Source organism: Erinaceus europaeus, chromosome 11 (assembly GCF_950295315.1).
Source record: "Erinaceus europaeus chromosome 11, mEriEur2.1, whole genome shotgun sequence".
In the NCBI taxonomy this organism is placed as follows: domain Eukaryota; kingdom Metazoa; phylum Chordata; class Mammalia; order Eulipotyphla; family Erinaceidae; genus Erinaceus; species Erinaceus europaeus.
In genome coordinates this window covers 73,187,482-73,331,660 of record NC_080172.1, presented here as the reverse complement: position 1 = coordinate 73,331,660, position 144,179 = coordinate 73,187,482, and the positions used below count along the sequence as shown (strand labels likewise).

At 37.5% G+C, this 144,179-nt stretch overlaps 1 protein-coding gene across 26 annotated transcripts; it reads left to right on the top strand.

Moving 5' to 3' along the window:
- The first annotated feature begins 23,189 nt into the window (after positions 1-23,189).
- Positions 23,190-122,854, top strand: ZNF644 (zinc finger protein 644). 26 transcript variants are annotated; one of them, XM_060202034.1, is made up of 11 exons: positions 23,190-23,468; positions 24,253-24,850; positions 31,534-31,632; positions 54,235-54,295; positions 90,092-90,168; positions 95,682-98,707; positions 98,915-99,517; positions 101,593-101,715; positions 115,819-115,851; positions 119,853-119,955; positions 121,161-122,854. In XM_060202034.1, the coding sequence occupies exons 5-11, from the start codon at positions 90,110-90,112 to the stop codon at positions 121,351-121,353; spliced, it is 4,140 nt and encodes a 1,379-aa protein (XP_060058017.1). In that variant the 5' UTR covers positions 23,190-23,468; positions 24,253-24,850; positions 31,534-31,632; positions 54,235-54,295; positions 90,092-90,109; the 3' UTR covers positions 121,354-122,854. The 26 variants fall into 26 exon arrangements, with proteins under 26 accessions (XP_060058017.1, XP_060058018.1, XP_060058024.1 ...); XM_060202049.1 differs by lacking the exon at positions 23,190-23,468 and adding an exon at positions 23,482-23,768 and having other exon boundaries at positions 95,682-98,224; XM_060202033.1 differs by lacking the exon at positions 23,190-23,468 and adding an exon at positions 23,482-23,768.
- Positions 122,855-144,179: the final 21,325 nt, after the last annotated feature.

Below are 144,179 nucleotides of genomic sequence, written 5' to 3'. Positions count from 1 at the left end.
TTGTTTTCTATTGTTGTAGTTATTATTGTTGTTGATGTCATCGTTGTTAGATAGGACAGAGAGAAATGGAGAAAGGAGGAGAAGACAGAGGGAGAGAGAAAGAGAGACACCTGCAGACCTGCTTCACCGCCTATGAAGCGACTCCCCTGCAGGTGGGGAGCTGGAGGCTTGAACTGAGATCCTTACGCTGGTCCTTGCACTTTGTGCCACCTGCACTTAACCCGCTGCGCTGCACTACCACCAATTCCCCCCTTTTTTATTTCATTATTGGAGGATTAATGGTTTACAGTCAACAATAAAATACAATCACTTGTACATGTGTAATTTTTCTCAGTTTTCCATACTAGGTGCTCCTGACCATCCTGTTCTAGTATCTGAACCCTCCCCACACCCCAGACTCTTTTAACCAACTATTCTTTCTTTCATTTCCAAGAAATCTTTGTAATCTGTTTCCTTTGTTCCATCTCCATGGCTACCACGCTCAGGTGTCCCCCTTCTCCCACTGCAGTGATGGAGTGACCTTCTAATGGATCAGCCTGATTTTATATTTACTCTTCAGTGTCTGTTCTCCACAGAACATCTAGAGTGAGACCTTTACATATAAATTGAACCATCTCATTGTCCTGCTCAAACCCTTCCCACTGCACTAAGCTTGTAATCTACTGTCCTTTCTACCACCTACAAGTTCCTGAAGGATTTGATGCTATTTACATCTGACCTCACAGTAGTCTACAATTTCATTCACCTCTGCTCTCTCCCTGATACTTGTGGATCTTTTCTTCTTCTCTTGGCACATTCTAAGTTCCGAGATCTTTTCAAGCTGCCAATTGAGGTTCTTTTTTGTAGACCACCTTTCCATAGTTCCATCTACAGTGGCTAGCTCATTCTCATCCTACAGACCTAACTTCAAAGTTTTTTTTCTAGCCACCCTGCAAGTGACATCTCTGCTATCAAAACACACTATCTTATCAGCCTATTTCTTTCAAGCACTTTTCATAACGTGACATTATCTTAAATATGTACTTTATGTTGTTCATCCATTTTTAAAAAGAATTCATTTATTTATTCATGAGAAAGATAGGAGGAGAGAAAGAACCAGACATCACTCTGGTACATGTGCTGCTGGGGATTGAACTCAGGACCTCATGGTTGAGAATCCAATATTTTATCCACTGCATCACCTCCTGGTTGTTCATCTTCTTATCTTGACTAGAATAGAAGCTCCATGGTGGTTAGAAATTAAGGGGCTGTGCGGGGGTACACTCAGTTGAACTCACATCATACCATGAACAAAGACCTGGGTTGGATCCCACTGGTACCCACCTGCAGGGGGAAACTTCAAGAACTTTGAAGCAGATCTTCTTTATCTCACCCTAACCCCCTTCTCAATCTCTCTCTGTCCTATCAAATAAAGTAAACCAAAAAAAATTGCTTCTAGGATTTGTAGTACTGGCACCAAGCCTCAGTGACAAGGCTATTGGCAATTTATAAAATAGCTAGAAATTTTAAAAATGTTTGACACTTAAAAAATTTATTTATGAGAAAGAGAGGAGAGAGAGAGAGAGAGAGAGAAGTGGGAGAGACAGAATATCAGAGCATCACTCTGATGCATGTGCAACCCAAAATCAAACTTCTGGACTACAAAATTAGACTTTGAATGCCTTGTTCACAGCACTTATAACAGTGTCTGACATTTAACAAGTATACATAAATAAATATTTACTGAGTTTCCTAAAAAGGAAACTTCTGGGAGAATCAATGAGGTCTATCTAGAGCTATTAACTTTGAGGTCAAGACATACATAATGAGATAAGTCTGAAAGGTTGTGTTCAAAATGTCAGTGAACAGCATGTATTCAAAGAATTGGTACAAATGGTGGCTAGAAGTGTGTGGGAATGAAAGGGTAAGAGCAATGTTTGGAGAAAAATTTAGATGGGTAAAGTGGAAACATTGATATACAAGCTAAGAAGCTTAAATTTTATGCATTGTGTAACTGGAGCCACTCACTAATTTTGAGCATTGAACTCTGCATTGTTTTCTTATCTATGTCATAACAAATTACTACAAATTAAAAAACAAACAAACAACAACAAAAAACTACAGGTCAGAAGTCCAATGTGAGTCTCATTGGATTAAAATAAAGGTGTTAACAAGACTATGTTTCTTTTTTTTTTAATATTTATTTTATTTATTTATTCCCTTTTGTTGCCCTTGTTGTTTTATTATTGTAGTTATTATTGTTGTTGTCGTTGTTGGATAGGACAGAGAGAAATGGAGAGAGGAGGGGAAGACAGAGAAGGGGAGAGAAAGATAGACACCTGCAGACCTGCTTCACTGCAGGAAGCCATTCCCCTGCAGGTGGGGAGCCGGGGTTCGAACCGGGATCCTTATGCCGGTCCTTGTGCTTTGAAGACTATGTTTCTTACTTGAGGGTCCAGGAAAGAATCTGTGCCCATGCTCATTTGTATTTTTGGCTGAATCCAATCTGTTTCTGGTTATGGGACTGACAACTCTTTTTCCTTTCTCACTTGTAATGGGGGCTGCCTTGGCTCCTAAGAGCCTTTTCTGATTCTTGCACCTGCCCCTTCTATCTTAGAGCAACTGATGAAACATTTAATTCTTTCTCTGTGTGGGATTACACCATTCTGGGCTGACTTACTTTTTTTCTTTTCTTTTCCCTGCAGGGCTGTCTCTGGGGCTTAGTGCCTGCACTACAAATTCACTGCTCCTGGAGGCCATTTTCCCCATTTTGTTGCCCTTGTTGTTCATTGTTGCTGTTATTATTGTTGTTATTGCTGTCATTATTGTTGGATGGGACAGAGAGAAATTGAAAGAGGAGGAGAAGACAGAGAGGAGGAGAGAAAAGTAGACAGCTGTAGACCTGCTTCACTGCTTGTGAAGCAACCCCCCTTCAAGTGGAGAGTCAGGGGCTCCAACCAGGATCTTTAGGCCGGTTCTTGTGCTTTGTGCCATGTGTGCTTTACTCACTTTGCTACTGCCTGGCCCCCACTGACTTATTTTTTTAAGACAAAGGAGTGAGATAAAGACACAGAGAGAAGACAAAAGACACCACAGCACTGAAGTTTCCTTGAAAAAAATTAAGATACATAGATTCTAACATAGATTTATTTACTTTTAACAATAGCTAGCTCTTACTACTGTACACTTTTTTTTTTACATAAAGGGTGAACCAGAAAGGAAAAAAGACAGACAGAAGGAGGAAAGACATCATAGCACTGCTTCACCACTCAAGAAGCTTCTCCTTTGCATGGTGCAAAGGAGAATAGCCTATCAAAGCAAGTCAGACATTACACAAAAAATTATAAATAATAAAATGAGTCCAAGTTTTGAGACTAAATTGAAGCTTGTGTTTATCAGTCAATGCCCAAGGAAGAATAAGTCCATGTTTGACCTTATATCTTCTATACACCACCTCCATGTTATTCTATATTTCCTTGATCCATTACCAAGCCCTTTCTCTGGTTTCTAAAACTATTCCAATGTCAGCAAACTGACATACATTTTCAGGCTCATCCTCCTCAAATCAACTATTTAATACTGTAACTCATGAAAGCTCAAGACTAGTGTCCTTTCCCTCTCTGTAATCTCTCTCCAGATGAACTCATTCACACTCATGATCATGACTTATGCTGGCATCTCCAGACCAAGCTTCACCCTTGTCCCTCAAGCCTGTATATACAATAGCCTACTAGACATTTCTCTTTTTAAATTAATTTTTATTACTATCTTTATTTATTTATTGGATAGAGGCAGTCAGAAATTGAGAGGGAAGGGGGTGATAGGAAGAGAGACAGAGAGACACCTGCAATACTGCTTTACCACTTGCAAAACTTTCCCCTTGCAGGTGGGGACCGAGGTCCTTGTGTATTGTAACGTGCACTCAACCAGGTGGACCACCACCTGGCTCCTACCTGCTTGACATTTCAACATAATAGCTTAATGATTTAACAAATTCAAAAGTTTTTAATTTGGGAGTTTGGAATGAATGTCTTCTCTTGAGAGGGAAGGGGAAGAAAAGTATGGAAAGACAGAAGGGAGGGAAGAAAGAAAGGAACTGGCATCATAAACCATGCAGTTGTATAAACTACAAGTCATTGTTCATTGTTTCCTCCCTTCTCCAAATCTCCATCAGAGATCTGGTTAAAGCAAGAAGTATATTAAGAGCCAGGAAGTAAAAAGATCTCTGCATACATATGCTTTACTACTGATGTAGACTAGGTTAAATCTGACCTACATGTATGGAAAAATAATTTTTCTCACTCTGAGTCCCAACTTAAGAAAGATTTAGCTACCTTGTCTTTAGCAGCATCAGACCACTGTAACCCTGTCTTCACAAGGATAGGGGATAGGATCTTTGTTATAGCACAAACAAAACCAAAAACAAACAAACAAACTTGACCAAGGCAAATACTCCTTGCAGGCAGGCCTGTCCTAATAAAAGCTGAGCAGTGACCTGGTTCAAAAATCACAATTAAATATCATTATTAATATTATTTCCTTCCTTTTTTATTTGACAGGACAGAAAAAAATTGAGAAGAAAGGTGGAGACTGAGAGGAAAAAGAAAGAGAAAGAGGAAAAGAGAGATACCAGCAACACTGCTGTACCATGTGTGAAGTATGCCCTGTGCAGGTGGGGCTTGAACCTGGGTCCTTAAACCTGGATCCTTGCACATGGTAACTTATACATTCTACTGAATGCACCACCACCCTACTCCTTAAAGCAAATTTAAAGGAAAGAAATTCTTTCATGGAAATTGAGGAGAGAGAAAGTATCCTCTTTCTAATACAGTGAAATACATAAGCTTGTTGAGATCATATCCAAAATATCTCTGGCATCACTGCCTCTTCTTCATTTCTGTTACCACCTCCTTGGTCCAGGTTAATATCGCCTCTCACCTGCACTTCTGTAATAGCCTTTTCACCATTTTAACTACTAGAAATATCCATTCTCACTTATCGCATACCTGTTCTCCACACATAACCTACAGTGATATATTTATAATGAAAATATGGTTGTAACCACCACCTTCTTCCACTTGCCTCTTATGACTCTTAGCATAAAGACCAAAATCTTTTTTAAAATTAACTAATTAATTTTGACTTTATTTTATTTGATAGAACAGAGAGAAATTGAGAGGAATAGGAGAGAAAGAGAAAAACAGACACCTACAGCACTGCTTCACCACTCAGAGGGGTTTCCTTATGCAGGTGGAGACCAGGAGATTGAACCTGGATCCTTATGCATGGTAATACCTGATTTTAACCAGCTACACCACCACCCGGCCCCTAAACACCCAAATATTTTCAGAGCCCTATAGCTCTTGCAAAATCTGGGCCCATCTTCTGCCCAAGTCTCATTTCAAAGGCATCTCCTTGCTCTTTGCATTCCAGATGCCCAGCTTTCTTTCTGCTCTGGGATCCATCTAAATTCCCACTGCTATACTGACTTGTGTTTCTTATCATGTAGTGAATAACTTCAGTTAATTGTGTTAAGTACCCACAAAATAATGTCCTGAATGAATGCACCTCTTTTCCAAAGCCCTTTCTAGGGCTCGGTGTCAGTAAGTACAAGACATCCACTGAAATGCCCAAGTTAAAAACTGAGCACTCATTCTTGACTCCACTCTTTCCTGACTCCACAGTCATCACATTTTTAGTCAGTCCACAACTCTGTTCCTTCTACCTAATAGATGTGGGCGCCTCAAGTCTGATTAGCCATCCTTGTTGCCACTAGCATAGTCCACCTTGACTTTCATGTCATAGGGCATATTTACCACAGGGCAAATAACGTGCCGTTCCCCCTGCTTCTTCACATCTTCCTTCCAACTGATTGTTAACTCCTATCACCATTTAGGTCTAGGGTCAAAATTTACTGCTTTGGATGCTCTTCTCTGTCCTGCCAGATTTTTTAAAGGTATCATTGTTTCATGACATCTTTCATTTTTACATTTTGTATGTGTGGTTATTTGATAATTCCTATATAATAAAGTTCTAACCTATGTGGGAGAGATACTGTGTTTTTGTTCTTAGTAATATATATCCCTAATTCCAGACACAGTACCTGGCATGTCTATAGTACTGAAATGCCAGAGTAAGAATGAGTTACGAGAGTGACTGCTTTGTGAAGGTTTCAATGAGGAATTAACCTTTAAGAGAGATCTGAAAGATATCTAAGCAACAATAGATGAAGCAAAGGAAAGCAAATAATTTTAGACAAAGTGGACAACTGGGAAAATGTATGAGGCTATCAATAGCCAGGTTGGGTGTCTCAGGAAATAAAACATTCAGAATGATTAGAGCTAAGAGAACTATCAACAGACAGGTTGGCAATAAGTTGACTAACTGCCAGTAGATGATATGAAAGTCAAGGTGGACTAAGCTAGTGGCAACAAGGATGGCTAATCAGACTTGAGGCACCCACATCTATTAGGTTGAAGGAATAGATTTGTGGACTGACTAAAAATGCGATGACTGTGGAATCAGGTATGAGTGGAGTCAGGAACGAGTGCTCAGTTTTTAATTTGGGTATTTGAGTGGATGTTTTGTATTTACTGACACCGGGCCCTGGAAGGGGCTTTGGAAAAGAGGTGCATTCATTCAGGACATTATTTTGAGGGGTACTTAACACAACTAACTGAAGTTATTCACTACATGATTGTAAATACAAGTCAGCTGGAAATAATAAGCAAGATTTGATCCTGACATATGAAAATTCATGAGCTAACATTTAAATGGTAACTGAAATTCCTAGAGAATAACTGGTAGATGAGATAATGAAGAAGAGTAAACAAAGTGAGAAAAACATGTCAGGTAGTCTTGAGGAATTCCAACATATAGTCATAAAGGAGAAAAGGCCAATACAGCAAAGAATGAGATGGCCTCATCAGAGAAGATTGCCGAGAAACTAGATGTCAAGAGAATACAGTGTTCCTAGGAGGAAGTATTCTCTTATGTCCAGATTCTGGCATGTACCATTCTACCATGCTTCTAAAAAGAAATAGGATTGTTTATTTATTTATTTCTCACTAAGTCTTTTTTTCTATTGCCAGTGCCTTGTATGTGCTCAATTTCATCACTCCCGACTGACTTTTTAATTTAGAAAGAGACAGACAGACAGACAGAAATGGAGAGAAAAATTAGCACTGAGGCTTCCTCCAGTACCATTGTTGCACTCTTCATGTGGTGCCAGGGCTCAAATCTGGATCAATCATGCCTGTGGCTCGCAGCCACCCTACCTGCTGTGCTCTTTCTGTAGCACTAATGAATCTTGTTTTTTGTCAGTCTCTTCAGAATACTTCCCGTTTTTCCCCCCCTTTGAGGAGACCAAAAAGCTTCATTCCCTTAATTTTTCTTTGAATACCTTTTACATTTTCAATAGTCATTTGATTTCACAGTTGCTTTCTCTCTTATATCATGACCAGCATAATGCCAGATATAAAATGGGGGATTCAGTGATTTAGTTGAATGAATGAAGCAAACAACATAAAGAATAGATTTCATTTATTAAATATTTCTTGTTTCTGGGTATCTGTGCTAGTAATTGATTTAAAATAACTCTTACAACTCTTTAAGGCTTTATAAAAACCCTGTGGAATGACCTAGGAGGTGGCACAGTGGATTAAGTATTGGACTTTCATGCATGAGTTCCCGAATTTGATTCCTGGTATTACATATGACAGAGTAATGCTCTGGTTGTCTAGCTCTCTCCTCCCCCTCCTCTTCTCTCTCATAAATAATAAGTAAATCTTTTTTTTAAAAAAATCCTATGAGGGATTAAGGACACAACATAATTGTTGTGCAAACAACTTTCTTGCTTGAGACATTGAGACCCCAGGTTCAACCCTCAGTACCACCAAAAGTCAGAGCTGCACAGTATTCAGATGGAAAAAAATTCCATAGGGACATAATTATCTCCATCTAATAGCTGAGAAGAATAAGATTAAAAAGTAATTCTTCAAAGTTACATACTCAGTTGTAGATGTGCACGTCACAAACAAATCTTTCTGTTTTCAAAGTCCAAGCTTTTAATCACCACCTATCCTAAGATAGGTGAACACAAATTTTTTTTTTCAGACATCTGTGGAAGAGACATTTTTGAATTGGCAGCTTTCCTAATTCATCCCAAATCATAGTACATAAACGAGTGTTTACTTTCACACCAAGAAACACTCTGAGTAACTGAGACCACACTGAACTGTTTTTCCTACCTGAAAGACATTCTGTTCTCCCTTTATTCTCTCACATAAGACTGCCTTCCAGAGCAAACTCTGGTTTCATAAACAGGAATTTTTTTCTTGGAACTAATATCCCAATTCCATATCTTAATTCCATTCTTCCCTTCCGAATGGCTCTTTATTTCAGTAGAACCATAGGGTTACCTAGAAATTATTTGCTTGAAGCAGCCAGAGTGGTTTTTTAATCACCAAAGTTTAGTGTTGAGTTATAGTCAACAGATTTGAATGTATACTTCCTGGGGTCAGGAATTTTGTTAATATAGTACATAGCAATATTTCAATATAATGTAAATTGTGATTCCCAGCTCAAGATATGACAATGGTTGACTGAATCCATCCAGGTATAACGCATTTCCAGATTGTAACAGCAATGTAGTCATGCTGTGCTTTGGCACTTTATAGAGAATACATCATAAACCCATTAGTGTGAAGTATCTATGTGATTCTACTGCTCCCAGACCAACTTTTTAAAAAATCACTTTTCATGAGAGAGAGAGTGAGAGGGAGGGAGGGAGGGAGGGAGGGAGAGAGAGAGAGAGAGAGAGAGAGAGAGAGAGAGAGACTTTCAATTGCTATGTTTCAGTGGGTAAAAAGAGAAATTAATAAATTTTAGCATCAGTGTCTTCACTAGGGGATATGTAATTAAATTATAGAAAATCCATGGGTTCTCTTATTTCCTGTTACCATTTCAGCATTTTTTTCCTGCTGCTGTGCTTGCAGCAAAAATATTAATCATTGGCTAGATATGAGCTTTACATTTAATTATAGCATGATGATCATTCTAGAATTTTGGCCAGATTCCTTACCATGAATAGCTATATGTGAGAATCTGTGTATATTGACCTGTTTTAAGAAAACCCCATGGCATATGGTTATTTAAACGAAGTTTATTGGGGGCCGGGCAGTAGCACACCAGGTTAAGCGCAGATGGTGCAAAGCGCAAGGACCGGCTTAAGGATCTCAGTTTAAGACCCCGGCACCCCACCTGCAGGGGGGTCGCTTCACAGGTAGTGAAAGGTCTGCAGGTGTCTATCTTTTTCTCTCCTTCTCTGTCTTCCCTTCTTCTCTCGTTTTCTCTTTGTCCTATCCAACAATAACGACAGCATAGCAACAATAATAACAACGATAAACAACAAGGGCAACAAAAGGGAAAAAATAATAAGCCTCCAAGAGCAGTGTATTTGTAGCGCAGGCGGCGAGCCCCCAGCAATAACCCTGGAGGCAAAAATAAATAAATAAACAAATAAAGTTGACATAAAAAAGTTTATTATTATTACTCTTAGGGATAGAGAGACTGTCTATCTCCTTAGTTATCACAGTTAACTTAGTTATCTCCTTAGTGTTATCACAGTTAACTTTTCCTATTTGTTCTTTTTAATTTTTTTTTATTTTAATGAGAAATAGTAGACACAGAGGGAAAGATACTAAAAAAGAGAGAATGATACCGAACACTGCTCAGTTCTGGCTTATGGTAGTCATAGGGCTGTTCTGAACCTGTGACCTCAGAGCCTCTGGCTTGAAAGGTTTTTGCATAACCATTATGCTGTCTCCCCAGCCATTTGTTCTTTAGGAAGATTTCATCACTCCCCCACACACACATACACACACAAAAAAACAACACTTCCTTTGGGAGCTATTATAACATCATTTTGTCTTTTTCTTCCTCCATCATCATCTCCTCCTCCTCCTCTTTTTTTTTTTTTTCCTGCCACCAAGGTTATTGCTGGGGTCTGGTGCCAGCATGATGAATCCACTGCTCCTGGCAGTCATTTTTTCCTTTATTTTGTTTTATTTATTTTTTTTAATTCTATTTTTTAGTTGGATAGGACAGAGAGAAATTGAGAGAAGAGGCCAGGAGATAGACAGGATGAGAGAAAGAGGGGGGGCAGGTGGTGGTGCCCCTGTTTAAACTTACACATACAGTGTACAAGGACTCAGGTTCAAGCCCCTGGTCCCCACCTCCACGGGGAAAGTTTCATGAGTGGTGAAGTGGTGAAGCAGGGCTTCAAGTCTCTCTCTCTCTCTCTCTCTCTCTCTCTCTCTCTCTCCTGCGCCTTCAGGGTTATCGCTAGGCTCAGTGCCGGCACTATGAATTTATTGCTCCTGGTGGCCATTTTTCTTCCATTTTATTGGCTAGGATGGAGAGAAATTGAGGAAGGAGGGGGTGATAGAGACAGAGTGATAAAGACACTGCAGACCTGCTTTGCAGCTCGTGAAGTGTCGCCAGTGCAGGTAGGGACCCAAGGGCGTGAACCCAATCCTTGTGCATGATAATGTGTACACCTAACCAGGTACACCACTGCCCAGCCCCTGTTTTGTTTTCCTGTACTATTCAAAAATTGTTTCTTTTGGTCCCAGTCTTTTTCTTTTTCTTTTCTTTTTTTTTACTAGAGCACTGATCAGCTTTGGTTTATGATGGTGCAGGGCATTAAACCTGGGACTTTAAAGCCTCAGACATGATAGTCTCTTTGCATAACCATTATGCTATCCACCCTGCCCATTCTTTTTCTTTCTCTCTCTCTCTATTTTTTTTTTTTTTGGGGTGTGGCAATAGCCAACCTGACTAATAAAAAAAAATTTTCTTATAATCTTGTAAACCATTATTAAATCACGAATTCCAAATTTAAAAAAGAAAGAAAGAAAAATTGTTGCAAAGAAACACTAGTACCAACCTAGTCTTGGAATCCTTGGATTCCCTATTGATACTGTAGACTGAGACTTCCAACAGATGCTTCTCTCTATTGTCATCAAAGGCCCTTTTGCAGGCCTTTCCAGGATCTTGCCCTCACAGTGAACTAGCAGTGGTGAGGACTGCTCCACTCTTTGAAGAAGGGCTGGGTCAGCCTACTCTGCCACTCAAAGAAGGCCTGTCCTGACATGAGTGCAGCCTAGAATGTTCCCAGCTATCAACAAGGACTGTTAGCTCAGTCTGACAGGGATTCAGAGGTTATATAGGCTCTTGTGCTAAATGTGAATGGATTTACATTTAATTGTATTCAATTTTACACTTAATTGTTATGTATACATTTGATTGTACAATTATTTGTATTTGTATATTTTCTTCAAGTAAAAAAAAAAGTAAATTGTTTTGAAAAATCCCTGACATACCTGGCAAAGTGGTAGAATAACTGCTATAGAAATCTGAGTGTTCAAAATATTAAAGGCATTTCTAAAAAATAAGATGTACTCAGAGAAGTGAGAAAACTGCTTCTTCACTTATACTATTGACATGTGTTAGAGAAAATAACACAAATTACAGAAGTGCTGTCACTACAGATTCTTGATCTGTAACATCAACAGAGGCCCTGATACAACTCAGTTGCAGGCTCTGATCTCACCCAAGGCAGCTCTCTTTTCTGTACACAGCTGTTTCAAACTTATCCCACTATCTCCAAACATCCTACTCACCCTATTCATGTTAATTTGTGCAGAAAGGACTTTCTGGCAATTTTCTGGAGAAAATGAATGGCATTTAACCAAATGAAAAAATCTTACCTGCCTGTTACCCCATGTAGACCTATGTCAAATGGTAGTGTTACCTTTCCTTAAATTTAATCTTAATACTCTTCTATTCCACCATTTCAAAGCAATTTACTGTTACACACACACACACACACACACACACACACACACACACACACACACACACTGGATAAAGACAGAGAAATTGAGAGGGAGGGGAAAATAGGGAGACAGAGAAACACCTGCAGCTTTATAGCTTCCAAAGTTTTTCCATTGCAGGTAGGAACTGGTAGTTTGATCCAAATCCTGCATCAGAGTTCTCTTTTTTATCATCTCTCTTTAAAGCTTTTTTTTTTTTTTTTTTTTTTTAAGTCATTTCATTTTGAATGAAGTCAGGGGCCTCAAGCATTTTACCATTCACTGACTGATTTTTTAAAAAAATTCTTTTTATTTCAGAAAGAGAGAAAGACAGACACAAACACACACACACACACACACAGAGTAATTGTGGCTTTGCCATATATAAAGCTCTCTTTGAAACTGTGGTGCATGCATGTAGTGCTGGGGCTTGAACACAGAGCCTTGTGTATGGTAAAGTATGTGATCTACTAAGTGAATTACATCTCCTAGCCCTAAAAAAATTTAAGTTATTTTATTAAAGCTTGTGTTAACACTCTTTTGTTGAACAACCAGTTCTATATATTAAAGTATATAATTTTATAAATTTAGACATACATCTACATCTGTGAATCCAGCATTACAATCAAGATAAGGAACATACCTATCACCTCCAAGATATTCCTTTTCATCTTTCTGTAATCCCTTACACTCACTTGGGTCACTTCTTTCTTCCCCACAATAAGCAATTAATGATCTGCTTTTTGTCACTGTAGATTAATTTATATTTTCTGGAGCCTTATAAAAGAAAACCATATCTAAGTACTCCTCAGGGGTGGGGACCTTTGGGTTGGACCTTTGGGTTGGACCTTTGGACCATTGGGTTGTTTTTGACTTGGGATTATTACAAATATTACTGTTATGAATATTCTTATATTAGTCTTTGTATGGACATACATTCTTTTGTCTTGAATAAATATCCAGGAGTGGAAGGGATGAATCATATTCACCCTATACTGTGTATACTTAGCTTTTAGAAGGAAATGGCAACATATTTTCCAAGGCTGCTATAGCATTTTCATTTCTTGTTGCCTTTAGGATAAAGTCCAAGTTCCTTGACTTTGATATCCTACTTCTGTTTCCCCTGCCATAAGAAAGGCAGTCATTTCCAGCAGAAAGCTTACAATAGCCATAGAAGACAGCTCTCAAATCAGGGTAATAATGAGGAAGCTGGTAGGACCTGTTTCTGAGCACACAGGACCATTCTTCAAGGTACTTTGTAAGGATTTTACAGGTCTTGGAATAAAAAGTAGTGACACAATTCAGTGATCATTTCTGTTTCACTGTATGAGCAAAAAATGCATTGCAAATAAACTATCATGCAATATCCCATATCTCCTGGGAATGTAGTTCAAGCAGCTTCAATAAATTATGAATTAAGGAGACTAAAGCTTGACATAAAACTTAGACAGTAATAATATATTGGAACAGTAAATAAATGGAGAGAGGAAACAAAAGTTTGTGAAAGTCAATTTACCAAAGAAGAGTTAGGGGAGTTTCTAAAAAGACCAGAGAATTATTCTAAGATTTCACTGATTAGAAGACATGCCATTACCTTATACACCTCTAAGAAAAAGAAAAAAAAAAGCCAACTATAGACAATAGTTTTTGAAACACATCTTAATTTCAGAGATGTTGCAATGATTTTTAAAGTATTATAGAACTGATGAAATAGGGATTATAAAATACTTTGTTTTTGTAGTTTGAATATATTGTTAAGTATCTTTAAGGAAAATAACAATTACTCTCTTGTTGAAGCAAACAAGTTCAAATCCCCTTGATAGGTATGACTTCATGGCAGAGTGCTGTTTGTTATCAAATTTTCATGGCACCATCTGTTAAGATCATTTTCATTTGACTCTATCCTTATTGAACGAGTGAATTGGTGCTTCTGACACTCTTTTTAGAAGGGAGAGAATGTACTGAAGAATCAGTCTGAATAATCCATTGTGCTTGGAAGTAAAAATTTACATTGTAAATTAATGGATTAATGTGTAATTTATGCATCAGGTTTGTTTTGTTTTGTTTTTTTATCTTGCATGCATCTGAGCTTGATCATTTCTTGTTTGATTCTCAGTCTGTGTAGATAAGAGTCAAACTGCAGGAAAATGACTCCCTGGCATGCCCATCACTATGTGAAACTCTAGCTAAACAATGAGCTGTCTCTGTGTCAATGTTAAAATGCAAACAGCAATCTGAGAATAAGTCTTTTGGACTACTGGGCCATAAGACATTTGAAAGCTAAGTGTATTCTATTTACCTTCACATCTTCAACAGGGTCCTGTATAATTCCTGGAACATTGCTAACACCACATATTTATAACAAGAGAAGATAGCTTTTGTATTTTCAGGACACATTTCAGGTGTAGGTGGAAAAGGATTAAATTTATTAACTGCCTGGAGACCACAGTCAAGCTGTGCTGAAGATAAAGTAAGGCAACTAAGAAGATATCTGACAGAGAGGGTATAAGACAAGTTATAGTGTCCTTAAATAAGAAGAGAAGTGGAAGAAGAAAATAAAGATAACATTATCACAGTATACTTTTAGATTTGTGTTCCTGTTTAGGATCAAATATTTTCTAATTCCATCTTCTGATGGTTGTGCCCATCATTCTTTTTCCTTTTTGTAACACATTTAGAAAGTTTAAGAAAACAATGTGTTAGTGGCCTTAAGGTTAATTGAAAAAAATTAAGTTCATTCATTATAAAACTAGAAACACCAATATCCAATATCTGATGATTGTTACATAGTTAAGGGGACATATATGTACAATTATAATATCCCAAAACTGATTACAGAGGAGATCAGGATCAGCAAAATGGTTCATTTGGATAGTATGCAGCCTTGCCAAATTAGTGACTCAGGTTTCAGCCTGGCCTCCATTTCATTGAAGGAAGCTTTGGTGCTATGGTCTCTTACTCTCTTTTTGTCTCTCTGCCTCTATGAAAAAATCAATACATAATGAGCTCAGACTGACAGGGACTTGGAGGTTATACAGGTGCCTGTGCTAAACATAAATAGATAATGGCCCTGGGCCAGATTGATGGGGTAAATAGTTTATTATACTTACACATTTTCTTCATGTTTGGGAGCTACTCTTTGCCCTGATCTAGTTATTTAGTCCTATTCTCAACTCTGACACCATCTCCCTAGGCAATAGATAAATATTTTTTAAATTAATTAATTAATGTATTTATTTTCCTTTTGTTGCCCTTGTCCTTAATTGTTGTTGTAGTTATTATTGTTGTTGTTATTGACTCGTCATTGTTAGGACAGGTAGGGAAGACAGAGAGGGGGAGAGAAAGATAGACACCTGCAGACCGGCTTCACTGCCTGTGAAGCAACTCCCCCACAGGTGGGGAGCTGGGGTCTCAAACCGGGAGCCTTACTCCAGTGCTTGTGCTTTGTACCAACTGCACTTAACCTGCTGCTCTACTGCCCAACTCCCCCTAGACAATATTTTTAGTATACTTGCAGGTTAGCTATCAAGCATCAGTAAAAATCTCCACAGGAACATACCTACAAACATACCTAAAATAGACTTCTTAGCTTCTATCCACTCTAAAAATCCCTATTTCCATCTGCTCTATTTTATTATTCCTGTTTATTAAACATTTCATCCTGCTTTATATCTTACTGCATTTCAGCCACCAAGTTGCAGATGCTACCATGATTTCATCCTGCAATTCCTGGGCAGATGACCTGACCAATTTGTCCTAGAATCCCACCTCTCCAGAGCCCTATCCCACTAGGGAAAGATAGAAATAGGCTGCAGGTATGGATCGATCTGCCAATGTCCATGTCCAGCAGAGTAGCAGTTGCAGAAGCCAGAACTCCTACCTTCTGCACCCCAAAAAGAACTCCCTGAGTGCTCTGAACTCTAATTCTGTCAGAGCCTGGAGAGAGGAGAGAAAAAAAAAAACACCTACCTGTAAAAGCTGATAAATTAGAAAATTATTACCTTGACATTAAGAAAAATAGATTTATCTATAAATAAAAAAATTAGTATGTATAATGCAATACATTGGCTTACAGTTTTACATTTTACATGTGTGTAGTAAAACACATGGGATGGCTAAAGTTACAAAACCCTTTTTCTTGGATAGATCTCGACCAAATATTTCAGGACATCTGGAATCTTTCACTCTAGAAAAAAAAACAAAAACAATAAAGGCGTTTTTCAAGTTTAATGTGTGTGTGTGAGAGAGAGAAAGTTTGATGAAGGCCTAGTGATCATGGTTTCTTACCAGGAAAAGCCTAGTTGGTTATTTGCAAAGCATCTTTGAACAGTAGTGTCTTCCTGTAACCTCAGATTTGTTTCTTGGTCTTATATATTTGTTACTTGATCTTGTTAGGTTTCCACAGCTGATTCAACTCAGTTATTTGCCTTTTTTTCTTCTAATTTACTTTTTTTTTTTTTTTTTTTTTGCCTTTAGTGTCATTGCTGGGGGCTTGGTGTCAGCATAGTGAATTCACTGCTCCTGGAGGTCTTTTATTATTTTTTTTTAATAGCATAGGACAGAAAGAAATTGAGAAAAGAGGGGAAGATAGAGAGGGGGAGAGAAAGACAGATACCTGCATACCTGCTTCACAGCTTGTGAAGGGACCCCCCCCCCCCAATAGGTGGGGATCTGGGGCATTGAACCAGTATCCTTGAGAGGGCCCCTGTGCTTTGTACTATCTGTGCTTAACCAGGAGCGCTGCCTCTGGGTCCCCCTAATTTACTCTTAAATCTGTGATATCAGTGGTTCTGACTTACTCCACTGACTTTACTCTTATCAGGGTTACCAGTGATATGCACTCGACAGATTCATAGTTTTATAACCACTCTGCTTCATTTTACTCAGGGTGTGTAGAGATTATGTCTTGTGCCTACCAGTCCCATTTTCTTTTCCTTGTGGCTAATCCTCTCCACTATATTTCTCAGCCTCTCCTACAGTTAAGTGAGGCCATATGACTAGATGACTGATCAGTGGAAAGTGAAAAGTGATGTATGCCACTTCTGGGTTTGGACACATCAACTTACTGCACTTATGATTCCTCATTTATGTTTGTTTCCGTGTAGAGGATCCTTAGCCCTTAGACGATGATAAAGAGAGATGATAAAGTACTTTTGGTACCTGGATAACTACAGCAAGACCTCCTAGTATCTTCTTGCAGACTGCAGAGCAATGTGACCTGAATAAAGATGACACTTCACTGTGTTGAGTTGCTGAGATTTGGGATTATTGTTATTAACAATATTTTCCTGGCTTCTGTAACGTTATACTCTTGCTTCAAGCTCTTATCTCTCTGTGACTTCATTTTTAATTTTCTTGGCTTTCTCTATTTAATCCTTAAATTTTTAAATTTAAGTTATGGCTTTCTGTATTCTTCTCCACACAGATGCTCTATAAAAAGGCTCATATAGGTGAGTCAGGCGGTAGCACAGAGGGTTAAGCGCACATCTTGCAAAGCGCAATGGCATAAGGATGGCTGGCATAAGGATCCCGGTTCGAGCCCCCTGCTCCCCACCTGCAGGAGGTCACTTCGAAAGCAGTGAAGCAGGTCTGCAGGTGTCTATCTTTCTCTCCCCCTCTCTGTCTTCCCCTCCTCTCTCCACTTCTCTCTGTCCTATCCAACAACAACAACAACAACAGCTATGACAACAATAACAACTACAACAAGCACAACAACCAGGGCAACAAAATGAGAAAAATAGCCTCCAGGAGCAGTGGATTCGTAGTGCAGGCACTGAACCCCAGCAATAACCTGGAGGCAAAAAAGAAAAAGAAAGAAAGAAAAGGCTCATATACTTGAGGATCTGCTTTTGATATGCAATATTTAGAACAATAAATGTGTGTCTAAATAATAGATATGATGTCTTAGTACATATATATTAAACTTACTTTGTACCAGGTTGAATTTAAATTATGTTTTGGAAATCTTTATTATCTATTTCCTCATTTCCTGCTTTTTCTGGTAAGTTGAGAGTTGATTATATCTTTTTGGCTCTAGTGATTTTTACTGAACTACAAAATCACAATTACTATTAACTATTTGTAAATAACTATATTTCCTCTTTTTGATGACAGTGTCTAGTATAGGGCCTTGCATAGAGAAGGCAACTGGGGAGTGTTGGTTAAATTGAACATAATTATTTATTGCATACCTGCTATATGTAAGATTTTTTTTTGCCCGTGTTAATGTGAGACAAAGATAAAAATAAGATTTGAAGTCTTCCATTCTCCAAAGGGATGTTGAGCAACATTCTTTACCACTCAGATAAGATGGGTCCTGAAATTAGTGCAGCCTGGAATGTTCTAGCTGTGACCATAGAAGGTGAGATCAGACCTACAGGGATGCAGAGGTTACATAGGTTTGTGTGCTGAATTTGGGCCCCAGTTCAAACTGATGGGGTCTACAACCAACAATATTTATATGCTTTTCCCCTATTTGGGAGCTACTCTCTTCCCTGATCCAGCTTTCTAGTCCTTTTTCCAACTATGACCATCTCCCTAGACAATAACTTGGGTCCACCTGCTTATTAGATGTCAGGCTCAGGAAAAAACTAATAAGGTTATGGGCCCTTGGAATATGCCTAAAATAGACCTACTAGCTTTTTTCAAAATGGAGACCCCAAATCTTCATCTGCAATATTCCTGCCTTTAGGTTCATGATTAGGCAACAATTTGTTCTGCTTTATATCTTAACTCTTTTTCAGCCACCAGTTTCCGGGTGCTACCATGATGCCAACCTGATTGACCCCACCAATGTGTCCTGGAGCCCCACCTCCCTAGAACCGTGCCCCACCAGGGACAAAGAGAGACAGGCTGGGAGTATAGATCTACCTGCCAACGCCCATGTTCAGTGGGGAAGCAGTTATAGAAGCCAGACCTTCCACCTTATGCACCCCATAGTGATCCTGGGTATAAACTCCCAGAGAGATAAAGAATGGGAAAGCTTTCAAGGGAGGGGATGAGATAGAGCATTCTGGAGGTGGGAATTGTGTGGAAGTGTATCCCACTATGGACTTGTCATATTTCCATTTAATATATATATAAAAGATAAGGTGTGTGTGTGTGTGTGTGTGTGTGTGTGTGTGTCTGTCTGTGTGTCTGTGTGTGTCTGTGTTTAAGAGACATCCTTCAGCCTTATCAGATGTGAAAACCACGCTTCAGGAAGAAACCCTGTCTGTTCCTCTCAACCACTGCATATTTTCAATGTTCTCCGCTTAAAACGAGTCCATTAGCTTTGGGCCTAGGGTACCTTAAGGTATTGAGAATGAGAGACCTGAACTGTACAAGAAGACCTGAAATGACAAGAGAATGTGGGTTGTATAGATTCTTTGAAATTTGGCTACTCCAAACGGAGATGCTCTGTAAATAGAAGCATAAATCCTTGATAAACTCAAAGACTTAGTTTAGATAAACTATTTCAGCAAATGTAGTTTGTACTGAATTGCTCTCGAAATAAAATTTGATATATGGTTAAATGATTTAAAAAAAAGACAACAACAAACCTTTGATCTCTGTTTACTTCTTCATCTCTCTATTTCAAATATCTTCCGGGGGCTGGGCAATGGGTTAAGCACTTGTGGCGCAAAGGGCAAGGACCGGGTAAGGATCCCCACCCACAGGGGGTTGGCTTTACAGGCGGTGAGCCGGTCTACAGGTGTCTATCTTTCTCTCCCCCCCCTCTGTCTTTCCCTCCTCTCTGGATTTCTCTCTCCTATCCAACAATGACAACATCAATAACAACAACAATAACTACAACAATAATAATAAAAACCAGCCAAATATCTTCCTACTCCCTATCCCAATTAGCAAGTACACTGTAATATTTGCAGTTCCACAGATGAGGCTATTTCATAGTTTTGCTAGTCAGAACTTGTACTTTCTCAGCCAAATTCCAAACTTCATTTTTTTTACTAGAATAGTAGATTATTCAGTATTTTAGGGTTTATTTGTCTGAAATTCACAAATATTGGAAATTGAGGAATATCTGTATTATTTATTTATTTATTTTATTGCTAGGGCTCTGTGCTGGCACTATGAATCCACTGTTCCTGGTGGTCACTTTTCCCCTTAAATCTGCCCCCTCCATATTAAATAGCATTTCCTTTTTATTAAGTCAATAGAGACCACAGTAGAATTTGAAGCTTTTATTGGATAATTTAATCTACTGAACTGATATATATATATATATCCTAACAGTTACTGCTGAGACTCAACACTTGTATGACCAATTCACTGTTCCTGGTGGACAATCCCCCCACCTCCCTCTCTTCTTTCTTTCTTTCCTTCCTTAAAAAAATTTTTTTTAATTAACTTTATTTTTCATTGGATAGAGACAGCCAGAAATCGAAAGGGAAGTGTGGGATAGAGAGAAAGAGAGACAGCCTGCTTCACCACTCATGAAGCTTTTCCCCCTGCAGGTGGGGACAAGGGGCTTGAACCTGGGTCCTTAAGCATTGTAATGTGCACTCAGCCAGGTGCGCCACCACCTGGCCCCCATTTCCTTCTTTTTTTATAGAGAGAAAAGTTGAGAGGGATATGAGGGATGGAGAGGGAGAGAAAAAAAGATACACCGGTAACACTGCTTTACTTCTTGTGAAGCTTCCCCTCTGCAGATGGGAGATCAGGTGCTTGACCCTTGGTATATTAAACCCCCTTCACTCCCCACCTCTTCTCCAATATATCAGTTTTAACATATTCATAGTGAGGGCTTGCTTTTCTTTCTTCCTTCTTTCTCCTCCTGCTTTCTTCTCCCTCTTCTCTCTCCTCCTTCATGAAAGTCCATTGTATAATCTGTGTGTGTGTGTGTGTGTGTGTGTGTGTTTGTGTGTGTGAGTGTGTGTGTGTGTGTGTGTGTGTTTGTGAGAGAGAGAGAGAGAGAGAGAGAGAGAGAGAGTCCAGGACACTACTTACCATTTATAATGATGAGGTTCTGTTTCTGTTTTTCTTGGTTTTCTTTTTCTTTATTTTGTGGTGGAGAGATGGGGAATCACATACATACAAGGCATGCTGTTTACCTCAGAACCACTTGTTTGGTTCCTGTTTTCATTTTTTACTGTAAGTATATATCAGAGTATCAATGTCATTATTATCAAAGTTTTAAAAATATATTTATTAGTGTGTTGGGGAAGAGGAGAGCAAGAATACCACCCTGGCATGTGTGATGTTGGGGGTGGAACTCCAGGCCTCATGCTTCAGAGTCCAAGGTTTTATCCACTGAGCCACAGACCATAGTCACTATTACCATTGTTGTTACTTATAGTAAGTGGATGTGCTTAATGATTTTTGTTCCTAGGGTCAAACTGCTATGCACACCATGAATTTCACTTTGACTATAATTTCCATTCAATGGCTTTGGTTATTTTTGTATAGAACCACATACCCATCCCTTGAATTTTTCCAGTTGCCTATATATGTATATGTATATATTTCTGTTGTTATTCAAGCTTTCTGGCTTTTAAAAAAAAATTCCCCTTTCATAAAAATGTTTTTTTAAACAACAGTTTAACTGATATTTGTTAACTATTTGATTATTATAATGATTAACCTTCTACCATTATTACTATTTCGGTTAGATTTCATGTATAAATAATAACCTCATTACTGAAAGGAATTCCTGATCATGGTTGTTTTCTTTTTTTTTAAAGTACAGCCACCTCCCTAGTGTTTTATTTTATTTTATTTATTTATCCCCTTTTGTTGCCCTTGTTGTTTTATTGTTGTAGTTATCATTGCTGTCGTCGTTGTTGGATAGGGCAGAGAGAAATGGAGAGAGGAGGGAAGACAGAGAGGGGGAGAGAAAGATAGACACCTGCAGACCTGCTTCACAGCTTGTGAAGCGACTCCCCTGCAGGTGGGGAGCCCGGGCTCTCTGGAACCGGGATCCTTATGCGGGTGCTTGTGCTTTGCGCCACCTGCACTTAACCCGCTGCGCTACAGCCCGACTCCCTCATGGTTGTTTTCTAAGTGCTTGTTTGTTAGTGTTCTGATCTGTTTCAGTGAGTTCTGTACATTCACAACAGGGATTTTGTTACTGTTCCTAACTGCTTTTGTAGAGATGTGAACATTTTTATATCACATAATAATTTTAATTGTCAGTCTAATAATGAACTGAGGATACCCAATTTTAAAGGATTTTACAGATGAGGTAATCTAAAGGGCATCTTCCACCAGTTAAAAATAAAGTACATATTTGTATTTTATTGTTCACCCATTTGTATAAAGAAAGAAAATTTAAATTTTGAGAGCACTTACACAGTTTGGAGAAAATTGTCTATTCTCTCTTTGCCTGAACTGTAAAAACTGAATGAGTTAGATTGATACTTTGTACATAGTAGCACTCAAAAGCGTTAGCTATTATTAACTAATGTGGGAAGTATAAAAATCCGTTATTTGGGATGTATATGATGACGAAGTCACTACTGTATAGGAAAAAGAACATTTCTCATCCCTGCCAAACGCAATTACAGCACATCCCCCTGAAAGTAAAAATGTCTTGATTCAGAAGAGTAGTCCATGATAGCTGCTAATCTAATGCATTTTTTTAATGAAGAAAGATTCAGAGAAATCAAAGCATTTATTTAGGCTAGGCCTAACAGATTCTTCAGCATCTTTTGATGTTGAATATTTTAGCGACGTCTTGTGTGCTCAGTTCAAAAGCAGACAGTAGCTTTTAACTACTATTTCTCAAAATATGATCTGTGAAATCCTGTCCGCAGACTCCTAAGGTAGATGTTTGTTAATAAGGATGTTTTCCAGAACTCTTACAGGATTTACTGCAAAGAGGATTGACTCTTTGCAATGTTAATGGGGAACCCAGGTGCTTCCCAGTCACTTTAATTTGGAAGTCCATTGCGCATTCAGTGCTGCTGGGAGAAAGTGACCTCGCACAATCAAATTGTACCAAGCGCAGACTACCCTTTCTCGGCTAGGTTGTTGCTCTCTCTGATTGACATTCCACATTTGATGCCTTACTTGGGCATCAGGCATCTGCCATCGATTGGTCCCCTAAGATCCGAAACGCTTTCTCTGCGGTTGTGTTGGGCAATCTTGAGTTCTTTAGCGGTTCTCCCCATCAGTAGGACATGCACGGGATTTCAGGACACTAATGACTGAAAATCAGACATGGGCCTGTTCCACCTTAAAGGGCCTAGGCTTGCCTAAGTATTTGGGTCTTGCAGAGTTTGGGCACCACCATATTTGGAGCGTGCCTACTTTGGGGCGGGAACCTCCTTGGGAGCGATTAGGTCAGCACTGGGGGAGGTGACCTTGTTTGGTTTCTGGCACCCGAGAACAGCGGTGCACTGTTTCTGCTGCCCCCATTGGCCTAATTGGCCCAGGCGCTCCCCAGGCGCCCAGCCGCGCTGGAGTTCCTCGCTGACCGCCCCCGCGGCCCGCGGCCGGCAGCCTGGCAGAGGCGGGAAAGCGGCGCGCCTGCGCCCTGGGAACCGGGGCCAGAGGCGAAAAGCGGGGAGCGGAGGGGGCCGTTGGAGCCGACTAGCGTACAGAGCAGCGTGTGACGCGGGGACGCCGCGCGCTCTCAACGTCGCCCTGGTTTGACGCACACGGCACCAAACTGTGAGTTTCGGGCTTATTTGGTCGGATTCGCCGGGGCCCGAGTGGGTTTCGGGCTTCTGGGTTGTGGCGGCGGCGGGACTGAGGGTGGCGGAAGAACTTGGGCGATCCGGCTCTCGGCGCTCGGGCCCGGGGAGTTACGCCTTAGGCTGGGTCCCAGCCATCCAAAAGGACGCATTTTGCCGCACAGGCTAAGATGGCGGCGGCGGCCGAGGAGGCGGAGTTGGTGCCACACAAGGAGCCCGGGCCCCGGGTTCGGGGAGGCGGCGGCCGCGCGGGCCGCGGGGGGCGGCGGAGCCTGAGGTGAGCGGCGGCCGCCGCCGCGGGGCGGGCCAGGGCGGGCCGGGGAGGGGGCCCTTCCACCCCGGCGTCGGAGGATCCGGTAGCGGACACAAAGGGGCCGAGCTGGGCACTAGACTTGGGGGGTTTTGTTTAGTCACATGAAGCCGAGCAGCCAGTGAGCGGCAGGGGGAAGGGGCCGGGATCAGGCGGCTCGGGGAGCCTGGCCGACGCCATTGCAATGCAGTGCAGCGAGTAACGGGAGGTCCGAGAGCGGTCAGCGCCCCCCATCCCCCGTCGGGCCGCTGGGTCCCGGCCGGCTCCGGCGTTGACTGCACCCCCCCACCCCCCAACATGGGAGCAGGGCCGCACGGCCCTCCCTTTCCCCGGTTCTGCAAGACCTTTTGCCGCTAGGTGCCGGGGAAGTAACAGCAAGAGGTAAATCGCTCGAGTGTTTGGGTTGCCAGGGGCTCGGTGGGTGTCCAGCTAAAGCTCTTTGCCTCTCCAGGTCTGATTCCCTGGCCTTTGTGTCCCTGGGAGCTTAATCTGTGCCCGAGGAAAGCAGGTGTGCTCCACTTCTCCCGTGAACCTGAAGATGAGTTGTCCCAGACCCTTCTCAGTGATTGGAAACTTAGGTGGTGGAGCCAAAGGTGCCTTGTTAACGAGGCTGCACAGACGACTCTCGTGTCGGGATCCATCCATGGTTTAGCAACGTTAGAGGACAACTTTCCTTAAAACTGTTTCAGTAACAGTGACATAAAGTCTAGCTGTAAAACTTTTTCCTGTGTGGACTTCGAATTTTGTGTGGGCATTAGGAAATACTCAAGGAGGGGATAAACAATTTGAGGACCCGAATGATGATGGTCCAGTTTTGTGTGCAAGTTAATTTCCACGAAATAACCAAATCAGCATCCTCTACTGTGGGTACTCCTAATGCCAGGCTTGTTGCATCTGGATGATACCTTAGATTGGCCTTAATAGTTTGCCTCCCTGCGGTAGTTTAGTTATTTTGTTGTTGCACAAGAAGGAAAGCATTTCAAAAAAAAAAAAAAATAGACAACTCAAGTCACTCAAAGGAAACCTACTGTTTGCCTTCAGTGTCAAGTGTAAGTATGCAACAATAGCAGCAAGATTGCATTGGTAGGTTTGGGAAGCTAGCATTACTAGTTTTTATAAAAGAGTTCTAATTTAGTTCAGGCATTTTAATGAGTGAAACATGAAGGCTTGACTGTTATTAACAGTGACAGTTATATTGCTGTTAAAGTCGTGTCAGTATAAGTTTCATGATTTCTAATGTAATTTAAAGTCATACTGAAATTACAACTGCACCGTACTTTGATTAGGCCTACTAGTATTTAAATGTCAGAGTGTGGAAACAACTTTATGAAAATGTTTTGGCCAGGTCGTGTTAACAAATCAGATTACTGGATGGGGTATTTAAACACATTTAGAGCTCTCTGTTCAAAATGAAATTTGAACTTTTCAAGGTCAGTTAAAATTTTTACATTATTTTTTCTTGACACATATTTCCCTCATTTTGCTTTGAAGAACAATCTTTTGCATTAATGAATATGAGATATATTAACATTAGCAAAATGTACAGACTCATACACTTTTATAATGGAAGTGATCTGAGAGAACTAGTTTCATTCTCTTACAATATTTTGAGGGCCAGCGATGAGTTAGTAGCATAATAGAAACTTGTCTCTTAATGAGTACCCCATTGCTGTTTTTACTGGTCATATTGCCAAGAGTAAGTAAGAAGTGGACTATTTGCAACTAATAGTGATTTAAAAAAAAAAAGACGACTGTTTAAGAATATTTGCTAAGGGGGTCGGACAGTAGAGCAGCGGGTTAAGTGCACGTGGCACAAATTGCAAGGACCTATGTAAGGATCCCGGTTCTAGCCCCCGGCTAGAACCTACTTCACAGGCGGTGAAGTAGGTCTGCAGGTGTCTGTCTTTCTCTCCCCTTCTCTGTCTTCCCCTCCTCTCTCCATTTCTCTCTGTCCTAACAACGAACGACATCAACAATAACAATAATAACCACAACAAGGCCATAGCAAAAGGGGGGAAAAATGGCCTCCAAGAGCAATGGATTCATGGTGCAGGCACTGAGCCCCAGAAATAACCCTGGAGGCAAAAAAAAAAGAATATTTAATAAGTAGATGCTATATTAATGTCTGGGACAGTAAGTTAAAAGCTTTTGATTTCAGGTGGCATTGTGACTTAGCTTTTTTTTGTTGTTTGTTTATTTTGTTGACTGAATAGGAGAGAGAGTTTCAAATGAGAGAGGGGGGTAAGAAGCCAGCCCAGTGCATTCTGTGCTTGGGGCTGAACCAAGAACCTCAAGTATGTAAACCCAACTCTACCAGTTGAGCCATTTCTCCATTCCCTCATAACCTTGATGAACCACCTTCGCTTACAAACTACAGACATTTTCGAACAGTGTTGATTTTGAATTTTCTAAGTGTCAAAAAGCAAATTTGACCCATTAAAAGGCAAAAGGCAAAGTTTGAGGTAACAGCCCCTACTACTTACTACTTATTACCCAAGAATTGAGAATGATGAAAACAATAATGCTGTTGTCTTTAATTTCCTAATAGTTTTTATTTGTATAAATAAGCATGTTGTTATGATGTTAAGACTAGGATCATACAAAGTAGTAGATTTGTGAGATCTGTTAAGAAATTCGACAAGTAATATGGATTATGGTGGAATCTCACAGTCATCTTTAAAATCTTTTAAGTATCAGATTTGACAAAAAAAAAAGAATTGTCGAGGTTTTAAAGTGTTTATGGGTCATTTAAGACATTTTGATTGATTTTTCTAAGAAAGCTATTTACAACTATGTTCAGTGGATTAAGTTATGTTTCAGTTTTGTGATAATTAGGGTTACCCCCAGATTATTTGTAATTATTGAGTGTCAGATGAAAACATTTTTAGGTCTACTTGTAGTTAGAATGTGACTGAATTGAAACTGTACTAGGGACAAAAAAGACTACTAGGTAACAGGAGGAAAAGAGACTGGAGGACAGTCATTAGAAGTGTATTGGGCCTACCAACAATTTGAAGAAATTGGTTGTCAGGAAAGATCAGCTTCTTTCATGTTGAATACATTGTTAGTGTTTAGGATTACTTATTTAGATTTCTTTCACAGGATGTGATTCCAAAGACAAAGTGAGTTTCATTCTTGCAGGAATGTTTTTCTCATATCTTCCTTTCAGGCAGATCTTAAGGCAGTGACAACTGACATTGAATGAAGAATTTGGTATGTTGGGTTATTTAGCCCAGATTTTATAAAACTCTCATCTTTAGCAGGCCTTTAAAGTAAAGTGATAAAGCATTTTTCAGTTGATAACCCTATAAGATAAAATATGAGAATAAAGGATGGGTACTATATTACTTAGATATTCAAATGAATGTTAATTGTTATTACATTTATCTATCAGTCCTATTGGTATAGAGAATGTCTGTTTTGTATATGAAGGATCTAAATATTGAGCAAAGTTCTTATATGTAGCACTGGCTGAAGCAATTATAGTAGTCTTAAAATTCAGATTTATTGGAGGGGAATGGCTGTTTTAATTATGTAAACCATTTACATGATTGAATTTTGAGAGAATTAAAAATAATGTGATGCTGACACTAGCTCACCCTGCTGGTAAGCTAAAGCATTTCTCTTGCCCCATTTTAAAGAGGAAAAAACAAAAACAAACAAAAAACCCTACAACATAAAAGATCACCAGAGATTTAGGAGGTAGAACATCATACTCCTTAATAGTCTTTCTTCAGTAAGATTGAGTCCTCATGAAAAAGGTATTTCCTCATTACTAGAATTTCCATTCATTATTACATGTCAAAGTTGAACTGAAGTTACTGTTCTCTAATGAATTAACTGATAATTCTTACATGATGATGGGGAGTTAGTGTATTTTTGTTCTTTTTAAATTCACAGTTAAGAGATCATTTGACAGTTGGGAAATGCTAGCAAGAAAAACAAAATGTCCCGAGAGATGAGAGATAATTTTCCACTAGAAGAAAAGCAGAGGATTGTGAGAGGAAGAGGGAGGAGCATGACAAAGTAGAAGCAGTGCATAATACTCTTGAATGGGAGAAGTGAGACTGGATTAAGTTCTGAAATAATTTCTTTGCACTCTCTTCCTGCTGATCTTTACCATATCGCCTCTGTTTGCAAGCTGTAGCTCTCTCATTTTATTTGGGATTCTTAGAACTGCAATCTTGTGAGTAACTTTGTTACGTGTATAGACAAATGATTTGTTCTTTGAAATTCCGCTAGTCTAGACTGTTAGTATAATTGAAACTGGATAAAGTAATAAATAGATTTTAGATATTAAGGTCCTAATATCTATTTTATTCATGAAATTTGAAAATAGAACGTTTAAAAAGACTTTTGTACAAAATCCAGAAGTGTACATATATTGTGAATCATACAGATAATTTGAAAGAAAAAAACAAAACACCTAAAATATTTGGGACTAAAGTACTTTACACTTTCCAAAGTTTATTTACTTGTTAGTCTAATTTCTATGATTAACATTTTTACCTTTCTTACATGGGATTTGTGCAAGCACATGCTTGGTTTGTGTGTGTGTGTGTGTGCATGTATCTATGATGAAATTTAATCCTAATACTTTGATCTTGAGGGATGAGTAAAAATTTACCAGACTCAAAACCTTTGAGAAGATGCTCAACAGGATATACACCATACTTGCTTTAACCCTTTTGGCAAAGATATTGAATTTATAAATTTACCTTTCCTCTAACAAATGTAATGTAAGGAAATAATCACTGGGTGTAGAATTGTGTCTGGTAGTAAATGTGACTGGAAGAGTTGATGTTGATCAGGGTACCATATTGATGTCCAAGGGTTAAAGTAATAAAGTGCCACACAAACTGGACGGCTCAAATGACAGTAATTTATCACTTTATATTTCTGGAAACTACAAGCTCAGGATCAAAGTGTCAGCAGGGGTGCTTTTTATGATGATTCTGAAGGAATGTGATTCATTCTCCTTAGCTTCTGTTGGGTTGCTGGCAATCCATGACTTCTAGTCACCTATGTCTTCATCTTCATCTTGCTGTATGTGCTACTTTGTCAACATTTCTCCTCCCTTTTAAGATGGTTTTTTCAAAGTTTTTTCTTGTATTTATTTATTTATTTTCCCTTTTGTTGCCCTTGTTTTTTATTGTTGTTGTAGTTATTATTGTTGCTATTATTGATGTCATCATTGTTAGATAGGACAGTAATGAAGAGAGGAGGGAAGGACAGAGAGGGGAGAGAAAGGCACCTGCAGACCTGCTTCACTGGCTGTGAAGCCACTCCTCCACAGGTGGGGAGCTGGGGCTCAAACTCGGGATCCTCACGCTGGTCCTTGTGCTTTGCGCCATGCACTTAACCCACTGTGCTAACTGCCTGACTCCCAGTTTTTTTGTTTACTTTTATTACTGCATAAAGACAGAGAAATTGAGAGGGGTGGAGGAGATAGAGAGCAAGAGAGAGACAGAGAGACACTTGCAGCCCTGTTTCACCACTCTTGAAGCTTTCCCCCTACAGGTGGAGACCAGGGGTTTGAACCTATGTCCTTGTTCACTGTAATATGTATGCTTAACTAGGTGCGCCACCATCTGGCCCCTTAAAAATGATCTTTTAAATTTAATGAGAAAGTAAATCAGATACCAGATCATCACTGGGACGTTCTCAGGGGTCCAACACTTCATCCACTGTGTGCCCCCTGCCCCCTGTCCTCAAAGAAAAGCTGCTTATTTGATTTTAATTGTATTGTTTGTATATTACTTTAAGTAAAATTGACATCTTTTAAAAATGCTGAATCATTTTTTACAGTGAATATGTTTTGATTTATTCATACAATGATATGCCACAGGGTGATTAAACAACCAGAATAACAATATGTATATATATATGTGAATTTCACAAACATTAAGCATGATATATGCAAAAAAGATTATATATACTATCACTTCATTATGTACAAGTCAAACAGACACAAATGATCTATTAAGGACAGTGTTTGTGTCTACAAAGTAGTATAAGAAGGAGCTAGAAGAAGCTCACCAGGTGATGTGTGCCTTGGATTTGCATGGTCTAGATTTGAACCTGGGTACTACATGGGAATGCCACAGCTAGTGATGGAGGGGTCTCCAATGCTGTGATGTCTCTTCTTCACTGAAATAAAAAGAGTGAAAAGTTGCCATGAGAATGCTGAAATTGTGCACACATCGTTTGCCAGCATCACACATTAAACACAAGAAACCTTCTGTTTCTTGATATAAGTCTTTTGATATGATTGCTTTCAGGTTTAAGTATTAAGGGCAAGGGAGAGAGCTCAACATGTTAGAGCTCAGGATTCACATGCCTCACGCCCCAGAGATCCAAGGTTTAAACCCAGCACCACTAGAAATCAGAGGTGAAAGCTGCTATGGTTTCTCTCTCATTCTTGTAAAAATAAATCTTAAAAAGACATAATTAAGCTACATACTTAGAAAATATGTGATGCTTATGTATGTTATGTTAAAAACTTTTACTGATTAAATGATAGCAGTATGAGTAATTTACACTAATGGTGAGATCAAAAAACAATATACTTTTACTGAGAAAGTGTTAACAGGATTTTTTTTTCAGGGATAAAATTTCACATCCAAAAATAGGGAACAGGCATTAAGATGCCTAACCCACCACTAACAAGATGCCAGCCTCCCCCTGCCACAAGTCATTGGTCCCATTCTCCTTCATCACCCTCCTCTCCCCAGCCTCTTATTAACCTATTTGCAGACTTAGAAACTTTGTTTTGCCTTACTTGCTCCCTTGTTTTCTTTTTTGAAGGAATTTATTTTATTGTTTATTAGGGAGGAGAAGGGGTGGGAGAGGGAACTGGAGCATCACTCTCTCACATAGGGTGTCAGAGATTGAACCCTGGACCTTATGCTTGAGAGCTCAGTGCTTTATCCACTGCACCGTCTCTGGCTTTTAAAATGCCAAGTGTGAATAAATTTAGTTAATCTTTCTCTTGACTTATTTTGCTAAGTATGAATCCCCTCCAGTTCCACGCATGTTGTAGCAAACGTTTCCCCCTGTTTTATTGGGCTGTGAGGGTGGGCTAATAATTGTTGATACATGGGTACAGTTATTCATCTCCCAGTGACAGGTGTCAGCAGAACACTCTCCCTCAACTTAGGGCCTTTCCATTGCTATTCTCCAGGACCCCAAGGCATGCTTTCTTTTTTTCCTCTAGGGTTATTGCTGGGCCTCCAGGAATCCACTGCTCCCGGTGGCCATTTTTTCCCCATTTTATTGCATAGGACAGAGAGAAATTGAGAGGGGAGGGGAAGAGAGAGTGGAAGAGAGAAAGATAGACTCCTGCAGTCCTGCTTGACTGTGAAGTAAACCTCCTACAGGTGGGGAGCCAGGAGCTCCAACTGGAATCCTTACACTGGACCTGGTGCTTCGTAGTATGCACACTTAATCCAGTGTGCCACTACCTCTCCCCCAGGTACCCCCCCCCAGATAGTCTCTACTTCTCCCTCACCCTCATTCCTCAAAAGTCTCTTGCAATACAGCATGCCCAGGCCAAGTTTCACTTTGTGTTTTCCCTTTCTGTTGTTTCTTAAAGTCTACCTATTATTTTACTTAGCATGACTCCTTCAAGTTCTATCCAAGGTGAGGCAAAGGACAAGACTTCATTTAAATAGCTGAGTGGTATTTCATTTTGTGTATATATATATATCTCACAACTTTCTTTTTTTTTCAGGTAGAGATAGCTCATCTGTCCTTGGACATCTGGGTTCCTTCCAAGTTTGGGCTGCTATGAATTGTGCTGCTATGAACATGGGTGTATAGATCTCTTAGGGTAGGTGTGTTTGTTACCTTTGTTTAAATCCTCAGGAAAGAGGTTTCTGACATAGGCCAGGTCCATTGCTAGTATTCTGAGAAATCTCCAGACTGGAAAAGTTTTTTTCTTTACAAGATTGTGTTTTAAGGGTACAGTTTTACACCTCTTTATCACATGTCACCACCAAAGCCCTCCCCCCCCATTACCTTAGTTCTGTGGTTAAACTCTTAAGGGTTTCTATGTGACTGTCTGGTTCATTTCCTTTTCTTTATATCCCACATATAAATGAGATCTTTGTATATTTGTCCTTCAGAGATACTTCATTTTACATGTGATGGCAATGTATTTTGATAGTAAGATACAAAATGTTTGTGTAATTATTTTTTTGGTCACCAGGTTTCACCATTTTGGGACTCCCCCACCAGACTGGTAGAGAGAGGGGGCATGGAGAGAGAGAGAATGAAAGAACAAACACTGAAGCTTCCTCCAATGTGGTAGGGACTGGGCTCGAACCTGGGTTGTACACATGGCAGAGCAGTACAACGTCCAAGAGCTTTATTGCCGTTCCTGACTATATGCTTTAATGAGTAAGGTTATCTTAAAATAGAAGAGAGGAGAATTAGAAAAATAAATATAAAAGTAATGTGACTAAAAAAAAAATAGTCAGGGACTAGCACAGAAAGACAGAGACAGGCCACAGCACTGAAGCTTTTTTCAACTTGGTAGGGGACAGAATTGGACCTGAGTCATACACATGGCAGGGTAGCATACTATTAAGTGAACTATAAGTGCCAACCCGGAAGTAATGTGATTTTAAAGTAACATTTTAGTTATAAATAAAAGTTTTGGAATTAATAGTTTTAGTCATTAAATGGCATGTTAGTCTTATGACAAATTTCTGTTTTAATCATTGTCATAATATAGGCTTTATTTAGTATTGGAGTGAAGTAAAGATGATCATAAAATAGGGAGGTATTTTAACCAAATAATCACTTACAGCAAAACAATAGATTGTAATCTGTTACTGCTATTGGAAATAAGAGATTTTATCTCCACTACTAAAATTTGGGGGTTCTGTATAGTTATATGAGAAGGGAATGACTGCAGCAGTACTATTGTTAGTTTTCATGATGATTCAGTGTTATGAGAATAGGAGTAAGTTTTATTCTGAGGTCAGATGAGATCGGGTGTGTTCAGGATGGTATGGCCGTAGAGTAGAATGGAGTAAGTTTTCTTAAGTTCTGCCTTGAACCTCTTAAAATAATTTCTTATATATACCTTTATGTGACTTCTTTAAAATAGATCAATTCTTATCTGTTCACAGTATCTTTTTAATTAATTAATTAATTGCATTTTAAGATAGAGGCAGAGAGAGAAGAGGCCACAGCACCAAAGCTTCCTTCAATGTGGTAGGAGCTGGTCTTGAACGTGGGTCATTCACATGGCAAAGCAGCGTGCTAGTGAAGTGAGGTATTTTGCTGACCCTGTTAACAATATCTTAGATCTCTGCTAAGTAAGTAAAAAAAAAAAAAATTTACTCCATGAATAAGGGAACAGCAGTCTGAAAGGGTATGGATTCAAACTAGTCAACACAATTCCGTATGTATTGATTGTACTGAACCACTTCATTCAGGAAAGAAGTGAAGGATATAGAGATGACTTTCTTTTCTTTTTTAAATTTCTTTATTGGGGAATTAATGTTTTACATTTGACAGTAAATACAATAGTTTGTACATGCATAACATTTCCCAGTTTTCCATATAACAGTACAACCCCCACTAGGTCCTCTGTCAACCTTTTTGGACCTGTTTTCTCTCCCCCATCCCCCCCACCCCAGAGTCTTTTACTTTGGTGCAATATGCCACTTCCAGTTCAAGTTCTACTTGTGTTTTCTCTTCTGATCTTGTTTTTCAACTTCTGCCTGAGAGTGAGATCATCCCATATTCATCCTTCTGTTTCTTACTTACTTCACTTAACATGAATTTTTCAAGGAGATAACTTTCAGTGACTGTTACAACAAAGTCTTGTGTATATCTTATTCTCAGTAGAGATCCTTTAGTGTGTAACTTTTCCTGGTTCCTCTTATTCTTCCAGACTTTATTCATTCTTAACTTTTTGTTAGGTTTGATTTCCTGATACCCTTCCAACTTTCAAACATTTTAACTGGAATTTATTCCCGTTTCCCTTACAAATCAGAGGATTTTTTGCTCTGTGGTCTTACAAAACTTTTAACTAGCTCAAAACATGACACAAACATTGAAGGTAAAGCAGTAGCAGAAAGAATAAAACTTGGAAATAAGTGAATGAGTTGGCATTGATTCCTATCAAAGGATAATTCTTAGGTCAAAATTACTGAGTGATAAAGGAAATATTTTAAAATAAAAGCTGTATCCCTAGTAAACAATACCAGGCATGAACTTTTGTATTTAACTCAAACACATAACCTTGAAATAAATATTTGAAACAGGTTAGAGAAATTGGTGACCTGAGTGTAACTCTTCTAGTAGAACACATGCCTTATCATGTGAGTCCCTTGGTTTGAGCCAGGGCACCATGTGGGAGCTCCATGATTGGTGTAGTAGTGCTATGTTGTTTCTCTTTGCTCCCTCCCTCTCTGAATCAAGAAAACGAAAGAGATGAGTTTGGGAGCCATCTGGTACATGCCATATGACTCAAGTGTGAGGCTATGGGTTCATTTCTTGTTGCTGCATTTAAAAGAGAAATAGCTAACACCAGTTCTTAGAAAACTGATTTATCTCTCAGAATTTAATTAATTTAATTTAATATAAGCAAGTAAAGCCAATAAAGATTTGAATAATAAGATGCTAGATTTATTAGATATTTGTCAAACATTTTCCTAGAAGATATTGATAGTACACATTCACTTCAAATACCTGTCAGTTTTTACAAAATTATTTCTTGTACTTCAGAGAGAATGAGAAATTCTATGTAAGGGACCACACACATTACAGTCCAAGCACCCCTCTCTGCAGGGTGGAAGATTCCCAAGCAGTGAAACAGTGCCACAGCACTAGGATGAGCTCACAGGGGCATGTTCCTTTCCTCCCTTCCTTCCCTTCCTCCCATCTCAGCCATCCCTCTCAGTTTCTGTTTGCCTCTATACAAAATAAAAATAATTTTAAAAATTTTGTGTAAGAAATTTTATAAATTCGTATTTGACAACAGTGTAATAAAAATACACATTCAAGTCAAAATTGTTGAAATTAATTGGACAGTTAAAACTATGATCCTTGGTGGTATAATAGTAAAGCAAAATAGTAATGCAAAGATACTCATGCTTGAGGCTCCAAAGTCAAAATGTAAGCAGTGCTCTAGTAAAAAGAAAAAAAAATTCTATTGGAATTCAAACCTACATTTCATTAGAAGTAAACAGCAATGAAGATATGGCACAGTAAAGGTGGTAAAATGAATATTTGTTTAAACAAGGTGGATTAAATAACTATTTATTTATTTACTGTCAAACCCCTACTAGAAGTACAATGTTTTTTAAAATAAATGCATAGAGTGTCAGGGGCAAAGAAAAAGTGCAAAATTGGTTATAGAAGTGAAACTTTGGAAAAGTTTTGGGAAGCCAAAGGTGGTATCAACTTTATTGATCTGAAAAAATGGAACTTTTCACTTCTGGGCAAGACTTGAAATAGCCACATGATGCTGTAGAACTCTAGGGAATTTAAGGAATTAGTGGCTACAGGTGTGAAAAGATTGTCTTCAAGTCTAATAATAAGCAACATCCACTTAGGAAAGGGTCTTTTGTCCAAGTTTCTTCTCTGATACTCAAAGATACTCAAAGAAAGCATCTTTATATTTGAGTGCAACAGCCATGACTACAGTTAAGATTGTTATACTGAAAAATGGAATTGAGTAGAAATCAACATGTTGTTTTGGGAATCATCCCCTCTATTTTTCCTCATTTAGTTTTGAGAATTCTGGGTGTGAAGCCCCTACATTTAGTCAATGATATTGAAAGATTCATCCTTGTGGGTGGGGGAGGGGAGAAGAGCAACAGATTAAAAACAGATTGTTCCAGGAAACCAGGATGATCATTTTAAAGTGACAGCTAGCCCACTAACAGAACTCCTAGGCAGCTTTTAAGTGTTTTATGTTAGAGGATATTTGAGTCACTAGATATTTGAGAATAAGTCCAATATGAAAGAGAAGAAGAAAATAGAAATGATGTGGTCCAGGAGGTGGCTCAGTGAATTAAGCACAGGACTTTCAAGCATGAGGTCCTGAGTTCGATACCTGTCGGCACATTACCAGAAGTGAAAAAGTCTAACATACTTTTAAAAAAAAAAAGAAAATAGAAATGATTTAAATAGGACACTTATCTTGGGGAAGGAATAACATCTTATTTTATTTTGTTTTTTTATTAGTGATTTAATAATGATTAACAAGATTGTAATATGACATGGGTACAATTCCATACAGTTCCCACCACAAAGTTCCCTATTCATCTCCTCCATTGGAAGCTTCTCTATTCTTTATCCCTCTGGGAGTATGGAGCAAAATTCTTTATGAGGTGCAGAAGGTAGAAGGCCTGGCTTCTGTAATTGCTTCTCCATTGGACATGGCCATTAGAAGGTCAATCCATACCCTCAGCCTGTTTCTGTTTTTCTCTCGTGGGGTAGGACTCTGGAGAGGTGAGACTTCAGGACACATTGGTGAGGTCATCTGCCCAGGGAAGTCAGGATGATGTCATGGTAGCATCTGCAACTTGATGGCTGAAAGGTGGTAGATGTAAAGCAGGACAAATTTTTTAATGAACAGGAGCCCAAAGGTAGGAATAGAGCAGATGTAATTAGGGGTGTTCGTGTGGGAAGAAAGTAGGAAATCAATCTTTTTTTTTTTTTTTAAGAATTTTCATTTTATTTATTCATGAGAAAGACAGGCAGAGAGAAAGAACCAGACATCACTCTGGTACATGTGCTGCCAGGGATTAAACTCAGGACCTCGTGGTTGAGAATCCAATGTTTTATCCACTGCACCACCTCCCGGACCCACTCAATCTTTATGTTCCAGGGGGTCTATGACTTTAGAAATTTTTGTATGATAGCTAACATGCCGGTGGACTAAAAATATTATCTGGGAAGATAGTGTCAGAATTGAGAATAGGACTAGAAAGCTGGATTAGGGCAGAGAGTAGCTCCCAAATATGAGAAAAGCATATATATTACTGTTAACCCCATCCACCTGTCGTAGGGTCCATATATATTCATAGTTAGTGCAGGAGCTTATGTGACCTGAGTCTCTTGTCAGTCTGAGCTTGCATCCCAGGGTCACAGCTAGAAACATTCTATGCTCCACTCATTTGAGGAACTATATCTTTGATACAAGAAAGGATGCCATCTTCAGAAAACAAAGAATAGAACCAAAAAAATTTATTTTTTATTTTATTTTTTTAATTTATTCCCTTTTGTTGCCCTTGTTTTATTGTTGTTGTTGGATGGGACAGAGAGAAATGGAGAGAGGGGAAGACAGAGGGGGAGAGAAGACAGACACCTGTAGACCTGCTTCACTGCCTGTGAAGGGAACCCCCCCTTACAGGTGGGGAGCCGGGGGCTTGAGCCGAGATCCTCCTTGCACTTTGTGCCACGTGTGCTTAACCTGCTGCACTACTGCCCGACTCCCCCAAAAGCCTTTAGAATATGACTTAGGGGCCAGATGGTGGTGCACCTAGTTAAGTGCACATAGTATAGTGCACAAGGACCCAAGTTCAAGACCTGGGTTCTCTACCTCACGGGGAATGCTTCATGAGTGATGTGTAGCGCTTTAGGTGTCTCTCTGTCTCCCTCTTTATCTCCCCCCCTTTAATTTCTCGGTGTCTATTCAATACTAAATAATTTAAAAAATATATAAAGTACTTAATAGGATTGGAAAATTAGAATGTTAAAATAGAAATATGGCCTATTAAATACTTAGTAGAAATTGAAGATACAGTTGAGAAAAATCTTTCACAAAGCTTCGCAAGAATAGATGTGTAGAGAAGAAAACGGGACAATAGAGGATTGCGTTTAGCAAAAATAAAATTACAGAATGGGAATAAATGGATGGAGGAAAGTGTTGAATGGGACAGAATGGCTAATAAAGAGGATCTATTCTTCCCTCTATAGCAGCAAACCTACAATAATACATGGAGAAGCTTGAATAGAAGTAGCTCTGAATCTCAAGTCTCCACAGCAATGAGCAACATAAGACATCCAGAGTGCAAAGACAGAATTACACATTCTCCCAAGATACAGATTCCTCCATGTGGCTAGTGATGATTGGGAAGACATTTTACACAGTATGGGATGCATGGGTACCACATTCCTAACAGTTTTATACTTAAATAAACTTGACAACAATGGGGAACAAGAAGTTGTCTTCCCCAACAGGTGGGAGCATTGTTGTCATCCTCTCTGACAGCTGCTCCAATTTGGCTGAGAGTAGCCCTGCTGGATGTCATATTGAAATTCAGTTCCACGGTAACAGTCTCTGTGGACAGCCATGTTGAGGGCATGCCTGTTAGATGCCATCGTATCCCTGTGTCAATAGTATTAAAACCAATAGCCATCGTATCCATGTATAAATAGTATCAAAACTAATAGCCTGTCTACAAAGTGATAAAAAAGAATAAAAACAACAACAAAAATACTTTGGTGCAGAGTTGAGAAGAGTGTTCTCTTGCTACCAGATTCTCTTTCCTGCCATCCCCAAAGTGTGCATGCTGTCACTACCTGGACTAAGATTTCAGCCTCCTTTAGATGTGTACTTGCAACCATGGTGACCTAATGATAAATATATGCAACCTCAAACTTCTGGTCAGTACTCACATTGTCTCAACCATGGTATAGTAGCCTCTGCCAGGTACCTGTGACAGCAAGCCACTGTTCTTAAGAAAAGTTTAAAGTCATGACCCTAAAAGATGCTCATTGAAATGAGAAGCTCATTGGAAGAAAACTCAAAGATAAAATGTAGGAGAGAAGTTGTCAAATCAGATAATACAGTAACTGAGCTAAACAAAGATAAGACCAGCAGAAGTGATTGTCTTGGGGAATTGGAGGATAAGGTAGTGGGAACCATCAATAAAAAAACGTGAAAAAGACTAAAAAGAAGGCAATATTAAGAGTTCTGGACAACATTTGAAGAAAATGAAACAAGTCTAAGGAAATGTGCAAACCAAGGTTACCTCAGAGACAGACTAAATTATAAAAATAGCTGATCCGAAAACTTTAAACGTTTAGAGTATTCACAGGATGGTAAGCATACTGACAAACCCCACTCCATCAAAGTAAATCATGTGGTGTAAGTGACTAGAAATAAGTGGAATGTTGTAAAAGTTGGGTGCAGCATATAAAAGAGGTTAGTATTAGTATATTGGAAAGTAATTGATAATAGATTGCTGCCTTCAAAGTTTATAGGCAAAGTGTTTCCAAACTACTGTTTCTATATCTTGATGAGTAGTCAAATATGGGAGCTGCTAAAAATATGAAGTCACTAGAATGTGAGGTTCAAACTGGGTGTATCTCATGGTTGAAAGAAAGGTCTTAGAAATAGGAAAGAAGTGAAAGTACCTGGGAAGGTAAATAAAGGCAATTCTGCAGCATGCCTGAAACAGAACAAAAGAATTTATATATTTTAAAAAATAAACAGACATTTTTGTGGTTTTACTCATAAGGAATATTTATAGTTTTTCTGTTAATACCTTTGACTTTGTCCATAGTGTTTCTAATTATCCCATAAAATGAGTAAGGAAGTGTTCCTTCCTGCTCCTACTTTTTGGAAGAGCTTGAGAAGAGCTGGTGTCAGCAGTTCTTTACACATTTTGTTTTAAAGTAGAATTTTGTCAGAGAAAGAAGCCATCTGGCCCTGAGCTTCTTGTAGGCAGTTTTTTTTTAATTTTATTAATTTATTTTGTATCAGTTTCTTTACCTGTAGGCCTATTCAGATTTCCATGTTAGCCCTAAATTCCTAGGAGGTTTTTTTTCATCTACCTTATTTTGTTGTAACAGTTATTAGTAGTGCTTCTCTATAATACTTTTTATTAAAATGTCAGTAGTAGTAAACCTTTTCATATCTGGTTATAGCAGTCTCTTTTTTCCTCAGTAGTTTTGTTGTCAATTTTGTCAATTTGTCAATTTTGTTGCCATAACAGAGCCAGCTTGTGGCTTCATTGATTTTTGTTTGTTTGTTTGTTTGTTTTTGTTGTTTTATTTCCACAGTAATCTTTTACCTCTTGTCTGCTTTGGACTTGGTTTGTTCTTCTTGTGTATTTTTTTAAATTTTATTTTACTTTTTTTTTTTTTTTTGCCTCCAGGGTTATTTCTAGGGTCAGTGCCTGTACCACAAATCCACTGCTCCTGGAGGCTACTTTTTTCCATTGGTTGCCCTTTTTGTTTCATCGTTGTTGTAGTTATTATTGATGATGATGTTGTTGGATAGGATAGAGACAAATGGGGGGGGGGAGAGAAAGATAGACACCTACAGACCTGCTTCACCACTTGTGAATCAACTCCCCTGCAGGTGGGGAGGTGGCTCGAAGTAGGATCCTTACACCAGTCTTTGCACTTTGCGCCACATGTCCTTAACCCTCTGCGCCACCGTCCGACCCCTTACTGTTTTTTTTTTTATGAGAGGAGAGGGGTACTAGAGTACTCTTTTGCTTTTACATGAGGTCGCAGGGATCAAAACCCAGGACATTGTACATATAAGCCATATATGATCTATCACTTGAGCTGCCACCCTGACCTAAAGTTTCTTAATGGGAAGATTAGGTTATTTGAGATTTTTCAAAATATAGACATATATGTAATATGAATATTCCTTTAAACACTGCTTAATTTACTCCTCCACTTATATATTGATGTGTTGTATTTCTGTTATCTCAAATGTATTTTTATATTTCATCTCAACATATGATTGTTCAGTCTATCTCGTGATTTTTTTCTTTCACTTAATGTTTAGGAGTTTGTTGCTTGATTCCTCATGTTTCTTTACTTACACACACACAAACACACACACAACACACACACACACACACACACACACAACCAGTGAAATAGCTGCTTTCCCTTAAATACATTCCAGGTTTGAGCCTGGCCCCCACTTTACTGAAAGAAACATTGATAATATGGTGTCTTTCTCCAAAAAACTTAAGACTCGTGAGTGATGAAGTCCTGGTGATGATAAACAATTTTTACATTATTTCTATTTTATTCCACTGCATTTGGAGAATGTACTTTGTATGATTTTTTAAAATTATGGTTTGTTTTTGGCTTCTAGGGCTTCACATTGATATTCTTGGTGGGGTCTAAAAAATTACTATGAGGGCCAAGCAGTGATGCACACAGTTTAGCACACAGGCTCAAGTCCCCAGTCGCTACCTGTTGGGAGAAGCTTCATAAGCAGTAAAGCAGTGCTGCAGATATTTCTGCTTCTCTGTCTTCCCCTTCCCTCTAAATCTCTCTGTCTCTATCTAATAAATACATAAATAAAATGTTTAAAAATTAATTTAAGTAAAAATACTTGTTGATTATTGAAGATACAAGGTGGGGGTGGAGATACCATAGCACAATTCCATCACTTGGGAAGCTTGCTTTTTTTGCATGATACACTCGTGGGTTTTTTAATTGAAAAAAAAAATTCATGAAAGAGGGAGAGAGAAGGAAGAACATGATGTCATGCTGGAGAGTTAAGTGCTTTAAATACTATGACAGGGAGTTGTGGCTGGAAGCATCAATAACAACAATAATAAAAAGGCAACAAAAGGTAAAACAAATAAATATTAAAAAATAAATACTATGCCACCTCCTGGATGACTGACTTAATTAAAAAAACATATATATATACATATATATATGTATGTGTATATATATATATATATATATGGAATTCTTTCATGGTTTAAGGTATGCTCTGTATAGAAAAATATTTCATTTGTTCTTGGGAAGAATATATACTCAATTTTTTAAAGTTTTTTTAATATTATATTTCCTTTTTGTTGTCCTTGTTTTTATCATTGTTGTGGTTATTGTTACTGTTATTGATGTTGTTGCTGGATAGGACAGAGAAATGGAGAAAGGAGGGGAAGACGGAGAGAAAGACATCTGCAGACATGCTTCACTGCTTGTAAAACAATTCCCCTGCAGGTGGGGAGCTGGGGGCTCAAACTGGGATCCTTAAGTCGGTCCTCAAGTTTCAGGCCATGTGTGCTTAACCCACTGCAATTATAGCCCAACCCCCTATACTCAATTTTTTGGGTGTAATGTTCTGTACATATTTTTTAGGTATAGTTTATTAGCATTTAAGTCTTCTCATTTTTTTTTTGCCTCCATGATTTTTGCTGGCGCTTGGTGCTGGCACTGGGAACCCACTCCTGGCAGCCATTTTTTTTTCCATTTTTATTGGATAGAGACAGAGAAATTGAGAGAGAAGGGGAGATAGAGAGTGGGGGAGAAAGACATCTGTGAAGCTACTTCACTCAACCTTGAAGGTGGGGAGTCAGGGGCTTGAACTGGGATCCTTATGTGGGTCTTTGTGGTTAATATTACATGTGCTTAACCTGGAGCACCACTGCCCAGCCTCTCTTTTCTGTCTGTCTTTATTCCTTCATTCCTTCCTTTCTCCCTTTCTCTTTCTCCCTTCCTTTCTCTTTTTCTCTCTCTCCCTTCTTCCCTCCCTCCTGTTCTTTCTTCCTTCCCTCCCTCCTTTCTCTCCTTTCTTTCCTTCTCTCTCTCTCTCTCTCTCTCTCTCTTTCTTTCTTTCTTTCCGGGGGCTTCTGGGGTAGCTTCGCGTGTCAAGGGCAAAATGCGCAGAAAGACAGGGCAGTCAGCTCTGGGAAAGCCTCAGTGGGACAATTTGTTTATTGAAAGAGAAAGCAGGTAAATATATCTATAACTTGGGGGGAAGGTTGAGGTAACCATTAACCTAAACACAGAGCAACACAATGCATAGTCACATTTTTGACTAACAGACTGTTTGATCACAAGTCAAAGGTTACCATATAAGGTTTGGCCACAATATTTACAATGTACATTTTTCCAGATATAAATTGCAAGCACTTTAGGGCAGCAAGGGGAAAAGGGAGGTAGCTAAGCAATCAGGATATTTGCTGGTGGTTTTAAGGTTAACTGCACACAGTAATCCATGGATTTTAATTAAGGAAAGGGGAGAGGTGGCATATGTAGAAAGGCGCCCATGTCTGGGTGTATAGCCGTCATAAATTCCAGAGACCGGGGGAACCTGCTCTTGTCTTGACCTGAAGGGAGAGTTGGGGGTCAGCTCGCTTGGACCTCATGGAAACAATGGCCTGGACTTTCCAGGGCAGTGAGGCCCACTCTCCAACAAGACATTGTATAGGGGAAGGCTAGAATGTTCTTTCTTTCTTTCTTTTTTTTTTTTTTTATAAAAAGGAAACACTGACCAAAACCATAGGATAAGAGGGGTACAACTCCACACAATTCCCGCCACCAGAACTCCATAGCCTATCCCCTCCCCTGATAGCTTTTCTATTCTTTATCCCTTTGGGAGTATGGACCTAGGGTCTATGTGGGGTACAGAAGGTGGAAGGTCTGGCTTCTGTAATTACTTCCCCATTGAACATGGGCATTAACAGGTTGATCTATACTCCCAGCCTGCCTCTCTCTTTCCGTGGTGGAGCAGGGCTCTGGGGAAGTGGGGCTCCAGGACACATTCGTGGGGTTGTCTGTCCAGGGAATTCTGATTGGCATCATGTTAGCATCTGGAACCTGGTGGCTGAAAAAAAAGGTAACATATAACGCCAAACAAATTGTTGAGTAAACCTGAATCTAAAGGCAGGAATAGTTCAGATGAAGAGTTGGGGGTCTTCGTTTTGTAGTTAGTAGGCCTATTTTAGTTATATTCCAAAGGGCCCATGAATATACTAGTTTTTTTTTTTTTCCCCTGAGCCTGACATCTGATATGCAGGTGGATCAGACTTATTGTTTGAGGAGATGATGTCATGGCTGGAAAAAGGTCCAGAAAGCTGGATCAGGGAAGAGAGTAGCTCCCAATAGAATGCTACTTTTCATTAAAGCTCATGTTGACTTTTAAAATAAGTGTTTGCATAACCTTGAGTAAAAGTAATAACAAAATACTCTAGGATAATTCCAGGGATAATTAGGGATAAAGGCAAAGAACTTAATTATCTGAATTTCTAATTTTGAAACATTTTCATCATGGAAAAAATATATAACTTAAGAATTTCAATGTGCATACCTGTTAACTCACTCTCAGTCAAGAGTGTTAAAGTGTTAAAACATTGCTAGAGAGTGACTTGCAGAAGCATGGGTATAGAGTAACAGTGATTCCCAATTCACTGTTGCCATCAACTAGAAAAAGCAATAAAAATTATCTGAAAACTCAAAAAACTACAACCAGTATTTCTTCAGAAACTTTTAAATATTTTTTTATTTATTTTATTTATTCCCTTTTGTTGCCCTTGTTGTTTTATTGTTGTAGTTATTATTGTTGTTGTTGTTGTTGTTGGATAGGACAGAGAAAAATGGAGAGAGGAGGGGAAGACAGAGAGGAGGAGAGTAAGATAGACACCTGCAGACCTGCTTCACCGCCTGTGAAGCGACGCCCCTGCAGCTGGGGAGCCGGGGTTCGAACCGGGATCCTTATGCCAGTCAGAAACTTTTTAAACCACAGACGAATGTAGACACGTGGTTAGTGGATGGAGAAAGGGAGAGGGAGAGGTTATTAGGACTTAAAAAGCTGTATTCAGTGATGGCTATTGCCAAATTGGGAGTTACCTATTGTAGACCATGGTAGGAAAGTAGACTGGGCTGCTTAATCTGAATTTAGGGGCAGCAGGATATTGAACTGCCCATGGACCCACTACTGTTTAAGGGAAGAAATATGGATGAAATTAACTCCCTCTGATCAGCTCAGGCTTCCATGGCTGCTAGAAAAATAAATCCCAGCCAACTTCCTGTAGCATAGCAAGGGATTAGCAACTGAGTAGTGTCATTCCAGGAGACAGAGTTAAAGCAACAACTGTTAAAAAAAAAAAAAAACCACCTATAGAGCCAGGGAGTGCTACACCCTGTTAAGTGTACATGTATCACCATGAGCAAGGATCCAGGATTGAGCCCCTGCTCCCCACCTATGGGGCAACACTTCACAAATGGTGAAACAGGTCTATAGTTGTCTACTTTTCTCTATCTTTTCTCCCTTCTCAATTTCTCTCTGTTAAATAAAAATAGAAGAAAAAAAGAAGGAAAAAAATGGCATCCGGGAGCAGTGGGTTTGCAGTGCTGTCATGAAGCCCCAGCAATAATCCTGGTTGCAAAATAAATGAATAATAATAAATAAAATTAACCCGCTTCGCTATCGCCCAGCTCCCTACAGGAAAAGGATTCTACTAGAAGAGAAAGCTACAGTCCTATATCCCTGATGAACATTGATAGATCCTGAACAAGATCTTGGCAAATGGAATCCAACAGCATATTAAGAGAATAATTCACCAATACCAAGTGGGATTCATTCTTGTGAATCAGGGATGGTTCAAAATTTATAAGTCAATCAGTGCTACTCCTTATATCATCAACAGCAAAAAGAAAAATCACATGGTGGTATCAGTTGTTGCAGAAGAGGGATTTGACAAGATCCAGCACCCATTTAGGATGAAGATCTTCCAGAAACTGGAATGAAGGGATCATTCCTCAACATAACACAGACCATTTGTTACAAACTCACAGCTAATATCATTCTTAATGGGGAAAAGCTGAAAACTTTCCCCCTAAAATTGAGAACCTGACAAGGATGTTCACTCCACTGTTACTTAACATAATTCTGGAGGTCCTTACCACTGAAATTAAACAAGAAAGATATCAAAGGCATACAGGTTAGAAAATAAATCAAACTATGACTGTTTGCTAATGACATATGTCTAGAGAACCCCAAGGATTCTACCAAAAAACTACTGGAAATAATCGGAGTAGCAGGATACAAAATCAATACACAAAATTCTGTGGCATTTCTCTATACAAACGGAGTCAAACTAAAGGGAAATAAGACTCAATCTCATTTATAGTTGAACCCAGAAAAAGTACATACCTTGGGGTGAATCTCACAAAGGAGGTGAATGAATTTTATAATGAAAGCTAGGACATTATTAAAAGAAATAGAGGACACAGAAGTAGAATACTCCTTGTTCCTGTATTGGAAGAATAAATATTACTAAAGTGACTGTTCTAAAAGCGATCTATAATTTCAATGCAATCCCTATCAATTCCAATGGCATCTTTTCAAGCAAATGGAACAACTTGTCCAAACATTTGTGTGTAACCACAAAAGGCCACGAATTGCCAAAGCAATTCTGAGGAAAAAAGGAAAAATATGGAGGGGTCACACTCCCCAAATTCAGTTTATATTACAAAGCATAAGTAATCAAAACAATGTGGTACTGGAATAAAAATGGACACTTGGCTCAACAGCAGAAGTGCAAGCCCATTAATAATAATACATACATGCAATTACCTAATATATGATAAAGGGTCCAAAACCATTCAGTGGGGATAAAGAAGGTCTCTTCAACAGATGGTTCTAGGAAAATTGGACAGCCACATGTAGAAAAGTGAAACTAGACCACCACCTAATGCCATATACCAAGGTCAAATCAAAATGTATTAAAAAGATCTAAATATTAGAGTAGAATCTAAAATTTATAAAAGAAAATGTCGGTGAAACTACAGGATCTTCACAGATTTATTTGTAGACTCAAATCTCTGGTCATGGGAAATGAAAACGAGTAAATAAATGGGATTATATAACACTAAAAAGTTTCTACATGTTGAAATTAAACTACACAAGGAATAGGCATTCTGACAATAAGAGAGAATAGACCAACAATCCTTTTCACAGAGTAAGTTGGGTAACTTATTACTCTTTAGCCTTTGGTAGTTTACTCATCTCTATTTTTAAAAAAATTATTACGCAACTAGGTAATTAAAGATGTTTTTGCTATATGTGGATATCTTTAGTGCTCTGCCCTGCAATCTGGCTATCTTGGCATTTTGGACTTTCAGTTCAAAGAGAGAAGGGGAAGACAGAGAGGGGGAGAGAAAGATAGACACCTGCAGACTTGCTTCATCACCTGTGAAGTGATTCCTCAGCACATGGGGAGCCAGGGATCCTTATGCCAGTCCTGGCGCTTTGCGCCACGTGTGCTTAACCCGCTGCACTATCGCCTGACTCCCTTATTTTGGGATATTAACCCACTTATCAGGTAAATCATTTATGAAACTTTTGTTCTGTTATGTAGACTGCCATTTCACTTATTATTATTGAGAGAGAGAAATAAGAACCAGAGCATCTCTTTGGCCTATGTGATGATATAGATTGAACTTCAAACTCTGGACCTTATAGTTGAGTGAATTGCTTTATTTACTGTACCACCTCTGAAGCTCTGATATTGTTTCTTCTTTTAATGCATGGTAGGTTTTTTTTTCCTTTCTTTAGGTTTGATATTGTTTAATCTCCTCCCTCTGCCCCCCCAAATATGAGATCAAATATGACAGACACATTTCGTGTGAGACTTTTTATTCATTTATTTATTACTTATTTTTATATTACAGAGCTATGTGTCAACAGGGGTTTGACTCCACACCATTCCTACCACCAGAGTTCTGAATCTCCATTCTCCTCACTGCAATCCACCAAAATTCCGCTAAGGTTATAGACATGGGCCAACCATCTCCTCTACAACTATCTGTCCACATTTATACATAATTGCCTCTTTCTTTTATGATTCAGTCCTCTCTCCCCCTCCAAGCCACTCATGACAACACAATTACCTCCATATGTCCCTCTCCTTTTCCTTCTGTCTCCCTGAGTGCTGATGGAGCTGGAGTGCAGTGTCCCCTTATCTTCATCCTATTACTTCTTCCCCACTGGGAGCATGGATCAAGGTTGTTTATGGGGAGCAGAAGGTAGGAGTTCTGGCTTCTGTAGCTGCTTCTCTGCTGAACATGGGCATTGACAAGTTGATCCATACCCCCAGCTTGTTTCTGTCTTTCCCTAGTGGATCAGAGCTCTGGAGATGGTCCAGGACACATTGTTGAGGTTGTCTGCCCAGAGAAGTCGGGATGAAGTCATGGTAGCATCTGTAACTTAGTGTCTGGAAAAGTGGTGTGACCTAAGTTGAGTTGCTATTTTTTTCCGTAAGAATTTTATAGTTTTTGCTTTTGTGTTTAGGTCTTTTTGGTCTATTTTGATTTTTTTTTTAAATATGGAGTATAGTAGACATCCAATATTTGCATACATTCATCCAGTTTCCCTAGACTATTATTGAAGAGACTGTCCTATCCTCTTTGGAGCCCATGTTGAATATCATTTTACCATGTATGTGTAGGTTTATATCTGCATTCTTTCTTCCACTGGTCTTTCTGTCTCACATCACAGTCTTGCTAACTGTTGTTTTGTAGCATTGAGACTTGTAATTCTTTCTTGGGATTGCTTTGGCTATTTGGTTTCCCAGAGATTTCTTGAAAATTTTATGGATTTTCTCATATTTTTTTCTAAGAAATATCTTCTAAACAAATAGGGATTGCATTGAATCTGTATGTTTCTTTGGGTCTTATGGACATCTCAGCAATATTTAGTCTTCCAGTCCCATAAACACAGGGTTTTCTTCCATTTCTGTGTATCATTGATATCCTTTATTACTGTTTTATGGCTTGTAGTATATACATATTTAGTATCCTTGGTTAGGTTTGTTCAGGTGTTTTATCCTCTTTGATTTTAAGTGGAATTGTTTTCATGTTTTTGTCATATATACTTACAATTTAAAAATATTTATTTATGAGGCTGGGTCGTAGCTCACCTGACTGAGCGCACATGTTGCAATGTGCAAGGACCCAGTCTCCACCTGCAGAGGGAAAACTATGTAAGTGGTGAAGCAATGCTGCAGGTCTTTCTCTGTCTCTCTCCCTTTCTGCTCCCCCTCACTTCAATTTCTGGCTATCTCTATCCAATAAATATTTAAAAGCATTTTTTAATATTTTATGCTTGCAAGTCCTAAGTACTAGCCTTTCCTTCTCTGCTCCCACAGCTGAATTTATGTCTTGCTGAAATAACTACTTTTAACATTATTTTGGAAGAATCTATTTGACTTTTTTTTTCCTCCAGGAGTTTTATTTATTTAATTTAATTAATTAATTTATTTATTTATATTATTTAAATAAAACTCCAGGAGTTTTATTTATTTATTTATTTTGCTTCCAGGGTTATTGCTGGGGCTCGGTGCCTGCACTATGTATCCACTGCTCCTGGAGGCCATTTTTTTCTTTTTGTTGTTGTTTTTATTGTTGTTGTTATTTTTGTCATTGTTGTTGGATAGGACAGAGAGAAACCATGAGAGGACTGGAAGACAAAGGGGGAGAGAAAAATAGACACCTGCAGACCTGCTTCACTGCCTGTGAAATGACCTCCCTACAGGTCTGGGGCTGGGGCTCTAACCAGGATCCTTCACACAGGTCCTTGCACTTTACACCATATGCGCTTAACCCACAAATCTTATTTTTCTACCACCAGTGAAAGAGAAGTGAATCTGGTAAACACCTGAGGAAAGCTATGGTTTAAGGAAGCACACACTTGGAGTAATCATAGCTGTAGGGGTGAACTGGAAAGGAAATGGAAGTCAGGACCATTAAAAAATGGGTAAATAAACATAGATATATAAAGATATGCATAGATAAAAATGTATGTATATATATATATATATTTATAGATTCAGCCCTTGGGAAATTGGCTCTCTATGTGATCATGTCATTGTGATCATATAGTCTAAGTCTGTGAGGTGGTTCAGTGAATAAGACATTTGGACTCAACAAAATTTGCAGGACAAAATTAAGAAGACAATTTCATGAAAATGTTCTGCTGTAATTCTGTAAGAAATGTAATTTTTCTGGGAGTCGGGCTGTAGCGCAGTGGGTTAAGCGCAGGTGGCGCAAAGCAGAAGGACCAGCATAAGGATCCCGGTTCGAACCCCGGCTCCCCAGCTGCAGGGGAGTCGCTTCACAGGCGGTGAAGCAGGTCTGCAGGTGTCTGTCTTTCTCTCCTCCTCTCTGTCTTCCCCTCCTCTCTCCATTTCTCTCTGTCCTATCCAACAATGACAACAACAATAATAACTACAACAATAAAACAACAAGGGCAACAAAAGGGAATGAATAAATAAAATAAATATTAAAAAATTTAAAAAAAAGAAATGTAATTTTCACACTTTGAAATATAATTATGAGCAGAAGAAAATAAAAATATCAAATAGCTGGGAGTTAAAGGTAGTATTACATATTTTATACAGGCTCTTACTGTAGTAAAATCTGCACACAATAAAATTTAATTTAAGCATTTTAAAATGTACAGCTCAGTGGCATTAAGTGGATCTACATTATTGTGCAAACATGTACATCCTTTTATATTACACTGTTAGGACAGCTATAGCAAAATACCACATGCCAGGTGGCTTAAACAACGAAAATTTACTTTAGCACATTTCTGGGAGCTACCACTTCAACATTAGAATGATAAGCTTGGTTTCTCCTAAGTCTCTTTTCAGAGGACTATCTTCTCACTGTGTCTTCACAGTCTTGATTTCTGTCTTATATATACACCAGTCATATTGGTCTTGGGCCCCAATCATAAGGCCTCATCACCCCCCCTTATAATTATTATTTATGGGTCCGGTGGTGACTTACTTGGTTGAGTGAACATGTTATATGCAAGTACCCAGGTTCAAGCCCCAATCCCCACTTGTAAGGGAAAAATTTCGTAAGTGGTGAAGCATTGTTGCCTCAGTGCCTCTCCATCTCCCTTTCTCTCTCTCTCTCTCTCTGTGTGTGTCTATGTGTATCTACCCCTTCCCTCTGGATTTCTCTCTGTCTCTATCCAAAAAATAAATAATTTATTTGTGAGAGGAGGAGGATGAGAAAAAAAGCAAAAGAACCAGAACCTTTCTTTGGCATATGCAGTGCTGGAGATTAAATTTGGGACCCCATGCTTTGAGTGTCTAGTGCCTTACCCATTGATCCACCTCCTGGCTCACTCATTAAATCTTAATTTCCTCTCTTTTAAATTTATTTATAAAAAGGAAACACTGATAAAACCATTGGATAAGAGGGGTACAGCTCCACACAATACCCACCATCAGAACTCCATATTCCATCCACTCCCCTGGTAGCTTTCTTATTCTTTAACTCTCTGGGAGTATGGACCCAAGGTCATTGTGGGATGCAGAAGGTGGAAGGTCTGGCTTCTGTAATTGCTTTCCTGCTGAACATGGGTGTTGACAGGTTGATCCATACTCCCAGCCTCTCTCTTTCCCTAGTGGGGAAGGGCTCTGGGGAAATGGAGCTCCAGGACACATTGGTGGGGTCCTCTGTCCAGGGAAGTCTGGTCAGCGTCATGTTAGCATCTGGAGCCTGGCGGCTGAAAAGAGAGTTGACATACAAAGCCAAACAAATTATTGACCAATCATGAACCTGAAGGCTTGGAATAGTGCAGAGTTGGGGGAGGGAGGGAGAAGGAGAGGAAGAGAAAAGGAAAGATATCTGTAGCACTATTTCACCACTCCTGAAGCTTTCTCCCTGCAGGTGAAGCCAGGTCCTTGCATACTGTAATGTGTGTACTCAGTCAGGTACACCACCGCCTGACCCCTTAATTGCCTTCTTCAAGTTCTTATTTCCAAAATACAGTTACAATAGGAGTTGGGGTTTCACCATATGAATTTTATGGTTAACAATTCAGTCAGTAATACCTGTTAAGTGATGCTTTATCTCCTTGATAGCCCTCTATCCTCAGTGTATCATTTTTATGTCACAAATTAGGTGGTCCTATACTATTTAAGCATTAGTCTCAAGCAGAAAAGAGGAAAGTGAATACAGTTCAATATTAACAATGTTAATAATCTGAAAAAGTAGTTTTCAAATCACAGTGCATCTGCATCACTAGGAGGGCAACAGAAATGAATTCCCTCAGTTCTGGAAGTAAAAAATATGAAATTATACTCCCTGGACATTCATCAGGGCATCCTTGAGGTTTTCTCTCCTAATTCAGAAGAGAATTCTTTCATTGCATCTTACCGGTTCTGATTGCTGCTGGACTTTTCTTGCTTTGCTGTAGTGTTCAAGACTGGTGTTTTTCAAGTCTGTTCTGTTTCATCTTTTTTATGTGCAATCAAATTTTCCAGCTCTTCCTTTTTAAGTTACATTTGATAGTATTTGAGACCTGACCAGATAATTCAAAATAATCTCTCTATCACAATACATTACATTTAAACACATTTGCAAGTACTTTTTTTTTTCTTATATAAGGGGTAAATTTCACAGCTTCCAACTATTATAATGGATTTCTTTTACAGAATCATTTTCCAGCAACTCATAGTTGGCTTTAATGGTCTCACTTAGATACACAGTTTAATTTGTTAAAAGTCTCTATATCCAGTCTAGGTTGGAAGTAGTGAATGGCCTATGTTGCAGCAACCTCTAGTTCTGTAGTTCTCAATGTGTGGTTCTGGAAATGGCAACATCAGCCTCATATTTGGGACATACAGGAATGTAAATTATACTTATGGAATCAGAAAATTGTGAGATTAGTACCTAGCAGTCTGTTTTTAACAAGCCCTCCTAGTCATGCAAATGCATTGTGATTTGAAAACCGCTTTTTCAGATTATTAACATTGTTTATATTGAACTATATTCACTTTCCTCTTTTCTGCTTGAGTCTAATGCTTAAATAGTATAGGACTTAGTCTACAAACTTTATTATTCTGTGGAGATGCAAACATTTAGTACCAGGTTTCATGTGTGTGTGTGTGTGTGTGCGCGCGCGCTGATAATTAGTGAAATTCATCCATTCTTTTATTCAAAGTTTTCAGTGGACTGATTTTTCTCAGTTGTATTTTTAATTAGTCGTTACCTCATAAACTAATGTCACTGTGCCCACAAATGAAAAGTCAGTATCTGAATTTTACTTGCTTGACTTATGCATCCTTACATACACTTTAATATACAACACACTTCTTGGGGCTGAGTGGTGGTGCACCTGGTTGAGTGTACATGTTATAATGCACAAGGACCTGGGTTCAAGCCCTCACTTCTCACCTGCAGGGGGGCAGCTTTGCAAGTGATGAAGCAGTGCTGCAGGTGTCTGTCTCTCTTGTCTCTCTCCCTCTCTATCACCCCCTTCCTCTCAATTTCTGGCTGTCTGTATCCAATAAATAAATAAATAAATAAAGATAACAAAAATTTAAAAAGATACAACACATTTATCATCTTTTATTCAGCCTACGTTGTTTTTAACTGTGTGTCATCCAATGGAAATACGGAAATGAGCTAAATTAATTCTTGCCCTCAGTGTTCATATTGTAGTTCAGGAACTGCAGGTAAGCAGGTGGGGTTGATGGAAAGCTATCACTAGTTTGTAGCAGTTGAGAAACACAACTTTACATAGCTCAAGAAATTAGAGAAGATTCTTTCAGGATGCTCAATTAGACAAAATTTTATAAAAGATTAGCAGAGTTAGAAGAAGTGGCAAAGTTGGATATATAAAAAAGACATGAAAACTGAAAAAAAAAGTGGTGGTGTTCTGGGAGTTAAGAGGCACAGCCTAGTGGAAACATGGAGTAAGCAGGACATTAGAAATTGGGTATAGACAGTGGAGAAAAACTTGGGTGGATGATGAGAGTGGTTTGTAGCTACTTACCATGAGTAAAAGAAGTTGTACCCATCTGTCAACAGCTGTCAGTAAGCTTTATTTCTCTAATAAAATGACTTTGGGGAAAAGAAAGAAATTGGACATAGATGATAAGGCTGAGATTATTGGTAAATTCTGTTGAAGACTCAGAGCAGAGATATGCCATCTTCAGGTTACTTGTTGCAAAATTATTACTATTCTGTGAAAGAGATTTGAAATGACTTAAGTCATTATAGGGTAGTTGTAGTAATATAAGTGAGAATGGTAGTAGCTGTAATGATGCCACTTTTGAGAACAGGAATTGAGAAGAGCAATAACCATCTGGTTTCTGGTAGGGGAAGAACCTATTATAGACCTTGGCCCAAGACAGAGTTTTCAGAATTTGTACTGTGATTAATTAAGGGTAGGTAGATTTCTGACAAGTAAATGTTTATCGCTGTCTTGGGGGGTAGAGATCATATATTAAATTGAAAATTCAATTGAGGGTATAGGAGAGTATCAGTCAGTGTATGCTATCTCTAGTATAGACTTAATGTTAGTCATTATTATGAGTACTATTAATATATACTTGAATGCTATCTCACATTGTCTTTGACTTTTTGAGTTTCTTAGGGGTATGTACATTAGGTCAACATTTGTGTGTATAGAATACAGAAAGAAGTTATTGTAAAAGAAGTTATTTAAAAAGAACAAGAAAGTTTAAATTTCTCATTTGAATAGGTCATACGATTAAAATAGAGTATTTAGCAATTGCTTCCTGAAGGTTAAAGTGCTGTTTTAGTTGAACATTAATATGTCAATAGACTAATTTGATTTGCAGTTTTAGTTTTAATGGTATCACAGATGTACCTACTTAAACTTGAAGCAAAAACTAATGAGGGATGTTACACTTTTTTTTTTCAGGTTTGATTTTATTTCGAATGAGGTTGTTCTTGCAGCGAGATGTTAATAAGAAAAAATCTAGGTAAGTAGAAGACTACTTTTTAGAATGCTATTTATTATAAAGGTATGAATAACACAAACCTTTTAAGTTTTAAAAATAAGTATTGAAGCCTCAGATCATTGACTTTTTAAAATAAAATTTTGGAATACAGTAGAAAGAAGTTTATTTCATTTGGTTTAATTAATTTTGCTGGAATGAAACTACAGCCATGAAATTGTAGAACTAAATACAGTATTCTTTTTTTTAGAATGCTAAATTTGAATGCAGTTTCCAGTGACTATTACTGTCACTTGAAAATCATTCAAGAAAGTTCTTAGACTGCTTTACTGCCCTCATAGAAGACTTTCTTTCTTGTATAGTCTTTTGTGATTTTACATTATTTCCATTAATGAAGTGCTTCCATAAGTTGGTTAGATTTGCTAAATTGTAATTTCTTTTTTAAAAATTTTATTAATTAATTACTTTTTTAATCAGAGCACTGCTCAGCTCTGTCATATGGTGGTGCGGGGGATTGAACTGGGACTCTGGAGCCTCAGGCATGATAGTCTCTGCATAAGTATCGTGCTATCTATCCCTGCCCTAAATTGTAACTTTTATGTTATATAATGTTCAAAATTATAAATGATGATTTAAATATTTTTCTGGTAGGTAGTGCTACTGAATTTTCTAATTTTACATTCTGATTTACCTTAATATTTTTAGTACTTCATCTTTAGAAAACTGAATTGTGGGGCTGGGTGGTGGCACACTTGGTTGAGTGCACATGTTACAATGCAAAAAGATCGAGTTTCCAGCCCCTGGTCCCTACCTGCAAGGGAAAATCTTTATAAGTGGCGAAGCAGTACTGCAGCTGTCTCTCTTTCTCTCTCTCTCTATTTATCTCCTCTCAATTCATGGCTTTCTCTATAAGTAAAGATACCTAAAAAAATAGAAAAAGGAAAATTGAATCATGATCATGCACTTCAAACATTTGTGAAAGAATGCTGTTTAATAATATTAATTGTTGAATTGTTGGAAGTATTTACTATCTGTTGATAGGATGACTTCAGGTTATATAGATTAAAAAATAATTTGATAAAACCTGAGTTAACTTGACCTTTCTCTAATCTAACCAGATGTTACAACTGTCAAAAACTTGCTGATTGAATATTTTTAAAAAAACTGGAGAATGAAAAGTTGAGGAGCAGTTAAATAATATTCTCAGTAAGTGGTCTAGGATTAATTTGAAGCAACATTTCCCTTTTATTGCTACTATGTAATAATGATAGTGGTAGATTGACGAGTACTTACTGTGCTCTGTATTGCTAAGTGCTTTTCATGCCTTATTTACCTTTAATAGTAACTTCAAATAAAGTAGGTCCTGCTGTCTAGTTTTCTTTATTTGTTTGGTTGATCACACGCCATTTTTCTTTTGGAAGAGTAGTTATATTCACAGTGCTTATCCCTTATGTATCTTCCTAAAGAGAAAAAGAAGGTAGACTTTCATACTTGAGGTCTTAGTAGAGATTTTGTGTCTTGTTGAATGTGTAGGGTCTACTGTTCTTCCACCACAATTACATATTATATAAATACATTTTTGTTATGAAATACTTTATATAACATTTAAAGTAGAAAATAAATGAATTTTCACATTTATGTTCACATATGTAACCATCATCTACATCAAAATTTAGAACTTTTTTTTTTTTTTGTCTCTAAAAATCTAATCTTTCCTTTCTTTCTTTTAAAATTTTTTCTGCCTCCAGGGCCATCGCTGGAGCTTGGTGCCTGCACTACAAATCCACTGCTCCTGGCAGCCATCTTTTCTCCTTTGTTGTTGTGATTGTTGTTGTTGGATAGGACAGAGAGAGGAAGGGAAAACAGAAGAGGAGGAAAGAAAGATAGACACCTGCAGACCTGGTTCACCACTTGTGAAGCTACCCCCTGCAGGTGGGGAGCCAGGGTTAATTCAGACTAGATTAATCACATTCCGGTTTTTGAGATTCAAAAATTAGAAGACTTTACTACCTTACGTTATTAACCTTCCTTAGCATATAATTTATTGACTATAATCATTAATGTTTAATTCACCTTTAAAGTCATTGAGCTATTTTTAAATTCTTTTAATTCTAAGTTAATGACCAGAAAAAAGGATAAGAAAAATCCTTAACATTATAGTGGTTACCTGTGAGTTGTTTTGTTTTGATAAAGGGATCTTTGTAATTAAGAATAAGGATATTGCCTTCTTTTGGGGTTGTTTTTATATAGTATTTTCCAGTGTGTATGCATGTTTCTAAGAATTTGCTCATGCTAAACTTCAAAACTCAATACAGGCTCATATTTCTTATTACATTACTAGTATTACTACCTACTATTAACTTTTTCATTTTTTATTAAGAGGGTAAATGATTTATTTATTTATTTATTTAAATTTTTTTTGTTGTTGTTTTAAATTACAGAATTACATGTCGACAGGGGTTTGAATCCACACCATTCCCACCACCAGAGTTCTGAATCTTCACTCTCCCCACTGTAATCCACCACAGTTCCCCTAAAGTTGTAGACATGGGCCAACCATCTCCTCTACAACTATCTGTCCACATTTATACATAATTGCCTCTTTCTTTTATGATTCAATCCTCTCTCCCCCTCCAAGCCACTCATGACAACACAATTACCTCCATATGTCCCTCTCCTTTTCCTTCTGTCTCCCTGGGTGCTGATGGAGCTGGAGTGCAGTGTCCCCTTATCTTCATCCTATGGGATGAAGTATGGATGGGAGTATGGATCAAGGTTGTTTATGGGGAGCAGAAGGTAGGAGTTCTGGCTTCTGTAGCTGCTTCTCTGCTGAGCATGGGCATTGACAGGTCGATCCATATGCCCAGCCTGTTTCTGTCTTTCCCTAGTGGACCAGAGCTCTGGAGATGTGAGGCTACAGGACACATTGGTGAGATCATTTACCCGAAAAGTTGGGGTGGAGTCATGGTAGCATCTGCAGCCTGCTATCTGGAAGGTGGCATGACCTAAGTTGAGACAAGATGGTTAATGAACAGGAACCAGAAAGTAGGATCAGAGCAGATGAGATTAGGGATTTTGGGGTAGAAGAAAGCTAGGGAAACCATTTTAGGCATGTTCCTGGGGGCATACAACTATAATAGTTTTGCTTGAGTGTGGTAACTAACCTGAGCTTGGATGAGAATGTTGTCTGAGAGAATGGTGTCACCGAGTGGAACACCAGATTTGAAGAGTTGTGAGGTTGACTTCTCAGGCTGGTATCTCAGGTTACAGTCCGTAGAATTATTTCAGTAGCAACATAATGCGGGGTGGCAGCACCAGTAGTGATTTGGTTAAAGTTGACAGGGTTGGTATGGCGATAAGGAATCATAGAAAAGGAATTTCAAGAAGTATAAGCATATCCTAGAGATACCAGGACTAGGAGAAATGCAGGTCTTAAAGAGGATGCAAGAGTTTTCTTATAGTCTTTAGAGAATGTTAAAATATCAATAATTATTATAGGCAGGTTAGTTGGGGGGGCTAAGTATCTGTGCTGTTATACTTAACTTCACTATAATTTGAATGCTTCTAGTGGTATCCGAACCTCCTTGTATTTTAAATACTTACAAGGTTAAAAGGTCTTGACCTATCTGGCCTAAAGCTGTAATTGATTTAGATGTTTACAGAGCTTTATTTTCTGATACATTTTTAGAGATCCACAAGCAATTAATCTCCTTATCAGAGTATGATCATTTGCAAATTAAAGATAAATATTAGCAAGTGCTAGTATTTGTGCTTAGGGCTATAGTCTAGGTAGTTGGGGAACTTGAGATATTAAATCTATCCACCCTTCCCACCTGTCATATTGCTATTCATAGGACTAAATAGTGATAAGACTTGAGTTTCACATCTTCCCTGACATCAAAAGTCTGTGCCTTCCCCCTTCTCTCCTAGGTAACCACAGTAGTTTTGCATTTTAAATACAGATTGTGTTGTGTCTGTATGTATGTGTGTTCAGTTCTCTAAATTCCACGAGTGAGACCATCCTATAGATTTCCTTTACTTCCTTGTTTATTTCACTAAGTATAATGTTCTCGTTTCATCTATTTTATCCCAAAAGATGTAAAATCATAATTTTTTATTGCTGAGTAATATTCCATTGAGTATATGCCCCATACCTTTTTTAACCAATAATCAGTGGAGGGACATTTTGGTTGCTTCCAAATTTTTGCTATTGTAGATAATGTGGCTGTCAACATGGGATTGTATATATCTCTTCGAATTAGTGATATTATCTCTTTTGGAAAAATGCCTAAGAGTGGGATTGCTGGGTTGTAAGGTATTTCCATCTGTATTTGCTTAAGGATTCTCCATACTGTTCTCCATAATGGTTGTACCTTTTTGCATTCTCACTAGCAGTGTATTAGAGTTCCTTTCTTTCCACCTTCTTTCCAACTTTTATCTTCTCCTGTTTTGTTGATGAAGGTCATACACTGAGGTGGTATCTCAGTGTAGTTTTAATTTGTATTTCTCTGGTGATGAGTGAATTAGAGCATTTCTGTATATGTCTGTGGGCCACGCGTATCTCTTCTTTAGAAAACTGGCTATGCATGTCCTCTACCCACTTTATTATTGGGTTGTCCTTTTTCTTTTTTGTTGAGCCCAATGAGTTCTATATAGATGTTTGATATCAAGTGTCTGTCTGAAGTATGATGTGCGAATATGTTCTCCCATTTGCAGGGTTTCCTGTTTATCTTTATGGACTTTATGGACTATCTTTTTTGATGTATGGAAACATTTTAATTTGATATAGCCCCACTTGTTCAATCATGCTTTTGTTTCCTTTGTCCATGGGGTGAAGTCTCCAAATATATCTTTAGTGTTTCATGAAATGTTTCACCGATATAGTCTTATATGCGTTTTGTACTTTCAGGTCTGATATCCAGATCTTTTATCCATTTTGAGTTAATTTTGGTGTATGGTGTTAATTGGTGGTCTAGTTTCATTTTTCTACATGTGGCTGTCCAATTCTGCCAACACCATTTGTTAAAGAGACTTTCCTTTCCTCAATGGGCAGATTTGGCCCATTTGTCATATGTAAGGTACCTGTATATGTCTGTATGTGTATGGATTGAGTTCTGGGCTCTCTATCCTATTCCATTTGTCCATATGACCATTTTTGTTCCAGTACCACACTGTTTTGATTATTACTGCTTTGTAGTATAACGTAAAGTCAGGTATTGTAATGCCTCCATTTTTCTTCTTTTTCTTTAGGAGTGGTTTTGTTATTCGTGGTGTTTTAGACTTCCATACAAATTTTTGAATAATCTGTTCAATTTCCTTGAAATATATCATTGGTATTTTAATAGGGATTGCACTGAATCTATAGATTGCTTTTGGCAAAATTGCCATTTTTAGTATTTATTCTCCCAATCCATGACCAGGGGATGTTCTTACATTTCTTTGTGTCATCCTCTATTTCTTTTAACAGTGTCTTACAGTTTTCCTTAAGAAGATCCTTTACATTCTTTGTTAGATTTATTCCTGGATATCTGATCTTCTTGGATTCAATTGCTAATGATATTACTTCCTTTAGTTTCATTTCTTCTGACCTATCTTTTTTTTAAATTTTTTAATTTTAATTTTTAAAATTTATTTTAAAAAGGAGACATTAACAAAACTGTAGGATAAGAGGGGTACAACTCCACACAATTCCCACCACCAGATCTCTGTATCCCATCCCCTCCCTTGATAGCTTTCCTATTCTTTATCCCTCTGGGAGTATGGACCCAAGGTCATTGTGGGACGCAGAAGGTCTGGCTTCTTTAATTGCTCTCCCGCTGAACATGGGTATTGACTGGTTGATCCATACTCCCAGCCTGCCTCTCTCTTTACCTAGTAGGTTGGGGCTCTGGGGAAGCGGAGCTCCAGGACTCATTGTGGGATCATCTGTCCAGGGGAGTCTGGTCAGCATCATGCTAGCATCTGGAACCTGGTGGCTGAAAAGGGAGTTAACATACAAAGCCAAACAGATTGTTGAGCAATCATGGACCTAAAGGGGCTGCAGTAGTGCAGATGAAGTGTTGGGGGATACTTACTGCAGATTGTTGTGTACTCTTGCTTTCAGGTATATATTTTGCCCTAGTTTATGGATACATGTGAATATATGCTTTATCTCATGGGACCTGGTCTATATCTAGGTTTTTGGACTTTGTTAGGAAGTGAACCGCCTGGAATGTAGGAAGTGAACCGCCTGGAATGGAATGAGAGAATACTATGAAAGGAAAGGTCTCACCTGAGTAATGAAGCTGAAGGGTTGTCATTCCATACCTGAAGTCTCTGGACACAGTCTGAAGTGAAGCATGCTGAGGTGATACTGGTTGCATTGATTAGGTTGGGATCGGCGGATGCAATATTATTTGGTATGACTTGAGAGAAGCATACAGGGAAGTGTGCCCCACCCGAAGGTTCCAGGACTAGGGGAAATATAGGCTCTATAATAGAAATGTGAGGTTCCTGCTGTCTTGGGGTTCAAGAAGACAATAGATAGTTATAATTATAATCACATTGTTTAGTAATTGGGTTAACTTTGAAAAATCCATTTGTTAGGATTTACTGTATAATACTCAGCATCACCATAATTTATGTCCTTTGACATTATTTGTAAATAGCTGTGCCACTGTTTGCTTCTGTTTTCCCTGGTCTAGGCTTTTAAGAGATTCAGTATATCAAAGAGTCAGCCTATGTATTTAAAAGACTGGGTATGTGCTTTAAAAAGTTTAAGACATTCAATCAATTTTCCCCTCTCATATTAAGTAGTGAGTTATATGACTACCGATTAATAGGAGTGTACATAAACACCATTCCCACCACCAAAAGACTGTGTCCCATCCCACCCCCGCTGCCCTGAGAAACCGAATATCCACCCTCACCCTCACCCTCACCCCATGGTTTTTACTTTGGTGCCCTACTCCAGATTTAGTCAAATCCTGCTTTTTAGTTTCCCTTTCTGATCTTCTTTCTCAGCTTCTGTTGATGAGTGGGATCATCCCATTACTTATCTTTATCTTTCTGACTTAGCTCACTTAACATAATCCCTTCTAGTTCCGTCCAAGATGAGAAGGTGGGTTCATTGTTCTTAATAGCTGCATAGTACTGACCTATCTTTTGCATAAAATAATGCCATGGATTTATGGGTATTGATTTTGTAGCCTGTTACTTTACTGAATTTATTGATGATTTAAAGTAGTTTCTTGGTAGAGTTTCTGGGGTCTTCTAGATATTTCAACATATCATCAGTGAATAATCAGAGTTTAACTTCATCCTTTCCGATTTGTATTCCTTTGATAGCTCTTATCTGATTGCTATGGCAAGGATTTCTAGGACTGTGTTGAATAAAAATGGTGAGAGTGGGCACCCTTGTCTAGTTCCTGATTTTAGGGGAAAAGCTTTCAATTTTTCCCCATTGACTATGACATTAGCCATGGGTTTATCATATATAGCCTTTATTATGTTAAGAAATTTTCCTTCCACTCCCAGTTTCTTGAGGGTCTTTATCATAAGTGGGTGTTGTACCTTGTGGAATGTTTTTTCTGCATCAATTGAGAAAATCATGTGATTTTTTATCTTTCCTTTTGTTAATAATAGTGGATTATGTTTATTGACTGAAGGATATTAAACCATCCCTGTTTCCCTGGGATGAATCCCACTTGAACTTGTTGGATTATTCTCTTAATATATTGTATTTGATTAGCCAAGTTTTTGTTAAGGATCTTTGCATCAATATTCATCAGGGATATAGGTCTTTAGTTTTCTTTTGGTGGGTTCCTTTCTTGCTTTGGGGATCAGGGTGATGTTAGCCTCATAGAATATATTTGAAAGTGTTCCCTCTTCTATTTTCTGGAAGAGTTTGAGGAGGATGGGTGTTCTTCTTTGAATGTTTGTAAAATTCATTAATATAGCCATCAGGACCTAGGCTTTTGTTCTTGGGTAGGCGTTTGATAACTCTTTCAATTTCTTTACTAGTGATTGGCCTGTTAAGTTTATCTTAAGGTTGGTAGTGGGTATGACTCTAGGAATGTGTCCATTTCTTCTGAGTTTTCAAATTTGGTTCCATACAGGTGTCTGTAATATTCTTGCATAATCTTTTGAATTTGTACCTCATCTGTTGTAATATCTCCTCTTTCATTTTTAGTGATTTTACCATAGCATTTTCTCTTTTTCTATTGGTGAGTATAGCTAGTGGCTTATCTGTTTTATTTATCCTTTCAAAGAACCAACTCTTGGTTTCATTAATCTTCCTAATGGTCTTCTTGTTTTCTATTTTGTTGATTTCTGCTCTGATTTTGACTATTTCCTGTCTCCTGCTGACTGTTGGTTCTTTTTGTTGCTCCACTACTAGTTGATTGAGGTGGGTTATTAGATGGTTTACTAGTGATTTCTTCTGTTTATTAATGTGGGCCTGTATTGCTGTGAACTTCCCTCTAAGCACTGCTTTTTCTGCATCCTATAGGGTCTGGTAACTGGTTTCTTTCTTTACATTGGTATCAAGGTAATTCATAATTTTTTTTTTATCTTGTCAATGACCCACTTATTGTTCAGCAGCATATTGTTTAGTCTCCAGGCTTTGGGGGAATTTCTTTTCCTTTTTTGGTTTATTTCTAGTTTCATGCCTTCATGGTTTGAGAATATGCATTTTATAATTTTAATATTTACATATCTGTTTAGACTGTCTTTGTGGCCCAGCATATGGTTAATCCTTATAAATGTTCCGTGTGTACTTGAGAAGAATGTGTATTCATTACTTTTGGGATGGGAAGTTCTATGTATATCTCTTCGGTCCATTTCATTTATGGTTTCATTTAAGTTTGCTATTTCTCTATTGATTTTTTTTTTTTGGTCCAGATGTCTGTCTTTTGCTGTAAGTGGTGTGTGAAATCTCCTACTATTATTGTGTTGCTATCAATGTCTCCCTTGAATTCAGTAAGTGTTTCATATATTTGGGTGTTCCTAAATTGGGGGCTTATATATTAATGATGGTTATATCTTCTTGTTGGATTGAAACTTTAACCATTTTTTTCTTTTTTTTGTTTTTTTGTTTTTACTGTTGTTGTAGTTATTGTTTGATGTCGTCGTTGTTAGATAGGACAGAGAGAAATGAATAGAGGAGGAGAAGACAGAGAGGGGGAGAGAAAGACAGACACCTGCAGACCTGCCTCACCGCCTGTGAAGGGACTCCCCTGCAGGTGGGGAGCCGGGGGCTCGAACCAGGGTCCTTAAGCTGGTCCTTGCGCTTGGCGCCACGTGCGCTTAACCTGCTGTGCTACCGCCCAACTCCCAAAACTTTAACCATTATGTAACATCCTTCTCTAGCTTTGATTACTTTCTTTGCCTGAAAGTCTGTTTTATAGAGAATAAGATAGCTGTCACTGCCCTTTTTTGTTGAGTACATCTTGCCCAAACCTCTTATATTCAGTTTCTGTTTGTCTTTTCTTTGGATGTGTGTTTCCTGAGGACATATAATGGATGGATCCTGTTCTTTAATCCATTTAGCTACTCTGAATCTTTTGACAGCTGAATTTAGGCCATTCACATTTAAGGTGATTATTGATATATGTGGTTTACTTATGTCCATTCTAATTTTTATTTTAAGTTTTTTTAAATTGTTGAGTCTTTGCCTTTTTGTTTCTATCTAACCTATTGTGTGGATGAGTTTCTGTAGTGAATTCCTCACTAATTTTTCTTGTGCTCTCTGCAAATCTCTGTTCCCTGTTTTGTTTTGTGGTTACCCTGTGTGTAATAATTTGCATTGTGTATCTATAAATGTCTTTTTAAGTAGATCTTGATTAACAAATACTTGATAAGGATTCTTGTTCTTCTTTCCTGTTTTATTGTGTTTCTGTTGCTAGTCTACTGCTGTTGACCTTGCTGAGAACATGTGCTCCTTTGTTTCCTCCTTTCCTGTAAGACTCCATTCAGTATTTCTTGTAAGGTGAGGTTGATTGTGGCAAATTCCTTTAGTTTTTGAGTATTTGGGAATACCTTTATTTCTCCCTTACACTTGAAGGATGATTTTGCAGGATACGAAATTCATGCTGAAATTCCCTCTCCTTTAGTTCCTTGAATATGTCATTCCACTCTTTCCTTGCCTCTAGGGTTTGTAAAGAAAAGGCTGATGAAAGTCTGATATTTCTCCCTTTATATGTAACTTCTTTCCTTTCCCTAGCAGCTTGCAAAATTTTCTCCTTGTTGTTGAGTTTTAATAATTTTACAATAAGGTCCCTTGGCGTTGGTCGTTTTGGATTTGTGAACCTGTGTGATCGATCTGCCTCCAAAATAGGTATATTCTGAGGATTGCCTAGATGAGGAAAATTTTCATTTAAATTTCTCTGAAAATTACCTCTGGACCTTTGACCTGGTCTACTTCCTGAGGTATCCCTTTAACTGTATATTTGACCTTTTATGGAGTCTGCAATTTGACAGAGAGTAGCCTCATTCTTTCTAAACCTTTCCTCTCATTATTCAATTGAAAGAGTGGACTAATTGTGTTTTCTAGATTGGAAATTCTTCCTTCTGCATGGGTGACTCTATTACCTAAGCTTTCTGCATGTGTGACTCTATTACCTAAGCTTTCTACCTGAGATTGCACTGCATTGAAGATGTCTTTCAGTCCTTGCAGTTCTGTTTGAAATTTTTCCTCCATGCTATTTAAATGCTTAGTGAACTCTGCTTGAGTTCTTCTTTCACATTTTGTAGCTTCTTATCAAATTCCAAAGAAAAATGCACTTTCAACTCTTGCTTATATTCTTGTAAAGTTCTCATAAGATTTCTATAGTCTGTCTCTGATAGACTCTCTGTATCTGGAATTTCTTAGATTTCCTCTGATTTATTTTTCTCTGTTTGATGTGACATGCTATTTAACTTTCTGCCTCTTTGCTTTTGCATGTATGGTGTTGGTTATGTTGATCAGCAGGTGGTGCTGTTGTGGTCTTTACTTTTCACTTATTTGAATCTGCTGTGGTGGGTGGGGGGAGGGGTGTTTTGGGCTTCTTTGTGGGCTGAATTTTGTCTTTGTCTTAAACTCAGACTGAAAAAAAACCAAAAGCGAATAGAACCCCGAGTCAAAGATTGAGAGGTTTTAAGCTCCAATTTCTTTTCTTAAGGGGAGTCTGCTAACTGCATTACTGCCCAAGATGGCACATGTCAATGCAGTGAGCTGTCAGCCCAGAGACCATGTCTTCCAAACCACTCCCGTTTCCCCAACTTTGTGCACCAGCACTGACCTGAGGCTGTGGATTTTTTTCAGCTGTAGATTATTTGTCCAATTTGGTCTCTTGTTGTGTTTGATAGTTGAATTGGGGAGAGTAAAAGTCTGATTTCAGCTACTCCATAAACCATGCCTCCTGAAAGTCAGCTGTTTTTTTCTTTATTTTTTTTTTAAGTTTTATTTTTCTTTATCTTTGTGGGTCTGGATAAAGGATAAACTAATTTAAAATCCACCCTCTTTCTGGTCAGAAGGTGACTCACTTGGTTGAGGACACAAATTACCCTTTGTGAGGATTCAGGTTTGAATCCTGCCAACACCATTTGGGAGTACCTGCATGAGGAAGGAAGCTTCATGAGTAATGGAGCAATGTGTTGTAGTGTTTTCCCCTTCTCTAACCCTGTCTTTGAACCTCTATCTAAAATAAATATATAAAAAATTATCCTTTAAAAAAGAAATTAGAAAATTAAAAAACACATGACATTATCTCATACTTTTAAGAAGTGATATGGTTACAGAAAACCCCATACAGTTGAAACCCACCATACCATCAAATGCCAAGAGCTTTGACATAGACGGACGTCCAGTAACCAAAGTAATTTCTGGAAACTAAAATAAGAGCTTTGGTTCACACCTCCCCTGTTCATCTTTTCTAAGACTAAATGATGAAGGAATAGAAAAATCTAAACAGACTCATGTGTTTAAATGGCTAAGAAGGTTACATTGATATGTTTCAAGCTATTAAAAGTTTATCCAGATTTTGATTTACTACAGAATTTTTTGTAGTCAAATTTAAATTTAGTTTTTGACTTTAACATTTAACATGTAAATGACAAATGCAATTCCAACTAATGAACAAAACCTACTCTATTGCTATAGTTTGCTTTCTATGGTAGATCTAAACTATAAATAAGATGCTAAATAAAACAAAGGCATTCAGTAAAATTTCAATGAAATCTGATTTTATAAGAACTATATATTAAGTAGGCATTTATAATAAGATTTTTCAGTGCCCTGTAACAAAATAAACCTTGAGAAAACTTGGACAGAGAAGGAGTGAACTTAAAGTCTTACTTTAATTTCTAAAAATTTGGGTTTCATTTAACTCATGTCCATTAAAGTTATTGGCATTTGGCAATGGGTGTCAGTATTTTATTTTATTTTATATAATTTTATTTTATAGGAGAGAGAGAGTAATTTAGGGGGAGGGATTGAAAGGAGAGAGACATCTGCAGACCTGCTTCACCACTTGTAAAGCTTTTCCTCCTGCAAATGGGGACTTGGGGCTTGAACCCAGGTCCTTGCACACTATGTGTGCACTTAAATGCCACCCCCATCCCCATTTTTTTAATCTTATCACTTTTTAAAAGTATACAGTAATTTTTAACCTTTTAACTTCTTAAAGGTATATTGTAATGTCATTATGTTTTTTAATTTTTTTTAAATATTTATTTGTTCTCTTTTGTTGCCCTTGTTGCTTTACTGTGGTAGTTATTATTGTTGTTGTTGATGTCATCCTTGTTGGATAGGACAGAGAGAAATGGAGAGAGGAGGAGAAGACAGAGGGGGAGAGAAAGATAGACACCTGCAGACCTGCTTCACTGCCTGTGAAGCGACTCCCCTGCAGGTGGGGAGCTGGAGACTCAAACCGGGAGCCTTACGCTGGTCCTTGCACTTTGAGCCACTTGCGTGAAGATTCCCACCATTCCCACCTGAACAGATAACTAATCACAAGTCTTGGTTATTTATTACTGGTATGATAAGCACTTCTGACCAATTGAATCTAAATCAAAAGTTCCCTCTCTTTCTTATACAAGTTTGATTACATGGCTAGAGTAGCTCACAGAACTCAAGAAACCCCACTTACTCACTAGATTGTCATTTTATTATAGTAAGAGACATCCAAAAAGATAAGGAGAAAAATGTAGAGCTTCCAGTCCTTCTCCATACTCACTACTCTCCTGGAATATCCACAGGTTCACCAAACCAGAGCTTCCCTGAATCTTGTCCCTTTGGGTTTTACAGAAGCCTCATTAATAGGCATAATTGTTGAAATTGTTGTCCACTGATGATGAATCTGACCACTAGTTTGTTTACTTCTTAGAGTTTACTTCTTAAGTGTTTAGATGAATGGAGGTTTGAAGGCTCTAGTCTTCCAGCTTTACATGGCTAGTTCTCCTGACAGCCAAGCTCTTATCCTTAGGTGGGACCTAAAAGTCACAACAAAAGACTATAACTCTCTTCATTTAGGAAATTCCAAGGGTTTTTGAGGAGCTCAGCCTGAAAAGGGAATGAAGATCAAATGCATATTACTAATGTAAATCACATTGTTATAAGTATCCTATTATTTAACAACTTTAGAGAGATATTTTATCCTTTGAAATACGGTATTACCAGGGAGTCGAGTGGTAGCACAGCGGGTTAAGCGCACATGGTGCAAAGCACAAGGACTGCCGTAAGGATCCCGGTTCGAACCCCCGGCTCCCCACCTGCAGAGGAGTCCCTTCACAGGCGGTGAAGCAGGTTTGCAGGTGTCTTATCTTTCTCTCTCCCTCTCTGTCTTCCCCATCTCTCTCCATTTCTCTCTGTCCTATCTAACAACAAGGACATCATTAATAACTGCAACAACAATAAAAAACAAGGGCAACTAAAGGGAAACTAAATTAAAAATTAAAAATAAAACTTAAAAAAATATGGTGTTACCAAATATTTTTGAAGACAGAATGGAAGCTCCCTCCAGTGTGCTGGGAACTGAGCTCAAGTTTGGGTCATGCTCATGCCAGAAGAGTACACTCTCGAATTGAACTATCTCACTGGCCATATTTATTTATTTTAGTGAGAGTTTCGAGAGCATTGCTCTGGTATTTATGACATGGTTGGTTTTGATTTCCTTTTATTTGGTGATAAGAATCTAACCTTGTGTCTTACACAAGCAAGGCTGATCCACCTTCCCACCCTCTTGTCCCTTTCCCTGTCCGACTTCATAGTTGAAGTTGTAAATTTTATTAATTTAAGAGTATCACCTAATTTAGGAACAGAGCCTTTAGTTAAAGAAATGATCAAGGTATAGTTAAGCAATAAAAGTGCTCTCCGGAGCTGGGCAATAGTGCATGGGCTTACATAGTGCAAAGTGCAAGGACCAGTATAAGGACCCCGGTTCGAGCCCTTGGTACCCTGCCTGCAGGGGGTTGCTTCCCAAGCGGTGAAGCAGGTCTACAGGTGTCTGTATTTCTCTCCTCCTGTCTTCCCCTCCCCTCTCAATTTCTCTCCATCCTATCCAACAACATCAACAACAGCAATAACAATAATAATACCTACAAGAACAGTAAAGGAAAAAGAAAAGGTGGCCACCGGGAGCAGTAGATTTGTAGTGCCAGCAACAAGCTTCAGCAATAACCCTGGAGGCAAAAAAAAAAAAAAGAAGAAAGAAAGGAGGAAAGAAAGAAAGAGCTCACTAATCCCATTTTTACCAAACAACTTTAGGCATAGACATATGGGGGTAGCAATTTGAAGAGACACAGGCAGAGAATGTAACAGTCCTGTCCAGTTGGACTCTAGCCTCCAGATCTATTGCACAGTGTAGCTTTAACTTTAAATCACCTAGTCTATAGTTCACCTAACTCACACAGAAGTAAAGGTTTTATCCTTGGGCTGGGTGGTGCCATCATACCTGGTTATGGGCAAAAGGATGTCATGAGTGGTGGTGAAGCAGTGCTGCAGATGTTCTCTTTTCTCCCTGTTGTCCTTGCCATTTAATTTCTTTCTATCTTATCCAATAAAATAATATTTTAAAAACTTTTCACCTTTTCTTTATTCTTGTCTCTTCCTATATTTAAAAGGGTATCAAACTGTTATAAAGTCTACTGGGGCCTTTTCTCTGTTTAGTTATGGGTGTGTATGTGGGTGAATACTTTTGAAAATAATTATGTTAAGAAAATACTGGAATTGAGGGGCGGAGCCAAGATGACGACTTGGAGGCAGCTGCTGGTGTGAGCTCCAACAAGCATCAGCTTGTGACCTAGGATTCGCTGGATAGGGTAGGATACTGGGACATCAGCAGGAGGGTGAATAAGGGGTGACACCAAGGAGGGGTCCTATATATAGCTCACTCTTGGGTTAGAAAATGGAGGAGGAAAAAGAAAGAAAGTCCTTTGATTATTTCTGAAACTCACCCCTCCCTCACCCCCACCCCAGAACCAGACCCCAGGAGCTGGACAGTTGCTCCTAGCAGGCTTCCCATTGAGCTATTTTTTTAATCAAGATTCCTGGCTCACCAGGGGTGTTATGCCAATCCTTTTCCTTTTTGATTTCCTTCTGTTTTTTTTTTTTTTTTTCTAAGTGGCTGGAGCTCTATTTGAGTGACAAAATATCTGACCAATCAGAGCCTAACCACTGCTGGGAAAGATTTCCTGGAGGGTTTTTTTTTTTTTTTTTTTGGGCTCAGGCTGCCTGAGCCAATCTAGAGCCGTCCAAGCTGCAGCCTGATTGTTAGGGTTTTTTACTCTATTCTGTTTTATTATTACTATTATATATGTGTGTGTCCCTTTTCCCCCCTACTTCTTCAGGTTGACCAAAATTAACTTTTTTTTTCATTGCTAGGTGACTAGGTGTCCTATTCTTTGTGAGAGGAACTTGTTTCACTCTACCTCTTCCCTCCACTCTTCCCTTTTTCCCTCCTCCTTACTAATTTAAAAAAAAAAACTTTCACTGTTCTTTTTTTTCTTGTTCTTCTTTTCTTCCTTCCTCCTTCTTCTGCTTCCTGAATTCACTGATACTCATTTGTGAATTAATTTGGGGAAGAAAAAGGACTCAGAGTGGACTCTCTGTGTGTGCCTCTTTTCTCTACTTCCCTTTCTCCTGTTGCTATTCCTAGAATTTACAGTGGACAGTAGATTTGCATAATTGTCTATTCTTGCTTTCCCTTTTTTCCTTTCTCTTTTTTGGATTCGGTTGCTATTTTTTTCTTGGACTGGAGGTGTTGTCTAACAGGTATCAGTTCACTTTATCAATCCTTGCTTCAGTTACTGTTGTTGTAATTTCTGAAGTTGGTGACTGCATTTGTCAAAGGGATTTATTATAGCATGGCTTGTACTCAAAACACAACAACTGAAAAATGACAGAACAGGAAAAAAAAAACATCAATAAAAAAAAATATGGTTAAATCAAGAACAAATAAAATTGCTACCACAATGAATCAGGAGCCCAGACGAAACTCCAAATCAGACAGAAGTAACCATAGATAAGAAAAAGAATGCAAGCAATAGTAAACTTAATAATCACAGAAATTAAGACAACTATGGAAGAAAGGGCTATCAGAATTAGGGAAACAACAGATGAGACCCTCAAGGAAAATACTAGCTACCTTGAGAAAATTAGAGAAATGAAAGCTGAAATAGTTGAACTAAAAGGTCAATTAACAGAACAAGCTAATACTATAACTGAACTGAAGAAAGAAGCTGAGGGAAGTTTCCGGAAAACAGGCTAACAGAAGCAGAAAACAGAATTAGCCAGACAGAATATGAGCTATTGAAAACTAAGAGGTAAAAGCTCAAAAGAGATTAAGAGACACTGAAAACAACAGCAGAGAATATATGGGACGATCTCAAAAGAAGTAACATTCGTATAATTGGCCTGCCAGAGGAAGAAAGAGAGGAAGGGGAATTAAACATTCTAGAGGTAATTGTAGAAGAAAACTTCCCAGACCTGAACAGCAGAAAGGACATTAAGATTCAAGAGGCCCAGAGAGTCCCAAACAGAATCAACCCAAACCTGAAGACACCAAGACACATCATAATTACAATGAAAAGAAGTAAGGATAAAAAAAGGATCCTAAAGGCTGCAAGAGAAAAAACAAAAAGTCACGTACAGGGGAAAGCCCTTAAGACTATCAGCAGACTTCTCCACTCAAACTCTAAAAACCAGAAGAGAATGGCGAGATATCTATCGAGCCCTGAATGAAAAACAGTTTCAACCAAGGATAATATATCCTGCTAGACTTTCATTCAAACTAGATGGAAGCATCAAAACCTCAGACATACAACAGTTAAAGGAGGTAACCATCACCAAGCCTGCCCTGAAAGAGGTTCTAAAAGACGTCTTATAAACAAGAACATCACCATAATACTTGCCATATATCAGAACAAATCAAAAAATTATTGAATAATGGCACTACAATACATTCAGTCCACAATATCAATGTCAGTGGCTTAAACTCACTCATTAAAAGGCACATAGTGGGAGGATGGATCAAAAAACATAACCCAATCATATGCTTCTTGCAAGAATCTCACCTGACCCAACTAGAAAAACACTGACTTAAAGTGAAAGGATGGAAAACTATCATATAGGCTAATGGAACACAAAAAAAGGCAGCAACAGCCATTCTCATTTCTGACATAGTAGACTTTAAATTAAATAAAGTGATCAAAGATAGGCAAGGCCATTACATAATGATTAGGAGGATCAATCAACCAAGAAGATTTAATAGTTATTGACATCTATGCACCCAGTGACGAACCATCTAAATACATCAAACTACTGAAAGAACTACAAAAATACATCAATAGTAATACAATAACAGTGGGAGATTTTAACACCCCACTCTCACACTTAGATCAACAATGCAGAGAATCAACAAATAAACAAGAGAATTAAATGGAGAGATGGGTAGATTAGACCTTCTGGACATTTTCAGAGATCTTCACCCCAAAAAACTGGAATAAACATTATTTTCAAATCCACACAGCACATACTCAAGGATAGACCACATGTTAGGTTACGAAGACAGCATCAACAAATTCAAGAGCATTGAAATCATCCCAAGTATCTTCTCAGACCACAGTGGAGTAACGCTAATATTTAACAACAAACAGAAAATTACTAAAAGTCACAGAATTTGGAACCTAAACAGCATACTGCTTAAGAACCGCTTTGTCAGAGAGATAAGCAAGAAATTCAAATGTTTCTGGAAACAAATTAAGATGAAGACACAAGCTATCAAAATATTTGGGATACAGCTAAAGCAGTACTGAGAGGGAAACTCCTAGCCATACAATCACATATTAAAGAACAAGAAAATGCTCAAATAAACTACCTTATTACACACCTTAAGGACTCAGAGAAAGAGGAACAAAGGAACCCTAAAGCAACCAGAAGGACAGAAATCACTAAAATTAGAGCAGAAATAAACATAGAAAATAAGAGAACCATACAAAAGATCAGTGAAGCCAAATGTTGGTTCTTGAAAAATTAAAGATTGACAAACCCCTAGCTAGATTCACTAAAAAAAAAAAAAAAAAAAAAAAAGGAAGAAGACTCAAATAGAATTGTAAAAGATAGAGGAGATATCACAATTGACAGCACAGAAATCCAGAAAATCATGCAGAATTTCTCTGAAGTACTATACACCACCAAGCTAGTGAATCTGGAAGAAATGGAAGAATTCTTGGAAACATATGCACTTCTAAAACTGAACCAAGAACTACAAAATGTAAATACACCAATCACAAATAAATCGAAACACTTACTAAGAATCTTCCCAATAACAAAAGTTCTGGACCTGATGGCTTCACAAACGAATTCTACAAAACCTTCAGGAAACAGCTAATACCTATACCTCTAAAGCTTTTCCACAAGATTGAAGAAACAGGAAAACTCCCACCTTGTATGAAGCCAACATCAAAAAATGAAAATTACAGACCAATATCTCTCATGAGCATAGATGCCAAAATATTGAACAAGATCTTGGACATCTGGATACAGCACTATATCAAAAAGATTGTTCATCATGACCAAGTGGGATTTATTCCAGGAATGCAAGGCTGGTTCAGCATACATAAGTCAGTCAATGTCATTCACTACATCAATAAAAGCAAAAACAAAAAACTACATGATCTCAGGAGAGAAAGCCTTTGACAAAATCCAGCACACATTCGTGCTCAAAACACTACAAAAAATGGGAGTAGATGGGAAATTCCTCAAGATAGTGGAATCCATATATAGCAACCTACAGCCAACATCATACTCAATGGACAGAAGCTGAAAGCATTCCTCCTCAGATTGGGGACTAGACAGGGCTGTCCACTATCACCATTACTCTTCAACATAGTATTGGAAGTTCTTGCCATAGCAATCAGACAAGAGAAAGAAATCAAAGGAATACAGATTGGAAGGGAAGAAGTCAATCTCTCACTATTTGCAGATGATATGATAGTATACATAGAAAAGCCTAAAGAATCCAGCAGAAAACTACTAGATGTTATTAGGCAACATAGCAAGGTGTCAGGCTACAACATCAATGTACAAAAATCAGTGGCATTTCTTTATGCAAATACCAAATCTGAAGAATTTACTCCAGAATTCACTCCCATTCACTTTTGCAGCAAAATCAGTAAAATACCTTAGGAATAAAGCTGGCCAAAGAAGTGAAAGACATGTATACTGAAAACTATGTATCACTATTCAAGGAAATAGAAAATGATATCAAGAAATGGAGAGACATCCCATGCTCATGGATTAGAAGAATAAATATCATCAAAATGAATATTCTCCCCAGAGCCATATACAAATTTGACATGATACCCATAAAAGTTCCACCAAGCTTCTTCAAGAATCTACTACAGTCATTTATCTGGAACTAGAAGACACCTAGAATTGCCAAAACAATCTTGAGGAAAAGAAATAGAAATGGAGGCATCACACTCCTAGTTCTCAAACTATACTGTAACTATAACATTATAACTATATCATAACAGACTGGTACTGGAACAAAAATAGGCACACAGACCAGTGGAACAGAATTGAAAGCCCAGGACTAAACTCCCACGTCTGTGGACATCCAATCTTTGATGAGGGGGCCCAAAGTATTAAGTGGAGGAAGGAGAATCTCTTCAATAAATGGTGCTGGCAAAACTAGGTTGAAACATGCAGAGGAATGAACTGGAACCACCTTATATCACCAGAAACAAAAATCGACTCCAATTCGATCAAGGGCCTGGATGTTAGACCAGAAACTATCAAATACTTAGAGGAAAACATTGGTAAAACACTTTCCCACCTATACCTCAAGGACATCTTTGATGAAATAAACCCAATTGCAAGAAAGACTAAAGCAGAAACAAACCAATGGGACTACATAAAATTGAAAAGCTTCTGTGCAGCCTAAGAAACTAACAAAGAGACCCCTCACAGAATGGGAGAAGATATTCACATGCCATACATCAGACAAGAAACTAATCACCAAAATATATAAAGAGCTCAGCAAACTTAGCAACCAAAAAAGCAAATGACCCCATCCAAAAATGGGCAGAGGATATGAACAAAACATTCACTTCAGAGGAGATCCAAAAGGCTAACAAACATATGAAAAACTGCTCTAGGTCACTGATTGTCAGAGAAATGCAAATTAAGACAACATTGAGATACCACCTCCTGTAAGAATGGCATACATCCAAAAGGACAGCAGCAACAAATGCTGGAGAGGCTGTGGGGACAGAGGAACCCTTTTACATTGCTGGTGGGAATGTAAATTGGTACAGCCTCTGTGGAGAGCAGTCTGGAGAACTCACAAGGCTAGATATGGACCTTCCATATGACCCAGTAATTCCTCTCCTGGGGATATATTCCAGGGACTGCATAACGCACAACCAAAAAGATATGTGTACACCTATGTTCATAGCAGCACGATTCATAATAGTTAAAACCTGGAAGCAACCCAGGTGCCCAACAACAGATGAGTGACTGAGAAAGCTGTGGTATATATACACAATGGAATACTACATAGCTATTCAGAACAATGAACCCACCGTCTCTGGCCCATCTTGGATGGAGCTAGAAGGAATTATGTTAAGTGAGCTAAGTCAGAAACATAATGATGATTATGAGATGATCCCACTTATAAACAGAAGTTGACAAAGAATAATAGAAAGGGGAGCTCAAAGGAGGATCTGACTAAATTTGGAGTAGGGCATCAAAGTAAAACCCTGGGTTGAGGGTGAGGGTGGATGTTCAGCTTATTAATGGGGCGGGGGGAGGAGGGTGGCAGGATGGGACACAGACTGTTCGTGGTGGGAATGGTGTTTATGTAAACTCCTATTTATTTGTAGTCATATAAATCACTAAGTAATATGAGAGGGGAAGAACTGATTGAATGTCTCAAACTTTTTAAAGCACAGACTCAGTCTTCTTAATACATAGTCTGAGTCTTTGGTATATTGACTCAAAAGCTTAGAACAGGGAGAACAGAAGCAACTTTGATGGCATAGCTATATACAAATAATGTCAAAGGACATAAAATATGGTGATGGTGTGTATGACACAGCAAATCTTAACAAAGGGATTTTTCAAAGTTAACCCAATTGCCAAACAATGTGATGATAACAGTAACTATCGTCTTCTTAAATCCTAAGGCAACAGGAACCTCCTGCTTCCTTTAGAGCCTATATTTCCCCCAGTCCTGGAACCTCTGAGGTGAGGCTAACTTTCCTACATGCTTCTGTCAAGTCATACCAAATGATATTGCATCTTCTGGTCCCAAACTAATCAATGCAACGAATACCATCTCAGCATGCTTCACTTCATATTGTGTCCAGAGACCTCAAGCATGGAATGCCAACCCTTCACTCTCATTACTCGGGTGAGACCTTTCCTTTTATGATATTCTCTAATTCATTCCAGGAGGTTCACTTCCTAACTAAGTCCATAACCTAGATATAGACCAGGTCCCATAAGAGAGCATATGTTCACATGTATCCATAAAATATGTAACTGAAAGCAAAAATACACAATAGTCTGTAGTGAGTCAGTATCAAATTCATAATGAAATAGTGTCTACTTAGACTCAGATACCCTCCTCACCTACTTCCTATTACAGTTCTCTCACTCCAAAGCTAACCTTATCAAAGCATGAACTGCAAAAGCTGAATAAGGGCAAGAGACTGGCATACTTTAACAATGACTCTTTAGTCACTATCAGGCCATTCTACCAGCTAGGGCCCTAATTGGGGAATCTAAGATTGGCAAACAGACTTGATGGGCCTAGAACTCGAATAAATCCCTCTCTCCATTGTTTATTTCTATCAGGAACAACATCTAGAACCCTTTGTGGTCCCCCATAGGACCTTGCCCTCGAATTGTATCAACAGTGGTAGAGAATGTTCCATCCTCCAATGGGGGGATGGACAACATACCCTATGCTACACCTGAGGAAGATGGGTCGATATTGGGGCAGCTTGGAATATTCCTACTCATGACCACAGAATGTGAGCTCAGATCTAGAGGGATGCAGAGGTCACATAGTTCCTAAGCTAATTATGGGCCCCATGTCACATCAAATTGATGGGGTTTACAGTCAACAATATTTATACCCCTCTCCCAAATTAGGGAGCTACTCTCTTCCCAGATCTAGCTTTCAAAAATGGTCGTTTTTCCAGCCATGACATCATCTCCCTAGACAATAACTTTGGATCCACTGACATATCAGATTTCAGGCTCAGAGGCAAAAAGAAAAAGGAAAAAAAAAAAAGGAAAAAAGAAAAAGGAAAAAAAAACAAACTAGTATAGCCACAGGCCCTATGAAATTTAACTAAAATATGCCTACTAGCTGTCTACAAAATGGAGGACCCCCCCCCCCAACTCTTCATCTGCACTATTCCAGCTCTTAGGTCCATGTTTGGTCAACAGTTTGTTTGGCTTTGTATGATAACTCTATTTTCAGCCACCGGGTTCCAGATGCTAGCATGATGCTGACCAGACTTCCCTGGACAGACAACCCCACCAATGTGTCCTGGAGCTCCGCTTCCCCAGAGCCCTTTTCCACTAGGGAAAGAGAGAGACAGTATGGGAGTATGGATCGACCTGTCATGGGCCCATGTTCAGCAGGGAAGCAATTACAGAAGCCACCTTCTGCATCCCACAATGACCTTGGGTCCATAATCCCAGAGGGATAAATAAAGAATAGGAAAGCTAGGGGAGGGGATGAGATACAGAGTTCTGGTGGTGGGAATTGTGTGGAGTTTTACCCCTCTTATCCTATGGTTTTGTCAATGTTTCCTTTTTATAAATAAAATATAAAAAATATATATTGGAATTAAAACACAAACATCAAAAAGTAAACATAAAGCTTTTTATTTATAGATTTTTTTCCATTCTAAGAAATATGTGACTATAATTCCCAGTAAAAGTTAAAAAACTTTAAAAAAATGGACATTAAAAATATTTTATTTGTTAGATAGAGCATGAGAGGAGACTGGATAGCACTGGTGGTGGGAATGCCCAGGTATTCAAATCCTGTTCTCTAATGCTGAGGTATCTCCCCAGCCCTTTGACATTTTTGTTTGACTTTTAAACTTTTGTACCAAGGTATTCTACAATTTTGTTGTAAGATTGATTTTTATTTTCCAGTATTATATTCCATCATAACTTTTTCTTTTTTTTTTAATTTTTTAAATATTTATTTATTTTTCCTTTTGCTGCCCTTGTTGTGGTTATTGATGTCATTATTGTTGGATAGGATAGAGAGAAATGGAGAGAGGAGGGGAAGACAGAGAAGGGGAGACAAAGATAGACACCTGCAGACCTGCTTCACCACCTGTGAAGCAACTCCCCTGCAGGTGGGGAGCCGGGGGCTCAAACCGGGATCCTTATGCCGGTCCTTGTGCTTTGCGCCATGTGCGCTTAACCCAGTACTCCACCGCCCGACTTCCCATCATAACTTTTTCTGTGGTGTCAAAGTGGTATTTTGAAAACAAAATTGCTACCACTTGGTGGCACTGTGTTGCTTTAAAATGAATTTGATTACTGCAGTTAAGCTGTTATACATAAATGATTAAATTTAGAAAGAATCTATTTAATATTAACTTAATGTTGTAAACTGCTTTTCATAAATAAAATGATTGAGTTATGATATTAAAATGTGATAAGGAATATGAAAATGTAAGACTTGGTTTGTTATGGAGGGAAACATTTTTTTAAATGGAAACCTTGATTTCAAGTATCCTTTGCATTCTGCCTTTATCCTTTTGTGTCTGAATGCTAGGAAGAATATTCTGCATATTAGAAATAAACATCTTCTACTTTCCTGTTATTTTTCCAAAGTTGTTTATTTAATTTTTTCTTGTATAATGCTGAGAAATTAGATTTTTCATATGATCAAGGTTTATGAAACATACCAGAATATTTTTATATTTACTTTCCCTTTTGTTGCCCTTGTTTTTTTTAATTGTTCTTCTAGTTAATATTATTGTTATTGATGTCATTGTTAGGACAGAGAGAAATGGAGAGACAAGGGGCAGACAGAGAGGTGGAGAGAAAGATAGACACCTACAGACCTGCTTCACTGCCTGTGAAGCGACTCCCCTGCAGGTGGGGAATCGGTGGCTTGAACAGGGATCCTTGTGCTGGTTCTTGCACTTTGCACCACGTGCGCTTAACCTGCTATACTACTGTCCAACTCCCATGCCAGAATATTTACATGTATTTCTTTTTTTTTCTTTAATATACTGAAAAATACAACTTTTCTTTCAAAATATTTGACTTGTTTTAAAGAATCCTGGAGTGTAAGATGTCGAAAGTTACTGCATTCTCATGTTTGTTTTTTTTATTCCTAGACAATGACAGTACTGTAATGACCAAAATACTTATGTAATTATTGTGTTTTTTTAATGTAACATAGAGCATATTTTAGAAATTGAACTGTAATAACATAGAGATGTTCACAACGTATAAGCACATACTTCAGTGAATCACTGCAAAGTGAATCACTATTACAAAACAGAAAACTGTTAAACCCCACCCCTCTCGAAGTTCCCTTTATCAGTTAGTCATAATTTTCCCTTTCCAGGTATGGGGCTGTGGGGGAGGACTATAGCTAAAAATAAAATAAAAAAAAGGAAAAAGAAAAAGAAAAAAACTACAGCTACATCTGGCTTTAGATTTGTATGTAATAGAATTATATGCTATCCCCTTGCTCTTAGCTTTTTGGGGAAAAATTATCTTTATTTATTGGCTAAAGAGCCAGAAATCAAGAGGGAGAGAGACCTGCATCACCACTGGAAAGCTTTCCTCACATAGGTAGGGATTGGTGGGCTTGAACTCTGTTCTAATCCCCTTCTCACACAGCTTTCCTATTCTTTATCTCTCTGGGAGTATGGACCCAGGGTCATTCTGGGGTACAGAAAGTGGGATGTCTGGCTTCTGTAATTGCTTCCCTGCTGAACACAGGCTTTGGCAGGTCGATCCATACTCCCAGACTGTCTCTCTCTTTCCCTAGTGGGGGAGTGGGGTGCTTTGGGGAAGGGGGACTCCAGGACACATTGGTGGGGTTGTCTGCCCAGGGAAGTCTGGTTAGCATCATGTTAGCATCTGGAACCAAGTGGCTGAAAGAAAACTTAACATATAAAGCCAAACAAATTTTTGACTAATCATGAACCTAAGGGCTGAAATAGTGCAGATGAAGAATTGGGGGTCTCTCTGTTTTGGAAATAGCTAGTAGGCCTATTTTAGTTAATATTCCAAAGGGGTCATAACTAGTTTTTTTTTTCTTTTCTTGAGCCTGACATCTGATATGCAGGTGAACCCAAATTATTGTCTGGGGAGATGATGTCATAGCTGGAAAAAGGACCAGAAAGCTGGATCAGGGAAGAGAGTAGCTCCCAATATGGGAAAGGTGTATAAATATTGTTGATAGTAAACCCTATCGATTTGATCTGATCTGGGGCCCATGTTCAGCTTAGGAGCCTATGTGACCTCTGCATCCCTGTAGATCTGAGTTCACATTCTTTGATCTTGAGTAGAAACGTTCCAAGCTGCCCCGATTTCAGGACTCATCTTCCTCAGATGGAAGATAGAATATGTTGTCCAGCCTCCCTTTGGAGGATGGAACATTCTCTACTATTGTTAATCCACATTGAGGGCAAGGTCCTATGGGGGACCATAAAGGGGCCTGTTGTGTTGTTCCATCATGATATCATGGCATATATTTTTTAAACTTTTAAAAAATATATATTTATTTATTTTCCCTTTTGTTGCCCTCGTTTTTTTTTTTTGTTGTTGTTGTTGTAGTTATTGTTGTTGTTACTGATATCATTGTTAGATAGGACAGAGAAATGGAGAGAATAGGGGAAAATGGGGAGAGAGTAAGATAGACACCTGCAGACCTGCTTTCCCACTTGTGAAGCGACTCCCTTGCAGGTGGGGAACCGGTCTGGAAGCAGATGCTGGTCCTTATGCTTTGCGCTTCGCATCATGTGTGCTTAACCCGCTGTGCTACCATCTGATTCCCATCATGGCATATTTTTACATAGAAAAACAAAAAATATGGCACATCTTCTCTGGCAACCCATTATATATATCACTTTTCATTCATTCCCATTTCTTGAAGAACATCCTTTACTGTACACTTGGATGCATACTTGTACTGAAAAATTTGCAGTTTTCATTTACCAGTCATATTTTGTATCTTTTTAAAACAATGTTTTATTTGATAGGATAGAGTAAAGTTGAGGAGATAGGGAGTATAGAGTAAAGAGAGGAGATAAGGATAGAGACACGGAGACACCTGTAGCAATGTTTCACCACTTGTGAAGGTCCCCCTCCCCATGACCTCTGATGCCACTGGTAGGGACCAAGAACTTGAACATGGGTCCTTATGAATGTAAACGTGTGCTCAACCATGTGTGCCATTGCCTGGCCACAGTGGGGGGGGTCATGAGTGGTAAAATATTGATGCAGGCATCCCTTTCTCTCTCTCTGACTCCCTCTTCCCTCCCAGTTTCTTGGTGTCTCTATCAACAAAAGAAAGAGGGGGGGGGGGAGGGAAGGAAGAAGGAAGGAAGGAAAGAAGGAGGGAAATACTAAGGAAATAAGTGCCTGCTCAGTTCATCACCCATTTAAAGATAGGGCTATCTTTTTGTTGTTAAGTTGTTTAACTTGATAGCATCTTTTGGTGAGTGAACTTTTAATTTAATGATGTATAATGTGTCTTTTTTCTTTGGTTCTGCCCCGGTGTGAACAGGGGCTAGGAACCCAAGAACCTGGAATGAAAGGAACAGGAGACACAGAAATGACAGCAAGACAGGATTCTGATCAAGCTGCAAAATTTTATTGTGCTTACAGGCATTATAAGCCTTTGGGGAAGGGGGAAGTGCTGGAGGAGGAGGAGGAGGGGGAGCAATCATCAGGTGGAATGTTCCTTGCAACATACAATGGCCGAAACCATGTTTGTTACCACAACTATGTGGTGTGTCTGATAAATGGCCTACCTGAGAGAAAATGGCCTACCCGTGGGGAAATGAAAACTTGTCTTGAAGGCTTCCATTGTTTCAAAGCTTATCTTCTATCAAGCAGAGAATGGCTCCTGGCAGGTTCATCATGTTTTCAGGTGGCCAACCGAAGAGTTCATTGCTGTATACTAGTTAGAAAGATCATCTCTCTACATCTTTTAAGAACTCAAAGTGAAAGCACTGTATGAGTTCATCTGTCCTATATTGACTCCTTTACCATCATTTCTGTGAAAGAAAAAAAAAAGGTTTAGTTACATATATAGTTCAACATGGGGACAGAGGCTTTATGTTCTTCAGATCATCTCAACCCCTACTGTCTTAGGTTGGTTTTTAAGTCATCTGGTCTTTGATGTGGAGCTGTAGACTCAGTGTTTGTATTCAGGTGAGTTAACTGGTGGCTGTTCTATGATACTTTCCCAAAGGGATATGGGTTGTCCCGGTGATAGATAGGTATCATATGGGCAATCCCAACTGATGAGTATCTCCAATTGCAGTTTCAGAATTTATAACTTTTTTTGTTAGTACAGTTTTAACTCTTATATCTGTGTTGTTGATACATTTTAATTTTTACACATGGTATGAGGCAAGGGCCCACAATTGTATGCTTTTTCATGTGATTGTTCCAGTACCCCAACACTGCTGAAAAGACCTTTCCTACTGAATTGTCTGGCATCTTTCTTAAAAATAATTGCCAAAAATAAAATCACTTGATCATATACATTCAGGTTTATTTCACCCTTAGGCCAGAAAATACTGATTGTTATAACTTTATAGTAAGTCTATAAATCAGTATGACCCTTCCTACTTTCTTTTTGGTATTCAGGGCTCCTTTTAAGTCCATATGAATTTGAGTATCAGTTTACTCATTTGCTTTATGATAACAAGGAAATTCCTTCCTATTCATAGTGTTTTTATTTTTTAATTTTTATTTATTCTTCTGTTTCTTTAATAGTGATTTAATAGTGGTTTTCAAAAATACAAGGTTATAATGGTATGATTCCACACTGTTCCCACCACCAGAGTTCTGTGTTCCCATCCCCTCCATTGGAGTGTTTTTATTTCTGTTCTGTGCTGGGATTTATCAGATATTCTTTCTGTTTAAGTGATCATGTAGTTTTTTTCCCTTTTGTTGTTCTGTTAACATCTATCTCATTGATTGCTTTCCTTATATTGAACTATCTTTGCATTCCTAGGTCAGATCCCACTTGATTATGTTGTATAGTTTAAATGTGCCATTGGATTCAGTTTGGTTCCATCTGAATTTTTTTTTTAAATCTGTATTCATTTCATAATCTGTAGTTTTCTTTCAGTGTCTTTGTCTTGTGTTTTAGCCTCATAATATGTCAGGAAGAATTTCTTCTATTTTTTTAAAGGACTTTGTAAAGGATTGGTGTTAACTCTGTCAAGGGTAGAATTAACTGGTCTTCCAGAATATTTTCATTTTTGAGAGGATTTTGATCACTAACTCAGTCTTTTATTTTTATTTTTTATCTTTTGAAGGGCTAGTCAGAATTTCTGTTTTTTCTCTTACATTTAGTAATATGTGTGCTTCTAGGAATTTTACTTTTTCGTTTATAGAATTTATATTTTTTTAAGGATTTGTTTATGAGAGAGAAATAAGAGCAGCACTTTGAAACATGTGCACATGTGCTGCTGGACCTCACACTTGTAAATTCAATCCTCTATATCACAGAGTCTGTAATTTGTTGATACTCACTTGTTCATAGTACTACATTAGAATCCTTTAAAGCTTTTGTCCCCATTTTTACTTCTGATCTTAGTTATTTTATCCATAGTTAGTTGTTTTTTTTTTTTTTTTCATGCTGGGTCTTTAAGAAGAACTCACTTTTGATTGAATTGAGTCTGTTTCTATATTTCCTGTCAAATTATTTTCTTTCACTGATTTGGATTTAGTTTGCATTTATTCTTTATGGTATAAGGTTAGATCTTTTTTATTTATTTATTTATTTATTTAAGAAAGGAGACATTAACAAAACCATAGAATGAGAGGGGTACAATTCCACACAATTCCCATAACCCCATCTCCACATCCCACCCCCTCCCCTGATAGCCTTCCCACTCTCTATCTCTCTGGGAGTATGGATCCAGGGTCGTTGTGGGTTGGTTAGATCTTTTTAAAAAAATTTTATTGAGATCTTTTCTGATACGGGTATTTTTGGCTAAAATCACCTCAGAATACTGTTTTTGGTATATTCTGTAGATTTTATTTGCTTTGTTTTGTTTTCACTTCAAGACTGGCCATTTTTTATTTTCTTTTTATTAGTGATTTAATAATGATTAACAAGATTGTAATATGACATGGTACAATTCCACACAGTTCCCACCACCAGAGTTCCCTGTCCTATCGCCTGCATTGGCAGCTTCCCTACTTTTTAAAAATTATTTATTTATTCCCTTTTGTTGCCCTTTTTTTTTTAAATTGTTGTAGTTCTTGTTGTTACTGATGTCATTGTTGGACAGGACAGAGAGAAATGGAGAAAGGAGTGGAAGACAGAGTGGGGGAGAAAGATAGACACCTGCAGACCTGCTTCACCACCTGTGAAGCGACTCTCCTGCAGGTGGGGAGCCGGGGGCTTGAACCGGGATCCGATCCTTCAGCGGGTCCTTGTGCTTTGTGCCACGTGCACTTAACCCGCTGTGCTACCGCCCGACTCCCGCTTCCCTATTTTTTAATCTTTATTTATGGATAGAGACAGCCAGAAATCAAGAGGGAAGGGGGTGATAGGGAGAGAGACAAAGAGACACCTGCAGCACTGCTTCACCACTCGCAAAGCTTTCCTCCTACAGGTGGGGCCTGGGGGCTCGAACCTGAACTTCCATATTCTTTATCCCTCTGGGAGTATGGACCAAGATCTTTATGGGGTACAGAAGGTGGGAGGTTTGGCTTCTGTAATTGCTTCTCTTCTGGACATGGATATTGCCAGTTGATCCATACCACCAGCCTATTTCTATCTTTCTCTAGTGGGACAGGAGAGGTTTCAGAACATATTGGTTAGGTCATCTGCTTAGGGAAGTTAGGATGGCGTCATGGTAGTGTCTGCAACGTGGTGGTTGAAAAGGCAGTAAAATATAAAGCAGGACAAATTGTTTAATAAATAGGAACCTAAAGGTATGAATAGAGCAGATGGAACTAAGGGTCTTTATGTGGGAAGAAGCTAAGAAGTCTGTTTTAGGAATGTTCCAAGAGGCTCATGACTTTAGTAATTTTTGCCCAAGCCTGATAGCTAAAATGCAGGTGGACTAAAAGTATTATCTTTGAAGATAGTTTCAGGAGTTAATAATAGGACTAGGAAGCTGGATTAGAGCAGAGAGTAGCTCCCAAATGTGGGGAAACTATATAAATATCATTAACTGTAAACCCCATCGATCTGACCTAAGTCCATATATATTCATATTTAGCACAGGAGCCTGTAACCTCTGAGTCCCTGTCAGTTGGAGCTCACATTCCATGGTCACAGCTGGGAACATTCTAGGCTGCACTCATTTCATGACCAGTCTTCCTTGAGTGGCAGAGTATGTTGACCCAGACTCCCATTGGAGAGGGTGAGTCCCTACAATTGCTGCTCTAAGGTGAGGAAGACTGGCCATTTTAGGTACTTCTATGTGATGGCATACTGAAGTTAAGACAAATTAGTAATTGATTACTAAGTTAACAGCCAAGTCATTTAGTGAGAGAAGCTTATATTTGGTAGTTTGTGTTGTACAGTATGTTGTCTGTAATATATATTTTTAATTTTTTATTATCTTTATTTATTAGATAGAGACAGTCAGAAATCAAGAGGGAAGGGGGGTGATAGAGAGGGAGAGAGGCAGAGAGACACCTGCAGCCCTGCTTCAGCATTTGCAAAGCTTTCCCTCTGCAGGTGGGGGCTAGGCCTTGAACCTGAGTCCTTGTGCATTCTAACGTGCACTCAACTAGGTGCGCTACCACCCGGCCCCGTCTGTAATATTTTTTATGTTTAACAGGTGAACAATGATGTAGGTTTAAAAAACAATGTGGCTAGATCAGAATGAGTGGAGGAGAGCTGAAAGGTAAAGTCAAAGAGTTACTGGAGGAAGAATCTTTTGTAGGACTTTATCAGCTTTTACAGACATTAACTTTTATCTTTCAGAGAAAAATGTAGGGAGGCATTGAAGAATGTTGAGAAACAGTATCTGTCTTGGGTTTGAAAGTGGTCCATCAGATTGTTAGTGCGTGGTCAAAGATAAATGCACTAAAACCATATATAGGAAACTGTTGAAATAATACAGGGGAGAAATAGTAGTGAACATGTATATAGTTGTAGTTATTAGAGTAATTGAATTCTGAATGTATTGAAGATGGTGACAGTATAATATCCTTGTGTTTATATGTAAGGTATACATACAAAGTAATAGTGTGAATAAAAACAAATAAAGATGATTACTCCAGGGTCCTTGGTCTGAATGGCTAAATGATGGAGATGGCAAGGATGCAGATTTGTGTATGAGAAACTTATAAAGTGAAAGAAGGGTGAGCTCAGAAGATGGTTAAAGAATATTCTTTATCTGTTGACTTTTAGGGTAAAAGTATTTAATGCTACTCTCAGGAACTGTCAATTTGTTAGTTTCTCATAATATTTGTACTGTTTTTTAATATTTTAAAAATATTTTTTTTATTATTAGAGACAACTTGAGAGAAGAGGTGGTAGATAAGGAGAGAGACAGAGAGAGACCTTCTGCCCTGCTTCACTAAAGCTTTATCCCTGCAGGTGGGAACCAGGGGCTTGAACCTGGATCCTTACGCACTAATGTAAGTGTTTAACCAAGTATGCCACCTCCTGGCTGCTCAAGTAATATTTGTAAGATTTATGATTGCTGTACTTTGTTATAAAGAGATTCATGGATATTATATTTCCTTCATGGATCATATACACTATTAATATATAATACTCATTTTTAGCAAGTTGAAAGCATTTTGCCTTAAGTTCCACTTGATTTTTCTAATAGTAGACACAAGTTTTTCTTTTCTCTTTTTTTTATGGCATTTTATTGTGTGGGTAATGGTTTATAGAACATTTGTTAACACATGGATTCAAATTCCCTTCTCCCTGTGGTGTCTACAATTTAGCTCCTTTTCCACTATCAAGCACCAAGAATTCAGCATTCTCTCTCCACTCTTCCTTCCCTGCCTTCCTTAATCAACTTGCAACTGACTTAACCTCTTTCATTTATAAAGAGCATATAATATATTGTAAAACAAATATGAATACCATTTTTATAAATATATGAACCTATTATACATGTTGTAAATGCTGATGTGCTTGGACTTTATGCTTTTATTTTTCTCTTTGCTGTTTTCCTTTGATACTGCTTTTATCTTTATTAGATAAGTCAACTTCCAAATTTTAATTCTGTTGCTTTAAAATAACACATGTAATTATTCTAGTTGCTTACCTTTAATACTGTTTTTAGAAAGAGTTGTTGTTAGAACCCTGCACTTTTGTTACTTCCACAATTGAATTTTTTTTTTTGAATCTTAGTTCACATACTGTTATATATTTTTCTCATTGCACAAGAGTCTTTTTTGAATAGTTATCAACAGTTATTAGATTTAGTTACATTTTAATGGTTTAATTGCTAGTTATTTTTAATGCCTGCTTTTTTGTACATTCTTTCCATCCTGTGCATGAATATCTGGGAAATTCACCTGTGAAGGGTAAGCTTATAGAACTGTCGCTTATTAAAATAAATATTTTGTTATTAAACTTGAATGCTGGTTTTGTTGGTTATAAAATTTTTGGTTGAAAATCATTTTCATACTTTTTTTTTTAAACCATTAAGGCATTCTTATACACTGGAGATGAGCATATTGCTAAAAAAAAAAGTGATTTGAAAATTTATCTTAAACTCAAAAGAATACACATACAGCTTTGAAGACTGTTATTAAAGGTTACATTAAGATTATCTTTGTAAAGATATTTATTAAAGAATATAGGCTTTCCCACTTTTGCAGAGATCAGCACATTTGTTTGTATGAATAGCAAAAAGTTTTATATAAATAGGAAAAAGAGTATGCTCTTTTAGTAATTTTTTTTAAACATTTATAATTTAAAAAACTGTTTATAAGAGAGAGAAAGCCAGAACATCACTCTGGATATGTGAATATAGATCAAACTCAGGACCTCATACATACAAGTCTAATGCTTTATCTGCTGTGCTACTTCCCAAGCCCATGTTTTTGCTTTGAGATTATTGTACTCATTCTATAGCAGCCATAGCCATGTTCTAGTTTTTTGCATTATCTATCTTGGTATGTCTCACTCTTGTATTCCATCTGCTTTGACACTTCATGAAAAAGGAAATACAAATTCATGTCCCATATAGAATCGAAGGAATGAGAAACTCTTAAATTTTGAATGACTACCAATGTTATTTCTTAGAACACTAAAATTTTCCCTCTTTATCAGATTCTTTAGTTTCTATCCTCTTATCTTGTGTTATACCTTGTGGGTAGTGTCTCCTTCCAGAAAAGTCTCTGCTTGTAATGACCTCCTTCTCTACTAGGAATGATGTGATGTATAAGTTTATTGTCCCCATTCTGTTATTTAAGAGTTTATGGTGCCATTCTTCAAAGCCAGGCATGTCTGCCTCTAAAGAATGATTTTCTAGTCATTCCACTTTAAACTTTAGCTGAAATTCGCCATTCTTCATTCTATATTCTCTCTCTCTCTCTTTCCCTCTCCCCCCCTGCTGTGAGACGTTTATTTTTTAAATTGCTGGGACTTTACCACTCTGAATCAACTTGAACTAACTTTTATTCCTCAGATAGACTGTGACAGAAGGAAAGAAAGCATAGTGAAGCTTCCTTTAGTATGGTGGAGGCTAGGTCTGAACTTGGGCCATGTATATGAGAAAACAGGCTCACTGTCCAGATGAGCTGTCTTGCTGACGTAGCCGTGTTATTTTATTGGACCTACTCATTCCTCTGAACTATGGAATATACGCAATGGTACTATAACATATTACTTACTTTGTTTTTGTAGTTAGTTTGTATATGTATATGGGCTGTGTAGTCTTCTTCACTTATATAACAGTACAGTAAAAACAAACACTAACAATACCATTTGATTAATTAATTTTTTTTCCTGAAATAATACTTAGTTTGCATGGATTAGGTAAAGTAGAAATCAAGCATCCTCTCTCTTGTGACTCTTACTGTTCTCAAGTGTACTGTCAATGTTTGTTCATATGGTAAGCCTGACAAAAAGCACTTATTAAATTGTAATTATTTGAATAACACTGTACATATGACTATTAATGTTTACATTTTCTAAATGCTGTATTATTTTCCTGAAATACTTTGGTGAAATTTATAATTATTTAAGTTCATAGTGAATGAATGGCTCTGATTATAAGTCAAACTCCAGAATGGAACATTGTTAGTGGTTCAGATGTTAAATAGGGAATAAAGGTAGTGACGGGTCAGTGACTCCTTATCATAAAAGTACATATATACACACATAACAGTGTGGGAGAGTCATACTAATTATTATATACTTTGTTTTGAGAAAAGCAAAATATTTTTTTGTACTTAGAATTGATCATTCTTGAATGTATCTGCAAAGCAGTGATTTTTTTTTTTTTGGAGTGTTTTTCTTAGAAGATAACTGAGGTTTTTGGTTAATTTTAGAAAAAGGCAAAAGTTGTATAAATGATAGTAGGGGTTAATACTTAATAAAATATTCTTATAGAAACTAAGATCTGTATTTTTGTGGAATGTTCTTCATTTATACCATTAAAGTGAGATGACCACTTCTGAAGAGCCAGGCAGGATTTCACTCCATAGAGCACACCAGTTACAATGCACATAAGCTCCTGGTCTCCACCTGCAGGGAGTAAGTTTTCATAAGCCATGAAACAGTGTTTCAGGAGTCTCTCTTTCTCTCTATCTTCCTTCCCTTCTCAGTTTCTTTACCTCTGTCCAACTAATAAATAATTTTAAAATGCCACATCAAATTTTAAACATTAAAAAAATTACTTGTGTGGTCCGGAAGGTGGCGCAGTGGATAAAGCACTGGACTCTCAAGCATGAGGTCCTGAGTTCAATCCCTGCCAGCACATGTACCAGAGTGATATCTGGTTCTTTCTTTCTGTCCTCCTAGCTTTCTCATGAATAAATAAATAAAATCTTTTAAAAAATTAAAAAATTACTTGTTATGATGATAATGAAAGTATAAACAGCCCAAGCAATTATTCCATGTTGATTATGACTTGGTACTCTTCTTTGGTTTTAATTAATTTATTTTCTTTCCTCTTTATTAGGAAATTAACCTTTGATTAATGAATACCCACTTGCTTTTCTGCTGCTGTTGCTTCTCATTATTATATAGTTTTGCCAGGTTTATAAAGTTACACTTTTATAACTTTTGTAATTTCCCACACCTCTCTTTATTCTCCTCACAGTTATATGCGTCAGTTTGTTGTAGAGCAGCTACCGGATGATACTTGTATTTAGTATACTTTGCATTAAGAATCACTTTATGGTAAGAATCACTGTACAGTAGCGCAGCGGGTTAAGTGCACGTGGCACAAAGCACAAGGACCTGCCTAAGGATCCCGGTTCCGCCCCAGGCTCCCCACCTGCAGGGGAGTCGCTTAACAGGCGGTAAAGCAGGTCTGCAGGTGTCTCTCTCTCCCCCTGCCTGTCTTCCCCTCCTCTCTGCATTTCTGTCTGTCTATCCAACAACAACGATAGCAATAACAACAATAATAACTTCAACAACAATAAAACATCTAGGGCAACAAAAGGGGAAAAAAATAGCCTCCAGGAGCAGTGGATTCATGGTGCAGGCACCGAGCCGTGGAGGCAAAAAAAAATCACTCTATGTTCTTGAGTGTTATAATCTAGTTGCTTAATATTCATGATGTCTCCCTACTATATAATAAGCTTAGTGCATGTTATCAGAAACAACACTTGTTAAGTTAAATGTAATTTGACGGTAGGTGGCAAATGACATGCAGATCCTTAGGTTGTAATGACAATGGCACGTGCTGATAGTGAGAAATCACTCACACAAACACACAAATGTGCTTTATTTTATATTTATTTTTTTTCTAATCATAGTGTATTTTCTAGATGTTTGAACTTTCTTTAAGTATAACAGGTTAACTAAGTTATGTTTTTCTTAATCTTGAGGTAAATTCCTCACCTTCATGACTCAATTAAGTTGTATATTCTTTGTTTATACCAAACTTTCAAATGTTAATCCTAACATAAAAAAATTCTATAACATAACAAGCTGGTTACTATTATGAATACACTTTTTTTTAAAAATGTTTCTCTCAATGTGATTTCTGAAGTAGGCATACTACCAGAATGATTAGGCTACATAATGTACTCACATTGTACATTATCTTAGCTTAAGTTTGTGCATCTATATATTTCAGCTTAAATACTGCAGTCAGTTTGGATGTAGTATTTCAGTTAATTAAGATTTGTTTTCCAATTAAAATGACAGTTGTGAATAGCTTTCTCATCTTGACCCAATCTCATATATGACTAGCTGAAGTTGTGTTTTCCAGGATAATTTAAATGAACATGGGGTTTGTGAAAAATCTGACAGATACTAACTTTAAGTCAGCTAGTGGGTAACTTTATAATTTATTTATTATCCTACATGGTTATTAATGAACTAATGTAGGATGAGGGAGAAATATACTATATTTTTATGTGAATTATACTACATGACAAAGGTTGGCATTATGTAATAAGCAGCCACAAAATATTAACCTGCTTGTAATAAATACAATTAATAATGTACATAAAAGAATGGAATTAAGCTAATTTTCTCTCAAAAAAGAATTATTCATGAACAGAAAGTGGACAGCATAGATTTGATGACAGGAAGGTTGTATCTAATCTGAATTACTGAGTGACCTAGGAAGCTTGCTCAGAGGAATTACAGAATAATTATGTTAATATGCAATTATCACCTCATTTCTTCTGTAGTAACCTCAAGATGTAGTGTAGTGAGGGTGTTATAGCAAGTGCTGATAGTTTGCAAAAATACTGATGTTTGAGATTTCTGAGACAATAAGTCTAGCTTGAGGCATATAAGTGATGATCTGTCATCTTGAAGACAGATTTGACCTTTGTACTTTTTTTTTTAATGCTCACAGTATATATAACTACAGGCAGTTATAGCTGTAGAACTCATTATATATTTTTTAGAAACTGAGATATGTTTTATGTAGATTTAAAATTCCATTTACAGCTTTTTATAAAGTGATTTTTTTAAAGAGTATTTTAAAATTCAGTTACAGAAAATTCTATGATTATATGATCACATGGAGTAGGATATTGAAATAGTGTCTAAATGTTTAAAAAATTTTCCTAGCTGATACAGCAAATTCATAAAAATTTAGGAACTCTAAACAACAAAACATTAGATTGTTTATTTTAATTTGTTAGCTTTTTTTTTAAAGCTTATTGAATAATGCCAACCTCACATTGTTCTCTACTTTATTATATTATCATAAATGGGTAATGATTGTCCTGTTATATTCAGACATTGTTAGCTTACAAGTCAAATGCTTTCTTAGGTGGATGCCATATAACCATTTATGAATGCAGGAACATAATTTTAAGTGTCAAAATTTTATACCCACTATTTGTAGTGGTGATCCATTGTTCTACATATCTCATTGCAATGCCTCTGAGTCTTGAATACTTTAATAGTATTTTGAATATTTTTTTCAGTTAAAATATATTCTGAAAGTTAAACCAAGAATATTTTGTAGTATTAAAAGGTTAACTTGTATAGTAAGGTCTTAATATTTTTTCTGAAAAGGATGACTTACCTGTTTTTTAGTAGATGGGATTAACATGGGGTCATGTGAGCCATGGTTCATTATTTAATATAAAGAAAAACATTGTTAAAAGCCACATTTTATATTCTGCCAATATAAGATGATCTTTCTTGCTAGTTGAGTTTTACAGATTTAAAAAAACAGACCTGCTATATACATTAATTCTAAGTTTTTTAGCGAAAGATTAGATTTCTTCAGAATGTAAACTTACAGGAAACTCTATAAAGCCATTCTGGTAATAAGGATGCAGCCTCTAAGCTGACATGATATTTTCATAGTTTGTCACCCTGCTGTTCTGGGGGTACCAATGAAGTTGCTTTAAATGGGAAGCGTCTGTTCCATCTCTGAACCTCTAACACCAGAACAGATGGGTGGAACATGGAACATGGAAGGTTTTACCTCTGAGGTGGTAACAGTGAAGCCACTCATTAACACTGAATTTACCACTTCGTTAGCAACGTTGCTTCCTGTTGAGAAAAGCTAATATAGGCTTTCAAATTGACTGAGCATATATTTGTCTACCTCTGTGATTATAATAAGTAGGAACAGAAAGTGTCTGATGGCTAGTTTTAAGAAAATTCTGTCACCCATATGAGACTTGTGAGATTGTTCTTATTTGGGTTTTTTGCTTTTCTCTACCTAATATATTGAGAAATATCAGTCATAGATAATAGTATGACATTTGCACACTCTTCTAACACATGTATATGTGCTGCCCATTTTTAACTTCTGTGTATGTGATGTAGAGATTCCTGCTGGGTGCTGCATTAGCACCATTTTGGGGTGATATCATTGAGTATGATCTTATTGGAAGTCTATTTTTATTACTGTGGAAGTTTGCCAATCTCAGAACAGAATTCTAAGACCAATGAGAGACAGAAAAATGACAGTTGCTATAAATAATTCCATAGAAAGAAAGTCTCTGTATGATGTGTATTTGTTATGCTTGTAAGTGCTTGTTCTAAGTTGTGGAACAGGAAGAAAACAATTAGAAAAGATTCTTTTATTCTTAAACTAGATTTAATGTTTTACAAAGCAGGTAATTTTACCATAATGTTTTGATATCTAAATATCAACTATTGATTTAGATTGTAAGTTCTTGCTGTCCAAAATAGTGTTACTCACTACCTAAATAAAAAATATTTCAAAGAAAAATGGAAAACATTGTTCTTTGTCTGAAAGCATGGACCTAATCTATTTTGCTTATTATAATATCACAAATACTAGAACACTGTCTAGCGCATATTAAAGATTCACTATTTAGAGAATAAATATATGCTAACTTCTGTATACAAAAGGACAAGTCATGTGGAATTTAAAGCCAGTACTTCAAATAGTTAATATTTGGGGTTGCAAAATTGAAGGTCTCCATGTTGTACAGGAGGTTTATTGAATATATGGAGGTTCTGATTCAACTACTGAGTCAAGAAAGTAGAACCACTGTTGGGATTTGCACTATATAAATTGAGTATCTAAATGCCATAGGAACAAACCTGTTATTTTTGTATTTTAGGAAGTTTTACTTTGGTTTTTGCAAATGTGATTTTATTTATTCAGTATCTATTAAATGAAAATTATGCCAAGCACTATGCTAGTTCTAGAAATCTGAAGGTGACTAGTTCACATTCACTGTCTTAGATCTTCCACTCTACCAAGAAGACAGATAATTTCTGTATAATATGATCATTTAATTTTTTAATCACTTTATTAGGAGAGGTTTTAATGATTTACAATATAGCTGTTGACATGTGGGTACTATTTCTTTTTTTTTTATGTGAGTACTATTTCTTATCTCCCTGTGATAGATATCTGTATGCCAAACATTCACCCCCAACTTGAGTGCTTAACCCACCATCATACACCAGACTCTCCAAGCCCTCTCTATTCTTTCCCTGCCCCTCCTTCTCCTCAATCCTTTGCGTTGTTACAATACAGCACACCCCATCCAGGTTCTACTGTGTGTTTTCTCTTTCTGCCCCCCCTTTTTTTCTTGAGTTCCAGTTATGAGTGAGATCATCCAGTATTCATCCTTCTCTTTTTGGCTTATTATGATTCTTTCTAAAAGTATTAGAAGTGTGCAGGGTAACTCATCATAGTAGAGTTAATAATCTTAACTGTGTTATGTATAGCCTTCAGAAGTCTCCTTTTAAAATGTTCTGCTCTTATTCATAAAGATTGACCTATCAAAAAATAACTAGAAAAAATGTATCTGCGTATTATATGAAGTAAGCTAAAAGCTTAACAAATAAGTGAAATTTCAGAGGAGAATTTGACCATTCCGGTAGAATATGAGATCAAGATGGGATAATAGCCTTAAGCAGTACCTTGAATTTGGGGGCCCAGGTTATGAAAGTTGAAATTAACATAAGACTTTATTAATTTAATGTTACTTACTTAAAACTAAGGATGATTTAAATAAAGAGTAAACGAAACTACTATAAGATTTGTTATTAAAACATTTCTAGAATTCTAAGAATATGAGAATCATTCAACAAAGCATCTTAATTTTTTAAAAAACTTGATTCATACGTTAGCCATTGATGTTACTAGCAAATATTTTAATTCAAGTAAAGTTCTTTACTGAATGTTTTATTACCTTCCATCAGTAGCTAGTTTTAAATGACAAAACTTTTACTTCACACAGTGCTTAGCAGTTTTACATTATTCTCTAGTGTAGGATGAGTGTCCTTGGTAAATTTAAATTTTTCTTTTATTAGCAATTTTCTTGTGAAAATTTTAAGTATCCTTTTTCTTCTGTAGCATTCATTTATCTGGTGTGTCAGTTCATGTTGTTTTCCCCTAGTGAATGTGTGTGTGTGTGTGTGCATGTACATCTGTGTATGTTTTTTTTTTGCCTAGTATAAAAGAAAAATTAATCTCTTAAGACACTTTCAGAGTTTCTCAGTTTCTTTGAGTGTTTATTGTTTGAAATTAGCTCAATAGAAAGTAGAATTAAGCAAGTAAAAATGTGTACTTTCAACACTCCCTATGTTCTAGTAATATTTTTTCTATGCAAATCTAAATTTTTGTTTTCATTTTCTAGACTAAATGTGGTAAATGGGCTTACCAACAATATGGATGATTTGAAGAGACACACCGATATTACTGGTGCTAAAGAACTCCTGGATGACAGCAGTTATATCTCAGAAAAAAAAAGTGGAGTTCTTAAACCAAAAGATTGTCAAACATTATTTCAGATAAATAATACATTCACTCCGCCTGAAGAACTTTCAAAGGATAAATCTGAAAAAGCCTTAAGTGGGGTCCAGTCTTCTTTATTTATACATGCTGGTGCTCCTACTGTTTCTAGTGAAAACTTTATCTTGCCTAAAGGAGCTGCTGTTAATGGACCAGTTTCATACTCCTCAGCTAAAATTTCCAATATGAATAAAGGCAGTGTTTCATTAACCACTGGACAGCCGGTGGATCAGCCAACGACAGAATCTTGTTCAACTTTGCAAGCAACAACTGATCTTCAGCCATCTCCACCACAGAACGCAAGTCAACACCAAGTTCTGTTTTTGTTATCAGATGTAGCACATGCTAAGAATCCAACCCATTCCATGAAACTACCTACCTCTGCGTCAGATGGTTGTGACATTCAGAATTCTGTAGAGAGTAGTAAAAAGTCAGATAGCACTTTAAGAAATGAAGTAGAAGTCATTGAGGATAGTGAAGATTTATTAGTAAAAGATGATTGTGTTAATACATTATCAGGAATTTCCTCAGGTACAAACAAATTTAGGTCAGAAAATGATACAAATTGGGATCCTCAGAAAGAGTTTATTCAGTTTCTTATGACTAATGAAGACACAGTAGATAAAACTCCAGTTCACTCTAATGTTGTTTTAGAAAAAAAAAGAAAGCGAAAAATGGATGTAAGCAAGATAACTCGTTATACTGAGAATTGCTTTAGTGATTCTTCTTGTATACCTAGTAAATCAAAAATACTAGAAACAGACTTTCTGGAACAGAATGAAGAACTGCAAGTAATAGACTCACAGAAGTATGCACTATCAAAAGTGAAGCCTGAATCCACTGATGAAGAATTGGAATCTGTGGATACTTTTCAGCATCTAATTTATAACTCAGATAAGTGTGGAGAAGATAGTTCACCTGTTCATACTAGCACTTTTATTTCAAAAACCTTAAAAAAGAAATGTGAAGAAAGTGATTCTGAGTCACCTGCTACTTTCAGCACTGAAGAGCCATCATTCTACCCCTGTACAAAGTGCAATGTGAATTTTAGGGAGAAAAAGCACCTCCACAGGCATATGATGTATCATTTAGATGGGAATAGCCACTTTCGCCATCTTAACGTCCCAAGACCGTATGCTTGTAGAGAATGTGGACGGACATTTCGAGATCGTAATTCACTTCTAAAGCATATGATTATTCACCAAGAAAGAAGACAGAAGTTAATGGAAGAAATTCGTGAATTGAAAGAACTTCAGGATGAAGGAAGAAGTGCACGGTTACAGTGCCCTCAGTGTGTCTTTGGTACTAACTGCCCTAAAACATTTGTACAACATGCTAAAACCCATGAAAAAGATAAAAGGTACTATTGCTGTGATGAGTGTAACTTTATGGCAGTGACAGAAAATGAATTGGAAGGCCATCGGGGTATTGCCCATGGAGCAGTGGTGAAATGTCCAATTGTAAGTTCTGATATTGCCCAGAGAAAAACACAAAAAAAGACATTCTTGAAAGACTCTGTTATAGGATCATCCAAAAAATCATCTACCTACATATGTAAGATGTGTCCTTTTACTACTTCAGCCAGAAGTATTTTTAAAAAACACATGGAGTACTTGCATTCTTCATCATGTGTTGATTCGTTTGGTAGCCCTCTTGGACTTGATAAAAGAAAAAGTGACATTCTTGATGAACCTATAGATATTGATAGCACCAGACCACTAACTAAACAACAGTCAACCACATTTCCAAAGAACTCTGTATTAAAACAAGATGTAAAGCGAACATTGGGGTCATCGTCACAATCAAGTAATTTTTCAAAATTCCAGAAGCGGCCACACAGAATACAGAAAGCTCGGAAAAGCATGGCACAGTCAGGTGCAAACATGTGCAGTCCAAACAATTCTCAGAAGACTGGTGTGATTAAAAACAGCATTGACCAAAAACCCAAGTATTTCCATCAAGCAACAAGAGAAAAATCTAATGCCAAGGCAAATAACTATTTTTATAGACACAAATATGAAAACTATAGAATGATTAAAAAATCAGGTGAATCATACCCTATGCATTTTAAAAAAGAAGAAACTAGTTCAGTAAATTCTTTACATATGTTTTCGTCATCAAGTAATTCTCATAACAATAGTTTCATTTCAGACCCTCATAACTCTGACACCAAAGGGTCAGAAAGATTTAAGGACCACAGACGTGTAGCTGTAAAGAGAGTAGTTAAGGAATCTAAAAAGGAGAGTTCTGATGGTGGAGAAGAATTGGATAGCTATCCAGATTTCTTACATAAAATGACTGTTGTTGTTTTGCAAAAACTTAATTCTGCTGAAAAGAAAGATAGCTATGAAACAGAAGATGAAAGTTCCTGGGATAATGTTGAGCTAGGTGAGTACACTACACAGGCCATAGAAGATGACACCTATAATGATATTAATCAAGAACATGTCAATTTATTTCCTCTATTTAAAAGCAAAGTAGAGGGTCAAGAATCTGGAGAAAATGCTAGTCTTAGTTATGATCAAAACGATGGCTTTTATTTTGAATATTATGAAGATGCTGGAACTAATAGTTTTTTGCATGAGATACATGATTCTCAGCATTTAGAAAATGCAGAAAGTTCATTGTCAAAGCATGGTTCTGTTTTTCATTGGACTGATTTGTCTCTTGAGAAGAAATCATGTCCTTATTGCCCAGCAACATTTGAAACTGGTGTTGGGTTGTCCAATCATGTTCGGGGACATCTTCACAGAGCAGGATTAAGCTATGAAGCCCGTCATGTTGTATCACCAGAGCAAATAGCCACAAGTGATAAAATGCAACATTTCAAAAGAACTGGCACAGGGACACCTGTTAAGCGAGTTAGAAAAGGTAAGTTGTCATGTAGATATTTTGGGCTCAATGTCTTTATTCATTTTCAAAGGAATTGAAGCTTTCATTGAATTTGGTCTTTTTTTTTAGAGACACATGATTTCATGCTTCAGAATTAGTTTTAAGGTGGTCAGTTTATAAAAAGAAATTCTGATACTGCTTTGAAAACGTTTTATTTATTATTATTATTATTATTTTTTTTTTTAGCTATAGAGAAGTCTGAAACCACTTCTGAACATACTTGCCAGCTCTGTGGTGGTTGGTTTGATACTAAAATTGGATTATCAAATCATGTTAGAGGCCACCTGAAAAGACTTGGAAAGACCAAATGGGATGCTCACAAATCTCCAATCTGTGTTCTGAATGAGATGATGCAAAATGAAGAAAAATATGAAAAAATCTTAAAGGCATTGAACAGTCGTCGTATTATTCCCCGACCATTTGTAGCTCAAAGGCTTACATCAGGTGATGACTTTCTATCCCAAAATGTTATACGTCTTGAAGCACACCGTAATGGCCTAAAGACTGAAGCTTTATCAATGTCTGCATCAGAGGAAGAAGGGCTGAATTTCTTAAATGAATATGATGAAACAAAACCAGAATTTCCTAGTGGAAGAAAGAGCCATTCTGTTACACTGATAGAACTACTTAAAAATAAAAGGATGGAAGAAAGGAATTCTGTTATTTCTCCTCAAAGAATTCATAATCAAACTGCAAGAAAGAGATTTGTTCAGAAATGTGTTCTTCCATTAAATGAAGACAATCCGTTAATGTATCAGCCACAGAAAATGGATTTGACTATGCACTCAGGTAAGAGAGAATATTTCTAACTTTTATGTTGTTAAGCACAGTTGTTCTGACTTTAGTGATACACAAAAGCACTTCCTCATGATTTTAAAAGGTTAAGACCAGAGGCTGATTATACTATCTCATCTTTATAAATTTGTTGCTGATTATCACGGAATTCTTTGTGCTCATGTCTTAGTCAGCATAGAAGATTAGAACGGAAGCAAAAAAAAAAAAAAAACTGACCTGTTAATATTTACTGTGACTGGGGAATGGTACTGTGGTTAGGAGATTAACATTATTGAAAGACAGAATTACCAAAAAGGCAAACCTCTCATATTTTTATTAGTTCTTCAAGGTGATAATGTTTTTAAGATTGATTGTTGGTATTCTACCTGCTTTTAAAATAAAATAGGTCTATAACCTAAGTGTATTGGTTTCTAGTGTGTGTTGTGGTTTAACCCAAAGAAATGTCTTCTCTGATACCTCACTGTATCAGTTTATACAGTAATAGTTTGGTTTTGCAGAATTATTATGAGTATAAAATAATTTTGATTGAGGTTTTAGGTTTTGGAACAGAATAGATGATTTGACCTAGTGCTTTGCACCAAGTTTTTTCTTCTTAAAAAAAAAATATGTAACAGATGACATGGCATGTAAGTAGTGAAACTTTTGATTGGTATTGCTAAGTCTGACTTACTCTTTTTTAGACGAGAAAAATTTGGGTGTCTTTATAGATTTCTTTTGGGGTTAGGAGTGCAGGGGATTAAATAGCCTGGTAATTTTAGCACTGTGTTATATGTGTCTAAGATAGTAGTTGATCAGTGGATTAATAATGGATAAAAGTGTCATGTTGATTTGTTTAAGTTGAGCAGATGTTGGGATAACCCTTATACTGATAATGTAGTTACTATTAAGGAAAGATTCTCTGGTGTTGTAAGTGGTCTGTAAAAGTTTGTTATGTGGGTTTCTTATTTCAAAGTTGACTTATCAGCTTTTTTAGGAGAGTAAAATGTATGGGAGATGTGTTAGTTATGTTAACCTTGATGTCTTAGACTTAAGATAGGGAAAGCATTTAAAAAAATTTTTTTAATATCTATTTATTTTCCATTTTGTTGCCCTTGTTGTATAACATTGTTGTGCTTATTGATGCGGTTGTTGTTGGATAGGACAGAGAGAAATGGAGAGAGGAGGGGAAGACAGAGAGAGGGGGAGAGAAAGATAGACACCTGCAGACCTGCTTCACTGCCTATGAAGCGACTCCCCTGCAGGTGGGGAGCTGGGGGCTCGAACCGGGATCCTTATGCTGGTCCTTGCACTTTGCACCACTTGCGCTTAAAGGGAAAGCATTTTTGTGGCTGTCACAGTAATGTTGAAGAAACAAATTGAACTGTGTTGGGAGAGTGATGTTTGTTTGAGAAGTTAGAAGTTTCTTACTGTTTCAACATATTTTCTTTCCTGTGATGACTGAGATGTTAGCTTGATGATCATTTATTTAGCACTAAGATTTAGCAGAAAACTTCAAATCATTAACTTTCATTATTGATTGCGCATTCAGAGTAATGAACATATAATGCCCTGAATAAAATGTTTTGTCTAACAGCTGTTCAGTGGTGTATTTTACCACTTTTTCTCCCAGCCTTCATCAGAAAGCTTAATTTAGTATATTGAGCCTTTTACAGTTTTGTGGGTAAAACACTTTAATTACCACTTTGTCAACTAGACTTTTTAATTCTTTTTATTGGCAATGTTGTAAGCTTTGAAACTTCTCAATAGAACTGTGCTATTCAAACCACAGGATTGTGTTTTAGGTTTTGAAATTATCTGCGTAACAAAAAATCTGCAAGAAAGTGATAATAGGTGTTAAATCCAGAGAAACTCAGAAGTTTAAGACTCTCCTTCCACCTTTCCAAAAAGCATGGGTTGGCTCTTAACTAATTACAAACTAACCCTAATTCACACTCCTTGTTTTAAGTTAAGCTATTGTAATGAACATTTCTTAAACCATTTTTATTATGATACTTTTCTTGATACTTTTGGCTAAGAAATTTTCTCTCTTTGAAGTGAGAACTGGATTATAGTTTTCTTTTGAATGATAGGTATACCTGTGAAGCTTAGAACATGTGTGCGTTGCAATGCGGCATTTACAAGTGCTGTTAGCCTGTCCAACCACTTATGCGCTTATGCACGAAAGAAGAGTGCTGGACTTTTGACTGATACAGGTATGTTTGAACGGATAACATAGCAAGTCTGATAACATTATTTTTCACCAGACTAGTGCTAAATCAGATAATATAGTTTTTTTTTTTTTAGTAAGCCACAATTGGATCTGAGTATATATTAAATTACAGCAACTTGTAAACTGTTAGATATAATTTTAAGCAAGACACATTTTTTTTTTATTTGACTCTTACTGATTTGATTTTGGGGGTGGGAAATAGCCCAAGAGAAGTCTGGAACTTAGGAGTCTATATTATTTCTATTGATTTTTAAAAAATTATACTATTTTTATTATTTTTAAATATATTAATAGTTTCCAAGAAGACATCTCTAGCTTCTGAAAATACCTTATCAGGAAAGGAAATTAAAATGAAATTTCAAGTACATAACTTGACTGCAGAACTAAGCAAACTAATGAATTTTCATTAGTTTATTGATCAGATCTTCAAAGGGGCAAGCCTTAATAATGACCCATGTTCACAACTGAAATATATTTTTCTTTTAATGCCCCCAAACTATATTCAAGATGAATGAATGAAGCTGTGTACATTTCTGTGTTATTTGGCTTCTTAGTCCAGCCTTGCAGATATTTCTTCATATGGCTAGGTTATGGACTTTTTGCTGCCTTATTCATATACAACATTGCTTCTTATACCCCTGCAGAAATGCCTAGTTCTTTTCATTTGTTACCCTACTAAGAAAATCCCATTTCTCTTATATCTTAAATCTACCCTCTTTTTTCTGTATGGAGTTACATACATTCTTTTGCCTAAAATTCTTCCAGTCTTTTAATTTCTCTTGCTCTTTTAGATCTCCACTTTCTTCCTAATTGTTGCTTTCCTAATTTGTTGTTGTTGTTGTTGTTGTTCGTGACTTTCTATGGCTTACATTCAATATGTTCTTGAACCCCACCTCCCACCCACAAGGAAACATTTGTATTTATGCTAGTGCTTTTCTTTTGCTTTTTGCTTTATTATTTGGCTTGATAGGCAACTGACTATGGGTAACTATCGATTGTCTATATTAAAATGGGGATATATATATATATATAGAGAGAGAGTTTTACTTTACTAAAATAGTTGTCCAACTATGAAGTCTTAGGGTTTTTTGGTATTTTCCACTTTCATCAGACTTGGAAGGTGATTTCAGACATTGGAGTTTACAAAAGAAACCTAAAAGTAGATGATCATTATTGTTCTCAGAGCCAGTAACTCTTATTGAACACTTTTTTTAGGTACTATGTGTAACATTTAATCTTCATAGGTACCCTATGTGTTGTAGGTACTGTAATTCCTTACATTTTACAGGAAACTAGGGTTTAGTGAACTCAAAGTTGCCCAGACTAATACAGTTATTAAGCAGAGTTGAAACCTAAGACTGTCTTCCGTTACTTAGACTTTTGATTTTTGTCAGAATTATGTGCCACATAAATAATGAAAGTAATTGAAATTGGAGTTAAGGTGGGGAGAATTCCGATGAAGATTAGAAAAGCAAAATCCGGATGGGGCGATAACACAGCGGGTTAAGCACGCATGGCGCAAAGCGCACGGATCGACTTAGGAACCTGGTTTGAGCCTCCAGTTCGAGCTCCCTGCTCCCCACCTGCAGGGTGCAGGGGAGTTACAGGGGGGTCGCTTTACGGGCAGTGAAGCAGGTCTACAGTTGTCTTTGTAAGCCCCTCTCTGTCTCCCCTCTTCTCTCGACTTCTCTCTGCCCTATCCAACAACAACAAGGGCAACAAAATGGGGAAAATGGCCTCCAGGAGCAGTGGATTCGTAGTGCAGGCACCGAGCCCCAGCAATAACCCTGGAGGCAAAAAATAAAAAGAAAAGAAAAGAGAAAAAAAGAGGGAATTGGGTGTTAGCACAGTGGGCACAGGTGGCACAAAGTGCAAGGACTGACGTAAGGATCTCAGATGTTCGAGCCCCCAGCTCACCACCTGCAGGGAAGTTGCTTCAAAAGCAGTGAAGCAGGTCTGCAGGTGTCTTATCTTTCCCCCTCTCTGTTTTTCCCTCCTCTCCATTTCTCAATGTCCTATCCAACAACGATGACATAAATAACTACAACAATAAAAACAACCAGGGCAACAAAGAGGGAATAAATAAATATTTAAAAAGAAAAAAGAAAAGAAACTTCATTCAAGAAATATTTAGGTCTGACTTTATAAGTGTTCCTTCTCCACCCCTCAGCCCAGGGTAATTTTACAGTGAGACAAATGAGACAGCCTTCTCCAATCCAGATTTAGTACTCTATTTAAAAATATTTTATTTGCCTTATTGGAAAAGTCTTCAAAACTAGATTAATTATATTTAGTTTGTAGCAACTCTTCATTTACCAGGGATACAGTCTAATGAACACTTTTTTTTTCTTTTCTTTCTGCTTTTTCTTTTTCTTTTTTTCCCTCCAGGGTTATCACTGGGGCTTGGTGCTTACACTATGAATCCACTCCTCCTAGAGGTTATTTTCTCCATTCGTTGCTCTTGTTATTATTGTCATTACTATTGGATAGGACAGAGAGAAATCTAGAGAGAATGGAAAGACAAAGAGGGGGAGAGAAAGAAAGACACCTGCAGACCTCCTTCACTACTTGTGAAGCGACCCTCCTGCAGGTGGGGAGCCAGGGGCTCAAACTGGGATCCTTAAGCCAGTTCTTGTGCTCTGCTCCATTTGCACTTCACCCACTGCACTCCTGGCCCCCTCTGTGATCTATTATTGAAGAAAAGAGATAGGTATCCCTACACTTAAAACCTGTGAATAAACTCCTTAGAAACCACCAGCTTCTACCTTTGTCTATGGGAACCATTTAAGTGGGAGTTATTATATAGCTAGCTGGGTTATTAAGAATAGACTTGAAAGAATGCTCCTTTTTGTCAAATATTTATTTACTAATGATTCAAATAATTTTTTTAAATAAAAATTTATTAGAGCAAAAGTATTACTTTGGCCACTGTACCAATACTTGTACAATTTGATGATTCTCAGTCACTGGGTCATTGACCTCTTTGAGAACTTTGTTAAAGCTATGAATCCCATCTCAGAAATGTATACTTAGTCATTCGTAGATGATTTTTGTAACTTAACTTTGTATATCCCATGAAAATTATAATCCATAGACCCTTTCTCTAATAGAAAACTGAGAAAAGGGAGATACCCAAGTAAAAATGAACTGGAAAAGGCATAGAATAATCAGAAAGAAAAAAAAAATCAATATTTGGTACATCTAAAGATTGTTAAGATGCTGCAAATGTGTAACACTAGGATTAATTTATGTGATCACTGATATAAATTAAAACACATCATCCCATCCCTAGCAACAGGAAAAGATACAGAAAATGGGAAAATTTTAGAACTAAACACATATAAGAGGTAGCCATACTTAGTACCCTTAAATTTTCAAAAAATAATAAATCTAACATGAAAGTTTTACTCAGAATGTACTCAGCTGTTGTCTGTTGGGTAATTTCACATAAGTTTCAGATGAATTCTTAGTGTCTTCCTTTAAATGAGTATTCCTCTAAAGAGACTAGAAACAAAAAGTTTGCTTTATCATTCTACATTATAATTCAAGTTGTACTTCTTGTTCAAGAATTTATTCCACTTAAAATATACTACATTACTCAGAAAATACACTCTCATGACACCAACCCTTACATTGAGAGTGAAGTTGAAAATTTTATATACACTAAACTTTTTAAAAAAATATTTTTATTTATTTATTCACTTTTGTTGCCCTTGTTTTATTGTTGTAGTTGTTGTTGTTGTTGACGTCGTCATTGTTGGATAGGACAGAGAGAAATGGAGAGAGGAGGAGAAGACAGAGAGGGGGAGAGAAAGACAGACACCTGCATACCTGCTTCACCGCCTGTGAAGCGACTCCCCTATAGGTGGGGAGCCGGGGGCTCAAACCAGGATCCTTATGCCGGTCCTTGCACTTTGCGCCACATGCACTTAACCCGCTGTGCTACTGACTGACTCCCACACTAAACTTTTTTTTTTTAATTTTTGTATGTATTTATTTTCCCTTTTGTTGCCCTTGTTATTTTTTTTATTGTTGTTGTAGTCATTATTGATAAGACAGAAAGAAATGGGGAGAAGAAGGGAAGACAGAGAGGGGGAGAGAAAGACACCTGCAGACCTGCTTCACCGCCTGCGAAGCGACTCCCCTGCAGTTGGGGAACTGGGGGCTCGAACTGGGATCCTTATACAGGTCCTTGCGCTTTGTGCCACATGTGCTTAATTTGCTGCACTACCGCCTGACTCCTATACACTACACTTTTGTTAGACTTATTTTCCAGGTTTTCTTCCTTCTTTCCTTCCTTCCTTTTTTTTTTTTTAACTATTATCTTTATTTGATAGAGACAGTCAGATACTAGAGGGCAAGGGGAGATAGAGAGGGAGAGAGACAGACACCTACAGCCTGGCTTCACCACTCACAAAGTTTTTCCCCTGTAGCTGGGGGCTGGGGGCTTGAACCTGGGTCCTTGTGCATTGTAACATGTGCTCTCAACCAGGTACACCATGAGCTGGCCCCCTGGGTTTTATTTTCTTTCAGTTAATATTTTATATGTTCAAACCATTTTGTCCCAGTTTAAGTTCCTTATGTAATTAGAACATTGTTTTTTAAAACTCAATTTTTATATTAAATGTTTTTGTATTTTTATTTCAACTATTAAACTACTTTGTTTAACTGTTTTATATTTAATAATATTTAATGATGTCTTTTACAAGATAGAGAAAGACCTAGATAGGCCCAGAGCACTATTCTGTTCCAGCATGTGTTATTCCAGGAACCAAACCCTGGGGTACAAATGCATGCAAACCTTATGCGTTACTCTACACTAGTAGAGTGTACTCACCACCATAATTTAAGAAAGACTTACATTGAGGAAAATTAGCTTTAAAAATTTGTACAAGTGTCTTTCAGCTAGTACCACTAGAGCAACCTGTGTATGTTACTTTTTAAATAAATTCAGCTTCTTATATTCCATACCATTCACTTTAAAGTGAAATACTAGATTATGTGTTACTTTAGTAGCATAACTACTTACCTCTTTAGTGATTTAATTAACCATATAGACCTGCATCAGCAAGTGCTTATGAATATATAATAGTGCCAGGTGATGTGGGTGTATTACTCATTAGAAAAGTAATTCTAACACTGTGAAAGTGCTACTAAAACTTTCTACTACTGTAATGGAAAGAAACAAAAAATAGTGTAAAAGTTTCTCCAGGTGCATTATTTAAGTCTTCTATGAGTGTTACTGCAATATCTTTTTAAATATTATTACAAAATATAATGTTACATCAAGAAAAATTGGTTTTTATAGTGATGCATTCAGCCTAAAGGAGTACAAGTAGAAAAGTTTAACTTTATGATTAAGAAACAAACCAATTCTAGCTAAAGCAGATGCCTTGATAATTTCTCCAGACTTGGTTGCATTGGGGCAGAGGGTGTGGGGCGAACATAAAAGATTGAGACAAGTTGCTGTCATCCAAAGACTTAAAGTTATAAAGCAACAATATAAAACCACCAAAAATTAGAGAATTATGATATTCCAATAAGCTGTGCATTGGTTGTAAGTATTGTAGAAATTGAAGTTATTTCATTTAGGCATTACAAAGAGAGTTGGGGGTGTTTAGTTGGGTTCGTTTACTGTTTGTCTCAGTGTTTATAAAGAAAAACTCAAAAACAATGACAATGGACCAGCAAAATATCTCACCTGGATAGTAAGCCTGGCAAAATACTTGACTGTATTGTAAGCCTGATCTGCCTTAACACATACCTAGATTTGAGCCTAGTCTCTACCACACTGAAGGAACATTTGGTGTTCTGCTGTCTTTTTCTCTTTCCATTTTTCTGTCTAAAAGAAGAAGAAAACAAAAAGTCAGTCCAGAGCAGTGAAGTTCTGGTTAAGATACCTGGGGGCGGGGGGGGGGGGCAGTGAGGGGGTGGAGAATGAAAGAAAAGAAAAAAGGAAGGGGAAGGAAAGGAAAAAGCAACATTCAAATAGTTCATATTGGTATATTGTGGTTTAAAATGAGAGTAAAATCAAGCTCATAGTCAAAGAAAACTTTTTTAAATTGGAGGAATTAATGGCTTACAGTAAATATGGTTATTGGTACATGAGTAAAATTTCTGTTTTCTGGGAGTTGGGCAGTAGCACCGCGGGTTAAGCACAGGTGGCACAAAGCACAAGGACCTGCATAAGGATCCCGGTTTGAGCCCCCAGTTCCCCACCTGTAGGGTGTCGCTACACAAGTGGTGAAGCAAGTCTGCAGGTGTCTTTCTCTCCCCCTCTCTGTCTTCCCCTCCTCTCTCCATTTTCCTCTGTACTAATCAACAATGACAAAATCAATAACAACAATAATAACTACAACAATAAAACAATAAGGGCAACAAAAGGGAATAAATAAAAAAAAATCTGTTTTCTAAAAACAAAACACTCTAACCCCTAGCATATGTCATCCAACACCATCTTGCGCCTGGACCTGAAAACCCCTCTCTTTGAGTCCTTTATTTTGGTGCAATATACCAAATCCAGTCTAAGTTCTGCTTTGTGTTTCATCTTTCTGTTCCTCCTCCTCAACTTCTGTCCATGAATGAGATCATCCCATGTTCATCCTTCTCTTTCTGGCATATGTTAACATGATTTCTTCAAACTTAATACAAGATGAAGTGAAGAAGATGAATTCATTGTTCTTAATAGCTGAGTAGTATTCCTTTGTGTATATATACCGCAACTTTCTTAGCCATTTATCTGTTTTTGAACACCTAGGATGCTTTCAGGTTTTGGCTATTACAAATAGTGCTGCTATACACGTAGGTATACAGAGACAGGTTGTGTTGGATGTATTTGATTTCTGAGTATATATCTTCAGGAGAGAAATTGCTGGGTCATTCCATTTCTGGGTAGGTCCACGTCTAGCTATTTCTGCGAGTTCTCCAGACTGCTCTCCATAGGAGTTGAACCAGTTTACATTCCCACTAACATTGCAGGATGCTTCCTTTGTCACTACAGCCTCTCCAGCATTTGCTTTTACTATTGTTTTTTATGTCTGACATTTTCACAGGAATTAAGTGGTATCTCATTATTGTCTTTATTTGCATTTCTCTAATGATCAATGATTTGGAGCATTTTTTTCATACATCTGTTAACCTTTTGGGTCTCTGGTGAATGTTCTGTTCATAACCTCTCCCCATTTTTGGATAGGATCATTTGGTTTTTGTTGCTGAGCTTGGAACTCTTTTTGTATATTTTGATTATTAGTCCTTTTATGTATGGCATGTAAAAATTTCTCCCATTCTGTACTGTAAGGGGTCTCTTTGTTTGTGTGGTAGTTTCTTCAGCTTTGCAAAATCTTTTTAATTTGATGTAGTCGCATTGGTTTATTTTTGTTTTAGTCTTCCTTGCAGTTGGATTTATATTATTGAGGATGCCTATAAAGTTTATATGGAAAAGAGTGCTGCCAGTATCTTAAATATTTGATAGTGTCTGTTCTAATATCCAAGTCCTTAATCCATTTGGAATTTACTTTTGTGTCTGGTAAAATGTAGTGGTTCAGTTTCATTCTTCTGGATATTTCACCCACTTTTCCCAAAATCATTTAATAGTTTGGTCCCCATGACTATAGGTATTCAAAGAAAACAATAGTTGTTATATTGTGCCGTCACTATACTGCTTGTAAGAGTGTGAACCACCCCCCCCCCAACACTTTAACTGTGCACATATAAATCTATGTGTGTGTGTACGGCCTATAGTATAACTACACATGTGCTAATACAGAAAGCTTTATATGATTTCAATTAGACTTTCAACTTGAATTTTGAATATTCTTTATATGAAAAAATGAGGTAGATCATTTCTTTTTTTTTTTTTTTTCTTTTTTTCCCCTCCAGGGTTATTGCTGGACTCGGTGCCTGCACCATGAATCCACCGCTCCTGAAGGCCATTTTTACCCCCTTTGTTGCCCTTGTTGTTGTAGCCTCGTTGTGGTTATTATTATTACCATTGTTGATGTTGTTCATTGTTGGATAGGACAGAGAGAAATGGAGAGAGATGGGGAAGACAGAGGGGGGAGAGAAAGATAGACACCTGCAGACCTGCTTCACCACCTGTGAAACAATTCCCCTACAGGTGGGGAGCCCGGGGCTCTAACCAGGATTCTTATGCCAATCCTTGCACTTCGTGCCACGTACGCTTAACCCACTGCGCCACCACCCGATCCCTGAGGTAGATCATTTCTAGTAAAGAGAATCATAGTGTGGGCATGAAGGAAAGAGATTTGGGAATAAAGCAGTACTGGGAGATAAAGTTACAGGTGTTTGGGAAGATGGTATCACTGGAAATTAGGGATTTAGTATAGTAGCACATATCTATCATTTAAGACAGATTATGCTACTGAAGATATATGTATGGAATACTATGGAGGTTAAAAGGAGAAGGAAGATATTGCTTGCTTGAATAGGAGCATCTGGCAAGGCTTGGAAGTAATACTTGATTTGGACCCGTGTACCCTATAGCATAGTAAATTTTAGAGAGAAATGGTAGTCAAGGGTGGAGAAAGAGCATTCCTCATGGAGGGAGTAACTTGGGACAATGTGGGAAATTAATTGAAAATATTAAGAGTGTAGGATAAAAAGACAGATAACGAACATAGAATTAGCTAGAATGCTAATTGGTAGCTTAATTTTGTTCTTTTGGTAGAGTTGAAAGAATAAAGGGCAGGAGTCAGGTGTCTCAGCGTTTCAAATCTTGTTAACTGGAAAGATAAAATATCTACTACCATAGTATCTATAATAATAATGATAATGCTAATGATAATAATGATAAACTAGTATAGCCATAGGCCCTTTAGAATATAACTAGAACAGGCATACTAACTATCTACAAAATGGAGGGGGCCCAACTCTTCATCTGCACTATTCCAGCCTTTAGGTCCATGATTGGTCAGCAATTTGTTTAGCTTTGTATGTTAACTCTATTTTCAACCACCAGGTTCCAGATGCTAGCATGATGCCAACCACACTTCCCTGGACAGACAACCCCACCTATGTGTCCTGGATCTCCATTTCCCCAGAGCCCTTCCCTACTAGAGAAAGAGAGAGGCAGGCTGGGAGTATGGATCAACCTGTCAATGCCCATGTTCAGCGGGGAAGCAATTCCAGAAGCCAGACCTTCCACCTTCTGCACCCCATAATGACCTTGGGTCCATGCTCCCAGAGGGTTAGAGAATAGGAAAGCTATCGGGAGGGGATGGGATACAGAGTTCTGGTGGTGGGAATTGTGTGGAATTGTACCCCTCTTATCCTATGGTTTAGTCAATGTTTCCTTTTTATAAATAAAAATTTAAATAAATAAATAAAAAGAATAATGTAAGCTTCAGTATCTCTCTGGCTGCTTGCTTGGCAAGTCACAGGCTCTACCCAGTGAACTGTTTATCCACCCAACCACACCTAACTGGATCAATACATTTGTTTTTAGGAGAATGGAGCCTACTGCTTTTGTACCACTGTAGCACAATATAAATAAAATATAAATGTATATTTATATTTTATAATGCTTTACTTCATTTGTCATTGGTTATAAACATTTAGGAATTAAGTTTGGTTGACCACCATCTTGTGTTTTTTCATGAGTCTTAACTAGTTCCTAGCGTTCCTGTTCTTTCTGTGCTTTACCTTTTTTTTTTTTTTATCTTTTGATTTATTTATGAGAGAATCAGATGCCACTGTGGTGCATATGATGCCATGGTGCAGATTGGAACCTTATGCTTGCAAGTTCTAATGCTTTATCTGCTATGCCACTTACCAGGTCAATGGGCTTTTCTTTTTCTATTGTGCTTTTATTTTATTATTTATCTATTTTTTTACCAGAGCACTGTTCAGTTCTGGTTTGTGGTGGTACTAGGGATTGCACATTGATTGACCATTGGTGCCTCAGGCATGAAAGGCTCTTTGCATAATTATTATGCTGTAATGGACTTACTTGATTTTTCTCAGTTAGATTTTAAAAAAAAACATGTTTAATACCTTTATATCCTTAGTTTCAATGCTATATTTGCTATTATTTTTATTCTAACATAAATTTCTCCTTTATTTTCTGGATTGAAATTGTACTTACAAAAATGAGTTATACTGTTGGTCATGCTAAACTGTAGGTAATGTACCTTAAGTGACCATGGAAATAAAATAATAAATAGACCTTTCTTTTGGAGATTAGAGCAAGAGAATGACTTCTTGAAGATATGTGATCCTTACCTAGGAAGCAGAAAAGTAGGTTTACTTTTTTGTTTTGTTTGTAATTTGAGGAATAAGGTTATTCTTGCTCTCCATTCTTTTATTTTTTGCCTCCAGGATTATCCCTGGGGCTTGGTGCCAGCACTACAAATCCACTGTTCCTGGCAGCCATTTTTCATTTTTTATTGGATAGGACAGAGGGAAATTGAGACGAGAGATAGAAAAAGAGAGAGAGAGAGAGACCTGCAGATCCTGCTTCACTGCTTTAAAGCGACCCCCTGCAGGAGGGGAGCCAGGGACTCAAACCAGAATCCTTGCACAGGTCCTTGTGCTTTGTACTATGTGCACTTAACCAGGTGCCACAGTGCCCGGCCCCCTTGCTCTCCATTCTTAAGGGGAGGTTGGGGATCTGTGTCCCTAAGGTGGAACAGGATGACTGATAGAACTTGAAATGTACTATCAGCATTCTCTCAATAAAGTGATACTGAAGTTAAAAAATATACATATTCTTTTGTGATCTTAGATGAAGCTAGCGGAAACAAAAAATACCTGGTTTGGATTTTGGTTGGAATGTGTATAGCACTTTAAAATTAGAGGTTTATGGTTTTGTTTTGTTTTTTTAAGATTTTATTTTTATTTATTTTTTGTACCAGAGCACTGATCAGCTCTGGCTGATGGTGGTGCAGGGGATTGAACCTGGGTCTTTAGAATCTCAAGCATGAGAGTCTCTGCATAACCATTATGCTGTCTACCCCCTTTCCTTTCTTTTTTAAAATGTACTTCACACTTTTATATAACCTTTGAGACATAGATGTACTATTCCTTTTTTTAAAAAAATTTCTTTTTAGGGTGGTAGATAGCCTAATGGTTATACAATGTGACTTTCAAACCTGAGGCTCCAAGGTCCAATCAGTGCTTTGGGTAAATATATATATTAAAAGCAATAGGAGGAGAGGCAGAGAGAGAATGAGAACAAGAACAAACCAGACCTCACTCTGGTTCATGTGCTGTGCGGGCTTAAACCCAGGACCTCATGCTTGAGAGTCTAATGCTTTACCCACTGCGCCACCTCCCAGACCCCTAGATTTACTATTCCTACTTCATTTACTATTCCTACTGTACCAACACTTCTACTATAGTTTGTTAATGTTGATGGAACCATGACTTGTTTGTGTCATTTTTACCACTACAATCTTCCCAAGTGAGTTTATAGGTATGAAGGTCTGACCAGCTTACTAAATAGGCCCAGACAGAAAACTTTTCTTCTCCTTAGCCTCTTATATTGTAGATGCCCATGTCTCTTGTCAGTCTAACCTAAACTTAACCTGGCAATTAAGTCTTACTTTAATTCAAGTTTAATTCAGATGACACTACGAACCAGTTAGAAATGAACCAGATAAAATGGGGCTTTGATCCAGCTGGGAAAAGGAGAATGACTACAAATAAATAGTTTCAGCAATTGTTGTTGTTTTTGTTATGATGTGTCTCTTTACCACAGAAACTTTTGAGATAAATTATAAGTAAGTCCTGTTATTCTTCCAAGTGATTTGTATAGGGAATTAAAAGAAAATGAAATTCATTTAAACGGTTACTGTGCATATGGGCTGAAGAAAGGACTTGTCTCTATGTTGTCTTTGTTAGAGGTAAACTCTGTTATGTAAGACTAAGTAAATACTTCAGAAAACAAACTTGAATGTAATAATTTTCTTCTTATTTTATTTTATTTATAGAAAGGAAAACACTGACAAAACCATAGGACAAAAGGGGTACAACTCCACACAATTTCCACCACCAAAACTCCGTATCCCATCCCCTCTCTTGATAGCTTTCCTATTCTTTAACCCTCTGGGAGTATGGACTCAAGGTCATTGTTAGGTACAGAAAGTGGAAGTTCTGGCTTCTGTAATTGCTTCCCTGCTGAACATGAGCCCTTGACAGGTTGATCCATACTCCCAGCCTGCCTCTCTCTTTCCCTAGTGGGGCAGGGTTCTGGGGTAGTGGAGCTCCAGGACACATTGGTGGGGTTGTCTGTCCAAGGGTGTCTGGTTGACATCATGGTAGCATCTGAAACCTGGTGGCTGAAAAGAGAGTTAACATATAAAGCCAAACAAATTGTTACCCATTCATGAACCTAAAGGCTACAATAGTGCAGATGAAGAGTTGGGGGGGGGGTCTTCTGTTTTGTTGATAGCTGGTAGGCCTATATTAGTTATATTCCAAAGGGCCTGTGGCTTTACTTTTTTTTTTTTTTTTTTAATGAGAGGGGAAAATTTGATTGAATGTCCTTTTCTTTTTTTTTAACCAGAACACTATTCAGCTCTGGCTTATGGTGGTGGTAGGGGCTTTAACCTGGGACTTTGGAGCCTCAGGATTGAGAGTCTGTTTGCTTAATAACCATTATGGTATCTACCCTCTGCCCCAAATTTAACTATTATTATAATTTTGATTCAGTTAGTACTTTAGACACATATGTTCTTGTATCTCATAGCATAGCAGTGTGGTGTTTTTTTGTTTGTTTGGTTTGGTTTTTCTAGAGATTTCATAAATCTTTTGTATTTCTTTCACATTCCTATTTTATCAGAACAGCTGTTTTACTGAAATAAGTATTCTAAAATGATTTGTATATAACAGCTCAATGTGTTCTCCTCACAAGTAAAATAGTCTAACTAACAAGTTAGATTCTATATAAGTCAATAAACTCCAAAGATTTTTATACAGTCTTCTGCTTAAAAATTATCAATTAACCATCTGCCTTCCTAAGTAGGAATCTTAGAAAGGTTTGTGTGACTGAGGTTTTTTCCTTTCTGTAGAAGCAGGTATACTCAGGCGGAAATATTAAGAATGTTTAAAACTAACTAGTGTTTCATTTTTTATTATTACTATTTTTATTAGTGATTAAATAATGATTAACACGATTGTAAGACAACAGGGGTACAATTCCAAACTGTTCCCACCATCAGAGTTCCATGTCCCATCCCCTCCATTGGAAGCTTCCCTATTTACCCCTGTCTGGGACTACTGACCAAACTTCTTTATGGAGTACAAAAAGGTAGAAGATCTGGCTTCTGTAATTGCTTCTTTGCTGGATATGGACACTGGCAGGTCCATACCCCCAGCTTGCTTCTATTTTTTCTTAGTGGGGTAGAGCTCTGGAGAGGCGAGACACATTGGTGAGGTTGTTTGCCAGGAAAGTCAGGATGGCATCAAAGTAGTGTCTGCAGCTTGGTGGCTGAAAGGCATTAAAATATAAAACAGGATAAAGTGTTTAACAACAGGAACCCCAAGGAAGGAATAGAGCAGATCAAATTAGGTGTCTTTGCCTGGGAAGAAGCTAGGAAGTTTATTTAAGGTATGTCCCAGGAGGCCCATGACAAATAATTTTTGCCTGAGCCTGATAGCTAACATGCAGGTGGGCTAAAAGTATTGTCTGGGAAGGTGGTGTCAAGAGTTGAGAATAGAATTAACAGATTAGGGCAGAGAGTAGCTCTCAAACATGAGGAAAGTATATAAATAATGGTATTATAATGGACTGTTTACCCCATCAATCTGACCTGCAATCCATACGTATATTCCTATTTAGCATAGGAGCCTGTGTGACCTCTGAGTCCCTGTCAGTCTGTGCTCACAGTCCATGGTCACAGCTGGGAACATTCTAGGCTGTCCTCATTTCAGGACCAGTCTTCCTTGAGTGGCAGAGTAGGCTGACCCAGCCTCCCTGTAGAGTCCCTGCCATTGTTGCTCTACAGTGAGGGTAAAGTCCTAGAGAGGCCCACAGGAGAGCTTATGATAATGTTCCTGATGGAACTAACTAGTGTTTTTATCATTACATGTATCAAATTAATTTGGGATTTCAATCATTTGGAACCAGAAAGGTGTGTGCATATGTTGTGGATACTAACAAGTAAGTGCAAATTTTATTATAAAAAGTTAGTGTAAACTTATCAAGTTGGGAGATTATTCATGTAAATAACTTTATTCAACCTTTGATTATCTCAAAAACTGGTGAGCCCCGTGATGCTAAAATTTAATGTCTTAGTGATCTGTTAGTTTTAATTCAGGACAAAACTGTTCTTACTCTAGATGTAATAAAATGTCAAATGGGGAGTCGAGCGGTAGCACAGTAGGTTAAGCACAGGTGGCGCGAAACGCAAGGATCGGAGGAAGAATCCTGGTTCAAGCCCCCAGCTCCCCACCTTCAGGGGAGTCGCTTCACCAATGGTGAAGCAGGTCCGCAGGTGTCTATCTTTCTCTCCCCCTCTCTGTCTTTCCCTCCTCTCTCCATTTCTCTCTGTCCTATCCAACAACGTCATCAATAACAAGGGCAACAAAAGAATTAAAAAAAAAGAATAAAAAGATGTCAAATAACTTTTTATAAGTAAAAAATTGTAAAAATAAAAAAAAGGTCAAATGAAGATGTTTGTATGATAGATATGTTTTTACATCTTTTTTGATTAGTGGAGCATTTGTGTAAATCTTTTTATGTAGTGGCTACAGATGTCTCAACAATGTTAAACTCTAAATTATTGTTAGCATTTTTTACAGATCTTTCTAAAATGTCTGGGCAGTATTGCAGGGGTGAAAGATGCTAGTATTAGGAAAAAAACACTATTTCTGTGAAATTAATGTTTTCCTTGTAAAACAAATGACTTTTCAGGGTACATGAAATGTGAAAGTGGGCTAGATGATGGCGCACCTGGTTGAGCACATATATTACAGTGTACAAGGAACCAAGTTCAAGCCCCCAGTCCCTACCTGCAACTTCACTTGTAGTGAAATAGTGCTGCAGGTCTTTCTCCCTCTGTTTCTATCCCAAAAAAAAAAAAAATTAAATTAAAAGAAATGTAAAAATGATGTTGGAGATACTAAGACAGTGAATAGGTTTAGGTTTAATGGCTAGATATCCTAAATTTTTATGGCCTTAATAGGCATGTTTTCAAGGATTCTAAAGTACAAATAGACCAAACTAATTTGGAACCCTGGGTACTATTGATTCTCAATCATATACTAACAGAATTGTCCTATTTTCCAAAGTTGTAATATCTTCAACAAAAACTATGACATTATCATTTAGAATTTAAATCTGATCTCTTACAAGACAACTTAAACTTAAGTTTCTATATAGCATGAAAAGCCAGAGAACTTCTTTCTCCTGTTGAAGAGTCAAAAACATTTCTCTACCTCAGAGAGTTCTGTTTTTAAGATACCACAGCTTAAATGTTTAACCTGATAAGACATCCTTTAACATACTCTCCCATCACATATTCTCCTATAATTCTCTATCCTCTCAATCTGCTTTACACACCTAAAATTAGTATTCTCTAAGCAAATTTCTTTAATGATTGTTATGATATATTCTGTTTGTTACCTTACAGTAATTTATTTCCATTTTAAAAGAACTTTGAATATAGTGTGGCAATTTTGACAGGCAATAAGCTCATCAAAGTAATATTCCACCTGAAATCTCCTGATATAACAATCGGTTGTTCTGTTTAACAGACACAGGAATTGTGTGTGGCTTACTTTATAGATAAAGGAAAAGTAGCTGAGTTCACTAAGCTCCCTTCTGGTGTGTGAATCATTTAAAAAATCTACTTAAATTTAAATTACTCTTTAAAGGAAATAGGGAAAAGTAGGTGTTGATTACAAAGTACTTGATACCTCACTGTACTGTTTCTTAAGAATGTAATTTCTGTATATAAACTAGACTAGTTAGTGATAGGTACCTAGAATAGTGAATAGAAGTGTGATTGCTAGCAACATACTCATTTAAGAAAATGATGCAAAGATGTCCTATAAGAATGTTACCTATACTACAGTAAGTTTTCTACTTTTATGCTGTCTAAATATCAAATAATAATTTCTCTTATTTTTCACTGCAGAAGTATGTTGTGTTCCTACTATGTGCCAGACTATGATAACTAATGAGAAATGTACAAGATTTTTCTATTCCATAATTTGATTGTTGAGCTTTGAGCTAGCCATTCCTTAATACTTGACTTCCAGCAGTTCTTGGTTCCCCTAGTAATACTTTATAGTTTCTTATTATAAGGCTAATCTGAGAAAGATTGTGGATCCAATGATTTTTTTTTCTGCCTCCGGGGTTATTGCTGGGGCTCAGTGCCTGCACCATGAATCCACTGCCCCTGTAGGCCATTTTTCCCCCTTTTGTTGCCCTTGTTGTTGTAGCTTTGTTGTGGTTATTATTGTTGATGTCGTTCGTTGTTGGATAGGACAGAGAGAAATGGAGAGAGAAGGGGAAGACAAAATAAGGAGAGAAAGGTACCTGCAGACCTGCTTCACCGCCTGTGAATCGACTCCCCCTGTAGGTGGGGAGCCGGGGGCTTGAATCAGTCCTTGAGCCTTGAGCCATGTGCACTTAACCCGCTGCTCTACTGCCCAACCCCCAGTGATTTTTGTTTTAAAGTGGCAAGTGAAAGAAAGCTGAACCAGTAGTTTGAGTGATATTGACATTTCTTGTTTTTAATTTCTATATGATATTTCCACTTTACTATTGGAGCTATGATTTTGTTAATAGTAGCATCTGTTCATTTGGAATATGGGCTTTGAATAACTCATTTAACAGAATTATTGAGTAGCCAACTCCTAGCCTCTCTTAGAACTTTTTCTAGAGAATATTATTTGGCAGGTTAACAGAAGTATATATATGTAACTCTTTTGCTATATATGCTTATTCCTTCTACTTGGATCCCTAGAGATAAAACTCTTACCATCTCTCCTTGTTAATTGACCAACAGCAGCCTAGAATACTACCAACCCTTTGTCCAAAGGAATGCTGTGGTTGTAGTCAAAGATCAGAAAAAAATAATGCTCTATTCTACTTCTACCTATATTTTCTTTATTTTATAAGAATTTAAAGTAACTGTAAAAATGTCAGTTGATTTTAAATGACACTAAAATTTCCATCTGCTTTATAAAATACAAAAAATCATTTCTCCCCCTTTTAGTCACATTTGTAAAATAGCTGTAGAAGATTTAAACCTTAAGGAATAATTTTCATTAATCTTCTGGTCCATTTGTAAGCACACATGAGATAACCTGGGTTTATTTTCTAGTTATAAAGATTGTACATGCAGTACAAGTTGAGTTAAACTTACGCTTCTTTTTTTGTTGTTCCTTCACATATAAGGCTGACATAAAATTTTAAAAAAGTATTAGTGATTTAATAATGATTAACAAAATTGTAAGATAACAGGGATATAATTCCATACAGTTCCCATCACTAGACTTCCTTGTCCTGTCCCCTCCATAGGAAATTATTCTTCATCCCTTCTGGGAGTACAATGACTTATTATTTTGAGAGATGTTTATAATAACAAGACATTCATTAATAATTGAATTGCTGTAAAGCTTGTTGAATTGTTGTCATTCTTTTACTAAGTCTCCAGAGACATATCTAATAAATTAATAAATTAAAAGCATAATCTGAGCAAAAGGTTATGGTTTAGGTTATGCTTTTTGTTGGGAAATAATGAGTAACCATATCTTAAAATGTTACATATATATATATAAGAGAAACTTAACTATTATTATATTAGTTGACCAGTTTATTCATTTCAAGTTAGATAGTTACTTAATTTGGTTTGGTAGAGCATTATTTGTAATAAATAAATAAATAAATAAATAAAAATAAAGAGCATGTGGTTAAGTCATTTCAGTTTTAATTGGACATGGGCATGGTAAACATTTGAAAAATGCAGTACAGGATGAATATATGCAAATAATATTGTTATTAGAAAGCCAACTGCAAGTTAATGCATGTTTCAGGAGATATAAACAAATTTTCTAACCAGATCTACATGATCTCATTTATATAAAACATATGTATACATGTATGTTTTAGAATATATAACAAATAATAAGCTTTTTCTTCCCCTTTTCTAGCCTTAGATTGTAAACAAAAGAAATCAAGGTCAAGATCAGGAAGCAAGAAGAAAATGCTAACATTACCTCATGGTGCTGACGAGGTTTACATTCTCCGATGCAGGTATAGGCCTAATACAATGCTATATCTGCATTGTATTATCTGCATTTATTTCTTCAGATTTTGTTTAGAGACGTATCAGCTATTTTATTTGGATTTTTTTGATTTGTATTAGCAGATAAAATGTCAGTAGTTATGAATGAACTTTTAGAGACAGGCTTAAAATGTTACTGAGTTTGTAAATTGTACTTTAATAACGAATCAAGTATTTTTTATATTTACTAGAACCTCTGTGATACTATGATTATAAAAGTAGCTTTTGAGGAAGTCTGGTGGTAGCACAGCAGGTTAAGCGCACGTGGTGCAAAGCAAAGGACCGGTGTAGGATCCCAGTTTGAGCCCCTGGCTCCCCACCTGCAGGGGAGTTGCTTCACAGGAGGTGAAGTAGGTCTGCAGGTGTCTGTCTTTCTCTCCTCCCTCTCTGTCTTCCCCTTCTCTCTCCATTTCTCTCTGTCCTATCTAACAATGACGACATCAATAACAATAATAATCACAACAATAAAACAAGGGCAACAAAATGGAAAAATAAATATCTTAAAAAGTAGCTTATTGTTGTATCTTACTAAGTTGGTTTGTTGATCTTGATTTTTCTGCTTATTAGGAATTTTTTTTTCTCTACTTGTACTTTTAGGTATGATTTTATAAACTCATTCACATCGCTTTCCATATTTACCCTCATGCAGTGATTCTGAATCAGAAAAGGATCAAAACTTGCAAAATACTGGAATTATGGTTATTTTATCATTTTGTTTTTCATTTTTGATAAAGGCAGACGAGTTGAGAAGGAAAAGCGGTCACAGAGAAGGAGAGATAAGAGACATGTAAAGCACTACTTTACCATAATGAAGCTTCCTCTGCAGATGAGGAGCAGGGGCTTGAACCTGGGTTCTTCTGCATTGTAATATATGCACTCAATCGGGTGCCCCTGGAGTTTCAGTTATTTTAGATGTATTAAAATGTGTTGGTTTTAAAATATCTTAATCATTTTTTGCCAATTAGTAATATTTCCAGCTCTATAAATATACTTGGAGTTGTTAAATATGTGAGTTATCAGTTTTGATATTGTTCTAATCATTTCTACTTTATTTAGAAGCCTTCAAATATTGTACAATATTTGGTAAAATTCTTTATCTATAGATTTTATGTAAATCGGTCCTAAATAAAGGGAATATAGTTGTGTTGAGAACTGTTATCAACTTCTTCTATAGGTTTTGTGGCCTAGTCTTTCGTGGACCATTGTCTGTTCAGGAAGACTGGATTAAGCACTTACAGCGGCACATTGTAAACGCTAATCTTCCACGGACTGGAGCTGGCATGGTGGAAGTAACGTCACTACTTAAAAAGCCTGCCTCCATTACAGAAGCTTCATTTTCTCTACTAATGGCAGAAGCAGCATCATAGAACAAGGAAACCTTTTAAATAGCAAATTTGAATTGGATGTAAATTTAAAATTATTTGTCTTTTTTTTTCTTAAAGCCACATTAAATTATCCGTTTATAAATACTAAAGCAGGAACACGGGGAAAAGTGAATTACTGTGACATCAGAGTACTTCAAACAGTAAGTAATCTATATATTTTATAATAGGATGGATTATGTGTTTTTCAGGTTAGCTAAGTTTGGCACTCAATAGAAATGAGTGTTCATTCACTAAAAGATCAGTACATGTAAGCAGTCATTCATAAGCTGTTGCACATGGACTTTAAAGACAGACTTATTGGAAAATTATGTTTTCTGCAGTGTTATCAGAATCAAGGTTCTGTTTAATCCCCACAAGACTTACATTGAAAAATAAGATATTATATTTTGTTTTTATGTATTTAGTGTTTTGTACAATACCTGGAACTGCTAACTAAATTTACTCAATTTAGGGCATTAAATATCATGTACTTCATAGTTCAAGACTGTTCACTCAGATAGGGCAGAGTACTATTCTATCTAGATGTGTAAGTGTTTTTTTTAAATCACACAGAACGGTTTTTTTTATACTAAAAATTGGAGGGAGATTTGTTTAAACAAGTATTTCTAAAAGAAATAATGTACATAGTCCTGGAAATTATTTGTGGTAAGGAAATATTCTTTACTCCAGTTGCATTTCTCAGACAATAAAGTGGTGCATCCATGCTACCTCCTACTTTGTCAACAAAGATGCTATTTACCCTTTACATTTTTGTATCATAATAGATTTAAAAAAAAAATCTAATGTTCTTTATTGGAAGGCATCCTTTTGTTAACAGATTTCTTTTTAATGTATTACCTAAAATTTGACATGCGTACAGGACAGGTTTAACTCTTAACTTTATTTAACATTGTAGAAATGTATAAACAATGCTCACTACACAATTTAGAATAGACTTTCTCATTTATATTCTCTTCCAAATTTGATCAGTTAGCAAAACCTAATACACCAATTGAAATATTTCTACATATGATGAGAATGTTTACAATTTAAATTTTAGAACTTGTTTTGGATGTGATTATATGTACAAAAATCGTGTAACACTATGCTCATGCTAAGAACCGATTTAATGGAATTACTGAAATAAATGTGCTGTGAGGAATGGAAACTATGGTGCAGATGTCTTGGTTATGATAAATTGTGCTTCTTCTTTTAAACTTTTTTCCAAAAGCAAATTACTTCTTTTAACCTAAAATCAGATTCCTTTACAAATAAGTTTTTGTATGCAAGCACCATTTCATTTTACTTCATGTAGTATGGATAATACTATAGTTGAAACAGGATATGCATTGATAATTTTCTTCTTATGTAAATAAAGCTAAAAACAGTTAAAATAAGGAGTATTTTGGTAGAGTATATACATACCTCACTGCCAGTGAAATTGCTTTCCTATGGTATATCTCCTTACCAGAAAATCTCTAAATAAAAAAGAATTAAAGAAAAATTTAATGTCTTTCTGTGGAACATTTTTTATTTTTCTCACTTGAGTTTGTGTTTATGATTTAAATTGCTTATGCCTAAAAGGATACTTTACTCGTAGAATGTAGCTTTTCTATAGTAATGAGACTAGATAAAAATGTCAATTTTTTACCTTTGACTGGTAATATGCTAGGTCTGTATACTAGTAATGTCTTGTTGAACATTTTATTAATTGTTTATTTATTAGTTTATTACCATAGCACTGCTTAGCTCTGGCTTATGGTGGTGGTTAGAGAGTGAGTGAACCTGGGGCCTTTGGTGCCTCGGGTATGAAAGTCACTTTGCATAACCATTATGCTGTCCCCCTCATCCCCTATAGTTATGTGTGAATATATTTTAAATTGTAAGGTATACTAAATTGCAAGTGGAGTTGTTGGCTCTAATTTTTTTAAATCAATTTATTGAGGGGGTACTAGCTCACAGTATAGTTATTGACACGAGTACAGTTTCTCATCTCCTGGTGATAGATGTCTACAAGACACTCACTGCCAGCTTATGTCCTTTTGTAACAAAATGCCCAATGCCCTCACCAGCCCTTCCCACCCCTTCCTCCATTTGGTGTAATACTCTACACCCAGTAATACTCCATTTGGTGTAATACTCTTCACAAGTTTTGCCTTATGCTTTCCCTTCCTTGTTTCCTAAGTTCCACCTATAGAATCAATAAGTCTAAGGATGAAACTTAGCTCTAATTTTTATAGTTCTGTGACTTTACCTTGTAAGGCCAGTTATCAATGTGCAGGAATATAGTTAAAATTCAACACAAGCTCCTTTAGCACGTCTAGGTTTACTTCTTAATTTTTTTCCCATGCTGGAAAGCTTTTACTGAGGCTGTGTTCATGACCCCACTGATCCCAGTGGACTGCTTTTTTTTTCTCCTGTGAATTGAAGGTGAAAGTCAGAGAGGGTGAAGAGTAAGAGAGCAGGAAGAGAAACACCATAGCACTGCCTCCCCACTCCTGAAGTTTCTCCTTTGCAGGGCACTCCTGTGTGGTTTCTGGGAACTCACACAGGGTCTTATGCATGACAAGTGTGCTCTCTACAGAGTGGGCTATTTTCTGGTCCCTAGGAAGCATAGATTTAAATTTTTATGTTAAATTATATATAAAACAGTAATTTTGCTCTCTACATATAATTATCAAAACAATAATTTAGATTTACTATTATAAGCTAATTATTATTATTCCTGAAAAGGTGAATTTAAAAATATTTTTTAATGTTTACTTTGCATGAGAAAAAGAGAGAATTAGAGCATCACTGTGGCATATGTAATGCTGTGGATCAAACTCACAACCTCATACTTTTAGATCCCATACTCTAGCTACTGTGTCACTTCACAGTCACATGAGAACTTTTTTAAAGTAATAAGTAATGAAATTTAGGTTCAAAGTTTGAAGAATTCTTTAGGAAGCAAAGTTTATTTAATTGGAAACTAAAAAAATAATAATAACACATTTTAATTTACCTTCCACTAGAAGAAAATTATAAAATACTCTCTACATGATAGCTTTTCACATCAAAATATGGTCTGATTTAATATATTCAGTATTATAGAAATTTTCTATATCTTTACCTGTATTATCTGATCTTTTATATTAGAGGCTTCCATTGATATTTTAGCTCTGATTAAAGATTATGATTTATTTGGTAGTATCAAGACAAAAATAGTAGCTTATCCAGTAGTATTATTTTTCACAACCATGGCACAACTCGATGTTTCTGTTTTAGATTTCACATATTTAACTGTGAGTTGGGTGATAATTTATCAGTAGTTGTTTAGTAGATTCATTTTTCTTAAGGACACACAGAATTTCTTAGGTAATGTGGCATTTAAACAAATTAGTTCAGGGAGTCCGCAGGTGGCGCAGAGTGCAAGGACCAGATAAGGATCCCGGTTTGAGCCCCCAGCTCCCTACCTACAAGGGAGTCGCTTCACAAGCGGTGAAGCAGGTCTGCAGGTGTCTATCTTTCTCTCTCCTCTCTGTCTTTCCCTCCTCTCTCCATTTCTCTTTGTCCTAGCCAGCAGAAAGACATCAATAACAACAACAATAATAACTATAACAATAAAACAAGGGCAACAAAAGGGAATAAATAAATCAATATAAAAAGAAGTAGTTAATAAAAAATTAGTTCAAAAGATAGTTTTTATTATTCCTAATTATGAAATTGTAACGTATGCTTATTTTAAAATTATTCATAAACTGAAAAAAGAAAATAGAGAAATTCACCTGTGTTAACGTCACCATTCCTAATAAATTGCTAACATTTCTCTAGTCTTAATTACTTTTGATGGGACCTATTCTCCCAAGGTAAAGTTAAATTTGAGTGTTAGATTTATAAGAATAATGTTTGAAAACTAGATTTGGTGCATTTTTCTAAGACCAACAGGGATTACTTTGATTATCCAGACACCAACTGTGTGTCCAGTAATTCCATACTAACATTAATTACCTGGACGTAACACACTTCAGATGCCAGTTTTATCTTTTCTTTTTCTTTTCTCTCTCTTTTTTTTTATAAAATGTAAATATTGACAAGACCATAGGATAAGAGGGGTACAGTTCCACACAGTTTGCACTATCAGAACTCTGTATTCCATCTCTTCCCTTGAAAGCTTTCTTATTCTTTATCCTTCTGGGAGTATGAACCCAGGGTCATTATGGGGTACAGAGGGTGGAAGGTCTGGCTTCTATAATTACTCTCTGCTGAATATGGGCGTTGACAGATGGATCCATACTCACAGCCTGTCTCTCTCTTTCCCTAGTGGGGTAGGACTCTGGGGAGGCAGAACTCCAGGACACATTGGTGAGGTTGTCTACCCAGGGAAGTCTGGTTGGCATCATGGTAGCATCACCAGTTTTAACTAACCAACAGTTAGTTAATTAGTTAGTTAGTCAGTTCCTCTAACCAACAGATAACAAGTTTGGGATTTCCACAACCACCTCTCTGGGTTTGATAATTTGCTAGAATACCTCATGGTACTCTGGAAAATAGTTATTTACATTTGTAATTATTATAAAAGCCATAACTTGGGTACAGCCATAAGAAAGGGCTTTAAGAATGTAAAACGTGGGGAAGGGGTGGCATAGAACTTCTTTGCCCTCTGCTGTCATCCTCTTAGCACCTTGATGTGTTCACCAGCTCCCTTTAGTGATTTATTATGAAGGTTTTATTACATAGGTATCATTTATAAAATCATTAGCCATTGGTGATTAGTTCAGTCTCTAGCTATTCCCCATCCCTGAAGGTTAGCTGGGTAAAAATTCCAACCTACTAATCACGCCTTGGTCTTTCTGGTGACTTCCTGAATCTTATCAGGGGACCCCACAACTGCCAGCCATCACATTAACATACAAAAGACATTGTTCCATGGGTTTTACCAACAGGGTGTCAAGATCCTGAGAAACCTAATATTTTATTTATTTAATTTGCCACCAGGATTATCCCTGGATCTTTGCCAGCATAACAAATCCACTGCTCCTAGCAACTTTTTTTTTTCCCCTCCTGATAGGGAGATAGAACTTGAGAGGGGAGGGAGAGAGGAAAAAAACACCTACAAACCTCCTTCATCACTCATCTTGCCTCCCTGCAGGTGAGGAACTAGAGCTCAAACCCTGGCCCTTGTGCACTTAGGATGTGCCACCACCTGGCTCCCAAATATTTTTTATCACATCAGTTAGTTAGTTAATGGATATGGCTAATGCCAGTCAGCATCAATGATACTTCAGACCAAGAACTGAAATAAGTAGTCACCCCTACTATTTGTTTCAACAAAAAGAATTTGTTTTCTTAGTTTCAACCTCAGTCATGTTGTTCTGAACTTGTACCAGTAGCCAATAACATTACTTTCTTAGTCCTCAGTCCTACACTATAGACGTAGGCACAATCTTGATTTTTTCATGATTATTATAAATAATACTTTTCAATTGTTAGGTAAATAATAATAAAACTTATAAAGTATAAACTTATGCTTGTTACATATTATGTATTATTTCAGAAGTTAAGATGCACAAAGACTAGATAATCTAATATATTACTGGGGTTATACTCCCTTGTTATAAAAATTCTAGACAAGAAAAAGAATATATTCCTTCACATTAAAAAGTCACCATATTACCCATATAACCTTGTTTTCTTATAGGAAGTTCTGTATGATCACACTTTGTGGAAATTGACCCTTTTAACTTTCGTCTCTGTCCCTCTCTTCAATATTTTGTTACTAGGGTTGCCACAGGGACTTGTTATCTCCATGAATCACCATTTGTGGCAACCACTTTCTTTTCCTTTGCTTTTTTTTAGTTTTTGACAGAGAGGGAGAAAGAGAGAAGGCCAGGGAGATGTCTTAATGGTTATGCAAGCAAACTCAAGCCCCAGGTTCAGTTCCCCTCACCACCATAGATCAGAGCTAAGCAGTGCTCTGGAAAAAGAATAGACAGAGGGAAGAAAGACACCTGTACCACTGATTTATCATTTGTGGAACTTGCTGTCTGCAGATTGGGAGCCTGTTGGATGAGCAACCACCAAACCCCCAACCCTTTTGATTTCCTTAGCAGTAGGTCCACAAGCATTTTCATGTCACAAATACCCTTAAAAACTTTTAACATGTGGTCTGGGAAACGGCTCAGTGGATAAAGCACTGAACTCTCAAGCATGAGGTCCTGAGTTCAAGCCCCAGCAGCACATATACCAGACTGATGTCTGGTTCTTTCTCTCTCCTCCTATCTTTCTCATTAATAAATAAAATTAAAAAAAAAAAAACAACTTTTAACATAATGTTCCATTATTCACACATTACTTACTCCTCCATTTTGTGTTATCTTTATGGTTTTGCTAAGATCAAGAATATGTTTAATGGGCATTCTTCAACTAAACTGGTTTTTAAAACTGTTTCTTTGGGATAAAATTTTAATAGTTAAGATAATGGATCAGAAAGTGGAATATTGCTGCCTGGGAGGTGCATGCGGCATGGTGGCTGCTGAAGTCTTGAGTTGAGTCTTCAGTTTTGCTGTACCAGAATGTTGCTCTGGCTCTTCTCTCCTTCTCTCCCCTCTGCTCTCCTCCTTCTTCTTCCCTTTTCCTCCCTTCCTTGTTAATAATAAAATATTTTCCAAAAGAAATCTTGGATTTTGCTTATACATTTGAGATTTTATATATGAATATCCACATTATTACTCAGGATGATCATGTAAAATAGTAACTTTTTCAAAGTGGACAAGAATGATTAGTCACCAATGTGTATTTTTTTTAAATGCTTTGCTTATTTAATATTAAAAAATGTATCTATTCATCTTTAGGTGATAAGTAAAAACAAGGATTAAGTATATTAGTTGGTACATTTAAGATAAACCAACTCTGATTTTATGTTTGTTGTTCAATATAGTGAGTGTCCCTATACTATGTAAATTTTAAGAATTGTGTGTTTTTGCCAGCTGTGTATTTGTACATTCTTCAGGGAGCTACATTGCACTTGTCAAATATCAGATGAGGCTCTGACCCTCTGCACTTCCAAAAAGGGTAAAAGAATACTTATGCATATTTGTGTCTCTCTTATCAACTGTCAAGTGCTTTGTGTTTTAGAGTAAAATTCTAGACAAATTCCAATTTTAAAAAATCCCAACAATCTATTATGTGGCAGAGAAAATTGGTAGTGCACATTGCTTTGCATTTTCTGAACAAGTTGAAATTTTCCTCTTTGGGTGACATAACTGCTCACTGGGAAGAATGCATGCCTTGCCATGTGAGTCAGGTTCGAACTCTGGCACCGCCTGAGAGATGTGTGCTCTGACACCAGAGAAAGCTCTACTGCCATAGTTTTTCTTTCTCCCTCCCTTTCTCATTCTATGAATAATAATAATAACAACAAAAAATCAGCCTTCATGGTGAAATCGCCGCGTGAGTCCTAAAGTCAGCCAGCCCCTGAAATTTCATTCTTCTACTGGGAAGTTTGGAAAACTTTAGCAAAAATGTTACTGTTTAGTTTCATTTGCAAATCAAACTAAGGCTTCAAATTTTAAACTACATTCACACATTAAATATATTATTTATGGTTCAAGCCCCCAGCTCCCCACCTGCAGGGGAGTCACTTCACAAGCCGTGAAGTTAGGTCTGCAGGTATCTACCTTTCTCTTCCCTTCTCTGTCTCCCCCTCCTCTCTCCATTTCTCTGTCCTATCCAACAACGACAACATCAATAATAACTACAACAATAAGACAAGGGCAAAAAAGGGGAATAAATAAATATTTAAAAAATAAATACATTGTTTCTAATTACTTCATAAAAAGTTGACTTTTTAATGAATGTGTAAAACATTGAATTCACCTTAATACTCAGTACCTCATATAATTTATTAAGATTTTAAGTTGGTCAGAAGTGAATGTTGATTCTCATTTGTACATCTTTTTTTTTTTAATTTTTACTTATAAAATGAAAACACTAGGGGAGTCAGGTGGTGGTAGCGCAGCAGGTTAAGCACATGTGGTACAAAGTGCAAGGGCTGGTGTAAGGATCCCCTGGCTCCCCACTTGCAGGGGAGTCACTTCACAGGTGGTGAAGCAGGTCTGCAGGTGTCTGTCTTTCTCTCGCCCTCTCTGTCTTCCCCTCCTCTCTCCACTTCTCTCTGTCCTATCAAACAAGGATGACAACAACAATAACTACAACAATAAAACAACAAGGGCAACAAAAGGAAATAAATTAAAAAAACGAAAACACTAACAAGACCATAGGATAAGAGGGGTACAATGCCACACAGTTCCAACCACCAGAACTTCATATCCCATCCCCTCCCCTGATAGCTTTCCTATTCTTCAGCCCTCTGTGAGCATGGACCCAGGGTCATTATAGGGTGCAGAAGGTGGAAGGTCTGGCTTCTGTAATTGCTTCCCCCTGAACATGGGCATTGACAGGTTTATCCATACTCCCAGCCTCTCTTTCCCTAGTGGGGCAGAGCTCTGGGGAAGCAAGGTTCCAGGACTCATTGGTGGGGTTCTGTCCTGGGAAGTCCAGTTGGCATCATGGTAGCATATGGAACCTGGTGACTAAAAAAGCATTAAGATAGAAAGCAGAGAAGATTGTTGACTAATCAAACCTAAAGGCCTGGATATTGTGGATGAAGATTTGGGTCTCCATTTTGGAGAAAGCTAATAGGGCTATTTTAGGTATATTCCAAGGGGCCCATGACCCTACTAGTTTTTGCCTGTGCCTGACATCTAATATGCAGGTAACCTAAGTTACTCTCTGAGGGAATGGTGTCATAGTTGGAAAAAGGACTAGAAAGCTGGATCAGGGAAGAAAGTAGCTGTAAACCCATTGATTTGAACTGGGGCCCATATTCAGTGCAGGAGCCTATGTAATTTCTGCATCCCTGGAGGTCTCACATTCTGTAATCACAGCTAGGAACATTCCAGGCTGTGCCAGTATCAGGACCCATCTTCCTCAGGTGATAGGTAGAGTATACTATCCAACCTCCCTTTGTAGAATGAAAAATTCCCTACCATTGATGATCCACATTGAGGGCCAGGTCTGATAGGGGCCCACAGAGGAGTCCATTATGTTGTTCCTGATGGAAATGACCAGTCGCAATGTTGAGAGGGGTCTGTTAGTGGTCTAGGCCCATCATGTCTGTGTGGGAATCCTAGGGCTCCCTGACTAGGGCCCTAGGTGATGGAATGGCCTGATAGTGATTAATTAAAGTATGTCAGTTTCTTTCCCTTATTCAGCTTTTGTAGTCCTTACTTTGTCTGACAAGGTTAGCTTTGCAGTGATTGAGGGATGTGCAATAAAAGGTAGGTGAGGAGATTATCTAGGTCTAAGTAGAAACTATTTGATTAGGTACTTTATGGTGTCTTTTTAGGTCTTTCTGCTTGCCTGCTACATTTATTGACTCACTCCAAACTACTGTGCACTTTTGCTTTAAGGTGTATATGTTTTCCCCCAACTTCTGGATACATATACATATGCCCTATCTCATGGGACCTGGTCTATATCTAGGTTTTGAGGTTAAGAAATGTACCACCGGAAATGGAATTAAGGAGTCCTGTGAGCTAGGAAAGGTTTCACCAGAGTAATGAAACTGGTGGGTTGACATTCCACACGTGAGGTGTCTGGATGCAGTCCAAAGTGAACCATGTCGAGGTGGTACTGGTTGCATTAATTGGGTTGGGGTCAGCAGATTCCAGTATCAATTGGGATGAATTGGGAGAAGCATGCAGGAAAGTGAGCCTCACCCTAGAGGTTTCAGGACTGGGAGAAATAGGGGCTTTGCGCACTGTAATGAGTGCACTCAACCAGGTATGCCACCACCTGGTCACCAGTCTCCCATTTTCTCCCAACTTCTGGCTATCTCTATTCAGTAAATATAATTTTAAAAAGATAAACAGAAACTATAAAGTAGGAATCTTAGGGTAGAAGGAAACTAGGAAGTTGATTTTAGGAATATTCCTAGGGTCCTATGTCTTAATAATCTTTGAGCTTGACATGGGAGTGGACTGAAATGCTGTCTGAGAGGATGGTGTCAGAACTGAGAGTAGAGCAAGAAAGCAGAATCAGGACAGAGAGTTGCTCACAAACTTAATTACCGTATAATCTTGTAAATCAGTATTAAATCTATAATAAAACAAAAATAGTGCCTGCAACATTTATCACTGTAGTTCTAAATAGGATATAACTTAGTGAACGTAGTGAGGAGATGATGATGATGACAATAATTCAGGCTCATATCAAGCTTAGTTATTATTAATAGAAGGAAATTGGGAGTCAGAAAGAGTAATCAACCAGGTATTACAACTTGATTGTTAGGCCTGGTTTATTCCTTACACTAGCTAGACATAAACCCTGAATTTATACTGTTTTTAGTATCACTATCATGATGTTCCCTTGCCATTCTACCTATAAGATTCTGGGATTTACACTAATTAAGTGCCTGAACAGTATCAAGAAATTGAAAAATAGCATACAGAACAGTGTACAGAGTAAATTGTCATTTTTAGTTAAGTTCATGCTTAACTATAGTTTAGCTTTTTCCAGGGACTTTCATAGCTCAGTGCCTTAGAATTCATTTTGGCAAAGATGAAGGCAAAACTGATAGCACATCGTATCGCCACACGGAGGCTAGCAACTGGACATAAAGTCAGCCAAAATCACAAGGAGAGCCATAAGTAAAAGAGAGGCTTAATGTGATTTAAATACCATGACTAAATTGCATTCAGTGTCAGCCTGGTCACCAAGTCTAATATGACACCATTGTCTGTAGAGATGTATTCTAGCAAAAGATCTCTGCATATACCATCTGGCCCCAACTCACAGAGCCCATCTCCCTGAGTGACTTATAACCCAGTGGGATGCACTAAATTTGCTTATACTTAAATTTATCCTTATAAAAAAGGCTGAATGTGAACCTAATTTTAAATGCTATGAACTATATTATAGAGATTGTTAAAAACAGCGGCCATGTGGGTAAACCAATAAACACTTACAGATAATGTTTACTTTGCCAAGGTCATCATTAAAAAAAATTTAATTGAGCTTAAATTAAGATGTCAACTGGATTTGCTTTGAAAATTCATTCTTGGGAATGGGGAGATGTGCAACAGTGGTGTACAGAACTTGGACATAATAAAGTAAAAATGAGATATTGTTCTTTACATGTTAAAATACAGAACTAAAGAAAAAAAAAAACTTTGTGGTTAGGTAGTCTAAGCCCCAAACACTGTAGTTTGAGCAGAGAATTGGGGGAGAGGGGAGATTGGTGTTGCTGTCTTGGCACAACTTCCTGGACAGTGTGGCAAATGAGTACTAAAGAAAACATCTAAGATTTTGACTTCTTTAGCTTGTACCTTAAGCTATGATTTTAGGCTTGTTTTGTTGACGTAGAAAATTCTCCCAGGTGAGGTGGAATCCATATTTCCACAACTGCCATCAAAGTTTTGTGGCCGTCTTCTGTTCCACTCAGAACCTCCATGATAAACACCATAGGTCTCACAAAGTCTTTTCTTAATAAGCCATTTTTATTTGTTATTAATAGTGGTTTACAAGATTGTAAGATTACAGGGTGTAGTTTCACATTTCATCCACCACCAGAGTTCTCTGCCTCACCCTCCCATCCATAACCACCATAGTGACAAATTATAAGACAATGGATGTAATTCCACACTGTTCATACTACCAGAGTTCTGTATCCCCATTCCCTTCATTGGAAGCTACAGTAGTTCTTCCAAGGTTGCAGATATGGGTTGACTATTATTTCTATAACTAAATATTTATACATAATTGCCCATTTGTTTTCTAATGGTCCTGCCTTTTCTTCCTTTCTAAGCCACACCTGTACCTATTGCTGCTTCCGAATGCCCATCCTTTTTTCTTCTTCACTCTCTGGGTCCTAATGAGTTGGAATTCAGAACCCTCTGGTCATCTTCCCTTATCATTTCTTCCCCACTGGGAGTACAGACCAAAATTCTCTTTTGGGTGCAGAAGGTGGGAGTTCTGGCTTCTGTAATTACTTCTTTACTGGACATAAACATTGGCAGGTTGACCCATACTCCTGTTAAGACAATATTTGTGGGGGTTGGGCGGTAGTGCAGCAGGTTAAGCACACATGCTGCAAAGCACAAGGACCAGAGTAAGGATCCCGGTTCTAGCCACAGGCTCACCACCTGCGGGGGGGGGGGGGGTCGATTCACAAGCAGTGAAGCAGGTTTGCAGGTATCTGTCTTTCTCCGCCTCTGTCTTCACCTCCTATCTCCATTTCTTTCTGTCCTGTCCAACAACGACATCAGCAACAACAATAATAATAACCACAACAACGGTGAAAAAGCAACTAGAGCAACAAAAGGGGGGGGATAGCCTCTGGTAGCAGAGGATTCACTGAGCCCCAGCAATAACCGTGGAGGGGAAAAAAACGATACTTGTATTCATGCTTGTTGCAACATTAGTCACAATACCCAACATGTAAAAATAATATAAAAGTTTTTAAACTCAAAAGATGACTGAATAATAAAGAAAATTATATAATGCCTTATTCAGTCATTAAAAAAAAATCCTGCCATTGGCAACAATATGTATGAGCCTGGAAGACAAATGTATTCAGTGACATGTCAGGATGCATGAGTCTTAACAAATTGAATAAGTAGAAGCAAAGACTAGAACAATGACTGTCAGAGGTGAGTACAGGAAAAACTTGTTCTAAGGGTACAAAGTTTTAATCATGTAGGATGAATATATCTGCTACCTAATATGTAGTAGTGACTATAATTATAATCTATATTAGTCATACTATTAATTAGTGAATACTTAGAGTGTGATAATAAAGATTTCAGATGCTTTTAACATGCCCAGATGTAAATTATATGTAGAAATAGATGTTAATTTGATTGACTGGTAAAATAAGGTTTTATTGGGTTGTCATTAAAGTAATGACACACTTTTATAAGGAAATATAGAAAACAATTATGACTTTTCCGATAGGCTAATAGTTATAGAAATACAACTTGAGCAGGGCCCATTGGGTACACATTTATCCTGCTTCTTATTTGTGCCAACTAGCATTGTTTAGTGGTAGGTATACTGGACACTTACTAATGCTTGGTGGTTTATATTAACTAACTATCAGCTGGATTTAGCATAGCTGTTGGTCCATATATTCTAGAAATCACTAAAGAGTGATTACAGTGACCACCTGCACAAGTGGTGAAGCAGGTCTGCAGGTGTCATATCTTTCTCCCTCTCTGTCTCTCCCTCCTCTCTCAATCTCTGTCCTGTCCAATAATTTTTAAAAATTGATTACAGTGAAAATGATAGTGAAAAAATCACCTTTCACAAATTCCGTAAGTCCCATTAGAAGCATTTAAAGATAAAGGATAGTCTAATAACTAAAATCAGGAATGGAAAAGGGCAGGAAGAAAAGGCTGCCAGCCTTCCCATGTGCACAGTCCGGGATCTAGCACCACATGGGAGTAACAGTGCTGAGGGCAGATCTGGTAGTATGGTATTTCTGATTTCTCTCTCCTTGGTCCCTTATAACTAATACCCTTAGAAACTGCAAACGTTGATAAATAGAATAACAAGGGAAATCAGGGAAAAAGTGATTATAAAATGACAAAATTAAACCTTCTATCAATGATCACTTCAACTATAAATTTAACTTCCTAATCAAAAAGACAGTGGCTATATAGACTGGGAAAAGAAAACCACTGGAACCATATACATGAAGTTGAGTTATATTTATCTCCCCCTACCAGATATCGAGTTCTAAAAAATAGACTCAAGGACACATGCCTGTAAATAGACAACGTAGAAGTAATCATTGAGTAAAACTATTTTTGAACCATAAAAGACCTAGAATACCCAAAGTAGTCTTTAGTGAGAAGAACTGAATTAGTATTATACTCCCAAAATATTATCAATCCATAGTAATTAAAAAGTATTCACATAAAAACAGGTATATTGAACAGTGAAGGTGAATAGAGAGCCTAGATATAACTACAAACATTTGTGATCTGTTACTGATCAATATGGCAAGTGTTATTAAATATGAAAGTGTAGTGTAAGCAAATGAAAAAAGTAGGCCACTGAAAATAAGAGCTTTTGCATGAAAGGACAATATTAAGGTGAAAATAGATGCCAATGAGACAGTAATTCACATAGGAGGGTGTCTGCTTTGCTGTGCATACAACCCAGGTTTGATCCATATACTCCATGATAGCACTGGTACAGTATAGTCATTCATAATGGAGGCTCTTATAGTGCATTTTAAGATTTGCTTGCAGGGGCCTGCCGGTGGCGCACCTGGTTGAATTCATTTGTTACAATATACAAGGACCCAGGTTCGAGCCCCCAGTCCCCACTGGCATGGAGAAAACTTTGTTGAGTGGTGAAGCAGTCTTGCAGGTGTCTCTGTCTCCCTCTCTATCCCCCCTTCCCTCTTGATTTCTGGCTGCTTCTATCCAATAAATAAATAAAGATAAATTGAAAGGAAAAAAATTTTGCTTGATTTTAATTTAAAATAGGCGACCTAGCAGGATCTGTTTCCCTTAGCAACAACCACAAAGCTACAGCATGGAAACCCCCACATAGAAAGACTTGGGTCTTAAAGATGATGTCACAAAAAAAGGGCAAAAGCTCAGCATCCAGTCAGTGAAATTCAGACTCATGAAAGATACATATCAGCCTTGCTCTGTACCCCACTGCCCTACTCCTAACCTTTTGAACTTGCTCTTAGTCCTGCCACCTTTCTGTGCATCCTATGATCCTAAGCTATAACGGGGAAGAGACCCATAAGACAGAAAATTTTAATCAGTTGAACAGACAGCCAAATAGCTGTAGTAAGACACTACAGTCTTACTACAGCTTTGTGCCCACAACAGTGCAAAAGCAGGAAAAAGGAAAGAACAACATTCATACAATTAGGGTAAGAGAAGGAACAGTTCTAGAGAAAAAGTCAGAATTAATATTTGATGAAATTTAACAATCTCCCCCTAAATTAAAGAAGTGTTGGCTCCCCAGATTCAGGAGGCTTGAAGGAATCCAAGAAAAATCAATTACCAAGACACATGAACAGTAACAAAGATCAAAGATAGATTTTGCTGAAGAATGTCAGAAACAGTTATTTATACAGGAAATGCCTTTCCATCAGCTGATTTCTTAACAGAAACTGAAAGCTAAAAAGGACTGGCAGGAAGTATCTGTTAAGGTATCAAGTATGAAGGAGACACAATGCTTTGCAAATAAGCAACAACTGAAGGGATTCATTGTCTCTAAAGCAGAGGTATAAGATACCAAAAAGGAATCCCATAAATGAAATATAAAATGGCCCGGCCCATAGAGGGGAAACATAAGTAATACCCAAAGGAGAGCATGGACTCAATAGCAAAACTCAGGCACATAAAGGGTTGGAGGTGGGAGCTATAGGGGAAGAAGTAGTCCCATGAACTTCAGTGGAGGTATATCAGTATTTTACAAGGGTGGTGACAGGATAAAGTACCTTGTGGCAAAAACTACTTCAAAATCTGGGGGCTTGTAAACCGAGGTTATCTCAAAAAATAAAACTATTAAAAAATAAAAGAAAATATAGACTAACCTCACCCATTTGGGGTCAGAAAACAGGCAAAGCCCAAGGACTCAGACTGGAATTGATGTTAACAAAAGGGTCTGGGGTTGAGGGAGAGTGAAGTTTAATGGGTGAAGGATCCCAGTGGAGGGATATTAGTGTTCTGGTGTGGGTGATGGTAGGGTAAAACATGCTGAGATGAGCTGAATTTCTGCATCATTTATTCCTTGATAATCAAGGTTACCTCAAAAACAAAGACTATTATTAAAAACAACACAATACTAGTAGGGGACTTTCAAACCCTACTTTCACCAAAGGAACAAGAACCTTATGTGTAATTGTAATAACTGATGATCCTACCCAATATATATCACAAAGGGAATAGACAGACTCTTATAGAAGTGGAATTACCAAAGGGAAAAGTTGTTTGAAAGGGTTGAGGAATTTCAGTAGACTGTAATGAAGATATATTAATACTTTGGTAGTGGGCCTGATATGTAAACAGACATCTTTAAGAGGTGTGAGATTGTACTTTTAGATTATGCACAGTTTTCTAAGTCACTGTCAGATCAATTCATGGGGGTGGGAGAGGACAAGGATCTGTTTGCAAGCAAGTGGAGAAACGAGTATTTGTTTTACTAGTGGAGTTGTGCAGCCACTTCAGAAAACCTTGGTATTTCCTTTGAAAGAAAGAATTATTCTTTTTTTAAGATTTTATTTATTTATTAATGAGAAAGATAGGAGAGAGAGAGAAAAAAAAAAAAAAAAAAAACATCACTCTGGTACATGTGCTGCCGGGGATTGAACTCAGGATCTCATGCTTGAGAGTCTAGTGCCTTAGCTACTGCGCCACCTCCTGGACCACAGAATTATTCTTTTTTTTAAAGGAAAAATTATTCTAGTGAAAGAAATCAGACACAAGAGGATAAATAGTGTATGACTGCATATATAGAACATTAAGAATAGACAAATCCATAGACAGATAGTAGCTAAGTGGTTGCCAGGAATAAGGCTGTGTAGGAAACTACTAAAGCATATGAGATTCCCCCCCCCTTTTTTTATTGTTGTTGTGGTTATTATTGTTGTTATTGATGTCATTGTTGTTGGATAGGACAGAGAGAATGGAGAGAGGAAGGGAAGACAGATAAAGGAGAAAAAGATAGACACCTGCAGACCAGCTTCACCACTTGTAAAACGACCCCCTGCTGGTGGGTGAGATTTTTTTTTCATATCTAGAAATAACATTTAAAATTACTATAGGTTCAGAATTGGTTTACAAAATCAGCCAATTTCAAGAGAATAATTGTATACCTATATATATGTATGTGCACAACTTATTGTACCCACCACTTAAGTTCTTATGCTACTTCACCTCTTGCCTCTACCTCTACCCCATTCCCATGATGACTACCATAGTTTTCAGAGTTGGAGACAATTTAGTTACAATTTCTTTACAAGTTCTTTGCTTTAGCTATTCATAGTCCGCGTTTGAGAAAGGCCACCTAGAAGTTGCCTTTCATTCTTTCTTATTTCATTTAGGTAAAGCACTTTCAGTTCCATCCAATACAATGTCTTTTTTTTTTGTAGCTGAGTAACATTCCATTGATTAGGTATCTCATAACTTTTTTTAAAAATTTTTTTAAATTTTTTAAATATTTTATTTATTTATTCCCTTTTGTTGCCCTTGTTGTTTTATTGTTGTAGTTATTATTGTTGTTGTCATTGTTGGATAGGACAGAGAGAAATGGAGAGAGGAGGGGAAGACAGAGAGGAGGAGAGAAAGATAGACACCTGCAGACCTGCTTCACCGCCTGTGAAGCGACTCCCCTGCAGGTGGGGAGCCGGGGTTCGAACCGGGATCCTTATGCCGGTCCTTGTGCTTTGTGCCACCTGTGCTTAACCCGCTGCGCTACAGCCCAACTCCCCATCTCATTACTTCTTTAACTTCTTTATCCAGTCATATATCCGTGGTCATTTATGTTGATTGCATATTTTGGCTTTTTTTTTTCTCACAGAGTGAGAGGCAGGTCACAACACCAGAGTTTCCTTCAATGTTGTGGAAGCTAAACTCTAACCTGTGTCCAGCACATGACAAAGCCACACATTAAGTGAGCTATTTTGTTGACCCCATATTTTGGCTATCGTGAATGGTGCAGCTGTAAGTATATATACCCTTGAGAATTAGTTATATCTTCCATTGCTGGGATGGAAGATATTTCCATTCTTTATTGCCACCAGGGTTATTGCTGGGGCTCGATGACAGAACTACAAATTTACTGCTCCCAGTGGCCACCCCCCACTTTTTTTTTCTATTTTATTTGATAGGACGGGTAAACTGAAAGGGGAAGGAGACATAGAGAGGGAGAGAAAGATTGATACAAAGTAGAATATACCTCATAACCAGTCTTACCCATTTCCCTCCAGTTTCCCCTTCTGCCTGGCTCTGGTAGCCATCAGCTTCTTTGTTTATATGATTTTGGTGTTTGATGTCACATATAAGTGAGATCATATAAGTACTTATCTTTCTCTGTATGACTTCTTCACTTCATATAATGCCCTTAAGTCCAGAAAGGTCACACTCCACATAACTAGTGCTGTGCTTTTTTAAAAAATTCATTTTAATTTTTTTCTAATTTTTCACCACTCCCATCACCAAAGGTCTATATTCCCATCCCCATCCACCCCATAGATAACCACTATAGTTCTTTCAGTCTTAGATATAGGTTGACATTTTTTTCCACACTCATATACTCAATTCTCTGTACTCCACATATGAGTGAAACCATTCTGTACTTGTTCATAGGATAGGAGGGGTACAACTCCACACAATTCCCACCACCCAATCTCCATAGCCCATCCCCTCCGCTGATAGCTTTCCCATTCTCTATCCCTCTGGGAACATGGACCCAAGGTCGTTGTGGGTTTTTATCCAGTCATCTGTTGAAGGGCATTTTGGTTGTTTCTGAGTTTTTGCTATTGTGAATAAAGCTGTTATAAACATGGGGGTGCATATACCCCTTCAAATCAGTGGTGGAATTCCTGGATCATAAGGTATTTCCATTTGTGCTATACATTTTTATCTAACCAGAGAGCACTGCTTCAGGTATGATTTATGGTGGTATGGGGTATTGAACCTGAGATTTCTAACCCTTAGTCATGAAAGTCTTTTTGCATAATCATTAATTTTTTTGTTATCTTTATTTATTGCATAGAGACAGATAGAAATTGAGAAGAAAGGGGGAGACAGGGAGGGAAAGAGACAGAGAGACACCCATTGCCCTGTTTCACCACCCACAAAGCCTTCCCCCACATGTGGGGACAGAGGGCTAGAACCTGGGACCTTGCACATTGTCCCACTTGTGCTCAACCAGGTGCGCCACTACCTGGCCCCTTTTAGCATAATCATTATCCAATCTCCTCCACCCTAGTGTTGTACATCTTTATCAATAAATATGTCAATCTCTTGTGGCCCAGCAAGTGATGCAATGGCTAGGGCACCAAAATAAGATCCTTAGTTTGATTCCTAGCATCAAATGTGCAGGAGTGATGCTCGCTCCCCCCCCCCCCGTTAATAAATACATCAATAAAAAAATCTATCTGGGCTGGAGGCTAGGTGGTGGCAACCCCGTAGAACACACACAGTATTATGTATGAGCCTAGTTCAAGCCTCTGGTCTTGAAACTTCACAAACTCTGAAGCAGTGCTACAGGTCTCTGTCTCTCTTTCTCTCTTTCTCTCTCTCTCTGCTCCTCCCCTCTTAATGTCTCTGCCTCTATCAAAAAATAAAAAATAATTTAAAATGCTTATCTGTTCATTGTCATAGGACTTTCATGAGGTATGTAAGTAAGTTACTTTTGGGCTCATTCTTCTGGCATTCACACAACAGTAATTTTAAGGTATTTGAGGTTAATGCATAATTTTACCCACTTTCATTCTTGCCTTGTTAGGATCTTAATTAAAAACATATTTTATCTGTTATTATTTATACAAATTAAACAATCCTTTGAGGATTATTTCAGGAGACAGTAGTGTACAGCATGGTAGCAACTATAGCTAACCATAGAGTAAAGCTTAAAAGTTCTCATCACAGGAGTCAGGCAGTAGCACAGAGGGTTAAGCGCATGTGGCACAAAGCTTAAGGACCACGTAAGGATCCGGATTCTAGCCCCTGGCTCCCCACCTGCAGGGGAGTCGCTTCACAGGCAGTAAAGCAGGTCTGCAGGTGTCTTATCTTTCTCTCCTCCTCTCTGTCTTCCCCTTCTCTCTCCATTTCTCTCTATCCTATCCAACAAAGATGACATTAATAACAACAACAATAAAACAACAAGGGCAACAAAAGGGAATAAATAAATATTTAAAATCTTTTTAAAAGTTCTCATCACAAGAAAATAAAATATAACTGTGGTGACAGAAGTTAACCTAATTTGTTGAAATCATATATATGTACATGTGTATATGTGTGTGTGTGTGTAAAATTCATACAATGTTCATACAATGTTATTTACCAATTATACCTGAATTAAACTGGGAGTATAGTATCTTGTGGTTCCAGGGTCGACCTAGTATTTCAGTAACATCAACTTTTCCACATTTCTCTTCTGTCATCTCAGCATGTTGTTTTTCCTTTTATGGTTTTCCTTCAATGGTGGCAATATAGCCTATAGTTCTAGATGTAACAATCAGGTTATGAAATTGTTAGACCAAAAAAAATAAAGTCTACTGGCACTTGGCATAAAAAAAGCTACTCCTGTGGAAGAATAAAGGAAATACTTTCCAGTCTATAATAGACTTGGGGAAAATCAATCAATGGATTGCATATGCCTATCTTCAGACTCATATCAGTTCACAGTTTAATTTCTGAGGTAACTATATGAACAAAACTAAGTTGATGTGATCTAATATTTCAGAAATTTCAAGATTATACCCTTTGCCTTATGTTTATTAGAGTCCAAGTGCCAGTAGATTTTATTTATTTTTTTTTTAGGTCTAACTTAATTTCTTTCAGGTCTCAACCATGGGTATCTTTACCAGTAGGTGGTTGAACAGTTAGCAGCACTGATTTTGATAGCATTAGAAAACTGGAGACACTGTGTTTTTATACGTGAAGCTAATCAAAGGCCATAAAGGGACCATTACAAAGAGTGTGAAGATTGCAGCATCCTGTGAATAGGAATCCAGCCACACTTGGACTTGTCACCTCTGGGGGTTGTTCTCTTCAGCTCCTCTCAGACTTACTTTCTTAGTCCTCTTTGAATGTCTGGGGAAGCACCCCTGTTACTTCTGTGTTCCCTGACTTGTCTATCCCTCAGAACTGTCTTTTAAAGATGTCTGAATTTGATCAGGACCATAAGATGATTATGTTCTCACTACAAGTGGACTGTGAACTAAATGTATCAGGTTGGCAGCCAAGATCAATAGTCTTGCTTTTTTTTTTTTTTTTTAATCCTTTCAGCAGAGGCCATTAACAGACATTCTAGCCTTAACTCAGCACAGTCCTTAAACAGGCTTGTCTAGTGGACAAAATTAACTTCAGCCCATTACTAATATGGCTCAGTAAGAAACTACTCTGCTCCCATTTCTGAATAACACTTAGAAATAGTTGAGAATTTTGAAATAACCAAATAAGGAGCAAACTGTTTTAAGAAACAAGCTGGTGATTTCCCCAGTGTACAACCAAGGTACCTTTGCATGACTTCCAAGCTTTTCTTTTCACTACAGAACAAATTAGTGAAGGTAAGTAGACATGGGCTAATAGTTTTAGCACATATCAGGATTCACTAAGAGCCAACTTATGGAGTTTGATTTTCTACCAACTAATTTTTTTCTGTTAACTTGTTTTATGATAGATTAAAAAAAAATCTGAAGTATTTTTTCTCTTAAAGTGCCTTTCCTAAGTGGTGTCAAGTCCCAATTTGGGTAATTGGCAATGCTAACTATCATTTTGCTTAACATTCTAGGCTGGGCATTGCAACTCTGATGGACTAATGAGGAGTGACTTAAGGAGAGCCACCTCCACCCCAAATAATTTTATCACATATAATCAGTAAGATATTGAAACACCAAAGTCAGGGAAAATAAGCAATCCCTGAAACTTTCTTCCCCTGGGTTACTAGAGTCTGAGACAATTGATGACATTACATCGGTCATTCATTTTAGATTCGTGGAGCCCAGAAAAATCAATAGTTTTCCATTATCAGGTCCAGCTGGGTCACTAGTCTGTCAATGAGCTGTTACAATTGCTGTACAGGGGTGAGCCTGACCAGTCAATTGCTGCTGACAAGAGGAAAACATGCTGACAGCCATGGGAACAAGTCAGAACACAGATTTGCACTTCAGTTTGCCATCCAAAGAGACTCAGAGCAAGGCCATTTTCAAGACCTTGGACACACTCTGTGGGAGGTCTGGGGGAAGGGCTACCCCCTGGTTTTATAGCACGTGCCTAATAGCTCTAGCCAACTATCTCCTGTTGAGATTATCTTTAGTAGGAAGGGAAGCACCATCCAGAATTATTGCTAAATACCGTTTTGTATCCCAGAGCAAGATTAGGACAAAAGAATTCTACTGGCCCTATAGCCAATTCAGATGTCTATGCATACCTTGGAGAATATACAAACTAAGTGACTAGGTAAATGGGCCAAAGCGCCAAATGTGAATAAATATGATTAAACATGTTGCAAATAAGTATTCATGGGGCAGAAGCTCCTCTGGTGTTGTTAACAGGCTGTTCCCTTGTTATCTCATTATATATAACATTATCTGTACTTTGATCTCAACGTGAGAAATTTTACCAAGTCAAACATCCTTCACCTGGTAACACAGTCATGGTCATACTTTTGACACAGTAGGTAGCAAAGGGAACTGAGCTTTAATCTTGCCCTGGCCATAACTAGGAAGTAAAGTATAGATTAGTGAGCTCAGACAAGTACCTTAACTGCCCCACAGAGATGAAATGGAGACATGCCTGTCTTTACCAAGGATGTCACAAGTTGTCACAGGATCCAAAGAGTGATCAATTGAGAATAAGTTCTACCCAAGTAAGTGTGTGTGTGTGTGTGTGTGTGTGTGTGTGTGTGCGCGTGCGCGCGCGCCTGTGCATGCCTTGTTCTTTAGAAGCTATCCATGCATCATGAAGTTTGGAAGCAACTGAATAAGGTTGTGTTTTCTCAATATATGTATGTATAACACTTTCTGTCATTAGTTGAATACTTGAATAACTTATCATGTACTTTATCATGAATAAAAACCAGAATTT

Bases quoted from the DNA above. Each gene is read 5' to 3' on its own strand.
- ZNF644 (XM_060202035.1), top strand. From the start codon at position 90,110: ATGAATACCCACTTGCTTTTCTGCTGCTGTTGCTTCTCATTATTATAT. The intron at 101,716-115,818 runs GTATGTTTGAAC...ATTTGGAACCAG, and splicing joins TGGACTTTTGACTGATACAG to AAAGGTGTGTGCATATGTTG. The intron at 119,956-121,160 runs GTATAGGCCTAA...CTTCTTCTATAG, and splicing joins GTTTACATTCTCCGATGCAG to GTTTTGTGGCCTAGTCTTTC.